Raw genomic sequence first — 144,179 nt, 5'->3', positions numbered from 1 at the left:
GGCCCTAAGAGTCCACCAGGGTTTCCAGGTTATCATGAAAGAACAAGTGCTATTTTCCTACAAAACAAGCAAGTAAAAACCAAAAACAAAATTAGATGAAATCAAAAGTGGTGTAGAACAAATAAAAAAATACCATTACAGATTTCCATGTCACATTATTTTTTTTCTGTAGTCAGCAGGTATGGACAGACTTTCTTACAAAGTTGATCTTCTGCACGGAGAAGAAATAAAAAAAAAACAACATAATTAGATGAAATAAAAAATGGTGTAGAACAAATAAAAAAAAAAACCAGCCCCTCACACTTGTTCCCCCCTCCCCACTCCCTCCAAGAATATCCATGGACCCCTCACACTCACTCCCCCCTCCCCACCCCTTCCAAGCACATCTCTAGCCCCCCTCACCCTCATTCCCCCCCTCCCCACCCCACCCTCTCCAAGCACATCTCTGGTCCCCTCACACTCACTGCCCCCCTCTCCACCCCCCTCCAAGCACATCTCTGGTCCCCTCACACTCACTCCCCCCTCCCCACCCCCTCCAAGCACATCTCTGGCCCCCCTCATCCTCACTCCCCCCCTCCCCACCCTCCTTCAAGCACATCTCTGGCCCCTCCCACTCATCCCCCCTCCCCACCCCCTCCAAGCACGTCTCTGGCCCCCTCCCCCATCCCCCCTCTCCATCCCCTCCAAGCACATCTCTGGCCCCCTCATACTCACTCCCCCCTCCCCCCCCCCTCCAAGCACATCTCTGGCCCCCTCATCCTCACTCCCCCCTCCCCACCTCCTTCAAGCACATCTCTGGCCCCTCCCACTCATCCCCCTCCCCACCCCCTCCAAGCACATCTCTGGCCTCCTCCCCATCCCCCCTCTCCATCCCCTCCAAGCACATCTCTGGCCCCCTTGCACTCATCCCCTGTCCCCATCCCCCATCCCCTCACACTCTTTCTCCCTTCCCCACCCCTTTCAAGCACATCTCTGGCCCCCTCGCACTTATTCTCCCCTCCTGATATCTCTTCTCTTTGTCTGTAGCCAGCTGAGTGCTACACTCCCTTCAGCATTCAGGTCTGCTGTGCTGCATAAAAGCTTCCTTGATCACCAGAAGCTGTTGCTTGCCATGCGGGGTCTGCCCAAAGTGCTCCTGTGAGTTTTGCAGCTCTGGCTGGCTATGTTGCTGCAATAAGTTTGGGTGGCCTGCTATGGACAGGCCTCATTGGCGGCAGCAGCCAATAGAGGCAGGCAACAACAGCTGCAGCAGCCCACGTGGGGGAGGTGAAAAACAATTGGCTTGCTTCTCTTTATCTACGTAATGGAATAGTCCTTATAATAAAGACTCAACAGGGCTCTTATACATGCGCATTACATTACTGCATGGTAAATAATAGCATGCATGCACACAAATAACACATGGGGGAGGTAGGTATTAGAAATCTCTCTCCCACTGCACTTTGCAGAAAAGGCAATATTAGTTAAACAAGCCTCTTTGAAATATGCAAAATAAAAGGATATTAATGTCACAATGAATTAAACATGAATTAATAAAATCCTACCCTTGATTAACCCCCCACCAAAGGAAAAAATATTCTTCCTTCCCCACAGCAGATAAGTACTTCTAGGCCTGATAAAGACCACCTGCCTCCCAGCAGGTAAGAGCCTCAGGCCCATCTGATTCCCACTCAGCCCTTTGCAGCCCACTCAGAGCAAACTTATTTTACAAAGTCTTCAAAATCCCTGCCAGCAGGAGACAGTTTGTGTGTTTCCTGCTGACTGAGGAACCAAAGTGAAAATGCTGCTGCCAGGAGGTATGTGGACAGCTGGGAGAGGAGAGTTTCACATGGTCCCAGAGGATCTTCTCTACCAGGTAGGGGTCTTTAGGCCCATAAAACTTTATCTACTGGAAGAAGGGTGAGTGCAGAAGCCTTTATCGGATGCAGAAAGCATCTTTAAGCCTGGAAGTCCTTATCTGCCTGGGAGGGGAATTTTTGTGTCCAGAGAACTGAGTTAATGCAGCCTACTAAGGCCAATCAAGTTAACAACAACTCTTAAGGTGTACTTAACTTTTTCTGAGTTAATATCGCTTAGATATTAATGCTAGATATTACATCCAGCATTAGTGCCTAACAAGATAACTTTAATATATACTGTTTTTATGTCATTTGTATGTGCATTACTGTTAGCACTGGAGAATTATTAGTATATAGGCCCTGTTTTCAATAAACAGAGTCTAGTCATTCATATAATTATCTAATTAACAGTTCAGCACAGCTTTATGTTGTGCTAACTATAATTATGCCAATACTAATTAAAAAGATATAATTATGTTTTCAGGAATATTAATTTACTAGGACCTCCATTACAAAATGTCAACTTTATATTAATTGCAGTATCATGGTCACAATCAGCAATATAATATTAGAAAATAACTCAAAGGAATCAAGTTATACTTTATGGATGTGATGCAACCTGATGATAAAAAAAAAATACAGATATCTGGCAAATTGTTTGTGGTTACTGATAGGAGACAGTAACTAAATTGATAGGAGACTATCAATTTAGAAACTTAAAACTAAACATTAAAACAAGATTCATGCAGATGAATAATCATATAATGCCTCTGCAGATATGCCAAGTCTCGTGCATTGAGTGTGAGATTCATGCATTATGAGGTAGTCTCAAATTTCATGCTGTGACCCCCCTTCTCTTACACATTTGGCTCCGTGGAGCAGGGGCGGCAAAATCATTCGTGCGAGTCCCTGACTGCTGGCGGCGAAAAAAAAAGAGGAGGGGCCACAGTGAACCCTATTCTGCCTTGGCCAGAAGAAAGGTCAGCAGGGCCACAGTAGATCCCATCCTGCTGTGGCCCAAAGAGAGGTCCAGCAGTGTCGGGCTGTCAGTATCCCACCACAGCCTGAAGAGAGGCCAGCAGGGCCACAGCAGATCCTTCTGTGGCCCAAAGAGAGAGAGAAGCCCTGAGAATGTCAGTAATTGTCACAAGTGAGAACCTGTATGCATGAGTGAGTGAGAGCCTATGTTTGTGTGTGTGTGAGAGCTTGTGCGCGTGTGTGTGTGTGTGTGTATGAGAGAGAGCCTGGGTTTATTTATTTATTTAAAACTATTTCTATACCACGTGCTCACATAAAGATCACAGCGGTTTACAAAAAGGAAAAAAATCACATACATAATTAAAACATAAATCTTACATAAATTACCAACTAACAATGCTATAGAAATTTCACTCAGACTGCTTAAATGTTCTGATGCATCTACCAGTTCACTGCTGCCAGCATAAGTGAAACAAGATCTGTCTCTACATTAGGTATTAACTCCTTGCCTATGAGTGAAAGTCTGTTTGTGTATGTCCATATGTGTGTGTATGAGAGACAGAGAGCCTAGATTCTTGCTTGGGTGTGTGTTTATGAGAGAAAGAGAGAGAGAGCCTGGGTGTATGTGTATGAGAGACCATGGGCAGGGGTAGGGAAGTATGTGTGAGAGAACATGGGTAGGAGTAAGGGTATGTGAGAGAACATGCGTTAGTGTGTGTGTGTGTGTGTGTATATGTATGAGAACATTGCTATATGTTTGTGTATGTGACAGAGGAGAAAGTTTGTGTGCCCTTTCCTCCCATCCCCACTAATCCACTACAATCCCAATGTGTCTAGAAATTGGAAGTTCCCAGATATGGAGTGTGGGACAATTTTTGTCCTAGTTTTAATTATGGCCTCTTATTTGATGTGTCTCCTGGTTTGAAATATTTTATTGGTATTTTGTTAATTTAAAAAAATGTTTATGAGCTTTTAACTATTGGATATTCCATTCAGCATCTGTTTTGAAATATTTATTCTTTTGATTAGTATAGTTTTACTATTATTATTGATATTTTATATTTCATGATTTTATTGTTTGATGCTTTATGAAGAATTGTGTTTTTTGATTTTAACATTGTTGCACTCCATACAGAAGTCTGGCTTCTGCGGTTTCCAGTTCTGTTGTTGTCTACAAGTTTCTGTTTATAGTGCATGGTCATTTTATTCTGTGTTTGGTGAGAGTCTGTCTGTGTTCTGTATATGTGATTGAGATTACTTTTTCTGCTAGCGTGTACTTTCTGCCTAGAGATGTAAAGCAGCCTGGTGTGTTCTTTTTTCTTACTAAGAGGTATATTGATGTTTTAGGGCTTTGTGTAATATTTGAGGTGTTGCTTTTTGGTATGGGAGGTTTACTATATATTGTATATTTAAATTGTTACTATATATTGTAATTTAAATTGTTTTTTCCTGGCTTTCTGAGGGCCAAGTCCACATCCAACATGTGTTACAACAGGCCTAATACCATATGGGTTCCAAGTGGATTTTTTTGCTTTTTTGTAGGGTTTTCTGGTTGACACCACAGCAGTGCATGTTATTTTAAGTGATATTTTTACCTCACAAGAATATACTTTGAATGTCTTTTGCATGTAAAAACTTTTATAACTGTATAATCTTTAATTGTGTATGAAGGGGCCTGCATGGGGGAGGGCTCAAGGCTGTAAGGTTTGCCTAGGATGCCTAATACTCTTGCAGCAGTCGTGGTCGAGAGCTACACATAGAAAGTGCACATGGAGAGAAAGAGGAGGCCATAACAGCACCTGGAGCCACATACAGACAGAGATCGTAAATCGAGACCACAGAAGACTGAGAATTGGGAGAAGGCCAGTGATATATTCTCCAAATTGTTGAGCATAGCAGTTTCTGACTATGTTTATTGTCCCCTGACAGGAAAAATGCAATTTTCCTCTCATAGTACAGGGAGAAGCTCCCAGAAGGTGTAAAACAACCTAAATTTATACCGGAGACACACCGCCTGAAAAATCTCACTCTTTGGCCTACAGTCTCGCTCACTGGGGTGGTAATTCTCAGTCATTGGGAGGGACAAATATTGGTATCTCTGCCCTATGAATTATATAAACACTTATAAACAGCCCCATAAAACATAAGAGGAAAAAAAGAGTCCAAAAATTGGAATAATATTCTAAAAATATTGAGGGCAATATTCAAAAGCCATTTAGACGGATAACTGAAAACGTATCCATCTAAATGGCAAAATGTCAATATTAAATGCCTTGTGCAGCTAATATTCTAGCTGCATAAGTCAGGGGTATTCCAGCCGCGCGCATGTTATAAAATCATGGGTCGACGCAACAAGGGGGTGCACACTAGAACTTTCCCTCCCCCCCCACCTTCCCCTCCCTTCCCCTACCTGTCCCAACCCCCAGCCCCAACCCCCCGCCTGCCAGAGGCCGAGTGGCCGTGTGGAGGCCTCTGGCTCCGCCTCCGAACCGCCTCCGGACCACCCCCGCCCCACCCCTTTTTGCAAGCCTTTTTGGTCGTGGGATGGGTCCACCTATTTCTCAAGCACATAAACACACTGGGGTACATTTTCAAAAACAGCACGTGCGCGTACTTTTGTTCGCGTACCACGCGCGAACAAAAGTACGCTGGATTTTATAAGATACACGCGTAGCCGCGCGATTCTTATAAAATCCGGGGTCAGCGCGCGCTGCCTGTTCCCTCAGTGGGAACTTTCCTTCCACATCCCCTCACCTTCCCCTCCCTTCTCCTACCTAACCCACCCCCCCGGCCCTATCTAAACCCCCCCTACCATTGTTGGCAGATTTATCTGCGCATGCCAGCGGGCTGCTGGCGCACCATCACCCGACCCGGGGGCTGGTCCACAGGCCTCGACCACGCCCCCGGGCCGGCGTCACGCCCCGACATGCCTCCCGCCCCGCCCTGAAATTCACGCCGCCCACTCAACACGCCCCCGACACGCCACTTTTGCAAAGCCCCGGGACTTACGCGCGCCGCCGAGCCTATGCAAAATAGTCTCGGCGCGCGCAGGGGCTTTTAAGAGGGTTACGCGCATAACGTATGCGCGTAACCCTTTTAAAATCCTGCCCACTGACTCCCTCTCTCTCAAGCACCCACATGCACTGCCTCCTCTAGCACAGGGCTGGCACAACCCACTGTGCAAGCCATGCACTTGCACAGGGCAGTAGCCTGAAGGGGGCAGCAGCCTAGGAGGCATCGGAGCCCAAAATCAAGTGAAAGCTGCAGGGCTGTCAACCCAAAGGAAAGAATGTCACTGCCACTGGACTGCAAACCATTAAGTGCCCAAGATGAGAAAGAGGCCACTGCAAAGCTGTCCAGTGGTTCTGGGGGCTGCCTGTGGTTCCTATCCTGTCACATAATCGAGATGAGAGAGCTGCGGGGCTGCCCGGCAATTGTCAACCCGCCATGTGGCTGAGATGAGAGAGCTGCGGGGATGCCCAGCGTTTGTCAACTCGCAGGCAGCCAAGATGAGAGTGCTTCAGGGCTGCCTGGCGGTTGTCAACCCTCCGCATGGCCGAGATGAGAGAGCTGTATGGCTGACCGGTGATTCCAAATCAGCTGCGCGGCCAGAAGAAAAAAGACCACAAGGAAGTTCCCAACCTGCCCCTCGGTTTAAGTGAAAAAGAGAGGGCCCTGGGCTGCCAAGAGAGACCTTGGTGAGTGTGAGAGAGGGAGCCGCTGTGTGTGTCTGAGTATGTGTATGTGTGTATATGTATATATGTGTATGTGAGTAATCTAGCATGTGTGTATGAGAGGGGGAGTGTGTTTGTGTGTGCCTGAGCATGTGTGTTTGAGAGGGAGCACTGAAACAAGCTCTAGAGAGAGGTATTAAGACTTCTAAATAGTAAGCAGTAAGCTCTTTTGAGCTATAAATTTAAATTATGCAGTTTATATCTGGAAAGGTTGTGGTATGGAAGCATAGGGTGTTCTCTGAGTGGACGGGAGTCCAGGCCTGCCACTTCTCTTCATGTGTGAGTCTGAGCATGTGTACGTGCGAGAGGGAGCAAATGTGTGAGCGTGTGTATGTGTGTGAGAGAGAGGGATCGTGTGTATGTATGTGAATGTAAAAGGAGCATGTGTGTTTCTAAGTATGTGTGTGAGAGAGGGTGAGTGTGTGTGTTAGCATGTGTATGGAAGAAGGGGCATGTGCATGTGAGCATGTTAATGGGAGCATGTGGGTGTGTATGTGAGAGCATATGTATGTATATGTGTGGGAGAAGGAACGTTTGTGTGTAGGTATAGATATATATCTATAAGTGTGAGAGAAGAAGAAAGTTTGTGCATTCCTCTCCCACTAATCCACAACAATCTCATAGTGGCTGGAAATCAAAAGTTCTCAGGTATGGAGAGTGTGAATTATTTTATCCTTATTAATTTTAATTTTTGGGTGATATTTGCTGTTTTGAAATATTTTAAAAGTGTTTGGAAAATTTAAAATAGATTGTATATTTTAATTATTGGATCTTCCATCCTCCTTTTTTGAAATATTCTTTCGATTAGTATGTTTATACTATTATGATTAATATATTTATTATATTTCTTGATTTTATTGTTTAATGGCTGATGATTGATGATAGTTCTATTTTTCCATTGTTGCATTGCATACAGAATCTGACGTAGCGGTTTCCAGTTCAGTTTTTGCCTGCATGTTTCTATTATATTTTATGGGTTCTATTTTTCTGTATTTGGTGAGGGTCTGCCTGTGTCCTGCATGTGTGACCGAGGAGAGGTCTTCTGTTAGCGTGTAGGAGTCTATAGCAGCTTGGTTTTGCTCTGTTTTCCTAATAGAAGGTGTATTGGTCTTTTAGGGCCTAGTGCAATATTTGCAGTGTTGCCTTTTCATAGGTAAGCTTGTTACTTTTAAAGTGCTAGCAGTTAGTGCTGTTTTGGTGTGGTAGGTTTGTTATATTTTAATTGTAATTTATTCATGGCTTTTGGAGGGTGCTCACACCTATCACGTATTACAATAACCCTAATGCAATATTGGTTCCAAGGGTCTTTTTTGCAGGCTTTTCTGGTTGGCACCATAGTAGTACATGTAAATATAATTTACATATTATGATATTTTTTATCTCAGATGACTGAATATTCTTTTTCATGTAAAAACTGTTGTTATAAATGTATAATTCTTAACTGTGTGCATGGGCGGGTGTGTGCCAAGGTTATAAGGATTGTCTAGGGCACCTAATACTCTTGCACTGGCCATGGGTTCCAGGGGAGGGGGTGAAGACCTGTAGGGTGGGTGACAGTTTTTAAACTTTGGGTCACTGGAAGGAGCTGGGCTTTTCTTGGCAGCCTGCGACAGAGACTGAATGAAAGCGGAGGGGTGGGGGTGGGGGGAGCACAATCATTGTTGTTTGCACAGGGTAGCAAAAAACTAGCACCAATCCTCATCTCGCACAGACATGCACATACACACACACACACACACTCTTCCTCCCTCTCTCTCATGCACACACACACATGCTGGCTCCCTCTCAAACAGACAGACATACACACCCTCACGCTCAAGAGGGGCGAGATCCCCAGGCTTCCTCCACTTAGCTGCAGAGCCTGGCACGATCCTTCAGCATCTGAGGGGCCTCCTCGGCTGCCGGGCGGGCCTCTTTCACTTGTACCGCCAGGCGGGATGGGGATCCCCCAGTGACCGCAGGGGTTCTCTTTCACTTGTGTCACTGGGCAGGATTGACTACCCCAGCGGCCGCACGGACCTCCTGCAGTTTGGCCGCTGAGCAGGATGGGGATCTCCCTGTGACCGCGGGGCCTCCTTCACTTGGGCCGCCGGGCGGGATGGGATCTTCTGGCAGCTACAGGCATCTAAAATTGGTGGTGCTTGGCACACATTTTTCTAAAGTTGGTTAGGCTTGTGCACCACTGTGCACAATCAGGGCCGGCGTAAGGGTATTAGGTGCCCTAGGTGCCTTTTGCCTTTCACCCAATCCCCCGTCACACCGTCCCGCCCCCCCCCCCCTAAGCTCGCACACTCTCTCCCCCTCCTCTGCGCGGAGAAAGCTGTCAGTGCCTGCGAGGGAGAGAGAAGTGCTGGGTCAGGTGAGGACGGATGGGTTGCTCGTTGGTCGACATTACCGAGGCTGCTGCCCTTGGGACCCTGGCACCCTAGGCTCTTGCCTAGCTCGCCTAGTATTTCCACCAGCCCTGTGCACGACGGACGCAACACCCCTACCCACGATATTGGGCCCCTTTCCGACCAATTATTGCGGTACTTCTGCAGTACAATTTTTTATATTGTGGCATAAATGTGCAACAAAAAACCGGGGTGGTAAAATCAGAAATAAGGGCAGAGAGCATCTACTGGCCTAGGCGGCTACTGCTATCTGGGAATGTCATATGCCTTCTTGTTGTAGTTCCCTCATTGTGTGGGATTGATCTTTGTTACGTTATGTTCTTTACTTGGCTGGTTGGTGGTGTTTCTGCCAATAAAAATTATTCTGAAGAAAAAAAAACCATGAGAGAGGAGGCGTGGCATTATATATAAAAAATAATATTAAAGCCACAGAATTCCAGGATTTATGGGGTAAGGAAAGGCCCTGTGGTTAATTTGGAAAGAGGGAATGGAATATCTGTTTACAGTATATTGGTGTAATATACAGACCTTCATCACAGACAGGGGAGATGGATAGAGATTTAATGGAAGATATTCACAAAATTGCTATGAAAGGGGAGGTATTATTGTTAGAGGATTTCAATGTGCTGGATGTTGATTGGGACATCCTGGCTGTGGTATCTTCTAGAAGCAGGGAGACTCTTTGCATGGAGAACTGTTCTGTGATCTGGTAAGGGAACCCATATGGGAGGCCATGATACTGAACCTGGTGCTTACCAAAGGAGACAGTATCTCTGTTGTAGTTGATGATCATCTAGGATCCAATGATCATCAGTTGGTGTGGTTTAGTATTAGAGCACAACAGATGAAGTTTCATTCAAAGGTGAGGGTCTTAGACTTCAGGAAAATTAACTTGTTAAAATGGGATAGTACCTTCAAGGAGTCATTAGCTGGTTGGGAAATCTAGGGGAAATAGAAGTGCAGTGGACAAAACTAAGAGGAGATATTAAAAGGGTAACTAATCTTTTTGTTAGAAAAGTAATAAAGAAAAAATGAAAAGAGGCCATTATGGTTCTCTAAAGAAGTAGCTGAAAAGATAAGCGAGAAAAGGGTAGCATTCATAATTACAAGAGATCATAGAAAGAGGAAGAAAGGCAACAATACATGGAAAAGCTAAGAGAAGTTGAGAAAGTAGTCAGGAATAGGGATGTGCATTCATTTGCGATGAAATAGGAAATATTGTCTATATTTCCTATTTCGTCGCAGTTCGGGGCGGTCGCCGAAACGATAGGAAAACCCAAGAAATTTTGTGCGGTTTTCTTATTGTTAAAAAAAACATTAAAAAACCCAAAACAAAGCCTCAAACCCACCCCAACCCTTCAAATTTAATTAATTGCAACCCCCAAACTTCCCGATCCCCCCCCAAGACTTACCGAAAGTCCCTGGAGGTCCAGTGGGGTCCCGGGAGCAATCTCTCCCTCTCGGGCCATCGGCTACCACTAATCAAAATGGCACAAATGGCCCTTTGCCCTTACTATGTGATGGGCTATCGATGCCATTGGTCAGCCCCTGTCACATGGTAGGAGCAATAAGAACATAAGAAATTGCCATGCTGGGTCAAACCAAGGGACCATCAAGCCCAGCATCCTGTTTCCAACAGAGGCCAAACCTGGCCACAAGAACCTGGCAATTACCCAAACACTAAGAAGATCCCATGCTACTGATGCAATTAATTCTCCAACATTTGCTGTTTTAAGGGAAAACCTTGCCCGGTGGTTTTTGTACGGGGGTTTGATGTAAGGATAACCGATTTGCAGTTATCCTTTTTGTTCGTCCTCGTCTATTATTCTTTATAGAAATGAAACATAGAAACATAGAAATGACGGCAGAAGAAGACCAAACGGCCCATCCAGTCTGCCCAGCAAGCTACGCACTTTATCCATTTTTATTTCCCTTTTTCTCTCTCCCACCTGTTACTATTGGCTTCCAGTACCCTCCAGCCCTAATTCCCCTCCACCCCACCACCAATTTAGAGAGCAGCGCCGTATCTGCATCCAAGTGACATCCAGCTCAATTAGGGGTAGCAACTGCTGTAACAAGCAGGCCACACCCTTGCCCCATACTTTTACCCACCCCTGTTATTATTTTTTGTTTGTTTTTTTAATTTTTTTTGGAGATAGCAGCCCTCCATCCTTCCGCTCCATGAAGGTGGAACAATAACTACTGGCCACTGGCATCCCGCTCCGTGAATGCCTCTGTGGCTACTGCCGCTCCGTGCAGTGTTTGAATGCCTCTGTGGCTACTGCCGCTCCGTGCAGTGTTTTGCTGCCTCCACTTTATTCACGCCCTCTAGACTTGATGGATCCACAGTGTTTATCCCACGCCCCTTTGAAGTCCTTCACAGTTTTGGACTTCACCACTTCCTCCGGAAGGGCGTTCCAAGCATCCACCACCCTTTCCGTGAAGAAATACTTCCTGACATTGGTTCTTAGTCTTCCTCCCTGGAGCCTCAGCTCGTGACCCCTGGTCACGAGCTGAGGCTACAGGGAGGAAGTGTCCACTTTCACAGTGGACACCAAACAGAAATATTTTTTAGCAATTTTGCTTTTTCCTCAGCAAACTGAAAATATTTCTCTCCTTCAACTCTGAGTCTCATGATGACACTTTTGTGTCTTGACCCCCCCCCCCCCCATTTTACATAGTTCCTATTTTTTTTCTTCCATTTGAATGTATGCATTCCTGACTAGAGATGTGTCTGCCTTTTTTATTATTAATTTTCTAATATTTTTTCTTTTTTCTTAAAATCCCTTCTCCCCGGCTGTTTATCCGACCCACTGTATTTTTTTTATTGTATACTTATCAAGGTCGCTGCCTTTATTGGTTTTCATGGGTACAGATCTGCCCGTCCGACATTGGCCATGTTTCGGCACTATGTGCCTGCTTCAGGGACTGCGGGAGAATTTGTCACTGTGTCCAATACCGGGTTCACAGTGTCAGTATCACCTTGAACAAATAAAAATTTTTAATGTATGGTATCTAATTTAAAACACAATATTTCTTCAGTTTTACTTTCAGTTTTACTTTTGATTTAATCGTGTTCCCACTGATGCAATTAATAGCAGTGGCTATTCCCTATCTAAACTTGATTAATAGCCGTTAATGGACATCTCCTCCAAGAACTTATCCAAACCTTTTTTGAACCCAGTTACACTAACTGCACTAACCACATCCTCTGGCAACAAATTTGAGAGCTTTATTGTGCGTTGAGTGAAAAAGAATTTTCTTCGATTAGTCTTAAATGTGCTACTTGCTAACTTCAGGGAATGCCCCCTAGTCCTTCTATTATTCGAAAGTGAAAATAACCGAGTCACATCTACTCATTCAAGACCTCTCATGATCTTAAAGACCTCTATCATATCCCCCCGCGCCATTTTTTAAGATGGCGCCGGCCGTCTATTGCTCCTACCATGTGACAGAGGCCGGCCAATGGCACCAATAGCCCCTGTCACATGGTAAGGGCAAAGGACCACCAGGGCCATTTTGTTTACTGGCAGCTGATGGCCCGAGAGCAGGAGATCGCTCCCGTGACCCCCGCTGGACCACCAGGGACTTTTGGTAGGGGGGTCGGGAGGGTGGGGGGTTGTAATTAATTAAATCTGAAGGGTTGGGGTGGGTTTTTCTTTTGGTTCGGGACAGTCCAAAAAAAGCGCGAACTGCGGGAAATGTAAAATTGGGGGGGGGGGGGGGTCAAGACACAAAAGTGTCATCATGAGGCTCAGAGTTGAAGGGGAGAAATATTTTCAGTTTGCTGAGGAAAAAGCAAAATTGCTAAAAAATATTTCTGTTTGGTGTCCACTGTGAAAGGGACTGGAGCAGGACCACATAAAATGATTAGAGGTGAGGTAAAACTCAACTGATTTTCAGAAAAGTAGGTTCATGAGGAGCTAGCTAAACTTAAAGTAGATAAGGTGATAGGGCAGATGAGATTCTATACATTCAAGGGTCCTAAGGGAATGTAGAGATGTCTTGGCAGCTCCACTAACTGATAATTTCAATGTTTCTTTAGAGTTGGGAGTAGTTCCAGAGGGCTGGAGACGGACAGATGTGATTCCTAGTCATAAAAGTTAAAGTAAGGAGGAGGCTGGGAACTGACCTCTGGGGGAGCCAACTAATCAAATCGCTGCTAAAACAGAAGATAGTGCAGTTTCTCACAGGACAAGCAGGATGGTAGTCCTCACATATGGGTGACATCACAGGATGGAGCTCAATCACGGAACACTTTTGTCAAAGTTTCCAGAACTTTGGCTGGCCCCTACTGGGCATGCCCAGCATGGTACTAACCCTGCAGCCAGCAGGGGTCCCCCTTCAGTCTTCTTTTTTCCGCGCAGCAGTAGCCTCGCGGTTAAGGAGCTCTGCAGAGATTCCTGACAGGAATTTCCTCACAGAATTACTAAAAGTTAATTTGCCCCACAGGGGTCCCTCCTTTAACCTTTTTCAAGCCATGGTACTCCGGTAAGTTTTTACCTGTTTTTCGTCGATTACCGTCGAGTTTGGCCCTCGCAGCCTACTGGCCGTCGACCTCAAAACCGCAAAGTAGAGAACTTCTGCTCTCTAATTCGCAGCAAACACTCTCAACCCAGAGACACATTCTCCCTCTCATGGGCAACTGGTCTACTTTATGCATTCCCTCTACTTCCACTTCTCTCGAAGACTCTCGTGAAGTTACGTCAGTACAAGGGAACCATGATCCTGATAGCACCTCACTGGCCACACCAAGTGTGGTTTCCAATACTTCAGGATCTCTCCATTTGCAGACACATTCCCTTGGGAAAAGACCCGCTTCTGATTACTCAAAACGATGGGTGCCTCCGCCACCCCAGTCTTCAAGCCTTGTCCCTGATGGCATGGATGTTGAAAGGTTAATCCTTCAACCATTTAACCTTTCTGAACCAGTTTCCCGTGTCTTGATTGCTTCACGGAAGCCTTCCATGAGAAAATCTTACTCTTACAAATGGAACAGGTTTACATCATGGTACTCTTCTCAGTCCCTTGACCCCTTTACCTGTCCAATCACGAAGTTTTTGGACTATCTCTGGCACTTGTCAGAGTCAAGTCTAAAAACTTCTTCCATCAGAATGCATGTCAATGCGGTAGCCGCCTTCCATAAAGGTGTAGGGGATGTTCCTATATCAGTACAACCCCTTGTAACACGTTTTCTGAAAGGCTTGCTTCACCTCAAGCCTCCACTGTGTCCTCCGGCCCCTTCTTGGGACCTTAACCTGGTTTTGGGTCGGCTCATGAAACAACCATTCGAGCCTCTTCACTCCTGTGACCTTCGATATCTCACATGGAAAGTGATTTTCCTTTTGGCATTCATTTTAGCTCGCAGAGTTGGTGAATTACAGGCCCTAGTTACCTATCCACCGTACACTAAACTTCTGCAGGACAGGGCAGTACTCTGCACTCACCCTAAATTCTTACCCAAGGAAGTTTCGGATTTTCATCTAAATCAATCCATCATACTACCTACCTTTTTTCCCAGGCCCCATTCCAATCCAGTAGAACAGGCTCTGCATACCCTTGACTGCAAACGGGCTCTAGCATTCTACCTAGACCGTACAGCTGCCCACAGGGAAAGCACTCAATTGTTTGTCTCTTTCCATCCTAACAAGTTAGGGAAGCCTGTGGGTAAGCATACTCTCTCCTCCTGGTTGGCGGACTGTATATCCTTTTGCTATCAGCAAGCAGGCATTCCATTTCAAGACCGTGTTAAAGCACACTCTGTGAGGGCCATGGCGACTTCAGAGCACACCTACGATCGGTGCCGCTTCCTGACATTTGTAGGGTTGCCACTAGGAGTTCTCTCCACACCTTTGCAGCCCACTATTGCTTGGACAAAACCGGAAGACAAAATTCCATCTTCGGCCAGTCTGTCCTTTACAACGTGATGTACCAACACCCTTCCATCTGCCCGTTAGGGTTCAGGATGCCCTCGGCCAAATTTTATCCCAGTCCTAGTGCTTTGCACACCTGGGTACATTTGGTGCATGCTCGGACATCCTCAGCTCGGTACTCACCCATATGTCTCACAGGACAGCAGGATGTTAGTCCTCACAAAACCCTCCTGCCACCCCACGGTGTTGGGTTCGTAACGTTTTATTATTTTATTTTTCGGCACTGCCTGTAGCTTTTAAATAAGACTGAAGGGGGACCCCTGCTGGCTGCAGGGTTAGTGCCATGCTGGGCATGCCCAGTAGGGGCCAGTCAAAGTTCTGGAAACTTTGACAGAAGTGTTCCGTGATTGGGCTCCATCCTGTGATGTCATCCATATGTGAGGACTAACATCCTGCTGTCCTATGACAACACCTGTTACAGGTAAGTAACATTTGCTTTTTGGAATCCGATGGCTTGCAAGATCTGAGGCAGTATGGTTTTATGAGAGGTAAATATTCTCAGACAATTTATGTCTATTTATGAGAGATAAATATTCTTTGATTGGGTATACAGAGAGTCGGATCAAGAGAGAGTGCGAGAAGTAATGTAATTGGATTTCAGTAAGACCTTTGACACGGTTTTATAGAGGAGACTTATACATAAATTGAGCATCCTTGGTATGGGACCTAGAGCGATTGACTGAATTAGAAACTGGCTGAGTGGGAGGTGACAAAGGGTAGTGGTAAATGGAGTTTACTCTGAGGAGGGAGATTACTATTTATGTGCATTAGGGATCAGTCCTGGGAGACATTTATGTGAGAGACATAGTGGAAGAATTGTTGGGAAATGTTTTTCTTTTTGCTGATGACACCAAAATTTGCAACAGGGTAGACAGCCAGGAAGGTGTGGAAAATATGAGGAGGGATTTTGTGAAGCTTGAGAAATGGTCTAAAGACTGGCAGCTAAGATTTAATGCTAAAAAAAATGCAGAGGATGCAAAAACCCCTGGAGATGAAATTCTTTTAAGAATAAAAGAAGAGCGGGATCTGGGAGTAGTCGTATCTGATGATCTTAAGGTGGACAAACATGTGGATAAAGCAATGGTAAAAGCCAGAAAGATGCTTGGTTGTACAGGGAAAGGAATGGACAGCAGAAAAAGAGAGGTGATATTGCCCCTGTATTAGGTCCCTGGTGAGATCTCACTTGAAATACTGTGTAAAATTCTGGAGATTGCACCTTCAAATGGATATAATTAGAATGGAGTCAGTCCAGAGGGTGGCTACTAAAATGGTCAGTGGTCTTCATTCTAAAGCATATGGGGATAGACTTAAAGATCTGAACATGTATACCCTAGGTGAAAGGCAAGAAGGGGAGATATGATGGAGACATTTAAATACCTCCAAGGTTTCCATGCACAGGAAGTGAACCTTTTTCAATGGAAAGGAGGCTCATGGGATGAGGGTGAAAGGGGGTAGACTCAGGAGTAAACTTAGGGAATATTTCTCTACAAAGAGGAGGTGGATATATGGAACAGTCTCCCAGTGGAGGTGGAAGAGACAAAAACTGTGTCTGAATTCAAGCAAACGGGATAAATACAGGGGATCTCTGAGGGAGTGATGGGAATTGCAAGGGCTATATAAATTGGAAGGATGAGCAGACTAGATGGGTCATATGGTCTTTTTCTGCTGTCCTGTTTCTATGTTTTTTTCAGGTAAAAGGTGCTATTTGTGTGTTTGTTTGCTTTTACAATCGACTATACTTCATTTTAAAAATACTTTCTCTGAGGTTGCTCTGCCGCTGTTTACACTGCATTCAAATATTGAAGAGGGATGACAGCGAAGGTTAATAATAACAATTAGTACAGCAGCTAATTTTGTTATCCCTATTTTTAACGCCCCATCTTTCCTTCTTAATCTGCATAAACCACTGTGTTTGTGAGGAGGCGGAGACTGCACAAAATTGGCATTATTATTTTCTTCTTCTTTTAATATTTACTGCGCATCTCCTCCTTTCCCAGACAGAGAGACAATTGTGGCAGTGAAATAAAGCAGCATTCATTAAACACGCATTTTACAGGTTTCCTGCGGCTTGTTTTGTGTATGGATTATTATTATTATTATTTTCTTTTTAGAAAACACACCTTCCATGGCAGTGTTGGGTACAATATAACAAGTTACAAATACGGAGGTCTATGAAACTCATAAAGGGGAAAACTGGAAAAGAAAAGAAATAAGAAGAAGCAAATGTCCCTGGGAAATTTATTTTTCATGCTGTTAAATGAGACAGACTTGTGTTCCTGCGGAGGTGGAAAGTTTACTTGCAGCCGTGCTTGCTGCTGTATTATTCTTTTAAAGGGAATCATTTGTAACTGTTCACAAAGATCCTTTATCAGCCACTTATCTCCTTCAGCTAGACTTGTGATCTTCAGGACTAAAATGAATTGCAGAGTAATATTGTGAGAATTAATCAGATTGGATCAGCAGGAGAGTAATGACCTATCTACTGTTAAATATTTTGCATTCAGAAGTGTAAAAAAAAATCAAAATCAAAATCCTCCAAAAAAGGGCATTTTAACTTTTATCCCTGACCTCAGTGCTGAGAAGTGTTGGCAGAGCAGAAAAGTATATGCTGCTGCATAGCTTCGCTTAATTGTCTTTCAACAGGGCAGCCATTTGTGTTCCATAGGAAGCTCCTTACTGCTTAAACCAAGTTTGCCCTTTTGAGTTCTCCCCTATGGGGGGAGACCTTGTTTCTTGAAATTCTGCTACTACAGGACGTCTGATTTGATAAATGGTTTATGTGTTTGCTTTCCTATTAGTTTTTAATGTTGGTGACATTGTCAGTGATCCGTCTGTCCACAGGACAAATATATATTGTAGATTGGCAGGGGTCCGACACACACATCCATTACACAGCTCTGCCCAAGCACTTTCATCCTATCCTGGGTAAACTAGTCATAAATGGTGCCCTAACCTCTTCCTGCCAATATTTATTAAGTTTATTTTTATTTTTAAAGGAAAACATCTTCCCACTAAGAATTAGGACTGAAATTTCACAGGGAAAGCCTATCAGAAGCAGGTGTTCAGGCAATCGCATATTACATTGGCATCAGCTATAACAGAAGGTACAATATTGAGCACATATATACGGTAATAATTTTCTTGACAAAGTCCCTACATTTTTCTTTTTTTTTTCTTTTTAACCCCATTTTCCCCTGTTTGGAGCTTCCACTCTCTAGACGGCATGGGCCAGACTTGAAGGCGGGAAGGAAATCAACTTCCACCCACTGCTCCAGCCCCTTCACCACTTTCCCTGGTCTTGAATGCCTCCCCTTAAGACGGCCCTATTGAATTCCTCCTGTTTCAATGCATGCTCACATTTTACTTGGAGAATGTATTTTTAACTTCTGAAGATGTGGTATAATCTCGAAGGCAAAGATAAAACAGCGATTCACACTCCACCACTTTAACTTTGCGTCCTGCAAGCGAATGCTGAGCACCAAAAGAGACGTTTGATCTATAAACCAACAACTAAGAAGTGCATCTTGTAATTATAAATACAGTATGTAGGAAGGCAAGATGGCCACTGCATGCAAGACCTCTAGTGGGCAGTCTTCCCTTTAATTTTTGAAAGACTGAGTGTGAAAAAATGTTCTTTGGTACAACTTTTTATAATTTGTGCTCAAATTTGTACGCGTAAGCCAGTTTAATGCAAATAATAAAGGGATTTCTTGTGCGGGCTAGTTTTTGCCATATGCGCAGGGTTCATGACCCACGTGAGCACACACACGCGCACAGCTTAGAGGGAACAGTGCTGGTGGGGCATTCTTAGATATCCTGTTTCCAGCTGTTTTTCTTACTCCTGTGTAAGTATTAATAGGAAAGCATGAGGGAAGAAACAGCCCTACCTTTGAGGTAGGCCTCCTGATCACAGGCCCAATGATGGATTCGTCAGTTGTTTTAACACTTTTTGGCGTTTCAGAGCCTGAGTCAATAACGAGTCCAGAATCACTGCCAACAGTAAAGGTCTTCAGATCTGCTTTTATGAAAGACTCCTTCCTTTATTTACCTATTTTGATTTATATTCCTTCCCTTTGTGTTCATCATGGCAGTTGCAGAGGCAGCCCAGGGGTCCAGTGATGCTATAGAGAGGAAGAAGCACCTCCTAATTCATCATTGGGCACCAGGAGGTTCTGAAACAACTGAGGTTGAGCTGAATTCTCTGCAGCCACATGCGGGAGATTGTCACAACAATGTCAAACAATGGAGTTTTCTATTGAGATAGCTCCATAATATTTGAGATATTCAAAGCTTCTCTATCCAGCCTGCTGATCTTTTTCTGGGTTTTTTTTTTTTTTTGTGGCCAGGACCAGCTCTGGGGCAAACAGTGCCTTTGGTGAAAATAGTCAATATCACCATTGCCCCCAAATGATCCCTGTGCCCTGGTCCTTGGAGTGAGTTAGCAAGGATGGGGGTGCATACAAGCTTTCCCTACACGTGAGCAGCAGGAGTGGGTTCCCTCCTCTCCCAGCATCCTTCCCTCCCACCTGCTTAACCCTCTCCCCTAGGATCCACCCCTGCCTCTTATTCCCCTCTCCAGCATCCTCTCTACTATCTTTTAATCCCACCATGCTCAGCACTTCTTACTTGCCTCTTAATCCCGCTGTCCCCAGCATCAATTCCCCTGTGTTTTAACCCGCTTCTCTCACCCCCAGCATCTGCCTATCCCTTCCTACTTCTTCTCAGCATCGCTCCTGTACCTCCCCCAACCCCGCCCAGCTGCTACCATTATATTTGCCTGTTCCTTTTTAAAGATCTCTGAGCAAAATACCTGCTTAGCTGCCCACTATTCCTCCAAGTTTGTGCTGTCCTTGAAGGCATGTTCAAAACGTTTGGGCTGGCACTTCTTGTATTCCGATCTGGCACGAAGAGGTTTGAACATGCCCACAGGGCCCACACTGACAGGAAGTAACAGTGGGAGCGGTGACATCAGCTTCCACTGCTTCTCCTGCCAGAACCAGGTCTAAGTCTGCAAAGCCTGAGGTGCTGCATGCACGGCTGCTTAAGGAACCCTGTTCAGCCGTGCATGCATGCACCACAGGGACCAATGTTGGTGGTGGCCTTATCTCTGGTGCCCCAGGCGAGCGCCCTGCTCACCCTATCCAAAATCTGCCTCTGTTTCTGGTGGAAGGTGCTGGGAGTGGTTTGATGGCTGTGGATTCTGGAGGAGGGAGACAAACCCCTAAAGGTATTTTGCTTTGAATTGTGTGGTGCATCTCTTGTTTTATAACTCCTATCCCTGGGTGTCAAGCCCTAGGAGGCATCATCATCAGTAGGGCTGCTTTAACCGATGGGCAGAAGCACACAATGCTCTGTCCAATGACTCTATTGGCCAGTACCCTGAATTTCAGGCAGCAGAGAACAGCCCTCTACTTCCTGTTTAAGCCCCTCCCCCCCAGACAATATGCAAACAACAGGATGGTGGGGGAAAGATGAGCTTGGAGCAGATAAGAGTACAGTGTAAAGTCAGAGCTACCTTATCCAGCACCACCACCTCTTCTCTTATTATCCTCTCCCCTCTTGCAGGCAACAGGAATTGGAGGAGGGAAAGGGATTAAATCTGAGTGGTTAGCAGATTTGGTCTGCATATTTCCATTTCTAATTTGTGATCCCTTATTCTGTATTTAGTGAGGGTCTGTGTTTGTATGTGTGGTGGAGGTGAAGTGTTCTGCTAATGTGTAGATTCTGTGTAGGGACCTGCAGTGTCCAGTTTATTCTGTTTTCTCACTAGAAGGGTGCCTTGGTGTTTAGAGCCAGGTGGAATATTTGCAGCATTGCCTTGTCAAACAAAATTGTTGCTGTTTAAGCTTTGGGAGACTATGCTGTTTTGGTATGGCAAGTTTTCTGTATAGGTTTTGAGTGATTTATTTGCAGATTTTTGGTTTACTTCACAAAGTGCCTGGTAAAGGAGGGAATTTATGACACTGTTATTGAAGTGACAACATAATTTGAATGTTTTCCTATGACAAGTAGTAAAGGGAGAAAATTCCAGTTTAGTCCAGCCAGCCATTTCAGAGATGACCTTCAACCAATGTAGTATGAATTTCTTTTAATTAATAAATGTAGGTATATATTGGGATATTTGGGGGTTTTTTTTTGCAATCTAACTCCAAAAATCGCAGCCAACTGATACTGACGTGATTTTTGAACTTTATTTGTATACTGTGTCTGTGTATATATATCTATAGTAAGAAAAAAAATTAGCATACACCTATTAGGAACATATTGAGTGCTCAAACAGCAATGCAATACAATCATTAATCCAAGTACTTACGTAAATTTTATATTGCACAGATTACAATAATCAAATACATTTTATTATACATTAAATTCAATATGGATAATAAAAAAAAACACCAATCGCTCTACATATCGTACATAAAAACCTATGGCGTTCTAAAATAAACATACCATTGAGCACAACACATACACTATGCAAGCATTCTCCCCTAATTAAAATGTAATTGCTAGTTTATGCAGCTTATTTTACTTAACAACTCAAATACATGTCATTTAGATATGAATGCACAAAGTAGAAAAACGTTAAAGCAAGTTCAAATAACTTATACAAACTAGAACTCAAGAATTAATGAATTCATTTCCAACCCAATGAAAGTTCACGTTTCTAAACCCGACAAAGGCTTCAGCTTCACCCGCAATTGGCCTTCACCAGGGGATATAGCACAAACACAGGTGTCAGAAAAGCATTCTCCTTGAGAATCTGTTGTGAATCAGACTTGGCTTACTTCCTTTCTGGTCCTTGGCAGCCACTTCACTTGCATTGCTTTTAATAGCAAGAGCACCTTAAAATGTTCAAATCTTCTTTGGATTTTAATGTACAACTCATTTCTAGGTGTTTCCCCATTTTATTACTCTGTTTCTTAAAGCTGCCACTGTGCTGCACCTCAGGCTCCTCGGTGGTAATAGCTTCAAGGGGCGAAAGTGGTGCCACCCTTCAGGTTCGCGCGTGCACATACCATATACTAGTGAGAAACATGCTCCGATTAGAGCAAAAAAGGTGAATATACTTGGTGTTTGGCCATTCCACTAAGCATTTAAAAGCTTCAGACTAATAAAAATTCCCGAGATTTTTATTGAAGGTATAATTAACCTCTGAAAAGAAAGGAACTAGGAAAAAGTAAAAACCACACACGCTACCATTTGGCCGTTACATTTGTACATTGGAAGAACTACTCAAACATTTTTATTCATTTCTGCCAAATATATTCCACTGTGCATAGAAGAGATATCAGAAATGTTTTAGTGCGTAAAATCTTAACAGTCCATCGGCCTTTTATTATCTCCTAAGACAGAATTCTATGTATAACAACAGCCAACTAATCCAGCAGCTGTAAAGTTTAAAGCTGCAATATGCATGGCAGTAGAGTGCTTATCTAAAATTAAGGAAATATAAAAAAAATCCACAGTCAAATATGTTACATAAAAATCCCACCTGAGCTGATTAGAAACTCACAACATTTAGAAAATTACAGGCATGCTTTTGACTTTGTTTAATGATGATTAAGTAGGAAGTGTTCAAAATGTTCTGAAAATTGGCTGAAAGCTAGAGTTATCAAATTTTCCTCCATCTATTATATTTTTTTATTCAAATTTTCATATTTGCCTCATTTTTTAACAGTTGTATATTAATGAGCATATGGTATGTAGAATCTTGCTGCTACAAACTTAGGAGTATGATGTCCAATTATCTGATTTTACAAGATTGTACTGGGAAGGACTGTGGTGGGAACACACGGGCCGATACAGTAAAATCGCTCTCGTGGTGCGCACGATACAGTATTTTAATTTATTAAAATTAGGGCCGGCGGTAAAAAAGACGCTAGGGACACTAGCGCGTCCCTAGCACCTCTTTTTTGACAGGAGCGGCGGCTGTCAGTGGGTTTGACAGCCGACGCTCAATTTTGCCGGCATCGGTTCTCGAGTCCGCTGACAGCCACGGGTTCGGAAACCGGATGCCGGCAAAATTGAGCATCTGGTTTTCGACCTGCAAGCCGCAGGCCTATTTCAATTTTTTTTTCTATTTTTTTTACTTTTTTTTAACTTTCGGGACCTCCGACTTAATATCGCCATGATATTAAGTCGAAGGGTGCACAGAAAAGCAGTTTTTACTGCTTTTCTGTGCACTTTCCCGGTGCCTGAGAAATTAGCGCCTACCTTTGGGTAGGCGCTAATTTCTGAAAGTAAAATGTGCGGCTTGGCTGCACATTTTACTTTCTGTATTGTGCGGGAATACCTAATAGGGCCATCAACATGCATTTGCATGTTGCGGGCGCTATTAGGTTCGTGGGGGTTGGACACGCATTTTGGACGCGCTATTACCCTTTACTGAATAAGGGGTAAAGCTAGCGCGTCCAAAACGCGTGTCCAATCCGGTGGAGCGCACTGTACTGTATCGGCCTGATAATGATTGTTGAATTTATTATCAAATGTTCAGGGATACCTAAGGGCCTGAAAACTAACTGGGGAGGAGGTTCAGGTTGAAGGCTGAAGAACCCAGGAAGGGGTTCCCAAACCTGTCCTGGGGAACCCAGACCCCTTTTCAGCTTCAAATAATGTCATGGACCCCACATACTTCTCTTTTATTTTTGCATGCTATAACAAAAGAAATAATGGGAAGCACTCCACTTGACACAATTTCCAAAAATAAAGAAAAAAATTGGCCTGTTCCGTGTTAACGCAAGACGGGATGAGAAACTGCGTGATACATTTTGAGAGAGAAGCATTCCAATGAAATGTGTTACAGCTCCTTTAAACAGTCACCCACTCAAATAAAAAATAAGCTAATGAGCCCAAAACCAGATTATAGCAGTTGCGGGCCCTATGCTAGGCTAACTGCCACCAGCAGCCATCTCAGGGATTGCTGGTTCTCTACCTCCACTTCGAATGTGAAAGCCCGGGATGTAGGTGAACCTATGAGGCCTACGTCAACAACTGGCAGATGCACCTGATGCAGGAAAGACTGAAGCTTCGCCTATACCAGGTGCCTCCCTTGCCTTTTGAACCCTTGGTTTCTGGCTGGCAGGACTTAGGTGGGCCCCTAGGGCAGTGGAGTGAGCAAGAGTCCAGAGGCACACCAGGGTCAGGACAGGCAGCATACAGGAGAGACAAGGAATAGGCCAACGGTTAGGGCAGGCATCAGACAAATGTAGACAGGGTACAATACAAGAGGTAAGGTGCAGGCAGCAGGCAAGTGTAGTCAGGTCCAATGCAAGGAATCAGGTCCAGGCAGCAGGCAAATGTATTCAGGTCCAATGCAAGAAGTCAGGTTCAGAAGATCAGGCCAAAGTCAGACAGAAGATACTGGATGAGACAGTTGGGCAAGGCAAGACTGGACAAGACAGGCTGGGCAAGGCAATACTGAAGCACAAGAATGCAGGTAAAAACAGTAACAAAGAACAACCAGGAATGCAGGAGCAACATGCTCTGTTACTAGTTAGGAAAGCTGTTGCTGAGACGAGGTAATGCTGTGGGGCCTTTGCTTAAATAGCCCTGATAGAGTGATGTCATCAGGAGGCGCTGCTCAGTATTTTCCATCATGGGCCCTATATTATGTGTGCACATGTGCACACACGTGCCTAAGGGCAGGTTGTGTTCTGGCAGTGTCAGCGGTGGTAGGCAGCATGCGGTGACAATGGCATTCTTTCACAACAGGAGACCTCTGACTGGATCCCTCCAAAGCTCCTCCCCAGTACTCTAAGCTTGGGTTTCCTGGGGAGTTTCCTTTGGAAGTCCTTTAATTGTGGGGCTTGGAGGTTAGACACTGGCTCTCAGGAGTTCTCTTTTGGGGCCAAATTTCTTCCAGGAGATTAATTACTGAATTTGGGCTCCTGACTCTCCTGGAATCCAGGATCTCCCTGACTTCATACTGGATGTCCTCTTCAGTTGCGATTTCGGTGGGTTTGAGGGATGGTCTGGCTGGCCAAGGTAGGAGGGTTGGTTTCAGCATGGAAACATGGAAGATGTTGTGAATCTGAAGAGTCAGGGGCAACTTTCGTTTGTAGGCTACTGGCCCCAGCTGTCGCATGACAGGGAAGGGACTCACAAATCTTGGAGCAAACTTCAGCGAAGGCATTCTGAGGTAGAAATGTATTGTAGTAAGCCATACCAGGTGCCCAGGCCAGGGCTGAGGTGCCAGGTGAAGTCTCTTGTCTACCTGTCTCTTAAAATGTGCTGCCGCTTGTTCTAGGAGGTGGTGTGTCATTTGCCAGAGGTCCTGGAGTTTGCGCCCCATTATGTTGGCTGAGGGACAGGTGACGGGAATCGGAACTAGTTTAGGTGTGCAAGGGTGGTGGCCAAATACCACATAGAAAGGTGAGGACCCGGTTGAGCTGCTCCTGTGATTATTGCGGCAGAAATCCACCCACAGGAGTAGCGATGCCCAGTTTTCCTGGCGTTGGTTTACATAGGCCTGTAGAAAGGCCTTAAGGGTCTGATTTGTTTGCTCAGTTTTCCCATTGCTCTGGGGGTGATAGGCAAAAGAAAAATCCAAGGTAATCCCAAAATTCTTGCACAGGCTTTTCCAGAATTGGGTCATAAACTGCACTCCTTGGTCTGAGAGGATGTGGAGATGGAGCCCATGCAGATGGAAGATGTGCTTGATGAAGAATCTGGCCAATTCAGCTGCAGAAGGGAGGCCAGGAAGAGGTGTGTAATGGGCCATCTTTCAAAAATGATCCACCACCACTAATATAATGGTTATTCCACTTGAAAGGGGAAGGTCAGTGATAAAATCAGTAGCCAAGTAGGTCCAGTGTTCCTTGGGAGCTGGCAGCAGCTGTAACATTACCCAAGGTTGAGCTCGAGAATTCTTGTTCATAGCACATGTGGAGCAGGATTCTACATTTCGCTTTACCTCGGTCTTCATCTGAGGCCACCAGTAATGATGGAAAATCAGTTCCAGGGTTCAAGTGATGCTGGGATGCCCTACCAAATGGGAGTTGTTGGCCCACTGAATGACTTTCTGATTAAGTTGTTGAAGAACAATGGTCTTCTCTCATGGAACTATTGGTATGGTAGCAAACATAATTCTTGCAGGGTCGATATGTTGTGGGGGCTCCTGAGAGCCTTCAGGATCAAAGGAATGTGAAATGGCATCAGCACTCTGTTGAAAAATAATGACCAATGAGCTTGTCAGATGGTTTAGCCATTGCATTTGCACCAAATGCTCCAGTTTCTTATGGTCCATGTAGACAATCATGTGGTATCTGTCACTTTCCAACATGTGTCAACATTCCTCTAATGCTAGCTTTACTGTCAGCAGCTCACAATCTCCAATGATGTAATTTCTGTAATGGCTGTAATTTCTGTAATGGCTTTTCTGACAGGCCTACCCCGACACAAACCAAATTTAATATCCCCTAGCCCCCTTGCTCTACCTTTTACTCCTTGCTCCCCCCCTTTCCCAGGTCCTTCCTCTGAAGAAATCCTTTTACCCCATTGAATACCGCCTACTTCAACTCTTCCATAATCCTACCTAGTTAAGCGATTCCATGTACATTAGCCATCTGTACATGGTATCCCTCTTTTCTGCCTTTCTCTCCCCCCACTTCTTCAAACAAGCCTTTCTCCCCCTCCCTTCCTTTTCCCACTTTCTCTCCCCTTTTTTGCCTCTATCTATACCTTTCTTTCCCTTACTTATCCCCCTTTTCCCACCCTTCCTACCTTCTACCCCTTACCCTCCCCCCCCCTCGCCCTACCCCCCCTGCCTACCCTCCTTTCAAAACTACACTCCTCGTTTTCCTTTAACATTATTTATTTTGCTGTATTTTGCTTTTGGTTTTTCTGTTTGTTGCTTCTCGTTTTAGTAACATCCTATTGTTTCAATGTTATACTGTTATATTGTTATACTGTATTTCCCAATTGAGTTCTATGTAAACCGGCATGATGTGTTTCACGAATGTCGGTAAATAAAAGTTAATAAATAAATAAATAAATAAAAATAAATTTCTCTCTGTGGGAGTAAATGTTTTAGAACAATACAAGCAGGTCATATGGGTTACATGGGTGTTGTGCTTTATGAGGACAGCCCCTACCCTGAGGGTAGAAGTATATATCTCTTATAGGAATGGCTTGAAAGGGTCTGGGTAGTGCAGGCACAGGTCATTGGTGAATTCTTCCTTGAGAAGATGGAATGCCTGAATGATGCTATCGGACCACTTCCTGGTATTCAAACCCTTTTTTATACTGGCAATGAGGGTTGCGGCCAGTGTAGTGTAGCCATGAATGAATTGCCTGTAATAATTTGCAAACCTGAAGAAGCACTGCAAATCTTTAAGGCCCACAGGCTGCGCCACTCCAGAATGGCTTTCAGTTTCTTTGAGTCCATGTGTTGTTACGCGTGCCGTCCGCGGTAGACCCATGGCACGGCCCCCTCACCTTCTTACATAGACTCCAGCTTCTGGTTCCTCCTTGCTAACGGCGGTGGGCCACTGGCTCCGACTTCAGGCCTCCCCCGGTGCCTCCGGCTCTGCCATGGTCCCCAGCGATTCAGGTCAAGATGCCATTGCTCTTCGGCCTCTCCGAGTGGGCCGCGGAGAGACGCCACTACCTGCACCGCTCCCCTCCCTAGATGCGCGCGCATCACTGATCTTTATGAAGGGCCCGCAGCAGGAACCTGGTTGCGGTTCCGGATGATGACATCAAACTCTTAATGTATTTAGGCTCAGGCCTCGCTCCATAGCGTTGCCTTTGAAACAGGTCTCCTCGCTACTCGAGTACTCATTGCTGATAGAGAATTGTCTCTACTCTTCGTTCCTGACTCTCGTTGTTCCTGGTTCCTGTTCTCTTCATCCCTGCCCTGTCTATGTTTTGGATTGACTTCACGGATATCAACTTTGCTTTGCCTGACTACGCTTCTGCCTATCTCCAGACCCAGACCTCCGCTACGCCTGACCACGCTTATGCCTATCTTCAGACCCAGACCTCCGTTACGCCTGACCACGCTTCTGCTTATCTCCAGACCCAGACGTCCGCTATGCCTGACTGTGCTACATCCTATCTCCAGATCTAGAACATTGCTTTGATTGACCAGTGCTTCTGACTTCTCCGTGTTCAGACCATTGCTTTGATTGACTAAAGCTATTGACTTCTCAATGATCAGATCTCAGCATTGCTTGCCATGACCTCCGCTTTGCCGCCGACCCTGTTCCAAGCCTGTCATTGATGCCACTCCTAGCCTACTCCCTGGATGTGGACTTATTAGGCTTCGGCCTTCCTTTGCTTGAGCGCCCTCGGCCAATCTATGTTCTATTGGCGCCCGAGTTCCAGTACCTTACCCAGTCCAGGGTAGGACTAAGCCAACTATCATCTGCTGTCTCTGGGCTGAACCAACTTCTCTTGCTAACCAACCTTGAGGACCACCTAAGTCCTGCCGGCCCCGGCACCCAAAGGTTCAACCCGTGGGGAACGAGGGCTGGTTCAGGTGAAGCTCCAGCGGCCTCTGTCTTTCAGCCCACTCCACCTGCCAATGGTGGGGACCCGTAGGTCTTCATCTACGGGTTGCGTCAACCCCACCTCGGCCCAAGGGTCCACCTATGATGCAACAGGTTGCAAAGGCCATGGACTCGGTGGAGCTGCGTGCCCTCCAGGCCTTCCCAGGCCTGGCATCCAAGGTACAAGAACAGCAACAGTTTCTTGAGCCTCTGGCCTCCTCCATGGATTGTCTTAACGCCTGGCTTGATGCCCTCATGAATAATCCAGTTTCTACTCCGGCTCCTCCTCATCCACAGCCATCTCCATTGATGCCTCCAGCGTTGTTGGCCCTCCCAGCACCTCCATGGACTCCAGACTCTGCAGAGGGTTTATTAACCAATGCTATATGCAATTCGCACTGCAGCTCTCCATATTCCAGGACGAATTGACTAAAGTCAACTTCATCTTATCCCACCTCGAGGGTAAGGCACTGGCTTGGGTTTCCTCCCTGCGGGAATGCTCGGATTTCTTGTTGAAGGAAATAACTCAGTTTGTGGCTGTGTTTCGACGGATCTTCAATGATCCTGGGCGACATGCTGTGACAAGCACCAGCTTACTACATCTCCGTCAAGGTCAAAGAAGTCTCTTCGACTATACCATTGAGTTTCGGACTTTGGCTACTGAGCTTGCTTGGCAGGAAGACTGCCTCTGGGCTATCTACCTGGATGGACTCTCCCCGCAGCTGAAGGATGAGTTTGCTGCATGGGAGCTACCTTCCTCTCTTGAGGACATTATAGGGCCTGGCAAGGCCGAATCGACCACTGTCTCCGTCACCGGGAGAGTCGGATGCTCAAGGAGCCTTTGCGGGTTCGCTCCCATTCACCACCTACTACTAACCCTGCACCCAGCAGAGATACTATAGTGGTTAAGACGGAAGAGCCTATGCAGTTGGGTCGTGGTTGGCTGACATCGGAAGAGCTCCTATGGCGGAGACAAACCGGTCTGTGTCTGTTATTACGGAGCACCTGGCCACCATCTACAGACTTGCCCTATCCGTCCGGGAAACTTCCGGCTCAAGTTCAAGGGGTCCTGAATCTGGGTGCAACCTATCCGATCCGTCAGCTATCTGTACCAATTAACCTGATCTGGGATTCCCGGTCCTTTCTGGTCCTTGCTCTGGTTGATTCCGGAGCAGGAGGTAATTTCATTCTGAAGGACCTTGTTCAGCTTTTGGGTATTAACACTCGTTCACTTGAAACCTCCCTATGTGTTGCTTCTATCTACGGAGAGCCATTATCCGGCCGAATTTCTCTGACTATGGAACCTGTTCAGCTACATACTGGCGCCTTACATACTAAGGAACTTGAATTGTTAGTGATGGAGAAATCCATCCATCCAGTAGTTCTTGGGCTCCCTTGGCTACAGAAGCATTCTCCCCAATTCAACTGGGGTTCGTTGCAACTGGTGGAGTGGGGTCCCACCTGCCACTAGTCCTGTCTCCAGAAAGTGGTACCCCCATCCGTGGTTCCTCTGGCTACTACATCCTCTGGCATACTTGCTCCCTATACAGCCTTTGAGGACGTGCACTTACCCCCTGTCTCTCCCTGAGACAAGGGCTATGATGGAATATATCAAAGAAAATCTTGCAAAGGGATTCATCCGCCCCTCTACTTCTCCTGCTGAGGCGGGATTCTTTTTTATGGCCAAGAAAGATGGGTCACTTAGGCCGTGTATTGACTACCAGTCAATGATTCGATTATTAGAAATGTAGATAGCAGGGTGGCTGGTGGACGTGAGGACCGCTGGTGGACGTGAGGACGTGAGGTAACTTGCCTGCCTGGTGCGAAGGTGGCAGACCTCACGCGTCACCTAGATAGGATTATAGACAGTGCTGGGGAGGAGCCGGCTGTCATGGTACATGTGGGCACCAATGACATAGGAAAATGTGGGAGAGAGATTCTGGAAGCCGATTTTAGGTAGGAAGCTGAAATCCAGAACCCCTAGGGTGGCATTCTCTGAAATGCTTCCTGTTCCATGTGCAGGTCCCCAGAGGCAGGCAGAGCTCCAGAGTTTCAATGCGTGGATGAGACGATGGTGCAGGGAAGATTTTAAAACCCCTGCGCGCGTAAATCCTCCCAGATTTACGCGTGCAGGGCACTCGCGCGCCGGTGCGCCTATTTTGCAAAGGCCGCCGGTGCGCGCAAAGCCCCGGGACGCGCGTAAGTCCCGGGGCTTCGTAAAGGGGGCGGGAGGGGGCGTGTCCGGGGCATGTCCGGAGCAGGGGGTGATCTGGGGCGGTCTGGGGCGGGTCCGGGGGTGTGGGCGACGGTTCGGGGGCGGGCCGGGAGGGTGGTCGAGAGTCCCTCCCAGCCTGCCTCCGTTCACTCGGAGGGAACAGAGGCAGGCTGCACGGCTTGGCGCGCGCAGGCTGCCGATTTTGCGCAGCCTTGCGCGCGCCGACCCCGGATTTTATAAGATATGCGCAGCTACGCGCGTATCTTATAAAATCTGGCACATATGTTTTTAAAATCTACCTCAGCGTGTATTTGGATTTTCAGAAGGCGTTTAACAAAGTCCCTCATGAGAGGCTTGTAATAAAACTAAAAAGTTATGGGATTGGAGGCGATGTCCTTTCGTGGATTACAAACTGGTCAAAAGACAGGAAACAGAGAGTAGGATTAAATGGTCAATTTTCTCAGTGGAAAAGGGTAAACAGTGGAGTGCCTCAGGGATCTGTACTTGGACCGGTGCTTTTCAATATATATATAAATGATCTGGAAAGGAATACGATGAGTGAGGTTATCAAATTTGCAGATGATACAAAATTATTCAGAGTAGTTAAATCACAAGTGGATTGTGATACATTACAGGAAGACCTTGCAAGACTGGAAGATTGGGCATCCAAATGGCAGATGAAATTTAATGTGGACAAGTGCAAGGTGTTGCATATAGGGAAAGATAACCCTTGCTGTAGTTACACGATGTTAGGTTCCATATTAGGAGCTACCACCCAGGAAAAAGATCTAGGCATCATAGTGGATAACACTTTAAAATCTTCGGCTCAGTGTGCTGTAGTAGTCAAAAAAGCAAACAGAATGTTTGGAATTATTAAGAAGGGAATGGTTAATAAAACGGAAAATGTCATAATGCCTCTATATCGCTCCATGGTGAGACCACATCTGGAATACTGTGTACAATTCTGGTTGCCGCATCTCAAAAAAGATATAGTTGCAATGGAGAAGGTACAAAGAAGGGCAACCAAAATGATAAAGGGGATGGAACAGCTCCCCTATGAGGAAAGGCTGAAGAGGTTAGGGCTGTTCAGCTTGGAGAAGAGACGGCTGAGGGGGGGATATGATAGAGGTCTTTAAGATCATGAGAGGTCTTGAACGAGTAGATGTGACTCAGTTATTTACACTTTCAAATATTAGAAGGACTAGGGGGCATTCTATGAAGTTAGCAAGTAGCACATTTAAGACTAATCGGAGAAAATTCTGTTTCACTCAATGCACAATAAAGCTCTGGAATTTGTTGCCAGAGGATATGGTTAGTGCAGTTAGTGTACCTGGGTTCAAAAAAGGTTTGGATAAGTTCTTGGAGGAGATGTCCATTAATGGCTATTAATCAAATTTACTTAGGGAATAGCCACTGCTGTTAATTGCATCAGTGGCATGGGATCTTCTTAGCGTTTTGGTAATTGCCAGGTTCTTGTGGCCTGGTTTGGCCAATGTTGGAAACAGGATGCTGGGCTTGATGGACCATTGGTCTGACCTAGCATGGCAATTTCTTATGTTCTTATGTTCTTAAATGCCATCACCCGTAAGGATAAATATCCCTTGCCATTAATTTCCAAATTATTTAATCCCCTCTCTTTTCTCTTCTCTCCTTGCTTTGCAACCATTCCTAACTGTGACTGATGCTGAGAGAGACCTCCGACTGAATTAACTGCATGTATTGAAATGGCTGTTGCTTAAGGCCTGAGTTGCATAAGTATAGCATAAGTTATTGGAGGAGAAGTCCATTAACTGCTATTAATCAAGTTTACTTAGGGAATAGCCACTGCTATTAATGCATCAGTAGGTATGGGATCTTCTTGGAGTTTGGGTAATTGCCACGTTCTTGTGGCCTGGTTTGGCCTCTATTGGAAGCAGGATGCTGGGCTTGATGGACCCTTGGTCTGACCCAGCATGGCAGTTTCTTATGTTCTTATGTTCTCCAGGGTGCATCCATATTTATAAAACTGGACCTACGTGGAGCGTATAACCTGGTAAGAATCCATCCCGACGACATTTGGAAAACTGCCTTTAACACCCGGGACAGGCACTACGAATACCTGGTGATGCCCTTTGGCCTCTGTAATGCACCTGCAGTATTCCAACGAATACTGCAGGTGCATTACCTGGATGATATCCTTGTCTTTTCCAAAGACCTCGAGACCCATCGCACTGATGTCCGAACTGTTCTTCAACGCCTTCAACGCCTTCGTGAGAACCATCTGTTTGCAAAATTGGACAAATGCTTGTTCGAGAAATCCAGCCTACCTTTCCTCAGTTATATCATCTCCTGACAAGGGTTCTCCATGGACCCAGCCAAGTTAAAAGGAATCCGGGATTGGCCACAGTCTGTGGGTTTCAAGGCACTCCAGTGCTTCCTGGGATTCCTCAACTACTATCGTCACTTCATCCCACATTATTCTACCTTGGCTGCTCCATTGACGGCCTTGACTTGTAAAGGTCAAGACACACGAAATTGGACTCCAGAGGCCGTCGCAGCCTTCCATCGCCTGAAGGAAGCTTTCTAGAAAAGGTCCTGGCTGCATCATCCCGACCCAAATCGTCCTTTCCTAGTGGAAGTTGACGCCTCCGCCATTGGGGCTAGGGTGGTCCTGAGTCAACACATCACCTCTGGTACCATAGTTCCTTGCTCCTTTTATTCCCGTAAGTTTTCGTCCGCAGAGCAAAATTTCAGCATAGGGGATCGCGAGCTGCTCGCTATAAAATTGGCTCTTGAAGAATGGCGCCCGTGGCTAGAGGGAGCACAACAGAAATTCACTGTGTTCACCGATCATAAGAATCTGGAACATTTGAGTCAAGCCCAATGTCTTAATGCCCATCATGCTCGATGGGCTTTGTTCTTTTGCAGGTTCGATTTTGAACTTCTCTATCGCCAAGCTGACAATCTCCGGGCAGATGCTGTATCATGATCCTTCAAGCCTGAAGACACTTCAGGAGAGCCTACTCATATCATAGACCCGGCCTGTATTTGCCTATCTGCGACTTATCCAGTTCCCGCTGGAAAGACGGTCGTGCCCCAACGACTCCGAGAAACAGTTCTCCATTGGGCACATAATTCCAAATTTGCTGGTCACCCAGGATGAGCACGGACCTTGGCACTGCTCCAGCGGTTCTTCTGGTGGCCCACCATGGTCTCCGACACTAAAGCATACGTCAAATCCTGTAACATCTATGCACAGCAAAACCCCCAGTCGGTCAACTTTGGGGTCTTCTACAACCACTTCCTGCACCCGAGGAACTGTGGACTCACCTGTCTTATGGATTTCTTCATGGATTTGCTGCCTTCAAAGGGTCACACCATAATATTGGGTAACCATAGACTGATTCTCAAAAATGGCTCATTTTGTCCCTCTACTGGGCCTACCATCTGCTCAAGAGTTAGCAATTTATTCTTCCACCATATTTTTAGACTGCTTGGCTTACCCAAGGACATTGTTTTCAGACAGATGGCCCTCAGTTCATTGCCAGGTATTGGCGCACCCTCTGCCGAAAATTTGGTATTAACATCAGTTTAACAACTGCCTATCATCCCTAAGCTAACGGACAAGATGAGCGAATGAATCACTCCTTGAAGGCCTTCCTGCATGCTTACATCAATGACCGCCAAGACAATTGGTCTGAACTTTTACCCTGGGCAGAGTTTTCTCATAACTCTCATATCGCCACCGCTACTAGAACATCACCATTTTCTGTTGTCTATGGGAAACAACCACGACCATCTTTTCCCATTCCTCTATCAGTGCCGTCCCCTGTGGCACAGGATACTGCAGATGCCCTTAAGACGTTATGGGAGCAGAGATATCTCCGCTTGTGTCTGGCTGCTTCCCGGGCCAAGAGAACTGCTGACAGTCGATGTCGCTCAGCTCCTGAATTCCTCCCTGGCCAGAAAGTCTGGTTAAGTACTTGGTATATCCGACTTCGAATACCATCCCTGAGATTCACCCCTAGATATATTGGTCCTTTCTCAGTTACCCGACGCATTGGACCCGTTACATACCAGCTTCAGCTGCCTTCTACACTGGGAATGCATAATACATTTCATGAATCGCTCTTAAAACCTCGGGGGTCTTTGCTTCCAACTTCCCTTCGGGGGTCCTCACTAACCAAGACAACTGCTCCTCGGGGGTCTTTTCTCTCTATTCATTTCCAGGATATTAGACCACTGTGTACTTGCTCCTCGAGGGCCTATCTACTTCGGTCCCACCATTCTACCATCAGGAAGACACCTTCACTCTGTGAATACCTCTACGATCCGGTGCTCCAACTCCACACACCAGCCGCAGCATTACTCGCACTGCGGGCTCCTGCCTATCATGAACATCTGGGTGAGACTATACTTCTGAGCCTGTTGAGCGTATTGGCACCTCGTGGATCAGTGCCTTTACCTTCCTGTTTCACCATCTAATTGCAGCAGTACAATAAATACTCTATCCATTCTGTGTCTGCTATCTGTGTCAACCTATCGCAGTGGTTCCCCACGAGGCCGCTCCCCGTGGGCGGAGTCATCTCCATTGTGACCAAGGGTCCACAATGCCTCAAACAAAACAATTTACTTTGTGCATTAAGGGGATGTGGTTTAGACATTTATAATTGGTGGTGGGGGTGGGTATAGAGGCAGGGAAGCCCACAAGGGGTTTTTAGTTCAGGAGTGGATTTTGGAAGGATGGGTGTTTCAGCGCCAGTGCTATTTTTCAAACTCAGGCCTTCCTGCCTCTTTACATATCACTGGGCAGAGGGGAAGAGGTTGGGAATGCGCAGATGTTTCTGTTCCAGGTTACGTCTGCACTTTCTCAAAAGCAGGATTTACTAAATGGCGGTACTCACATTCCACAATTTAGTAAATCACATGGGAACTAATTAGCATTAAAACAGTATTAATGCACTGTTTTAATGTGGATTAGTAAATAGGACCCTTACATAGGTATTTCCTCTGTCTTTTCTACTTATTATGACAGGAAGAGTCTATAGTAAGCTTCCGGATCCCCTCCACTTCAAATTTTCATTTGGAAATAAGCTTATGCTACATAAAACAGGTTTAAGTCATGGGCACAATTTTTCACAGCAATAAGTTATGCCTAGAAAGATAATAGTCATAGGCATATTTGCTTGATAAATGAATACAGAGAACTTATCATGCAAAACATAGCGACAGGATCAGAAATCAGAGATCCAGAGAGAAAAAGTCTATGCCTCTGAATTTTTTTGTTATATTCTGTGAAGCTGCAGTTGCCAGAAATACAGCAGTTACCTATTCTCTGTGAAAGAAACTTGCAAACCTTGTTAGCTGTTTCCTGTTTCACATGCTGTTAGCCAGAAATGTTATTTAAATTACTTGGAATAAATCTACTAATTAAAATTGCGAATGTACTGATGGTAGCAGATTGTCTAAATTGTGGATTTTTTTTCCATTTAATAAACTATTTTTTATAAATTATCTAGATTTTAGTTTTGTTTTTTTTTACTAAAACAAAATTGTTTTTACTAAAACAAAATTTTGTAAGTATAATTGTTATAGCAGTAGTTGTAGTTTGTTTTGTTTTTTTTTTTAGCACAGTGAAAACTAGAGCATATTACATCAAATGCATGGTGAAATATATAAACACTCCAGCTTTTTTAGCCTTAAAGCTATAAATGTACTTCAGGTTGAAAAGGCAAAGGCATCTGCAGCTAAGACAGGCTCATAGGTATCTTTTCAGCTTTACACTATCATAGGTGAGCCTCCTTGAAATTTACTGTGATTAGTCAAAAAAAAAAGCCCAGATTCCAAATATTTGACAGTGTTTCATTTGCAGATATTAAATTGCAAAACATAGCAACATCTTTTCTGCTTGCTTTCCTGAAGAAACTAAAAAAATGAAACTGCAGACCTATTTCTGGTGATTTGCAACCTATAATTTAAAATAGCCACAGTACCTGAAAACTGGTCAGTGGCCAATGTGATGCCAATTTTTAGAAAGAGCTCCATGGGTGATCCCGGAAACTATAGCCCAGAGAACCTGATGTCAGTGCCAGGCAAAATGGTAGAAGATAGTCTTAAAAATAAAAGTACAGACCACATAAAAAGACCTTGTTTACTATAATTATTTTTGAGGGTGTAAATAAAAATGTGGACAAAGATAAGCCAGTTCAGATAGTATTGTGGATTTTCAGATTTTCTCTCATGAGAGACTCCTCAGGAAACTGGGAGGTCGTGGGATAAGAGGCAGAGTCTTATTGTGGATTGGAACTCGTTAAAGGACTGGAAAAAAAGAGTAGGATTAAATGGTCAGTTTTCCAAATGGAGAAAGATCATTAGTGGAGTGCTCCAGGGGTCTGTACTGGGACATATGCTGTCTAGCATATTTATAAATCACAAATGTGCAGAAGACACAAATTGCTTCAAGTCATTAAAACAGCAGCAAGTTTTGAAGAATGGCAGAAGATCCTTATGAAATTAGGAGACTATTGGCCAAACTTTAAATTGGCTACGTGTGTACAAATCACCCCTTACGTGCGTGGATGGGTCCTGCACGTGCCATGCGCATTTTCAAAGGGGCCCGGCCACGCGTGTAAGTGGTGATCTGCGCATAAGTGCTGGGCCCTGAGAAAGGGGCGGGCTGGGGGGGGGCGTGTTCTGGGTGGGGAGGGGTAGGGCAGACTGGGAGGGAACTAGGGAAGGCCCGATTGCGTTGCTGCACAGACTTTGCAAAAATTCACCCCCCCCCCCCCCCCACTTGCCCGAGCCGCCCATACATACGTGCACGGATGATAAATCTGGCACACACGTGCGCGCAGCCAACAGATTTTATAACATATGCGCGCTGGCACACACATATTATAATATTGCCATGTCCGTGTGCGCTCGCCAGGAATCACGCGCACGTGGACGCGTACGCGTATGTTTTAAAATCTACCCCTATGTTTCTAAATGCAGATGCAATTTCATGTGGACAAGTGCAAAGTAATGCACACAGAAAAATATAATCCTAACCACAAGTGTGTGATTCTGGGTTATGGGTTAGGAGCCACCACTCAGGAAAAGGACCTTTGAGTCCTTGTGGACAATACCTTGAAATCTTCAGCTCAGTGTATGGTAGTTGTCAAAAAGGCAAATAGAATATTAGGAATTATTATTAGGAATTATTTTGAAAGGAATAGAGAACACAATTGTGAATATCATAATGCCCTTGTATAGATCCACGGTGCCTTGAGTATTATGAGTAGTTCTGGTTGCCCAATCTAAAAAAAGACATAGTGGACATAGAAAAGGTATAGAGAAGGGTACAAAAATGATAAAGGGGAAGGAAAAGCTCCCTTATGGAGAAAGGTTAAACAGATTATGGCTTTTTAGACTGAAAAAGAAATGACAGAGGGGATATGATTGACATTTATCAAATCATGAGTGGGGTGGAATGAGTAAATAGGGAATGGTTATTTACCTTTCAAACAACACTAGGACTAGGGAACATTCCATAAAACTAGCAACTGGCAGATTTAAAACAAATTGTAGGAAGTATTTTTTCACTCAGTGCACAATCAATCTATAGAATTGTTGCTAGAGGACATGGTCAAAGCAACTATCATAAAGGCCGATGCAATACAAGTGCGCTTAGGCTAGCACACAGGTTTAACCCATAGTTGGATGTGCATTTTGGACACGCGTCCATAACTCCTGATGCAATAAGGGGATCAGCGCATCCAAAACCACATCCAAAACAGGGCGTAGTTAATAGTGTTAATCACATGTAAATGCCATGTTGATGAGGCTATTAACTAGTACTCTGGATGTAAAAAATAACTGTGCGCTTTGATGCGCAAAGTTTAACCCTCAAAAATTAACGCCAGCCCCGGAGCTGGCATTAAGTCTTGAGGAGCTCCAGAGGTTCAACAGAAAAGCAGAAAATACTGCGTTTCTGTGGTTTCTCTTGACACTAAGTCGGAGGAACCACAGAAAACAGCAACATTAAAAACCACAAGTCTTGACGGTGGTGAGTTAGGAAAAATGGGTGCTCAATTTATGAGCATCCATTTTCCTAACCTGGGGCTGTGTATGCGATAAGAAAACGGATGCTTCTAAAACTGAGCGTCCGTTTTCCTAACCCATGCACAGCCACTTCTCCTGGGCTCCCAATGTCAAGGAGGCGCTAGGGATGCACAATGTCCCATAGCACCTCCTTTTTAATGCAGCAGCTCATTAGCATACTGCATTGCACGCCCGGGAGAGGAGGATGGGCGTGCATTAAGAAAGCGGGCACTCAATCATAAGCACCCGTTTTTCCCACGCAGATATTGCATCGGCCTGATAGTGGGGTTGAAAAGAGGATTGGACAAGTTTCTGAAGGAAAATTACATAAACAGTTATTAGCCAGTTATTAGGAAAGCCAGCGCTTCTCTCTGGGAGTGAAATACAAGAAATGATCTGTTTGGTGATCTGATGGATACTTGTGACCTGGAGTGGCCACTGTCAGAGACAAAATATTGGGCTCGAAGGACCTTGGTCTGACACAGCATGGAAATTCTTATGTTCTTATGAGTTGAAACTATTTACTTAGCAGTGGCACTGGCAGTTCACAGTTCCCCATACAGATTACCTCTTGAAATACAGATTGTGGGTAAAAACTGGCCACAGCTTTATTAACAATACAGAAAAATCAAATACAAAAATACATATTTCATGTCAGTATGCATAACAGTTACTCCATCTTTCCAATGCTCCTTATGTCCAGCTCCTCAAATCTTTTTGGTGGGCAACCAAGCAGACTCATTAACATCATTCCAATGAGGCCATTCTTTCACAAGGCCTAATAAAGGGACCTCTCTGGGTACTATGATCCTGCCTCGTCAAGGGCTCCAATTGTCAGGCCAGCCCTGCCAAGACTCCCTTTCTCCATGTTCTTCAGCAGATAAAAAGTAAACAAAGGAGTAAGCTTAGTAGTGGTGTAAATCATCTTTCTTTCCCTAACTATTGTTGCGCTGGAGGTGAACCCTTGGCCTGGTGAAGATTGGTTCGGCCCTCTGGTTGGACCCAGAGAGCACCTGCCACCAGGAGGCGGAGCACACGAGGAGACAGAGGCTACCTGGAGCTTTGCCAATAACAGTCCGGGGTTTCCGCAGGTTGAGCCCTTGGGTACCCAGACCGCCTGGACTTAGGTGGGCCTCAGATGGTCCCCCAGAGAGGTAGCAGAGGGGGTGTGCCCACCACGAGCAAGGGTGCATGGCTGATGCAGAGAGGATGGACCAGACCCGAACTGGAAGCTTCGGAGACCGCAGGGAGGTAACAGTTCAGTAAGGTTCTCCGGGCGAGGCAGGCAGCGCCTGCGGGTCTAGTCAGGTGAAAGCCGGGGGTAGATTCCAAGCAGGTTGGTCTGGTAGTCACAGTAAGCCAGAAGAGAGTGTCCGAGTGAAGCGCAAGGATCAGAGCCAGAATATCAGTCTAGAAGTGGTCAGCCAAAGCAGGGGTCAATACCAAGGTCAGTCCGAGCATAGTCAAGGCAAGCGAGGGTCAGTTCCAGGCAGCAGACAAGAGAGTAGTCAGGCAGGCCGAGGTCAGTACCAGAGATCAGTCCGAAAAGGTACTACCTGAGTACTGATACAGGAACATGCGGAGACGCTGGAACAAGGAGACACTGGAACACAGGATTTGGCAAACTGCTACACCACGGTGTTGACCCCGATTGCCAAGGCGAGGTCCTGGGGACAGGGCCTCGCTATATATAGGGATTTCATGTGATGTCATCAATCTGCACCCACGTCGATTTTCCTGCGCTTGGCCATTTAAATCTGAGGATGTCGGCCGCGCGCACGCGCACCTGGGGGTGGTACAAAGGCGGCCGAAGATGCAGAGCCCCGACGGGAGTTCCACTGTAAGGCCTGCGGCATGGAGGAAGCTGGAGAGGGCCATGGTGAGCGACGGGAACAGCGGGAGCTGGCAGCAGCTGCGAGACCTGAGCTAGTTGAGGGCAGTGCGAGGTGAGCAGGCCCGGTTGCAGCTCCCATGCGGCCGGGACGCACAACAACTATAAAATAACAAACATCTGTTTCAATACTACTAGATAAGACATTTTCTTAGGTTAATAAATACAAGAAAACTTTCAACTATAAGAAACTTTCAGCTACTAGAAGCTCCTTTTCTTTTGTTATGAGCAGCATGCTAGAATCTGAAATCAAGATCTCACCTGATGAGTACATCCCAGTATCTTTCTCTCTCCATCTGTCTAAAACAAAACTTAGCCTTTTGTACTTAATTAAAATGGCTCAATCCCTGGCTTTTTAATGGGTACTAGAATGAATTAGTAATGTATCGCTTATCTATGTACAGATGCACATATTTACCATTCATCAGTTCAAATATAAATTAGTATTTCAGAAGGAGACCAAGAAAAATTAATTATAATAAATTCTATTATTCCCCCCCTTTTCCAGTAATGTCCAATTGAAGACAGTATAGTCTAGCAAATAATACAATACTGTCTTCCAACCAAAGGAGTCCCATACTGGGATGACAGGATTTTCTAGGGATTTAAAGCCATTTAATAATCACCATAAACACAATTCATTGCAGCTTCTTTGTCTTTCAAAACAATATTTACAATCTTAACCATTTGGTATTCCTGACTACATATAATTGTTAAATGTTCATTGTCCTTTGAAGTTAGGAAATGCTGTCAGAGATAGAAGCATTTATTGTTAAATGTTTTTATCAGCCACTGGCTTACATTATCATGATTTGTAAGGCGCATATTAGATGTATGCAGCACTTTATATTGACACACAGTGGACAGTCACTACTCCTTCGAGATTACAGTCTAGTCAAGACAGACAAACAGATTCAATAAAAAAACAAATAGGCTTTGTGTTAAAACGAAGAAGATTTTGGGTTGGTGGGATTAAATTAAGAAATGGCAATTTTTAATTGAGTATCATCAAATAAGATGTTTTCAATCTGGAAATGTTTTAAAGAGAAGTTTAGTTATGTACATTGTTGCTATTTAGCCTATTCTTGTGTAGCTCCCATTCTGGTCAACTGTTGGTCATAGGGGCACACAGGGAGTATCACTGACCAGATCAGACCCCATGATTTCCTAGGGTTCTCGCACAGAGGGGGCAAGAAAAAGTCTTTCAAGGGCCTTGGGGCTTTTCCTCCCACCAGGGATCTTCTACTTTTCAATCCAATCACTCCAAAATCACCACACTGACTCCAATTCTGTTGTTCAAAAATAAAAGTCTATACTGGCAACTGATAAGCAGATAAAGCAAAGTCCAAAACAATGTACCAGTTGATAGTGCGCCAATGGTAACAAAGTCCAAAATTCCAATACAAAAAATAACCTCAGTCTCTTTCAGCAACTTCCACTTCTCTCCCACAGATCAGCTCCTTTGGGAACGCCCTCTTCCTCCCCTGGGTCTGTCCCCAGTACCTGTTAGGTAGAGCAGGCTATTCTTTTATCTCTCCACAGCTTATTTCACTTGGGCGAGCTTCAGGCTAAAATCCTTTGTCAGACAGGAGCTCTTAGGAGTTTTCTTGTGTAGGCAGTTGTTTTTTTTAACTTTCCCAAAAGGACAATCCTCTATTTCTCCACTCTGTCTCTGAAGAAATTCCTCTTCCTCGAACCTCCAAAGCTGAAAATGCTCACACATACCTCTTCTCGGCAGTCCCTGTAATCCCAGGACTTCACCACTTCAGGACTCCATAGATTCTTCCTTCTGATTCTTTTCTTGAGGAGGAAAAACCCTCAAATGTCCTTCCCAAGGAGGGACACTCACTCCCTCAGCTCTGAGCTAAAGATAACCCCCAAATCCCCTTGTACCACATGGACACAGGAGTTTTGTTAACTCAAATGACTTTTCCCAATGGGGAGTGGAAAATCTTTCTAAACACTCCTACTCTACATCACTAGAGGGGCAGGGTCTGGTTGAGACCTGTGGCACACACTGAGGGCGCTCAGACCAGCTGAGGCCACTGCTGCTGCCATTTTTGTAAAGGGCAATAGCTAGTAAGGGGCAGAAATGTGATTCTCCTTTACCTATATAGTGTGACGTAAGTATGGAATCTCTACATGTCCCAGTTCAGACTAGGAACCGAGAAATGCACTCCCCAGTCTAGAGCCTAGATTGATAAATCTATTACATGAAGAGGAAGAATTGTTGTGTGGAATCAAAATACACAGGGTTCCTATACACACAGAATAAGAAAACCCACTATAGTACAATCAGCCCCTAAATCTCTTGTCTGTTTCAAGATGTTATGTAACATTTTATGATATAAATAATCCAACTAGCATGGAGAGAACTGTTTTGTTGATTACTGAGGCTCCTAATGGCATCTAAAATCTTATACTTCATTCTATGCCTACTGAAATAGCAACATTGCCTCTATTTATCCCCACTAATGCGTATGTTTGCGGAGTATTCACAGTTCAAAGGAAGGAAGTGAGGGAAAGCTAAATTGAGTTGCTGACCTTCCTTCTTTCACTTTTGGACAAGAACTTGCCAAGGCTGTGCTTATCTATTCCTTCATTTTAACATTTTTGTCTTTATCCCATGAGTTTATGCATCAGTTTCAAATCAATTTTTAAACCATAAAATACTCTGCTTTCAACTACTGTGGAATGTATTGGTTTGAAACCAGTTTCAGCTGCATGGCTGAGAAAGGTAGAGGCTAACTATATGGAATTATGTGCTGAGAAGGTGAAACAGGCAGATAGAGAGAGAATAGGGCATGCTCTTTATTAAAAGTAATTTTCTACGCATTTGCTTCTTCCATCTATCGTTCGTGTTCACTAATAGGACTGCAGCATGCCATACGTTTTTCTTGTCTGATTATTCACAGGCTCCCAAAAGAGTCTTAGATATGCACACACCTATCTTCAGAGACCTCTGTGGACTTTGGGAATCATTTAGAAAACAATAATGTGTGTTGGATGCGGCTGAAATAATTTATTATTTGATTTACCCTTACCCTACCCTTTTTATTTATGACTTCCCTTTTCCAATTTCTCTCTTACCAATTTAAGAAAACCTAGGAATGTTCATATATCTCTGCGAGTACTGAGTTCATTGTCCAGGTTGATTGCCAGCCTATGATTTTAGGCACACAGCCACTAGGTGGTGATGCCACACAGGTAATTTATCAGAACTCCAAAAGATTCATCTGTAAAAGGGAAACCAAACTCATGCCACAGATAAAGCAGCCTTCTGGAGTAAACAATGGCCTTGCAAGGACTTAACAACTGAGCTACTTTGAAACTTGGATAACAGTTTTCTGAGGGAAGAACCAAATAATCAGAACCAATTTTTTCACTGTCAGACATAGTGGCCTAATTTACTAAATTCTCACACTGCAGACGCCCTTTAAGCTTTTCTTAATTAGAAACATAAAAATTCAGAAATTGACGGCAGATAAAGGCTATTAGGCCTATCTAGTCTGATCATTTTCCCTACCTCCTGCTGTATCCCCCACTTGATTTCCACATTTAATTTTGCTTTCCTACCACTAAGGATCATTTCTTCCTCCCCCATATCTAATTATATGCATTATCATCATGCTGTTTTGAGGAACCAGTTTATTCTAAATTGAGCACAGACTGTTGTTCTTCTACTATATAATTTCATCCTAATCTTTAGTAGGGAATGAATTGATAAAGAAATTGAGGGTACTCCAATCTCACTGGTCCCTTCCTTCCTCTCTGTTACCCTTCCAATATCCCTGTTGTGTCCGTCGGTTCCCGACGCCCTCTCTCCGCCCTCCTTACCTCTTTGGCGCATCCCTCTTTGTCCGCGGGAAGATTGGCTGCCACGGTGTTCTTCTGCCGAAGTCCTCTGGCATCCCCGGACCAGCTGGACGCTGCAAACCGCCATGTTTCCTGGAGGCCTAGGGGCGCGCGCGCGGCACGGCCCTGACTGAAGTACCGGTGATGGCGCGAACCTCGGGGGCGTCCCCCGAAGATGACGTCACCTGCGACGGATATAAAGGTCTTAGAATTTGCTAACAGATTGAGTTAGCAAGGGTTACACTACCTAAGCTACTCTGCCTCCTCGGACTTACTAGGGGTACCTGCTCTTCAGGGGCCTTGCTCGCTCCTTTGTTTTTCAGGTGACAGTCTGGAACCGGTACTCGCTCCTCGAGGGCCCTCGTTTCTAGATTTACTCTGTACTCTCTTCTGCCTGGAAGTCATCACTGCCAACTACATCAGTGAGTTACCATCGCTCTCTCAGAGCTTTCCCTGGAACCAGGTACTCGCTCCTCGAGGGCCTATACATTCCAGCTCCTGGGCTTCTATGAGACATTGTGTGAGTATTACCATCTGGTTCAGTACATGAACTCTGCATACTCTGCCTACTCACTATATTTCAGTTTCTCTACAGCTCAGCCTCCAGGGATCGCTGTTCCTGTATCTGAGGGACTACAGCCCAGCTGGGCATTCCAGCTCACTACTGCCACCTCTGGTGGTTCAATATACTGTCTAATAAAAGAACTAGGGTGTGTCTGTCTCCTAACTCTGAGCCTGACCAGTGGTCCCTCTCGGGATCTTCCCCCGGGGGTGTGGTCAGATTGCTAACTCCCAAGCAGACTGTTAGCTCTGAACTGAACAATCCCATTCTTAATCCACCTTTCACTCTTTCTTCTTTTTCCTCTATTACTTCTTTCATTTTTTCCCCATATTACCCTTCATCTTTTTCTCCTCTTCTTCCTGCCTCTATATTCCTCTCTCTTATATCACATTCTTCTTTGCCCTCAAAGTATCCCTCTTCTTTCATCATAGATCCACTTCTTCAGATTCTTTCTTCCCTTCTACTTCCCACAAGCTTCTTCAGATTCCTCTCTCCCTTTAAGTATTTTTTCTCTCTCCTCTTTTAGGTTTCTTTTGTTCCCCTTTACTCCTCCCCTCCCTCTCCATTTCCTTGTACCTCCCTCCAGGTTTCTCTCCTCCTATATACCCTTCTTCCCCTCTCAGGTTTCTCTCCTCCCTTTGGGTTCTTCACCTTGTTCTCCTTCTCATCTTCCTCCTTTATATTCATCCTCTATCCTTCCCAGTTCCCTTCCACCCCTCTTTCATGTACTTTGCTTCCCAGGCCCTGACAATGAAAGTAGCAGCAGGAGGCCGGTAGCTGTGGGACACAATAAGCATGAACTCATATGCCTCACTGCAATTCCTTTTCTATATCCACCTACTTCATTTCTAATTAACCTAATCGAAATAGCAACCAGTACTTTTTTTTTTTTCATGTGTTGGGCCTGTGGTTTTAACACATATTGAGTCTGGAATTGGTACTTGACATGCATTGCCCTGTTTTTGTAGTTTAAAAAAATATCAGCTTAGTAAATAAGCCAACATGATTATTTTCTCCCCACCCAAGGAGACATTTTCTGCAACATCAGCAAATCCCTCAGTTCCTAGGAAAAATGGAAAAAATTACTTACCTCATAATTTTGTTTTCCTTAGAGTAGACAGTTGGACTCAGGACCAGTGGGTTTATGCTCCCCTACCAGCAGATGGAGATGGAGCAAGCTGATATCACAGTATACATAGCTCTGCAGTGATCCCAGCCTGCCAATATTCTCTTCAAAAGCAACTCGGGACAGACTAACAAAAAGCTTGATTAAAAACATGATTAAAAACAGGTAACCAGAACAATATTCAATCAACCATAAACACTGAACTCACGTAAGATTCTAGGTACCGTAAGCTAGGGACTGGATGAACACTTACCAGTAATCCCTTGGGACCAAGAGTCCCACAAGAGGACTATTGACACACTCATGTGGTAGTAGGGGGTGGGAAGCTGAATCCATCTGTCTAGACTAAGGAAAACAAAATTATCAGGTAAGTAATTTCTCCATTTCCTAGCATGTAGACAGATGGACTCAGGACCAGTGGGATGTACCAAAGCTACTCCCCATCAGGTTGAGGGGCTGCCCGCAGTCCAGTCAACACCACATGTGCAAAGGCTGCATCCTCCTGGGCCTGCACATCCAGATGATAAAACTTGGAAAAAGTGTGTAAGGAGGAGACGTTGTAACTCAGCAGATATCAATGAGAGAAACAGACTAACCTCTGCCCATGACACTGCCTGAGCCCTAGTGGAATGATTCCTAACCTGAATAGGCAACAGCTATCCAAGCATCCACATATGCGGCCGTGACCACTTCCTTAATCCAACGAGCTATGGTAGCCCACGAAACTGGAGTGCCCTGCTTACTCCCACCATGAAGAACAAACAGGCGATCCGTCTTTCGAAAAGACTCCGAGACCTCCAGATACTACACAATAAGATGCTTAAGATAAGGAGAGCAAAAGGCGAAACTCCTCCGCATCCCTGCCCTTATCCAAGGACGGCAAGTAGATGGACTGATTCAAATGAAAGTCTGAGACTATCTTGGGCAAGAAGGATGGAACAGTACATAGCTGTAACAGCCCTGCAGTCACCAGAAGGAATGGCTCCCGGCAAATCAAGGCCTGCAGCTCAGAAATCTGACGCGCAGAACATATAGCCACCAGGAACACAGACTTCAAGGTCAACAACCGTAAGGAAGGCTGCAAAGTGATCAGAACACAGGGCCCACCAAAATGTCCAGAACCAAATTAAGACTCCACAATGCAAAAGATAACCTCAAGGGAGGCCTAAGATGCTTTACTCCCTTCAAAAAATGGGCCACATCAGGAATAAATGACAAGGAAACACCATTCACCAGGCCTCTGAAACAGGCAAAAGCCACAACCTGCACCTTCAAGGTATTAAGGGCCAAGCCTTTATTCAATCCATCCTGCAAAAAATCCAGAATGAGAGGGATCTTAACTGAATGAGGAAGAACACCCCACTTTCACACCAGGCTTCAAATACTCTCCAAACCTACACATAAGCCAAGGAAGTGGAGAACTTGTGAGCGAGGAATAAAGTGGCAATAACCGCAGAGGACTAACCACATTTTAACAGGCGAGCCCTGTCAAGGACCAAACGTAAGACAGAATCAAGTCAGATCTTCATGAAGATGGGTCCCTGCTGTAGTAGATCCATATATAGCAGAAGACGTGTGGTGTTGATTGGACTGCGGGCAGCCCCTCAACCTGATGGGGAGTAGCTTTGGTACATCCCACTGGTCCTGAGTCCATCTGTCTACATGTTACCAGGAGACGTTTCAAATCTGCATATCATGTACGCTTAGGCCAGTCTGGCGCCACCAGGACTACTAGCCTCCTGAGGTCTTCACTCTTGTGAATTATCCTGCCGAGCAAGGGCCATGGAGGAAAGGCATAAAGCAATCTGTCTTCTGGCCAGACCTGTTCGAAAGCGTCTATTCCTAGGGACCACGGACCTCTCCTGCGATTGTAGAACCGAGGAACCTTCGCAATTCGAAACGTCGCCAGCAGGTCTAGGAATGGAAGGCCCCAGCGATCCACAATCAGCTGAAATGCCTTGACCAACAGCACCCACTCTCCTGGGTCCAGATTCTCCCTGCTGAGAAAGTCCACTCTTAAGTTGCCTTTTCCTGCAATATGAGAGGCTGAGATCATCTGCAGATGACCTTTTACCCATTCCATCAGCTGGTCTATTTCCTGTGACACTTACTGGCTCCTGGTTCCTCCCTGATGATTGATGTAGGCCACCATTGTCACATTGTCTAACTTCACATGAACCGCTTGATTCCACAGCCTGTGACTGAACTGCAAGTTAGCCAGTCATACCACCTGGGCCTACAGGTGATTGATGTTCCAGCGGGACTCTTTGGCATTCCAGCACCCCTGGGTCATTAACTCTAGACAGTGAGCTCCCTAACCATGGACACTCGCATCTGTTGTAAGTACCAATCAGGCTGGAGAGGACAAGGGAACTCCTTTTCTTAGATGATCCTCCTGCAACCATCACTGGAGGTGGGAGCAAATTTCCATCAGGAAGTGGATCCGATCCACATAATCCTGAGATTGCAGGTTCCAATGAGATAGCAGAGAGCACTGAAAAGGATGCATATGCACGCTTGCCCATGGTACCACTTCCAGGGTAGCTGCCATCAAGCTGAGTACCTGTAGGTAAGACCACACCATTGGGCATAAGGTAATTCATCAACTGACGCACTTGAGACATCAGTCTCTGGATCTGAACTTCCAGTAGGAAAACTCTGTCCTGCCCCGTTTCAAACCAAACTCACAGATACTCCAACGACTGGGATGGTTGAAGATTGCTCTTGGTCAAGTTCACCACCCAACTAAGCTTCTGCAATAAGGAGATCACCTTGTGTGTCACCAGGTGGCTCTCTTCCTGAGACAGCTCAAATCATCCAGTCATCCAAATATGGGGTGCTACTACCACCATAATCTTGGAAAAAGTTCTGGGAGCGGTTGCTAGACCAAAAGGCAAAGCCTGAAACTGATAATGGCACCCCAGCACTGCAAAGCGCAGAAAGCATTGGTAAGCCTCTGACAGATCCAAGGAGGTCAGAAATTCCCCCGAATGCAACCACCATTATCACATGGTATAAGGTTTCCATTCAAAAATGAGTCACCTTCAAGTGACAGTTGACCCTCTTGAGATCCAGGATGGGACGAAAGGAGCCCTCCTTCTTGGGCACAACAAAATAAATGTAATATTGCTCCATACTTTCTTCAGATGTGGACACCAGAACCACGGTCCACAGTCTGAGGAACCTTTGAAGCGTGAACTCCACTGCCTGCTTCTTCTGCGGGGACACCATGAACACATCCTGAGGAAAACTAAGAAATTCCAGTGCATGCCCTTTGCCTATCACCTCCAGGACCCACTGGTCCGACATGATCTCAACCCATCTCTGATAAGAGAGAGACGTATTCCTATTTCCTGTTCTGGAAGGTGGTCATCAAACCTTCATTGGGAAGCTCGGGAAGGTTCTCCACTCAAGCCCGCTCCTCTCTTGGGCTGTTGGGGATGAAAGGACTGAGACCTACTGAAAGGCCGAGTTCACTGAAAGGTAATCCCTCTGTAGGGACAAAAATGCCTGGAACCCCAGAGATGACCCTTCATACCAAAGGGGCACTGTAACTGTTTCTTATCCTCCAGCAACCGAGGCACTGGAGACTCACCCCACTTACTGGCCAGTTTCTCAAACTTGCTCCCAAACAAGAGTGAGCCTTAAAGGGCATCTTGGTAAGATTGGTTTTGAAAGCGGCGTCACCTGACCAATTTCAGAACCAGAGTTGATGCCTGGTTGCTATCACTGAAGCCACTCCTCTGGCTGAGGTCTGGACCAAATCACAGCCTACATCTGCTAAAAAAGGTGGCAGCAGTTTCCATAACCACTCTGGAATTCCCTCCAGACTCAACAACCTCCTGAGAGAGAAGCAGACTAGATCTCTCCACTAAGGCACAACAGGAGGCAATCTGTAAATTCATTGCCACTGCCTTAAAGGCTTGCTTAAGAATAGCCTCAAACCTTATAATGTACATCCTTCGAGGCCGTACCTCCCTCTATGGGGATAGTCATCCACTTAGAAATGGCACTTACCAGAGCATCCACTTTGGGAAAATGCAAATGCTCTCTCACAGCCTTCCAGTGTCTGACCCCCTTTAAATTTTGCCTCTGTGTCATTCCATTCCAGATCAATCAATTCCTGAATGGAGTCCATCACAGGGAAAAAACAAGAAGCATTATGTAAGGAAACCAAAATGGGATTCTTCCTAGGCTCTGGCATAGCATCGGAACCAGGGACACCCAGCTGTTTCAAGTTCTAGGGAATCAGGGTTGGCAGTTCATCATCATTATGAAAGAACCGTAACATGGTTCAATACGGTTCCAGCCCTGGAGGAATTTCCCTATCTTCCAGGTAATCAGGATCAAAATCATCATCAGTGCCATCCGTTTTCTTGTCAGGAACACCTGCAGGCAGCCGAGGTGAACCCCAGTGCTTAAGCATAGGTCTGGAAGAGGGAGGAACCCCGGCTGAAGATTTGACAGGACAGAAATGGAGGAAGTGGAATACTGTGCCTGAAGAAAGGCTTGTAAGCCTTGAAAAATTTCCATCCAAGAAAAAGCAGCTGGGTCCAGACCAAGCCCAGAAGGAACTGGAGCTGGTCCCACAGAACTGGCCTCGCCAGCGGAGGAGCCAGTCAAGGCCATGATCAACCCATCATCAGAATGAGAAGAGCCAGATTTAGCTAAATCCAAGGAAGACAACTCTCCCTAAGCGTCTGAACAGCGCTGACACAGATAAGAAGCCAGGACAGCCTGAGAAGCCCTAATATGATAGGCTACACAAATAGGAAGACGCTTAGGCTTCTTGCTTACTGGCGTCATTGCTCAACAATGCTTTGCAGCCAAAAAATAAGCACCTAGAATAAAGTGCGGGAAGGCGCACCCAACCTGTGTGCCGTGTCAAGCATGGAAAAAAAAGTTTGTGCATGTAAAAAGCGTGCCTAAAAACTGAGCACACAATGCGTGCACAGAGTTTCTGCACTGCACACACCGACGGCCTATAGAGGGCAACAGAAGACACACAAGAGCAAGCAAAAGTGGCCACCATAGCCTACCACGTGGCATGCATCAAAAAAGTCTAAGTGCGAGGCCTAGCCCACTGAGGGCCGCTCAACCCTACAGGATGCCCAGTTCCCCAACTCCAACGGGAGCGGGAATGAATGTTGGTATGGCGTGCCGAGAATAGAGACCGGAGGAAGTCCTGAAACCCTTCTAACTGTCTCTGATTCAGGGAAAACCTTCTCCTTTTTTTTTTTTTTTAAACTTATCTGAGCTCAGCACTTACCAGCTGAATACAGAGACGGTCTCCGGCTAAAGAGGGAGAGGGCATCTGCTGTCATCGCTGCACTCAGCCTCCTGCACTCACTGCCTTTCAGCTGAACTAGCAGCTAAGTCGACATCGGGAAACCCAGCTACCGGACCAAGGCACACCTCTGATGGACCATGGAAATCGCCTCAGATATTCTCAACTGGGGGAGGGATCCTTAGGTATCACTGCAGGAGAACGGGGCTTTTTTGTGTGAATTTAGAATTTCAAATTTCTCCTTCTAAAATGGTTGAAGCAATCCCCATAGGGAGATGCACGTCCACCAACTGCTGGAGATGGAGAATATTGGCAGGCTGGGGTTACTGCAGGGCTATATATACAGTGACATCAGCTTGCTCCATCTCAATCTGCTGGCAGGGGAGCATAAACCCACTGATCCTGAGTCCATCTGTCTACAGTCTAGAAAACATTCCATTTGAGGTCCTTACTCTCATACCCTAGCTATAAATGCGCAGAAAGTTAAGTCACAAGTCTTATAGGTATTGACAGAATGACAACCTATAATACTCAAGCTTAGAAATACAATATGATCTCAATTCTGGACATATTCAGCTTATGCATTTGTTTTACATATTGCAAAAATATATGTAACCCCATCCCGGTGTGCCGGTCTAGCATAGGTGAGGCTATAAAGTTATTTATCCTCTTTGGGGTAGGAACCCTAACTAACCCTAACGTTCTCTCTATCATGACAGGACGGAACACTTGTTTTGGACTCTGATCAGGGCTTACCTCCTGCTGGCAGGATATGCCTCTTTATATTTTACAGGTTCAAAGAAGACTGATCACCGTCTGGTTTATTTCGTTTCCCTATCCTTCCTCATCCCATCCTACCCTTTCCCGCCCCTCTCCAGACCCTACCCCCACCCAGACCCTATAGCCCCTCAGCCCCCCTATGTTATTTCATTGTCAAATCCCTCCTCCCTCACCTGACCCACTCTGGTATGCTAACCAACCTTAAATAATTCCCTCCCCCCCCCTTCATCCTCACTAGAACTACTCTAGTTCCGTTTCCCCTTCACTTTTCAGAAGTAACTCTGAATGCTTCCTCAAATGTTGACCTCAGTTCATTTTGACTACAGTCCAGTTTAATGTAGTCTCTTTACTCATTTAACTATTTATTTTGTTCTTTATGTTATATTTATTATTGTTATGTTCTTCTTTTGAATCATATATTAGCAGAATGTATTTAATCTCCTGTAATTATCAGCCTGAATCCCAATTATATGTAACCCTTGTTCTATGTAATGCTTTTATGCAATTTCCGTTTCACTGTAAACCAATGTGATATGTAACTTTGACATGAATGTCGGTATATAAAGTTCAAAATAAATACATAAATACATAAATAACTAGCTCTTGTACCTCCTTTACTTCCCAAGGTGTGGATTCACTGGACAGAGGGGAAGAAAGGAGTCCTCTCAGGTCCAGATGTCATAGGGATGGTTTTCTTTCACATTTCCTTGTGTTTCCACTGAGGAGGAGGATTGTCCCTGAGGTGAGTGCAGTGAGTGCAGAAATAAATACTCTGGATCCACTTAGTTAGTGTGCAAAATAAAAGGCTTTACTGGTAAGCACTGATGGAGAATGTCACAAAACTCAAACTGCAACACCACAGAAATCTCTCTTCAATTCCTTTACAGCCTCTTCCCTCCATCTGTGCAGGACTCACTTATATCAGGGTAAGGGAGGCACCCACTCTTCTTGGATTAAGGTAAAGTGGAGCTCCCAGATGGGCAGGGTCTTTAGGATGGTCAAACCCCTTCCAGGCTGATAAAAACAGCAAAGTCTATGCACAGAGAATAAATTCTCTCTTTCTCTCCCCAGGGTGGTGAACACCGGATGGATGTCCCCAGTGATGTTGTTTCCTTTACTCATGGTTAGCAGATCTTCAGGATCTCTTTGATCTTACACAGTCTCTTTAGTTCTCTCTCTGGATCCTTGATGGAAAGGGACCCTCTTTGAAACAAGCAGTTCTCTTTCTTCTAGCAGGAAGGAAGGGGCAGCCAAAAGTCTTCCTCCTGGATCTTCTTCTAACAAAAGTGGTCTTCCCCAAAAACAAACAGAAACTAACAGAGGAGTCCCCTCCTCACAGCAGGTCACCACCACTTCAGAGGTGTATCTTCCCTTATCCCGGAGTGAACCGGAGTGAAGGCAGCTAGCTATACCTCGGTATAAAAAAACCCTCTTAAATAAATAAAATAAATAAATAAATCCCTGGGCGGTTCACACTCAGGAATACCCAATCCCTATGTGCAAGACGGGCCCAGGTGTCCAGTGAGGCTCCCAAATAAAAGTCTCAAATGTCTCTAAACTTAGACTCAGAGGGAACTCAACCAGAGAGGTTGTGTACTTGAAGAGGAAATCCCTCCCGGCCCTGGTCAAGACCAACAGCCTGGGTTAACCTGCCTTTTCTGACTGGGCCTGTAAAACAACAAAAGTTAATTCCTGACATCTCTGTACAATGTGGTAACCTAAATGGACAGCCTCCCAAGCTGTAGCAAGGGCTTAATTATATATTGTTTCAAGTGGGATGGCCTTTCCAGACCCCGCAGAAGGAGGGCCTGTATTTGAATGGATCCTCCCTTCATTCTAACCTATTCTCTCTCTTTCTCTCTAGCTCAACAAAGGGCTCAATCAAGTCCTACTGGTGAGGGCGATCGGAGGGTCCCTCACATATATTTGAGTTTTATATTTTCCCACTTCACATATAACAGTGATTTTCAAACTTGAGGTTGCAGAACACAAGTGACAGGGTTGTGACCTTGTTCCCACCAAAGTGAAGCTTCTGCAGCTGACCCATGGCTCTGTGTGGCTCCTAGAAAGTTTGAGCCATGTGATACCTGTATACTCAGCCATGTGATACCATAGGATAAGGAGTGATGAGAGTGATCAATGGGTGCCATTGGGAGAGGGGAGTCAAAAAATGAGCAATGAATTCTGGTGGTGGGTATTTGTGAAAGTCAGTAAGTGGAGGCTGGGAGAATGGTGCAAGTGAGCAGTGGGGGTTTCCGGGAGTGTGATGAAAATGAGCAGTGGGGGCTGGTAGGGTAGTGAGAATGAGGAATGAGGGTTGGAGGATGGTAGTGAGGAATGAGCAGTAGGGACTGAGGGAATGTGCTTGGGGAGGGGGCGGGGGAGAATGTTTTTCATTTTTTTTTCCACCTGGGGTCATGTGGAAAAAATGTGAAAAACCATGACCTAAAAGATTAGTTTAGTTTATTTTCTTACTAGAACCCACCGCTTTTATTTTATTTATTTAGTTATTTGTAGGGTTTTATATACCGTTATTCGGTAGAGCCATCATAACGGTTTACAAATCTGCAATTATCATCCAACATATGCAATGATCTTACAATCAATGGATTTAACATAGTAGTTGGGGACAGTAGGGTTTTGTGAACAATCACATATTTTCTTAGTTGTTGAATAACATAATATTGCGGAGACATTTTCAAAGAACTTAACGGATCAAGGGAGTGAGCAGGGAGGGGGTAGGAAAAGGGAGGGTACATCAGGAGAGCATGAAGGAGGAGGATTATGCTTGCGAGTTCTGTTGAGTGCTGGGATGATCAGGTGTCAGATAGTTTAGAATAGAGTTGGCGGAAGTAAAATGGTTTTAGGGGTCGTTTTTTAAATGTTTTTGGATGTGCTGGGTCCTCAGTTCTATGGGTAGGGTGTTCCAAGTTTTGGGGGAAGCAATGGAAAATGCTCTTGCCTCGGGAGTGGAAAGATGGGTATATAGGAGGAGAGCACTGGGATGGAGGTATAAGGAAATGGAAAGGGAGGGGAGCGAAGGCAGTTTACAATTAATGCAATATTATCTTACAAGTAAACAAAAATAAAATTACACAATACAGATAAAATCATAAATACATAATATAAATGCCCTAAAACAAGAAACTAAAACATATAAAACTCTAAAAAGACATATCCCACATTATTGAAAACTAGTATGTCCCTGAGTAAAGTCCTCCATACCTTCAGGACTCTTAATTCTAAAATCTCCTGCTACATAAATTAGATTTGAAATTCAAATACCAGTCTAATTATACCTGAGACTCAATGACTTTCTAAATAACCAGGGGCAGGTATTAATTTTGGAGAGTAAAAATATGCGTTGTTGGGTGGACATTTTTTTTTTGCATCATGGAGGGAATAGCTAATAGCCTCATTAACATGAATTTACATGTGATGAGCACTATTAGTTACGTGCGATTGGATGCATGTTTTTGATGCACTAGCCCCCGTTTTGAATCGGGGGTTATGGATGTGCGTACAAAACACATGTCCAATCATGCACTGAGGCAGCGCACGGTATTGCATCGGTCCATTTGTGTGCCCAACCTCTGCAGTATTCCTCTCTCCAACATGTACCCAGCGTTCAGGTCTCCAAGTTCTTTCCATTGTTTATCCCAACTTCCCTTATCTTGGAAACTATTGAAGATAATAGACCAAATAGCATGCTTCAAAAATGTCTTGTGGGTGATGAAATTCCCCCGTATGACACCCCCCCCCCCCCCCCCGGCTCTCAGTTGACCATCACAGATGTAATCCTCTTCAGCATAACATCTAATGAAGTACAACTCTCTCTATGCAACTATTTATTTTTGTAACCTTGCACACATGAAAGACCTCTGATTGGTCAGCTCTTACATTGACACCATATCCTGATACACCAATGTTTTCCTAGCCCTCTATGTACTGCATGTGCATGAGACACATTTACATACTTTGGAGACCCAGTGTATGCAAATCTATCTCATTCACATATATAACATCCTAACACTTCTGCAACAGTGTAAAACTCTTCTTTCAGTTCACATCAAAGGCTATCAGGTTTACAAGGATATCGTCTCTTCAAAAAAAAAGCACTATTGCTCAATGTATTGGTGTACTTCTTAATAAAAGGCCAATGTTCATATCGGTTGAATGGTTTCCAACATGCTGAATTTATTTGGCAGTATGGCAAGATGTTGTTATGCTGACAAACATTAATTACTGTCAACATTCCTTGACATTCAAAATAGTTGCTAACTTGCTGCTTGACGGGATGGTGTAAGGTTTCACTATCATAGTTCTGATCTTAGTCTCATAAACAGTTTGTACAGCATTCCAGGTTTAACATAACTGTCCAAGAGTCAATTCACAGCATTAACTCCCTTCAGTCTCTTTTGTCAGTATGTTACCACCCTCCGTACCTGCAAGGTTGTTCGCCGCGGCCAGCGCGCTGCCACCCTCGACCACCCCTAGTCCCGTCATGCCAGCTACACGCCGTCGTTCCGCACGGGCTCGATCTTCCCCCAGGACATCCGCGATCCACTCCGACGCCGGAGGCAAGTCTCGCGCGAAAACGCGCCGAGGACACGCCCCCTGACGTCAGACGCCGATCTGCTGCGAATTGCGCGGGAAATGAAGGGGATTTAAGGAGAGCCTTCACCTTAGCTCTTCGCTTCGGCCACAGTGCGTTTGGTGAGTGTTTCTGCTGTCCTCCCTGCCTGTTGCTCTTGCTCCTGACCTGGACTGCCTTATCGGATTACCCTGCCTGCTACCTGCCTTCCGGATCTGCTTGCCTTGGTTTGTTGTCTGCTGCCTGCCCTGACCTGGACTGCCTTATCGGATTACCCTGCCTACTACCTGCCTTCCGGATCTGCTTGCCTTGGTTTCTTGTCTGCTGCCTGCCCTGACCTGGACTGCCTTATCGGATTACCCTGCCTGCTACCTGCCTTCCGGATCTGCTTGCCTTGGTTTGTTGTCTGCTGCCTGCCCTGACCTGGACTGCCTTATCGGATTACCCTACCTGCTACCTGCCTTCCGGATCTGCTTGCCTTGGTTTGTTGTCTGCTGCCTGCCCTGACCTGGACTGCCTTATCGGATTACCCTGCCTGCTACCTGCCTACCGGACCTGTTTGCCTTGGATTCGTCGTCTGTTCCTGAGCGCCCCGGGCTTGAGGTAAGCGGTCCCGACCTAGGTTCCACTAACCTGAGTAACACAGTATTCATGAAGTGTTCTTCTCTACAGAGATCCCTCCACCATGAAGTTAACATAGTAACATAGTAATGATGGCAGAAAAAGACGAAATGATCCATCCAGTTTGCCCTGCAAGTCTTACTATTGCAGATGTAGAATTTGGTCAGAATCCATCCCATGTGCAGAATTGCCATTTTCTGCGCAGAATTTGGCGACAATAGAGGAGGCCCTCATGTGCCACGAGTGAAGCTTGACCCGCTCGTGCAAAGACGATGGAGTGTGTATATGTGTAAGAGATTGGGAACTGGTGTGTGTGAAAAAGGGATTGCATGTATGTGAGGGTGCTTGTTTGTTTGTGAGAGAAGGAGCCCATGTAAAGGGACTGTGTATGTGTGAGAGAGAGCCTAAGTGAAGGGTGTGTGAGAGAGAGACATAGGTAGCCTGTTGTAGGTATATGTGTGAGAGAGAAAGGGAATCTGTGTGGATATGTGTGCAAGAGACAGAGAGGGACCCTGTATGAGGAGATGTGTGTGTGTGTGTGTGTGTGTGTGTGTGTAAGATGCAGGGACCTTGTATGAGGGGATGTGTGTATGTGAGAGAGAGAGAGAAGGACCCTGTATGAGGAGATGTGTGTGTGTGTGTGTGTGCAAGAGAGAGGGACCCTGTATGAGGGGATGTGTGTAAGAGAGAGAGAGAGAGACCCTGTATGAGGAGACGTGTGTGTATACAAGAGAGAGAGGGACCGTGTATGAGTGGATGTGGTGTGCAAAAGAGAGAGAGAGAGAGATCCTGTATGAGGGGATGTGTGTAAGAGAGAGAGAGAGAGAGACCCTGTATGAGGAGACATGTGTGTATACAAGACAGAGAGGGACCGTGTATGAGTGGATGTAGTGTGCAAAAGAGAGAGAGAGAGATCCTGTATGAGGAGACGTGTGTGTATACAAGAGAGAGGGACCCTGTATGAGGGGATGTGTGTAAGAGAGAGAGAGAGACCCTGTATGAGGAGACGTGTGTGTATGCAAGAGAGAGAGGGACCGTGTATGAGGGGATGTGTATATGCGAGAGAGGGTGAGAGAGAGGTGGACCCTGTATGAGGAGATGTATGTGTGTGCAAGAGAGACGAACCATTTTGGATTACTGCACCCCCAAATGCAGGACTCTGCACTTCTTTGACCAAACTTTCTTAAATCACTTTTCATTCTCTCTGCTCCTTCAGGCATGTCCAATCTGTTGCAGATCTTAGTATCATCTGCAAATAGGCAAACTTTATCTTCTATCCCTTCCACAGTGTCACTCACAAAGATACTGAACCAAATCAGACCCAAAACCAAACCTTGTAGCACTCCACTTAACACCGTTCTCTCTTCAGGGTAGATTCCATTTACCATTACACCCTATTTCCTGTCAGTCAACCAGTTTGTAATTCAGTCTACTACCTTGGCACCCACTCCAAAGCTTCTCATTTTATTCATGAGCCTCCTTTGCAGGACCATATCAAACGTTTTGCTAAAATCGAAATAAATCACATTGAGTGATCATCCTTTATCCAATTCTTTAGTCACTCAACCAAAAAAATGAAGCAGACTGGACCTTCTCCTGGTGAATGCATGCTGGTCCAGGTCCAGCAACCTATCAGTTTGTAGATAGTTTACTATCATTTCCATCAGAAAACTCTCCATTAATTTCTCCTCCATCATGGTAAGGTTAACCGGCTGGTAGTTTCCAGTAGGGATGTGCAGACCAAAAGTTTAAGTTCATAAGTCCATAAGTCGAATGGGGGTCCCATTTGCGGTCAATATGGACTTATGGAGAATTCCATAAGTTGAGTCTATGTCCATATGTGCAAATAAAAATTTAAACCCCTCACCCGCCTTAATCCCCCCCCCCAAAGACTTACCAAAACTCCCTGGTGGTCCAGCGGGGTCAGGACGCCATTCCTGAACTCCTTTGCAAGGAGCACGTGACGTCGGCGTCACGTCAGAGTGACGCGGCGTCACGTGATTCCCCTCGGGTTCGCTCCCGGAACCCTCGTTGGGCTCAAAAGGAACTTTTGGCCAGCTTGGCGCCACGTCAGAGTGACGCGGCGTCACGTGATTCCCCTCGGGTTCGCTCCCGGAACCCTCGGGCCCAAAAGGCACTTTTGGCCAGCTTGGGGGGGCCTCCTGACCCCCCCAAGCTGGCCAAAAGTGCCTTTTGAGCCCAACGAGGGTTCCGGGAGCGAACCCGAGGGGAATCACGTGACGTCGGCGCCACGTCAGAGTGACGCGGCGTCACGTGATTCCCCTCGGTTCGCTCCCGGAACCCTCGGGCCCAAAAGGCACTTTTGGCCAGCTTGGGGGGGCCTCCTGACCCCCCCAAGCTGGCCAAAAGTGCCTTTTGAGCCCAACGAGGGTTCCGGGAGCGAACCCGAGGGGAATCACGTGACGTCGGTGCCACGTCAGAGTGACGCGGCGTCACGTGATTCCCCACGCGTCGCTCCCGGACCCTCACGGAACTTTTGGCCAGCTTTGGTAAGTCTTGGGGGGGGGGGGGATTAAGGAGGGTGAGGGGTTTAAATTTGTATTTAGAACAACAATCGCGATTTCCAACGTATTCAACATAGCTATGTTGAATAAGTTGGAAATCCGATCGTTTACGCCTCATCTTTTTTTTAAGTCAAAAAAAAAAAAAAAGTTGCGTTTTCCATTTAAGTTCAAAACGAATGCACACCCCTAGTTTCCAGCCTCCTCTCTACTACCACTCGTGTGAAGTGAGAACACAATTGCTTTTCTCCTATCTTGCATCACCACTCCAGTTTCCAGGAATCTATTGATCATGCCCAACACAAACTATTGTGCATGAATCCTCTCTGAGAGCTGTTGGAAGCACTGTCAGAGAGTTGGACTGGTGAACACAGCAGCCATTTCACTGATAACATCAGTAATATTTCTCCTCTAGCTCAATCTCACAGTCTGCCTCATTTTTTTTGCAGAAGCATGCCCAGTTCCCTCAGACTGGACTAAATTTGTCTTCCTTTTGGGGATGGCTGGATTATACCAAAGAGGTTTAGTAACAGTGGGTTACACGTATTCATTGTGACAATCCTGAAAACCTGACTGGAAAGGTGTGCCCAGGGGTGGTTCTATAATGAAGCAGGGTGAGGTGGCCGCTTCAAGCAGCCAAATTTTGAGGCTGCTAAAAATGCCTCTCTCAGAATGAAGCTGTAGCATCCACCTCAAACTGCCTGCCCCTGCTGCGGCTGCTGAATGCCTCACACTCAGCTGCTCCTCTGTGTTTACAAAGTAGAAGATGCTGCTGCTGCTGCTATTGGCTGGAAGAAGAAATACTCCTATCATCCCGAAAGAGAAGTTGCTGTTACTGATGAGTTTAGGGTGGGGAGAAGTAGTCAGTGAGGGTTTTTTTTGTGCATGTGTGTATATATATATATATGTGAGGGGTCATGCCCCCCTTAAATTTCATTTAGTTCTATTGTTTACTAAGATGTCATTTTCCTAAGATTATATTCCCCTTCAGTTTTGTGTTCCCTGTAAAGCCTGTTGCTAATTTTGTTCCTTGTAAACCGACGAGATGTTCCCAACGTTCGTCGGTATATAAAAGCTGTTAAATAAATAAATAAATGCATGTGTTTGTGTATATATATAAATGGGTGCATGCATTGGGGATGGAGTACATCAAGGGGATGGGAAAGATCATGTCTATGAGAGTGTGTGTTTGTGTAAGAGGAAGAGAAGTAAAAGTATAAATGAGTATGGTTGTGAGGGTTAGTGGGCATCTCTGTGTGTGTGTGTGTGTGTGTGTGTGTTGTGTGTGTAGAAGAGGGAGAGAAGTGAGTGAGTGAGCATGTGTGAGAGAGGGGTGTGTATGTGAGAAAATGAGAGGAGTAAAGTTGTAAGTGAGCATGTGAGAATGTGTCAGAGAATGAGGAATGAGAGTTAACATGTAACATGTAGTTTTTGGGTACTTGCCAGGTTCTTATGGCCTGGATTGGCCACTGTTGGAAACAGGATGCTGGGCTTGATGGACCCTTGGTCTGACCCAGTATGGCATTTTCTTATGTTCTTATGTAATGAGCGCGCGTGTGTGTGTAAAGTGATTGTGAACATGTGAGTATTAATGTGTATGTGTATGAGAATAAGTGTGCACATACGGTCCCTCAACCTTTCCCCCCCTCCTTAGGTACTAAAATCTGGCCCAATAGGTTTACTATATTATCATTGTTATTCAGTTTACTCATGGCTTTCTGATAGCCAAGTCCACATTAAATGTACTTTACAATGGGCCTAATACCAAATGTCTTTTTTGCAGGGTTTTCTTGTTGCCACTAATGCTGTGCATGTAAAAATAATATACATGTTGCTGTGATATTTTTACCTCTGAAGGCTATGAATATCTTTTTTCATGTAAATCTTTTTTTCATATAAATGCACAGTTTGTAATTGTTTGTGGTGAGGATTAGTGTGTAAAGTTTGACTAGTGTACCTGAAATCCTTGCAACGACCTGGAGAGAGTGTGCCACACACAGACCCTCCCCCCTCCCCCCCCACACACAATTCATCAATCCCCACTTCTCCAGGGGACATATGCAGTGGAAATGTGGGGGAGGCAGGTTGTAGTGTTCCTGGGAGTGTAGCCAGGGCTGCCAGCTTCCAAGAAATATTATCAGTGATGCACTGTCTGCCATTTCTTTGGGAATTCTGACCCTTGCTTTCCCCCTTTCTATAGCATTTCAAATCACCAGAAGGGCCAATGACTTGACCCGTGCTTTGCCTTTGGGGGCGGGGTGGGGTGGTGGTGGTGGTGCCATCTCATCCCTCGCCTCAGGCAGCAGATTGCCTTGAGCCGCCACTGGGTGTGCCTACAGGGGAGGGTTGGGAAACAACTGTAATACACAACAGAGACATGATGTATGGGATGTCATTAATTCCAAACTGTATTTAGACTAAAGATTTCTTGTTATTTGTTTCGACTATTGCTCATTTTACTGACAACTCACCAACACAATAGGGTGCCCACAGTCTTGAGGGCCATATCGGGATAGCATAATTGCACTTCAGGCTAAGTGGGTAGCTTCATTACTTATGCATCTTCATTAATACCATTTAACTTTCTCTAGTAATGTTTTAGCATGGGGATGGCATAAATAACTTACGTTATCCTCTCCCAGGCCATGCCAGAATGCTTAATTATAAACCATTAATCACTCTATAAAGTTCATTTTAAAAATGGTTTAAGTTTCTGTAGCAATTTATCCCAATCAAGGGAGGAAGATGCATTAGATTTAATCAACGCTACCTGTATTTGTTTTGAGTGGAGTATGTGCACTGTAATCTTTGTGTGGGCTGGTCTGAATTTTCCTTCTGTATAGCATCAGAAGCAACTGTTACTGTGAAGCTATGGCTGGCTGAAGACACTACATTTTCTGCTATGATGTATTTGTCACTTTCCATTAATTCTGAGGAGCCTACTACTTTAGAAACCAGGGCAAACAGATTAGGGTATTGGATTAGATCTTTGCCATGAATACATTTATTTCCCAGCAAATGTAAAAAAAAAAAAGGGAGCAGGGCCGAAACCCCTTTGAGCAGAAAATGTCACGGTGATTGGTAATACATTACTGCGCAGAGAAATGCCTAATAAAGCCCCTATTAGAATGTCATACCTGCTTACTACTGAATTCTCCTGAAAGTTTATTTGATATGTCTAAGCCAATTATCAAAGTCTTAGTGATAAGAAACAGCTCACTGGGCCTGAACAGTGTCAGAATAGAATGACTAAATTGTGCGAATTCATGGGTCTCTGCTTTGAATAATTAACTTGGCTCTTTGCAGAATGCATGCACTTTGAAAACTAATTTTCTTTTTTTTTTTTTTTTTTGCACAAAGCATTTTGCCCTTGCTTTGCCTTTGAAAAGTAAACTGCTGAATAGTGAGGTTATTCCTCTTTCATTATATTTGTCTCTGAGTTGCTGGTCCTTTTTTTTTTTTTTCTTTCCTGTTTCATTTCTTTCTGAGGATCATTGACCTCACTAGCGTGATGCTTGCGTGAAGCTAAAACATGTACCAATGTCATTTTCTGCTAATTGGACTTGCATGTGCCTCTTTGGTTTTGACACCAGGGACAGGAAATCTTTTCACCCCGGTCAGAATTTTACTAGAACAGTAAAGGAAATAAACAAACGTGTTTAGTATTGAAGAGGATGCGGGCACATAAATTATGCTGGGCTCAATGTGCTGGTGCTGAAGAGACGGAGGTGAGGGAAACAGTGCCACAAACATATTTGTCCATGTTTGTGAAAAATAATCACTTAAAGTCCGCATATTACTTTTCCTAGAGAGCAACACATCACTGATAACGGATTCATTTTAGATGGCTTTAGTGCCAAAAAAGGTGTGTCTTCCTCGGGTGTAACTAGAAAGGCATGAGCAGTTCATATGGAATCTTATTTTCAAAACATTTTGCCATATGCAGAGAGTTGAAAAAATTCTTGTATATACAGTACGTATGCATGGGGGGGGGTGTGTGTGTGTGTGTGTATCTTGCCAAACTCCAAAGGATATTGAGTTTAGTCAAAAAGCTGCGGGGATAAACAGAAAAAAAAAATAACTCTATGTGCACTATATTTCTTTTGCTGTCACCACCCCCCCCCCCCAGCTCCAACAGTAATTACCCAGTGCACTTTGCTACTCTAAAAAAATCAGATTGCAAGTTATTGCTTACCTTAGCAACCCTGATGCCAAAAATATTTTATCATATTAGATAGCACAAAGAAAGTAGTGATTGCACAAAATGCTGATTGGCACTGAAGGTTGTCCTGTAAAAATATATATTTCCCGGTGTGTGTAGGGCTCGGGAGAGGAGAGGAACTTTTTCTAGCCTACCCAGTGCCTAGATGAGCCACTGGTGTCTGCGCTTATCTTTTGGTTCCTGAATTACTGACTGATTACATGTCATCTGGGCAGGCTGAGCCAGTTCTGCTTTCACCCCATTTATTTATAAAGATTGCAATAATCAAAAGCAGGTATCCATGGAAATAGGCTCTTTGATTGTTGCCCACCCTGTAAGTGGGTGCATTTTTCAGCAATGCTTGTACTTTATTTGCATACTGTGGAGGCATTCTTGTGGGGGTAGACTGGAACAATACACTTAGTTTTGATTATATAAAACTACACGCATTGTTTCAGAAAATTACCCACAGAGAAAGCAGACATAAATTTTGGTAGGTAATTTTTTGTTGGGCAACAATGAAAGGAATATAAATGACACACAAAGAGAACCCCAATTACTATTCTCTACAAATCTCTCTATCCCATTCTTCAAATGTTTCAAAATATTTAATACATACAATAGATTCTAGTAAAAAAAAAATAAATTTCTAACTGAATTTATTTGTACATTGTCAGTCATACAAAATAAAACCAATCTTCACAAATATCTTAAAACATCTATATACATAGTTATAATAAACAACACCTATAGATATAGGTGTAGATATTCAAAAGCCATTTGTTAGAGTTCCCAGCTGCAGGTGGCCGTGGCTGGCCCCTCCTACCTTCTCTCCTGGCACCAGGACTGCCACTGGCAACTCCACGGCAGCAGGGAGACGTCCCCGATGCAGGCTTCTTGCCCCTCCTTCCTAGCAGCTTCGGCTGCCGAACCCCTGTCATGCTCCACGGTGGGAGAGACGACCCTCGGCTTCCTCTTTGCGGCATTGGGCCACAAGCCAGTGCTTCCTGCAGCCCATATCAGGCTGTCTCCCTCCTAGGCATGCGGCCACGCCTCCTGCACACATTTAAAGGACCAGCATCATTTAAACTCCTTTCAGCTGCCTGGATGACGTCAGGGGTCAGGTACTATTTATAGGAGCTTTCTCTTCCTATTCCTCGACTTGCCAATGAGTCTGCTTCACTTCCTGTGAGGTCTTCGGTGCTCTGGTGGTATCGAGTCCTGTCCCTGCCTTCTGAGTCCTGTCCCTGCCTTCCAAGTCCTGTTCCTGCCTTCCGAGTTCCTCTCCTGCTCCTGTTTCCATCCTCCAGCTTCTTGGACAGATCTCCTGGCTTCTGACCTTGGACTGGCTTTCGACGACTCATTGGCTCACGACCTCAGACTGGCGATTGGAGACCCTCTGACTTCTGACCTCAGACTGAATCTCGGCGATTCCTTCGTCTTCTCAAGGGCCCACCTAAGTCCAGCTGGCCCCTTCGCACCCAAAGGCTCAACCCGCGGGGAACAGGGTTGGTATTGGTGAAGCTCCAGCTAGCCCTTGCATCAGTTTAGCCTCGCCTCCCGATGGTGGGGACCTGTGGAGGTTCACTCCCTCAGATAGCGCCAACTCCCCCTTGGGCAAGGGGTCCACATTCTCCTCCATCAACACCACAGATTGCCAAGTCCATGGACCTGGCAGAGGCTTCTGCTCTTCAAGCCATTCTGGGCATTGCACAAAGGATCCTGGAGCAACAGAAGGCCCTGGATTCTCTTGCCTCAGCAGTAGAAAGTCTGAATCGACGTTTGGACTTCGCCGGTCCTATGCATCCTGCCTTGACATCCAGTGCCCGTCCGGTAATTCCTCTACCTGCTCCTCTCCGCTTCGCTGGAGACCCCCGGTCCTGTAGGGGCTTTATTAATCAGTGCAACATGTACTTCTGCTTACAACCAGCCCTCTTCCCAGATGACGTTATGAAGACAATCTACATCTTGCATCATATCATCCACAAACCAATGGTCTGGCGAAGAGAACTAATCGGACCCTCAAACAATGTCTACGCACCTATGTTAATAGCAAACAGGACAACTGGACGGATCTGCTCCCTTGGGCTGAATTTGCCCTCAATTGTCACCCTTTCACCACCACCGGCTCTTCACCCTTCTAAGTGGTCTATGACAAGCAACCTCTTCCACCTCTGCCCATCCCTGTGACCATCCCTTCACCAGCGGCTCAGCTGTCAGCTGAAGAATTACATCACCTTTGGACCTTCACCCAGCAAGCTTTGCTCAAAGCTAACCAGGCAGCCAAAACATTTTCAGACCATCATCGGAGACCAAGCCAACCTCTTAGACCTGGTCAGAGGGTGTGGCTAAGTACGCGGTTTATCTGCTTAAAGTTACCATCTATGCGACTTGCTCCTCATTTCATCGGTCCATTTTCGATACTCCGCCATGTAGGCATGGTAGCCTATCAACTTCAACTTCCTCCATCCCTCAAAATCCACAACACCTTCCATGTGTCCCTTTTAAAACCATTGGTGTTGACATGGCCATCCAGAATGCCACCAGAACCACAGCCTCTCTCCACCGAGGATGACTCCACCTATCAGGTCCGAGAGGTACTTGTCATCAGGAAACATAAGAAAAAGTGGGAATACCTACTAGCCTGGGAAGGGTTCGGCCTTGAAGAAAATACTTGGGAGCCTCTTGCCAATATCTTGTATATGAACCTCCTCGTCCAATTCCATGTGGAACACCTTCCAAATCAAAACCTCCAGGGAGCGGCAGCAGAGAGTGCCAGTGATATTCCCAGTGCCGGCAGGGGAGAAGAAAAACTGATACTTCACGCATATCCAGCATAGCTCTCTGCTTCAACGGCAGGGGAGAAGAAAAACTGATACTTCACGCATATCCAGCACCGCTCTCCTTCAACGGCAGGAGAGAAGAAAAACTGATACTTCACGCATATCCAGCATAGCTCTCTGCTTCAACGGCAGGGGAGAAGAAAAACAACCAATAAGGGCTGAATAACATAGTCTGGGTAAAACAAATAAGCATGGGTGTAGCTTGCGTATTGCGGTGGTTACTACCCCTAACTAATCAAGCTTGATATTTCACTTGGATGCAGCTCCATCACTGCTCTCTACATCAATGTTGGGGGTGGAAGGGAAATAGAACCAAAGAGCTAAGAGAAACAGATAAGTATGAGAAAAAAAAATGTGTGAAGCTTGCTGGGCAGACTGGATGGGCCGTTTGGTCTTCTTCTGCTGTCATTTCTATGTTTCTATGTTTCTATGAGAGACGTCCCTGACACAGGCTCCTGGCCCCCTCCTTCCTAGCAGCTTCGGATGCTGAACCCCTGCCACGCTCCGCGGTGGGAGAGACAACCCTCGGCCTCCTCTTCACGGCATTGGGCCACACGCCAGTACTTCCTGCAGCCCACATTGGGCTGTCTCCTTCCTAGGCATGCGGCCATGTCTCCTGCACACATTTAAAGGGCCAGCATCACTTAAACTCATTTCAGCTGCCTGGATGATGTCAGGGGTCAGGTACTATTTATAGGAGCTTCCTCTTCCTTGACTTGGCAACGAGTCTGCTTCACTTCCTGTGAGGTCTTCGGTGCTCTGGTGGTATCAAGTCCTGTTACTGCCTTCCAAGTCCTGTCCCTGCCTTCCGAGTCCTCTTCCTGCCTTCCGAGTTCCTGTCCTGCTCCTGTTTCCATCCTCCAGCTTCTTGGATGGATCTCCTGGCTTCTGACCTTAGATTGGCTTTTGACGACTCTTTGGCTTCCGACCTCGGACTGGTGATTGGTGATTCTCTGGCTTCTGACCTCTGGTGATTCTCTGGCTTCTGACCTCGGACTGGCTATTGGTGATTCATTGGCTCATGACCTCAGACTGGCAATTGGAGACCCTCTGACTTCAGGCACAACGCACAATTAAACTCTGGAATTTGTTGCCAGCGAATGTGGTTAGTGCAGTTAGTATAGCTGTGTTTAAAAAAGGATTGGATAAGTTCTTGGAGGAGAAGTCCATTACCTGCTATTAAGTTCACTTAGAGAATAGCCACTGCCATTAGCAATGGTTACATGGAATAGACTTAGTTTTTGGGTACTTGCCAGGTTCTTATGGCCTGGATTGGCCACTGTTGGAAACAGGATGCTGGGCTTGATGGACCCTTGGTCTGACCCAGTATGGCATTTTCTTATGTTCTTATGTTCTTCATCTTCTCAAGGGCACACCTAAGTACAGCCGGCCCCACGCACCCAAAGACTCAACCTGCAGGGAACGCGGTTGGTATTGGTGAAGCTCCAGCCAGCCTTTGATTCAGTTCAGCCTCACCTCCTGATGGTGGGGACATGTGGGGGTTCGCTCCCTCAGGTAGTGTCAACTCCCCCTCATGCAAGGGGTCCACATTATCCTCCATCAACACCACACCATTTAGACAGATAACAGAATAACTATCCGTCTAAATGGCTTAGCTGCGATATTCAGCAACTTATCTGGCTAAATTCTAGCCAGACATCTCTATCTGGCTACAATTTATCCAGATATGCCAGGGGCATTCCTGGGGTGGGCGGTAGGCATTCCAGGGAGGAGCGGAGTTAGCTGATGAACCTAACCAGCTACCTCTTGCCACGCTAACTTATCTGGCTAACTTTTAAAATAAACAAATAAAACATATGGAACAATAATGTGCTATCATTGTGTTCTTCTAATTTTTTAATTTTTTTTGTTTCTTTTGACAAATTATAAATGAGATACTAATTTTTAAACGACACAAACTGTGTTCCAATATGTTAAATCACTTTCATAGGGAAAATAGTCACTATTCAAAAAGAAAAACATTTTTTGAGAGAGAGGTTGAAAGTTTCATACTTTAATGTAGGTGACACAGCACCTTACCTGATTGTAATCATTAACTTCCAACCACCTCCGTGAAATAATTTTTGAAAATTTTTTTTTTCTTAAATGTTAAAGTCCCAAAAAAGTGTTGTATACGACATCCATAGGGCAGTGCATCACTCTGAATAAATTTATTTAAAAAACTTTTACCTTCTTTTTTTTTTTTTAACTGAAACTGTTTGAATCATTCGAGTATAAATACCTTATACCCTTCAGTTGGTGCCGTATCGTTGTAGATATCCCTACAACTTTTAAGATATCCAGGTATATTAGCGGTGTGGGAACTTTTTGGGGAAGGGGGAGGCTTTTCCGAAAGGATGGGCTTTACCTTAACCAGTGGAACCAGGCTGCTGGCACTAACTTTTAAAAAGGAGATAGAGTAGCTTTTAAGCTAGAACAAGGGGGAAAGCTGACAGACACTCAGCAGTGCATGGTTCGGAGGAATGTATCCTTGAAGGATACTAATGAAACAGGAGAGTTAGGGCATCCCAACAGAGAGGTTCCAATAAAAGCAAAAGTAGTCCATGTGCCTATAGGTAAAAAATCACCTGAGCTAAAGATTTCCAAATTATCCCTATCAACTGAAAAATAGATTGTAAATAAAACAAAAAACACAATTTGAAATGTCTGTATGCCAGAAGTCTAAGAAGTAAGATGGGAGAGTTAGAGTGTATAGCAGTAAATGATGAGATTGACATAATTGGCATCTCAGAGTCCTGGTGGAAGGAGGATAACCAACAGGACAATGCTATATCAGGGTACAAATTATATCACAATGATAGGGAGGATCAACTTGGTGGGGGTGTGGCACTTTATGTCTGGGAGGGTATAGAGTCCAAAGGATAAATATCATACAAGAGACTAAATGCTCAGTAGAATCTATATGGGTAGAAATTCCACGTGTGTGGGGTAAGAGTATAGTGTTCGGAGTACACTACCGTTCATCTGGACAAAATGGTCAGACAGATTATGAAATGCTACGAGAAATCAGGGAAGCTAACCAATTTGGCAGTGCAGAAATAATGGGAGATTTCAATCTTCCTCTTTTTTAGGACAAGGATCTAGGGGCTCCTGCCAGCCTTCCAGCAATCGATATACCCGTTATCAAACTCGAGACCAATACGATCCACCACACGTGGGACTCGGTCCCAATACCACAGGAATCTTTAGCTTTGAATTTATCATCTACTGTTCTAACTGAGCTTCAGATTTCGATTTTAGAACGTGGATTATCTTTTGTACCCACGCCACATATTGATCTGTTTGCTCTTCAAGTTTCTCTATTTCGTTTCACATATACATTGACATTAAGACACTTTTTTCTACACACTCTGCAGCACCTGATAGTTCAATCATTTCTAATCCATCTACTTGGGTACCGTCAGGCCAGGAAGATCCGGCCATTAAAGTTTTCTATCAGTTGATGTCTCAAGAGATTGCCTCTCTTACAACTAATTCAAATATGTTTTATTCTAATTTTTCTCACAAAGAATAATTGGCACTTCAGGAACTGTGTTCTAATTCTATAATTCTAATTTGATAATAAAATCTGCTGATAAGGGAGGGAAAATTGTCATTCAGGATCGATCCAGTTATGAGTCTGAAGTTTTACGTCAACTGCATGACACTCGATATTATCTACCATTGACTCAAGATCCAACGTTGATAATTAAAAAGGAAATTTCGATCATAGTACAGTTAGGAATAAAAGCTGTTTTTTTGACTCAGAAAGAAGCTTCCTTTTTGGTCAAACCATACCCTCGAATTCCAGAATTTTACACACTTCCAAAAATTCACAAGGATCTTCAACACCCCACCAGGTCGTCCAATCGTATCGAGTTGTGGATCATTGTTAGAACCGTTATCTCAATTTATCGATCATTTTTTGGCTCCTTTTGTCCCCTTAATGCCATCATTTATTAGGGACTCATCTGAGATGGTGATTTTTTTGGAAAATTTAAAGCTTGATACCAAAGATTTAAAACTTGTGACAATGGATGTTGAGGCATTGTACACATCTATTCCACAGGATGAAGCCATTGAGGTAGCTAATTTTTTCTTTGATCAAAGACCATGTCCACATCGAATTCCTAGTAATTTTTTGTCTCAACTATTAGAGATAGCGTTAAAAAAGATTTTTTTTGCTTTCAATTCACTCTTTTTTCAACAAATCTGTGGGACTGCCATGGGGGCGACCATGGCCCCCGATTTAGCCAATTTATATATGCAGAAATTTGAAGAAAATTGGCTCCTGAACATAGGTTTGTACATCAGCTGCTCATCTGGAAGAGGTACATCGATGATGTTTTTATTTTGTGGTGAGGATCAGTTGAAGAATTTCAGATTTTTTTGGACTGGCTGAATTCCTGTAATTCAAATTTACATTTTACCACAGAAATTCAAGATAAATACATTTCTTTTTTGGATATCAAAATTGAACTCATTGATGGTGGTTTTTCAACCTCGATTTATAGAAAATCTATATGTTCAAATACATACTTACATTTTCAGAGTGCACACCCACGTGCTTTAAAGACGAACCTTCCAGTGAGCCAATTTATACGTCTCCGTAGATTGTGTACATCTATTGCTGATTCTGAAGTACAATCTAAGATTTTATCTGAGAGGCTTTTGCAACAAGGCTACCCAAAGAAATGCATTAGAAAAGCCTATCTACGTGCAAAGTTCTCTCACCGAGAATGGCTATTTACCACTCAGCCTAAAGAAGAATCAGCGACTCCAACTTGTATTTTACCATTTTCTCCTGCAGCTAAAATTATAAAACAGGCCGTTTTCAAATATTGGCATGTTTTACAGACACATGAAGTTTTTCATTCTTACCCACAGATTACTTTTTCTCGAGCGAAAAATTTGCGTGATCGATTGGTACATTCAGATTTTTCTCCTCCATTAGTCACTACTACTGAACATTCTGGTTCCCATAGACCCTGTCAATCATGCTCAGTATGTACAAATTCCATGAACAATGAAGAATTTTTACAATTACCATCTGGTTTCAAAATTTACCTTAAACATCATACTACGTGCAATTCTACCATGGTGATATATTTGATTAAATGTCCCTGTAATTTGATATATATAGGTAAAACCAAGCGAATGGTGAAAACGAGAATGATTGAACACAGATCAAATATAAGAACTGGTCGTATGGAAGAGCCCTTGGTAACCTACTGTAGACAACATCAACATTCTTTTGACAATTTAACATTTTGTGTCATTGATCAGGTAGTTCAACATTGGCGGGGGGGGGGGGGGCAATCAAGGTTTACATCTTCTCTGGACAGAACAACTTTGGATTTACAAATTGAATACAGTTAATTCTTCCAGTTAAAATAAAGAATTGGACTTACATGTTTTCTTGGGTTAAACTTTATTGCTGTAAGATATGTATCTGAATAGGTATTTTCTTTGTTTTCCTCCATCATCTACCTGACGTCATGACAGTTGTTTGGATATCCTCATTTGCATAGAGTGACGTCCTGATCTCGTTCTTGGCACCAACAAGATATTTAAAGCGACGCTCTCGCCAGCCTCGGTTCCTCCGTTTCTGCTACAAGATGGTTGAGACGATGTTCCCGATGAAAAATGGTAGCCCCTCATAGAAGCTAAGTATCTCTGTTTTACTTTTGGTTATTTCTACATACATATTGAAATTGGATTTTCTGTTATAATGTTTACAGATATTGCTAAACTCTTGGATTAATGCCCCTGAAGAAGTACTACGTGTGTGAAACACGGCCATGTTGGGCGCTGAAAATTCCTGGATTGGGATTTTTTATATAAAAAGCAAAAAATATACAAAAAAACTCAGAAGAAAGTAGTTTTGAAATAAATTTGTGTGAAGGTGGATGATAGAGAAGACCGGCTGGTTTTGATTATAAACACAGCGACTGGCTTGCTGACACCTTCATGGAGGCTATTTATAATATTGATAGTTGTGTTCCCAATGTTTGATCACTGAGTAAATGTAACATCAGGACTTGCTAGTGACATAAAGTTCCTGGATGGAATAAATAACTGCTTCATGGAGCAATTGGTTCAGGAACCAACAAGAGAGGGAGCTATTTTAGATTTAATTCTTAGTGGAATGCAGGATTTGGTGAGAGAGGTAACGGTGGTGGGGCCACTTAGCAATAGTTATCATAACATGATCAAATTTGAACTAATAACTGGAAGGGGGACAATAAGTAAATCTACAGCTCTAACACTACATTTTCAAAAGAGAAACTTTGATAAAATGAGGAAAATAGTTAGAAGAAAACTGAAAGGTGCAACTGCAAATGTTAAGTGTTCAACATGCATGGACATTGTTTAAAAATACAATCTTAGAAGTGCAGCCCAGATGTATTCCATGCATTAAGAAAGGTGGAAGGAAGGCAAAACAATTACCGGCAAGGTTAAAAGGTGAGATGAAAGAGGCTATTTTTTTTTTAAATTTTTTATTTATGCTGATTTTAACAATCTTACATAGAAGAAAATAAACAATTGGTTACAGATTTTCCATACTGTTATATCAATAATAATAACTTAGGTATATATCTCTAATCTGCAGTAAGAAATGTGAGAGGTAATGCTCCAGGATTGAGAAAGAAATTTGAGCGGTTTAAGGAAAACAGGAATACCTTTTACAATTGAAAAGGAAAAGACAAACCTAGATATATATATATATATTTTTTTCTGCTTCGTTCCTGTTGCTAATTTTCACGGGGGGGGGGGGGAAGATTCAAGAAACTTTTTTAACTGTGTTATCTCAAAATAAACATATTTTTGACCATTTCTCCAAACTTCACACCTACATGGATATTTTACAATCATTTTCCCACCTTTACTTTCCACGTCTGTTCTTAATTCTAGGAATTGTTTTCTCCTTAATTGAGTTGTTCTGGAAAGATCTGGGTAAACCCAGATCTTTCCACTGTGGAAAAGTTCTGTTCTCTTCTTCATAAACAATCTGAATATAGCATCCCTACCTGTTGCAAAAACAAAACTAACATGTAGGGTAGTTCTATCCTCAATTTTTGATTCTAACGTCATTTCTAACACTTCTGATAAATTTAATGACAATCCCTCCTCTTTCTTTCCCTCAGCTGTATTACTCTTAATATCCACATAGTATATTTTAGATATAGTAGGCATTGATTTCTCAGGCCATTTCAATATACATGATAAATATTCCTTAAACATGTCCAAGAGTGAGACTAGATTGAGCTTAGGAAAATTGAGTACTCTTAAGTTTAAGTACTTTTGTTGATTCTCAATCATCTCTAATCTCTTGTTGTGTGTAATATCTCTGTTTTTGTAAACCTTTGATGGCAGGTTTCAAGCGCATTCAATCTTAGTTCCACTCCTTGTTTTTCCTTGTTCATTTTTTCTAATGAAGATTCCAAATTTTTTGTTTGCAGATTTGCATCTGTAGTTTGTTGTGTTAGTTTTATTATTGCAGTTTCGAGAGAGACAATAGCAGACCATAGGGAGTCAAGTGTTATTTCGTTTGGTTTAGGTGGTAAAACTTTCAAATCTATTCCTGTTCCTGATTCTTCTTTCTCCTTATTAGCCAGGACCTCTCCATTGCCTTCACTTAAAGATAAGGAAACTTTTGATACTTCCAAAGAATTTACTTGTGGCGGTGGAGGGGTACACGGAGCTCCGGGGCTCAAAGATGTTTCGGTCGGTAGATTAAGCGCCCGCTCAGTGCTTTGATCTACAATGACCACCTCCTCCGGCTCTATTCTAGGAGTGGATGAAAAGAATGCTGGTATCTGAGATTGATGTGGCTCAGATAGAGAGGGTGTTATTGCCTTTCTTATCTTTGCCTTTCTTTTTGTATGCGGCATTTTATTAAGAATTATATAGTGATACCAGATATTACTTTTCTCCAAGTCTTCTCCAATTTAAAACTCTAACCTGGGTGGGTTGGGAGCAGGGAGAAAATATAAAAGTGATTACTCACTTTACTTGTGTCCAATGAAGCCCAAAAATTCCCTGGTAGCGACACGCGCCGGGACGGCGACAAGCGCCGAGGGAGACTGGCTTTAAGCTCCAGCCCAGCTGTTAACGTCGACCTGCTGTTCAGTGGGCGTCACCCCAGGAACCAGGAAGCAAAACTATGTGTGTCATAGTGAGGGCAAAGGCGATCGGTGCCATTTTGAGTATTGGCATCGGACGGCCGGTGTGCAAGGAGGTCGCTCCCGGATCCCCGCTGGAGTTTTGTCAAGTCTTGTGGGGGTCAGGAGGCCCCCCCCAAGCTGGCCAAAAGTCCCTGTGGGTCCAACGGGGGTCCCGGAGCGACCTGCCGTCCGATGCCAGGACTCAAAATGGCGCCGATAGCCTTTGCCCATACTGTGTCACAGGGGCTACCGGTGCCATTGGTCAGCCCCTGTCACATGGTAGGAGCACAAGATGGCGCCGGTGACCATGTGACAGGGGCTGACCAATGGCAGCGGTAGCCCCTGTGACACAGGCTATCGGCGCCATGATGAAACCAGCACCGAGGGTGTGAGAGTGCAAGGAATGGCTCCTGGACTCCCCGCTGGACCACAAGGGAGTTTTGGTAAGTCTTGGGGGGGTCAGGAGGGTGGGGGGTTTAAATTTTTATTTAGGAGGCTGAATAAAACAGAAATCTGTTTAATACGTGGGGAGTCGCGATGCGTTTCGCCTCCCCACGTATTTAACAGATAGCAAAAAATAAGTTGCGGATTACAAATCCGTGGAAAACGGATGCACATCCCTATTGGAAACAGGATGCTGGGCTTGATGGACCCTTAGTCTGACCCAGTATGACAATTTCTTATTTTCTTATGGCAGTGCTGCTGAACATCCCGATTAAGTTAGCCGTATAGGTGTATGTGGCTAACTTACATGCGCGTATTGGCATGTGAGCAGAGAAATACTTAATTTTATATTGTGGGCGCAAGAACACGCATATCATTAAAATATCCCTGCCGCTCGTATCTGTGCAGCCTTTACCAACATATTTGAATAACATGCTGTTACAAGTAACCGTATGGAGAGAGAGAAAGAGAGAGACAATCTGACACTCTTTATATCTCCCACTGTAAGAGGGGCACTTTCAACTCAGGGTGGGTTTTGGGGGGACAGTGTTACAATGGTCTACACATCCTTGCACCCTAGGCAGACCAATATAACACTGCCCCCCCCAAAACAAATACCTACCCTGACTTGAAAATGCTCCTCTTACAGTGGGAGTAGATAAAGTGTCATATTGTCTCTCTCTCTCTCTCTTTCACTCTCTCCCCCCCTCCACCCTGGTGCTCAGGAGACTCGCTCCTCGATGACCAGCAGTAAAATTACGCAAGTAACATGCCAACGCGCGCCATGATCAGCCTGCGCAAAATTTAGGGTTACGTGCGTAAGACGTGGTCCCGCCCCGGATCAACCATGCCCCGCCCATTTTCTGTCTCCTTACTCTTGACGTGCACACAAGTACCGATATGTACATGCATACTTCCCGGCTTCTTAAAATTTGCATTGATTGCGCAGCCCACATACACGCGTATGTGACTGTTTTTGTGTGAGCTATGCTTTTAAAATCTACCTTTTAACTAGCAGCCCAGTGGCTGAATATGGACCCCATATTATCTAATAACTCCAATATGTCAACAGTGTGATAGATTTAAATTGTAACATAAATTATTGTACTACAAATGTTCTATTCATTCATACACATCATCCATACATACACAAAGATGTGCACTCTCTTTTACTTATTATTATTGTAATTCTAGTGTCTTCCACCAATCAATATATATTCTTTCTTCTTAAACTGCAGCATCAAGGTTACAATATCACCTTTTCTCTTGAAATATCTTTTACAGCTCAAGATTGAATTTCTTTCAAAAATGCCCAAATTAGTAAAACATAAATCCCAAAAATAATATAAAAGGCTAATAACAACTATAATTTATTTCATTTATTATGATTTATTAACTGGGAGGTCAATATTCAAAAGCCATTTAAATGGATAACATTAAGTTATCCATCTAAATGGAAAGGATTTGAATATTGAGCCACTTATCCATCTTGATTTTAGCCATATAAAAGAGAAGCATTTTGGAGGCATTTCAGGCAAGAGTTATCTGGCTAACTTAGCCGATTTTCAATTCTATCTGGCTAAGTTTGCCAGATAACTTTCTATTTAACTGTATATCTTCAAAGATATTTGGTTAAGTAGCATAGTCAAAGTACAAAATAACAAAAGAAAAACCCAAAACTGCTGAGTTTCTCCCTTCCCCAACACATTGTAAAAGATGGGCCTGTTGAGTTGTGCAAACCCAACGCCCCAAACCTCTTCTAAGTTCGTATAAGTGTTGTGGCCGAAGGTTGGGCCCCCCATCACACCCCTCCCTTCCTTGTTTGGAATTCTGTTTAGTAATCTGGCTTCCCCTCTCAGAATACTCCCACCCACCTGAAGTCCCATCTGCTTGGGCTGTGCAATTCTGGTCACCACATCTCAAAAAGCAAGCAGTTAACCACAGGTAGTAACCTATAAAAATCTTCATATATATATTATATGCTTTTAGTCAGAAGGCAACTTAGAACGCTTACAGTCACATACTTTGGAAGCCGAGGAGAAGAAGCATGGCTCATACAGCCTTGAGGAGGAGCCTGAAGCCTGGAGGTCATGGCAGGGCATGCAGGCAAGCACATCAGCACTTTTTCCATTCTCAACCACACTACTGAGCCTTTCAAAGGAAGAAGTGATAAGAAGATACTGGTTGGGTTCAGTGGCCATTATGAGGTCGATTTTAAAATGAACATGTGTGCACTCATACACACAAGTATCAGGGTACGAGCAAGGATGTGCTGGAAAATTTTTAATTGTGTGCGCACTTGCATGCACATGTTTTATAATGCACCAGCTGTGCCTTTTAAGAGATTTCACGAGCACAGCTAGTGCGCGTGTGTCTTCCATAGGACCTTGTCGGCTTTTATGCGTATGTGTCAGAGAATTTCAGAACATGCTCATGTGAGGCACTTTCCCAGTTTTGCAATTGGTCCACCAGTTTGCTCAGTTAATAGCAAGGACTTTCAGACCTCTTTAGTTCTTCATCCTAAACGCCCCCTTCCAGTTGATCCGGACTCCTCATCCTGTTCTATAAACCCTAAAACTCGAGATCTACAGAGATCATCAGAGATCTACAGAGATCATCAGGAGCGGCAGTTAATTTAGGAGGATATCTAGTGTACACGCGCTGCGGTTTTCGGTTTTAAAATTCAGAGTTATGCGCGTAAGCCTTGGCTGCGCCCGATCCGATAAACAAAAAACCCACCTGACCCTTTTAAACCGCTCCCTTAGCCTCCACCACCCTCCCGACCTCCCCAAAAATGTTTTAAAATTACCTGCTGGTCCAGCGGGGGTCCCGGGAGCGTTCTCTCGCACTCGGGCTGTCGGCCGATAAACAAAAACCCACCTCGACCCTTTAAAACCGCTCCCTTAGCCTCCACCACCCTCCCGACCCCCCCAAAAATGTTTTAAAATTACCCAGTGGTCCAGTGGGCCCCGGGAGCGATCTCCCGCTCTCGGGCCGTCGGCTGCCACTAATAAAAATGGCGCCGATGGCCCTTTGCCCTTACCATGTGACAGGGTAACCGTTCCATTGGCCGGCCCCTGTCACATGGTAGGAGCATGTGACAGGGGCCGGCCAGTGCTCCTACCATGTGACAGGGGCCGGCCAATGGCACGGTTACCCTGTCACATGGCAAGGGCAAAGGGCCATCGGCGCCATTTTTATTAGTGGCAGCCGACAGCCCGAGCGCAAGAGAACGCTCCCGGGACCCCCGCTGGACCACCAGGTAATTTTAAAACATTTTTTGGGGGGTCGGGAGGGTGGTGGAGGCTAAGGGAGTGGTTTTAAAGGGTTGGGTGGGTTTTTAGGTTGTGTCCTAACTCCCGTTAGTGTGCACTAACCTGATTAACGATTTTTTCATGATAAATCAGTGGAATTTCTATTGTATCGCACTCTTTAACGATTAATGACGATTTAAAAAATATTGGACAATATTTAAATCGTCAAAAAACGATTCACATCCCTATTATTTGGTTCTTCTTCAGGCACATCTGACTCTTTGAATAATTCACAGTGATATAGGGTGATTTGTTCCCAAAACTGTTCTCTTTACTTCAGATGATTAGAAGATGAGTTTTACAGAAGAAAAAACATGTTCATATTTGCAGTTCATTGTTACTGTTTCTCTCAGTGGCAGAATTACTAGGAGCAATGCCTGTCTCAGTTCTTGACTCCTCATTGGACTCCAGAGTATTATACGGAGATACAGAAATACCTTCTAATCCTTGCTCTGTGGAGAAAACAGCTTACACTTATCTTTCAGCTCTCTCCATGTGGCTTTCTCTAGCACTTTTTACCCTATTGATGGATCTCTTGTGCACTCCCATCCTCAGAGGTGCACTTGCTAAGGAAGGGATTCAATTATTATTATTCTATAAAGACTATTGGGCTTACACAATTGAAATACACTGATCTCTTGTATCTTAATCATACACTCTTGTTTCTTTTCCACAGATGATGCCTCCTCTGCCACTTTCCCTCTATAGTTGGAATTGTGCAGGGTTCCATAGTGTTCGAGACTATAGAGCTCCATGCTGTTATGACTGCAGAAGGAAGCTGGCAGAAAAGGAAGCAGCGGCAGATAAATGCTGCTCGTCTAACTCCTGCTGGCTGGAAAAGATTAAGGGGGAAGGCTGACAAATGATTGTGATGGTGGGGGGGGGGGGGGGGGGGGGGGGGGGGAGTGGAAGAGAAGGACAGATGATTCTTTAAGGGGATGGGGAGGTACGTTGATTAATTACTAGTGGGTAGGATGATTCCAGGAGGTGTGAGAAGGGAAGATGATTGTGCTGGGGGGAAAAGAAAGGAAAGGAAGAGAAGGCGATTATGATAGGAGGCTAGGGAGAGGGAAGGGAAGATGAGTATGCCCAGGGAATAGGGGAAGATAAGGTAATAGGGGGTGGGGCAGAGAGAGAAGGGAAGGCCTCTAATGGACTTTTGTTTAAGTCATACAGTGGAGGATCTGCCATCCATACCCCCAAAATTAATGGTACCTACAGAAAAGGGTTAAGAACATAAGAATCTAAGATTTGCCATACTGGGTCAGACCAAAGGTCCATCAAGCCCAGCATCCTGTGTCCAACGGTGGCCAATCCAAGTCACAAGTACCTGACAGTATCTCAAACGGTAGATAGATTCCATGCTACTTATCCCAGGAATAAGCAATGCCACCTTAATAATGGTTTATGGACTTTTCTTCCAGGAACTTGCCCAAATCTTTTTTGAATCCAGCTACACTAAACGTTTACCTCATCCTGTGGCAACAAATTCCAGAGTTTAATTATGTGTTTAGTATAAAAATATTTTCTTCTTTGTCTTAAATGTATTACCCAGTAAATTCATTGAGTGTCCCCTAGTCTTTCTACTTTTTGAAAACGTAAACATCTGATTCACATTTACCTGACCCACTTCACTCATTATTTTATAGACCTCTATCATAGCTTCTCTCAGCCTTCTCTTCTCCAAGTGAAGAGTGCTAACCTTTTTAGCTTTTCCTCAGAGGGGAATTGTTCCATCTTCAACATCACGTTGGTCGCCTTTCTCTGCACCTTTTCTCATTGTGCTATTTCCTTTTTATCTTCTTATCAGTTCCTCCTCTGAAAGGCTCAGTAGTGTGGTGTGAGAATAGAAAATGTCCTGATGTGCTTGCCTGCATGCCCTGCCATGCCCTCCAAGCTTCAGGCTCCTCCTCTTTCTCCTTTATGGCTCTATGAGCTATGCTTCCTCTGCTTAGCTCCCAACTGCAAGCCTTCTGTGTTGCTTTCTGACTAAAAACATATACTGAACATATAAAGGTTTTTTAAGTTGTTACCTGTGGAGATGTGGTGACCAGAATTGCACAAACTACTCAAGGTGTGGTTGCACTATGGAGCACTACAGAGGCATTATGATATTCTCTGTTTTATTCTCTATTCCTTTCCTAATAATTCCTAGCATTCTGTTTGGTTTCTTGGCTGCTGCTGTACACCGAGCAGAGGATTTCAGCATATTATCCATGATGATGCCTAGATCTTTTTCCTGGGTGACTGTAATTAAAGATTACTCTTCTCTATGTGCATCACTTTGAAATTGTCCACATTAAATGTCATCTGCCATTTGCATGCCTAGTCTCCCAGTCTTGCAAGGTCCTCTTGCAATATTTCACAATCCTTTTGTGATTTAACAACTCTGAATAACCTCCATTGCGAAAATTGACCATATAGCTCTACCCACTGTTTTCTATCTTTAACCAGTTCTCAATCCACAGTAGAACATTGCCTCTTATCCCATGACTTTTTCATTTCATGAAGATTCTCTCATTAGGTAATTTGTCAAACTCTTTCTGAAAATCCAGGTACACTATATCAACTGACTAACCTTTAAACATGTTTATTCATGCCTTTAAAAGAATGTAGCAGATTAGCGAGGCAAGACTTCCCTTGGCTAAATCCATGGTGGCTCTGTCCCATTAAATTATGACTATATTTTTAGTAATTTTGTTCTTTATAATAGTTTCAACCATTTTCCTGGGCTTTCTGGTCTATAGTTTCCTGTTCACCCCAGGGACCCTTTTTAAAAAACTGGTGTTACATTGGCCACCCTCCAATCTTCAGGTACTGTAGCTGATTTTAATGATGGTTTATACATTACTAATAATAGGTCTGCAAATTTCATTTTGCAATTTTTTCAGCATTCTGGGATGTATACCATCTAGTCTAGGTGATTTTCTACTCTGTATTTTGTCAATTTACCCTATTATATATTCCAGGTTCAGAGATTTGCTTTAGTTCCTCTGAACTAACACCTTTAAATATCACTTCTGGCATAGATACCTACCTTAGATCTTCCTCAGTAAAGACTGAGACCCACTGGAGCAGTGTATGGAAGCTTATGCTATCATTGTTCCTGCTTTACCTGTTTTGTTGATTAAATGGAAGTTTTTTGGTCTGTAAATCAGCACCTTCCACAAATATTATAGAACAATCCTTGAAGACTAAAAGGAAGCATTATGAAAGACTCAGGAAAAATGGAAAGAGGCAGATCATTTAGAACATGTCTTTACATGCATCAGTTTGATGAATGTTTTTGAGGTTTATGTGTATGTTTATTTATTTAAAATCTTTTCTATACTGTCATTCAGTTAATTTACCATCACAATGGTTTACAAAAAAGGCACATAAAGTAATAGAAATTGTTTAAAATAGATAACACATTATAGACATGCCAACAATGAGCGATAACAGGGTTCTTTTAATATAAAACTATTTGAGTTTTGTTTTCATTAAGTTGAAAAGTTTCTTTTGCAGTTCATATATAAAGGTAATTATCTAAGGTGTATTTAATGGTGGGAAAGAAAAAGAAAAGTAAAAACTACATTTTTTGTGCTGAGTTACGATCTTATTTACTTTTTTCATTCTCTTTATAAAAAGCCTGTTTAAAAAGCCAAGTTTTTAGACTTCCTTTGAAAAGTTTGAAGTTTCTCTGCAGTCTTATCTCCAGTGACATTTAATTCCACAATGTGGGTCCTGCCAAAGATAGTGCTTGCTTCCTTACTTGTGTGAGTCTAGCTGACTTAACAGATGGGATAGTCAGTAGTGCCTTATTAGCCGATCTCAGATTTCTGTGTGGAACATGTACACGTAGTGCTGTGTTCAGCCATTCCGCTTTTTCATCATGAATTAATTTGTGTATTGTACATAGTGCTTTATATTGTACTCTTTGTTCTATAGGTAGCCAATGTAGTTCTGCAAGTGTTCCAGTAATGTGGTCTCTTTTCCTTTTACCTGTCGGTATTCTTGTGGCTGAATTTTGCAATATTTGAAGTGGTCGTGTAGTCACCTGTGGTAATCCTAGAAAATTAGTGCTTGTAAAACTGATTGGAAATTTGATAGCGTTAATAAAGGTTTTAACTTACTGAGAACCATTAGTTTAGCGTATCCTTCTTTTACTTTCAGTGATATGTGTTATTTCAGGTTTAGTTCAGAGTCTATTATTACACCTAGGATATGCACCTTCTCTGCTAATTCCACTCTTTGGTTATTTTTAAGCATGCAAGTATGGTCATTAGGGATGTGAATCGTGTCCTCGATCGTCTTAACGATCGATTTCGGCTGGGAGGGGGAGGGAATCGTATTGTTGCCGTTTGGGGGGGTAAAATATCGTGAAAAATCGTGAAAAATCGTGAAAAATCTAAAAATCTAAAAATCGCAAAACCGGCACATTAAAACCCCCTAAAACCCACCCCCGACCCTTTAAATTAAATCCCCCACCCTCCCGAACCCCCCCCAAATGACTTAAATAACCTGCGGGTCCAGCGGCGGTCCGGAACGGCAGCGGTCCGGAATGGGCTCCTGCTCCTGAATCTTGTTGTCTTCAGCCGCCGCCATTTTTCGGCGCCATTTTGGAAAATGGCGCCGAAAAATGGCGGCGGCCATAGACAAACACGATTGGACGGCAGGAGGCGCCGGAACCCTCGCTGAATGACCTCCTGCAGTCGATCTCCTGCCGGCGCCATTTTCCGTACGAAAACGATTCGCGGCGGGAAATCGCTCCCTGACCCCCGCTGGACCTCCAGGAACTTTTGGCCAGCTTGTGGGGGGCCTCCTGACCCCCACGAGACTTGCCAAAAGTCCAGCGGGGGTCCGGAAGGACCTCCTGCCGTCCAATCGTGTTCGTCTATGGCCGCCGCCATTTTTCGGCGCCATTTTGGAAAATGGCGCCGGCTGAAGACAACAAGATTCAGGAGCAGGAGCCCGTTCCGGACCGCTGCCGTTCCGGACCGCCGCTGGACCCGCAGGTTATTTAAGTCATTGGGGGGGGGGGGGTTCGGGAGGGTGGGGGATTTAATTTAAAGGGTCGGGGGTGGGTTTTAGGGGGTTTTAGTGTGCCGGCTCACGATTCTAACGATTTATATCGATAAATCGTTAGAATCTCTATTGTATTGTGTTCCATAACGGTTTAAGACGATATTAAAATTATCGGACGATAATTTTAATCGTCCTAAAACAATTCACATCCCTAATGGTCATAAAATCTTAGAACCTATTAGAAAGTGAGTACGGTATATAGTTTATGACTAAGAGTTACTGCTGTATGCTGTGAGATGGAGTGATGAAAATCTTTCCAGTTTCCTGTTTCATTTAATAGTAAACCCTACTGTGTTAACTGAATTGTCACTGCATCAACCCAGCAAGGTGTGGCGATACCATATGTGGGACTATAGGTACATATTGTTAGAAAACTTATTTATATGGTTTGCTTGAGATAGGAAAATGGCTCCTCTCTATCTGAGGCATGTGCTTGTGCATGAATAAGCCCACAGTTTTCAGGAAGCCTGTCCAAAGTGTCTGCTATCCACTGGTGGATGAAATTGAGTTTAGTGCTACAGCATGTACAGCTTAAGGGCAAGCAATTGAGTAAATATTTAAAGAATGCAAGCTAAAGCTTCTCTATCATTTACTTTTTTTCCTTTTGCTTTGTTTTGTTTGAATGACATGAAGTGTCAGGGTGCACTGCAAAGTAAGATTAGATGTTTGCAGAGATTAAATGTTTATTTCTCTGAGAAGATCTTTATTATAACACAATGGAACAAGACAAGTTCTGTGAAGAGCTTCCACTTGGGCTGCTTGAGATTATGTATTCAGGGAACTATGTAATTGGTAATATACTTTTTTTAAAAACATTCTTAGGCAAATAATTTCTTTGTTGAAATCTTACAGTGAATAATACTTAAAAAAAAAAAACCCTTGTCAGCCAATAATTCACTAGAGGCTGAGAATTATGGAATTGTAATGGCATAGCTAAGGATGTTACTGCTGGGGATGATTGACGACAGTAGCTTGCTTTTCACGGTAATATTGCCACAAGAGGTATAATTTGAGAAACAAAGCAAGCACGCCAAATTACTATACCTGAAAATCTTAAATGTTCATTTAACTTATTCCTTCATTATCCTATAAAAATATGAAGAGGATACAGAAAGGAGTTCACATGAATTTACATTCTATATTGATGTTCTGTAGATAAACATCAAATATTACATAAGAGCATAAGAGACTTGCTATATTGGGTCAGACCAAATGTTCATCAAGCCCAGTATCCTGTGTCCAGCAGTGACCAATCCAGGTCACAGGTACCTGGAAGGATCTCAAGAGGTAATACATTCCATGCTACTTATCCCAGAGATAAAAGTAGATTTCTGCAACTCCACCTTAATAATGGTTAATAGCTTTCACCACATCCTCTTGCACTGAATTACAGAGCTTAATATGTTGAGGAAAAAAATGTTATTAGTTTTAAGTGTATCACACTTTATTGTGTGCTCCTTAGTCTTTCTACTTTATGAAAGAATAAACAATCGATTAATGTTTACTCATGCCACTCCACTCATTATTTATAGACCTCTATCATATCTCCCATTAGCCATCTGTTCTCCAAGCTGAAGAGTCCTAACCTCTTTAGCTTTTCCTCATAGGGGATTCATTCTTCCATCCCCTTTATCATTTTGGTTGCCCTTCTCTGTACCTTTTCTAATTCTGCTATATCTTTTTTGAAATGTGGTGACCACAACTGTACACACACAGTACTCAAGATGAGGTCACACCATGGAGCGATACTGAGGCATTATGTTATTCTCTGTTTTTTTTCTCCATTCCTTTCCTAAGCATTCCTAGCCTTCTATTTGCTTTCTTGATTGCTGCTGCATACCAAGCAGAAAATTTCAATGTATCCTCAAATATGACACCTAGATCCTTTTCCTGAATAATTCCTAGCATTCTATTTGCTTCTGCACACTGAGCAGAAGAGTTCAATGTATTAAGAATGACACCTAGATCTTTTTTCTGAATGGTGACTCCTAATGTGGAACCTTGCGTTGTGTAGCTATAATATGGGTTTCTCTTCCCTAAGAGCATCACTTTGCATTTGTCCACATTAAATTTCATTTGCCATTTGCATGCCCGGTCTCCCAGTTTTGCAAGGTCCTCTTGCAATTTCTCACTATTTTCATGTGATTTAACAACTTTGAATAAAAGTCATCGGAAAATTGGATCACCTCACTTGTTCCCATTTCCAGGTCATTTATAAATATATTGAAAAGCAGTGGCCCCCAAAATAGATCCCTGATGCACTCCACTAGCACCTGTTAAACTGCATTTTTTAAAATGTTTATCGGGTGATTCTGTTAGTATGAGGAGGCAGGAGGAAATAATGCCATAGCAATTTGTACTATTAATATACTTCAACAAAGAGCCCTTAGTGTGCTAACAATTATTCTTTTAACAGAACTTATTATACTATGAAATATAATTTGGGTAGATACATTTTGAAGAAAGTATTGTGGTGGCTGTGTTCGTTCGCTTATAGATATGTAGAAATAAAAGTTAACACATATAGGGGTAGATTTTAAAAAAGAGCGCAATCGCATACTTTTGTTCACGCAGCAGGCGCAAACAAAAGAACGCTGGATTTTATAAGATACGCGCATAGCCGCGCGTATCTTATAAAATCCTGGATCGGCGCGTGCAAGGCTGCCGATTTTGAGCAGCCTGCGTGCGCCGAGCTGCGCAGCCTGCCTCCATTCCCTCCAAGGCCGCTCTGAAATCGGATTGGCCTCGGAGGGAACTTTTTTTCGCCCTCCCCTCACCTTCCCCTCCCTTCCCCTACCTAACCCACCCCCCGGCCCTATCTAAACCCCCCCCTTACCTTTGTCCCTCGATTTACGCCTGCTAGAAGCAGACGTAAATCTACGCGCGCCAGCGGACTACTGGCGCGCCGTCATCCGACCCGGGGGCTTGTCTGGAGGCCTCGACCACGCCCCCGGGCCGGCGCTACGCCCCCGGTCCCGCCCCCGAAACGCCGCATCCCGCCCCCGAAACGCCGCGTCATTCGGCCCCGCCCCCAACACGCCCCCGACACGCCCCCTTAAAAAACCCGGGACTTACGCGCGTCCCGGGGCTCTGCGCGCACCGGCGGCCTATGCAAAATAGGTGCGCCGGCGCGCGAGGGCCCTGCTCGCGTAAATCCGGGCGGATTTACGCGAGCAGGGCATTTAAAATCCGCCCGATATTGTAGGTGATATCTTTTTATTTGACTAAATTAAAACCTTTTCTACCCTTATTTAAATCCTTTACATATTTAAACAGAGACAGGCTAATGCAATACAGTGTGCTCATCAGATCGCACTGGTTAACCCATGATTGGATTCGCGTTTTGGATGCGCGTCCACAACGCATTATGCTATAAGAGGATTCATGCGTCCAAAACTCACATCCACAATGCATGTCCAACCCTGTGCAAAGCTAATAGCACTCATCACATGCACATGCATGTTGATGAGGCTATTAGCTATTCTCCCTTGATTTAAAAAAAAAAAAAAAAAAAAGTGCGCCTGACTAGCACATTTTTACCTTCAGAAATTAACACCTGCCTGGAGCAGGCGTTAATTTTTGAGCAGCCCAAAAAAATGTACAGAAAAGCAGAAAATACTGCTTTTCTGTACCTCCTCTGACTTAATATTGTGGCAATATTAAGTCGGAGGAACAAAAACGGAAAAGAGACACTCAAATAATGAGCACAGGTTAGGAAAGGGACGCTCATAAAATTGAGCGTCCGTTTTCCTAACCAGCTAACAGTTGGCCTCTCCTGGGTGCCCACTGCTGAGAAGGTGCTAGCGGTGTACAGTTTCCCCTAGCGCCTCCTTTTTACTACGGCAGCCAACTTAAATATGAAGTTGGGTGCCCTGGAGAGGTCGACCGGCGCACGTTGGCAGAGCGAGTGCACAATTATGATTGCCCATTTTCCCCACGCCAATATTGCATCAGCTTGAAAGCCTTTAAACATCTACAATGGCAAAAGGACACTCAGAAAAAGACCAAAATGACCTTCTCCATCATTTTGCTTTTCAGTTCTTTGCAGTTTTGAAAGTAAACACAAGAAGCTCTAAAGAGGAAGATTTGGGATCAGTGTCAGATATTTTGTGGATACCTGGAATTCCTTCCCAGTGGAGGTGTTGGAGATAATAACAGTAAAGGCATGGGATAAACACAGAGGATCCCTAATGGCAAGAGAATGGTAATGAAGCATTGGGGTAATCTGCATGGAGCAGCAGTTACAACCCTTAACAGAAGGCATGAAGTTACACAGAGTGTCAGTTACACATTTAAACAGAAGACCTCCTTTTCTTGTTGTAATATTTCTTAGGGATGTGAATCGTTTTTTGACGATTTAAAATATCGTCCGATATATTTTAAATCGGCAAAAATTGTTAGAGGCGATATACAATATGAATTCCCCCGATTTATCGTCAAAAATCGTAAATCGGGGGAAGGGGGAGGGGAAGGGGGAGGGCGGGAAAACCGGCACACTAAAACAACCCTAAAACCCACCCCGACCCTTTAAAATAAATCCCCCACCCTCCCGAACCCCCCAAAATGTCTTAAATTACCTGGGGTCCAGTGGGGGGGTCCCGGTGTGATCTTCCACTCTCGGGCCACGGGTGCGTTAATCGAAATGGCGCCGGCGCTACCTTTGCCCTGTCATATGACAGGGCAAAGGTAGCGCCGGCGCCATTTTGGTTCCTGTCCCCCGACGTCACGAGCGCAGGAGATCGCTCCCGGACCCCCGCTGGACCCCCAGGGACTTTTGGCCAGCTTGGGGGGGCCTACTGACCCCCACAAGACTAGCCAAAAGTCCAGCGGGGGTCCGGAAGCGACCTCCTGCACTCGAATCGTATTGCCGTATTGCAAAATGGCGCCGGCCTTACGGCCATACGGCCGGCGCCATTTTGCAATACGGCAGTATGGCCATATGGCCGGCGCCATTTTGCAATACGGCAATACGATTCGAGTGCAGGAGGTCGCTTCCGGACCCCCGCTGGACTTTTGGCAAGTCTTGTGGGGGTCAGGAGGCCCCCCCAAGCTGGCCAAAAGTCCCTGGGGGTCCAGCCGGGGTCCAGGAGCGATCTCCTGCGCTCGTGACGTCGGGGGACAGGAACCAAAATGGCGCCGGCGCCATTTCTATTAACGCACCTGTGGCCCGAGAGTGGAAGATCACACCGGAACCCCCCCACTGGACCCCAGGTAATTTAAGACATTTTGGGGGGGGGTTCGGGAGGGTGGGGGATTTATTTGAAAGGGTCGGGGTGGGTTTTAGGGTTGTTTTAGTGTGCCGGTTTTCCCGCCCTCCCCCGATTTACGATTTACACGATTTAAAAAAAAACAAAACCGCGACGATCCGATTCCCTCCCCCCTCCAGCCAAAATCGATCGTTAAGACGATCGATCACACGATTCACATCTCTAATATTTCTAGGCTAGCTTCTAACTTTTCTTTCTTGTGTGCAGCAGCAGGGCAGCTTTCTGCTGCTCTTCCACCTCTCTAGCTATTTCTAGTTTTAAGGCTGCCTCTTTCCAGCTATAAGATGCACATTCCTGTGTGGTTTCTGCTTTCTGCACATGCTCTGGTGATTCTTTTGAGCATGCTGATTTTGAGGATTTTGTTGTGCATCTGGAGGACCTGGAGCTCTGTGACAGTTTCTTTTAAAAATTCCATTTGAGATTCGACTTCTGCTGTCTGTCTGACTAAACTGTCACGTCCTTTATCAGTGGTTTGTTGAAGACCTCGCTGCTGCAATATCTCATACAAATTGATCCATGTTAGAAAAGTGAAATATTTTTGTGACAGGAATTGGTAGCTTTTGTAAGTTGACTTAAACTGACTCACAGCTTGTTTACTCTGAGTTTTTTTCCCAGGTTTTGTCCAATTTCTCAAGATACTAATCTCTGCCAATTTCATAATTTTCTCTGGCTTTTTGAGTGAGAATCACAATCCCCTTAGGCCTTCTATTGTCCTGAGGTGGGATTTCAGCCTCTGTGGTTTCTGGAAATAGGGCAGTTCTGTCTGTGGGCTTAGATTCTGCCATGATACATTGCTTATAAGGCTGCAGGATTGGTAACAAATTTAAAGGTAATTACCTTGCAGCAGGGATGAAATCTGCCAGAATTTAGATGGCACTGGTTAGAGACAGGTAATAGATCAGCTGGATACTGTCTGAGAAGTAACAGCAATTAGTGGAACAGTATTCTGGAGCCTATGCTCCACTTCTGAATTTGAATATATGTCTGAAGCACAGCTGTGAGGAGAAGTCTGGTTGTAGAGACCTAGCCACAGGAGAGAATCTGCTTTGGGAGCCACTGTGGTGCTTCTTCTGTAGGTAATGTAACACCACAAATTATAAAGCAATAATGGATTGGAACCTCCAACTATACAATGCACAATATTTATGAATTTATTGATTACTTAGATAAGGGTCAATCAGAGTTCATTTTAATCGGAACAAGGACTCATCCTGTTTGTCTAATATTAGATATTTTATTGAGAGTTTTATTAATTAAAATATAATTCACCGATATAACAATTGTTTAGGTATATTTAGGTATATTTAGAAAGTTGGAGATGTTTTCACAATTTCTAAAGTAGCACTACAACTTATTGACCGCAAGTTTGAACAGATTTAATTCAGAGCAATCATAGTCTGTCTACTCCCCAAGCTTAAAGTAACTTTAGACCTCTTAATTAAAAGTTAAAGTTTGTTCTGTCACCATGCTGGCAAGCAGCAGCTGAGGGAATTGGGTGACTTCCCTCTGTAAAGGCATCGGCTTCTGTGTTCATTTGTATGCAGGTCAGGAAAGCTTACCAGCTGGCTCAGGCATCTTGGGTCAGCATCTCTTTGTTCTGGAGATCAGGTGGGCATACAGGATGGTTTCTTCTGGTCCCAAGGGTGTTGTCCATTGCTAGTGGTGAGAACTCTTGTTTGGTATTCTCTCTCAGATGCGGGAACCTTGGTGAGAATCATAAAGCCTTTGTTTCACTTGTTTTATAGACGTGAATCTGCATATGCATGCACAGTCAATGCATATGGAAAAGGGCCAAGCACAGCTCTTTGAGAGTTTCACATTTTTTACAAGAAGTGTTCATGTTTGCATAGAGAACTGCATAGTCTTAAAATGATATTAGCAATAAGAGTCCTCTAATCAGTATCAAAGCTTTTGTCTTTAGCAGAGCTAACAGTAGACTGGCACCAATGCCAGGATAGGTTTTACAACCTAGGCATTCATTCTGCAAGGCCTGCATTTCTCAATCTCAACACACAGAGAAGAATGTCCATAATGCTTTGCTGTCTGTCTTCTATTTTCTTTGGATCAGAGAGAATAAGTTCCTTTAAGATATACTCGGAAAATGATGGACTGAATTATCCTTATACTTCTTTTCTAACCCCATGGTTTAATCCCTTATTTTACTATTCTGTCTGTGCTATGCATGTTGCGGTCCCGGACCGTGCCCCGGGACCTACACTCACCATGTGGCCCGGTTTTTCCGCGGGAGCTCCTCCTCGGTCACCCAGGCCTGAAACGCGGCCTACCGCAGCCTTCTCCCGGCGAGGGAGACGCTGCCGACGATCTGCAGCTGGCCCCACCCCCTAGGCACATGCCAGGGCTTCTGATTTAAAGGGGCCAGTGTGGGAAACAGGAGGACAGCCCCCTGCTGATGTCAGACACTGCTGAGTTATTTAAACCCGGCAGCCACAGCCAGCCAGTGCCTTGCAACGAGGTTCACTCTTCGGAATAGCTAGTTGTATTTCCTGCTTCCTGGTTCCTGGCTCCTGACCTTGCTTCGTTCTTCGACTCCGGCTTCATCTTCCGTCTCTGGTTTTGGCATTCGACATCTGATTCCTGGCTCCCGACCTTGCTTCGTTCTTCGACTCCGGCTTCAGCATCCCTCCCTGGTTTTGGCATCCGACATCTGACTTCTGGCTCTTGGCTTGTTCCTGGACTTCGGCTTCGCCTCTTTCTACTGCCATAGGTACTTGTTCTTCACCCGCCCAGAGGTTTCTCCTAAGCCCCAGCGGCTCGGGTCCTCACGCGCTCCTCCCGGGGAGACCGCGGGCTTCCTGGGCGCCATCTCATCATTGGATTACCTCGGCAGGCTACTCTTCTGATCCTTGGTCGCATAGGATCCACCTAAGACCAAGAGGCCCGGGTCCCTACGGGCTCCTCCTGGGGGGACCTCAGGCTTCCAGTGGTGAAGCCCTCTTCAAAGTCTCTCCGCAGTGCCACCTCCCGGCTTCGATGCCCGCTGTGGGATTCCACAGCATTACACCTGTCATCTCAGCCAGCCCAAGGGTCCACGATTCTAACAACACGTTTCCTATGTGCAACTTGAACAGATAGCTTAACTCAGTCTTTACTCACAGACAGAGGAGGCTGCCGCTTCAAATCCATACTTTATTGTTAGGCAAAACAAATAGAGTCTTACAGTTCATAAACTGGAAGTAACAGAGACCAGAGCAGTCAGGACATCATAAATAAAGACGAGTAAGATGAGTATTATTCTGAAAGAGTGGCCAGATTAGCTTCTGAATCATACAAGCTGCACAGAACTGACCAGGACTAAATAAAACCACATAAGGAACCTCTGATTTCATGTTAGAGGTTAACACTGTAGAGTTGACTGCATTGAATTCAGCAGAAGCAGTGAACTGGAATGATAACTACCAGTTGACAGTATAACAGTAAACAAATAAACTATACAGAATAAAAGCAAGAACACAGCATTAGCAAACAGAAAAAGCTACTGTGAAAGAAAGACATTGTGAAAGCAGAACAACGGTGAATATAAAGAACACCACCTGTGGAGACAGGACTATCTACATGGAATGGCTGTTACAATTCAAAAAAAGCAATGGTCCAACGAGAGGTTAGATGAGGTCATGGGGGAATGGGGAGTAAATGTCGGATTCTAAATGGAAGTTTGTGTGCACATTTGCCAGGGGTGGAAGGATCATTGCTGGGCAGGTTGGATGACCATTTTGGTATCTTTCTAGTTCTACCATCATTTACTTAGTATGTTACTGTCATCCTTAGCTCATTTTGTATTGATGTGATAAAGAGAGTATCTTACATATATATATATATATAATATATAATATATATATATATATAATATGCTCAGAACCAAGTGTGTGGGTCTTTCTGCAGCAGAGGACTGGAAGGTTCATCTGCATACTGTTCCCACCAGTCCCAGCTAAGGATTCCAGAGGACATTGCGTGCTGTCTTCCTCATCTTCCACATTGTTGCCAGCTGCAGAAAAATGGAAGGCTCATTTGCATACTTTTCCCAGCACTCTGACAGAGGACTCCAGAGGACACTGAGAGCCTTCTAGATTTCAGATTTCATAGCCACTGTACTTTTTCTAGCACCAGAAGACCTAAAGGCTCATATACATACTTCTTCCAGGAGCCCTAGCAGAGGACCCTGGGATGTGTCTAGGCTTCAGTTCAGCTGTCTAGACTCAGCTTGCATAGACCCTGTGCTATTTCTAGCTGCAAAGACATGGAAGGCTCATTTGCATACTTTTTCCAGTATCTCTTACAGAGGATTCTAGAGGACATTGCGAGCAAGCTAGGCTTCAGCTTTCACAAGCTTCTACATCTTCTTTCTTTCCAGCAGTAGAAGATTGGAGGGCATGAGCCAAAACACTTCTTCCTATAAATTTTCAACAACAGATTTATTTATTTGATACAATAACAGTGAATTAATTCAAAACAAGTGTCAAAAGGTGTGTAACTGGGTAGTTATAAGGAGGTCAATATTCAAAGCTGGCCATTTAAGTAACTTGGTCCAATATAACTTATACGGCTAAGTCACATGTAACTCTTTCTTGATGGATGGCACATGTCCTGAAGGCGATCACAAAAAACTGCCCAAATACTCCTGTATTCCAGAAACCCTCACAAAGTGTAACACACTCTTAAAAACAATAGATTTCACTGGTCAATATCTGATTGGAAAAATGAAGCAAATAGATAGGTATTCCTTTATGATTCTTTATAACACAGTCATCATATCACTAGTCATGAAACACACTGCAGAGTAATATTCCTCTAATATAGCAAAGAGTCCCACTTCAAAGTCATACTCATCTGATGCAGCAAACAGTCCCAACACGATCGTGTTTCGGACCACTCAGTCCTGCCTCAGGGGAAGACGCTCATCAAAAGGCTGCACTCCATGTCCCATAGCAACTCCAGTCAAACGCTGGAGAATGAACAGATGCCTGGAGAATGATATTGTCACATGGGGTCAGCGAACCAGTTTCAGTCTGTTTAGGTTTAAGAAAAAATTTGAAACATAAAAATATACCTAAAAAAAAAAAAAAAAGGACTCCAGAATGTAATAAAGTAAATGGACCATAACCAGATTGAGTTTGATTGAAATACAAACCCATGGAGTGTAGGTCCTACAAACATCATATTTGCATTGCTCTATATGTGGTCATAATTGAAAAGAAAACTTTTGACCAGTGAAACCTATTGTTTTTGAGAGTGTGTTACATATCCTGAAGGGCCAGCTAGCTCCTCAGTCTCTTGCTTCACAATTCTCTTCCCAAGTGATGGGTCCTTTCTGTGGGAGTGAAGGAAAACCTTCTTGGCCCAGGCAGGATTGTGTAGTATCCCATAGGTGTGCTTTACCCTTGCTTTTCGTGACAGGGACACGTACAAACCAGGCTGGACTCTCTGGATGGGTGTTCAAATTAAAGTTTTCTTTGACTGAGTTCAAAATAATCAAGAGGTGCAACAAATCAAATGTCCAATTACATCCAGGATCCTTAGATTCACATGAGCCACTCCAGGCTGGGGCTTGTAATTGGCTTATCCTCCATTGCAGAGACTAAGTGTCCCAAGTGGGCTAAGGGTATCCTAACCATGATGGATACCCTTACCTAGAACCCGAGGTCCATGAAGAATCCCATACTCCAACCTGGCAGAGTCCTGTGTTCTGGGGGGGGGGGGGGGGGGACTCTGTTGGGGGTCTCCAGATAACCTTGTTTTATTTTCTCCCTTTGAACTCCTCTTCACGATGCTTATTCTTTCAGCTGATTGATTTTTCCAATTTATTTTACCTCTGGTACACAAAATACATTTTCAGATTGGGAATTATTTGAAGGGTTTCATGGATTTTCTTTTCATACACAGAAAATGTATGAATATATGAAGACAGATGTAAATATCTAAGCATGTATACCCTTCAGTAAAGGTGGGATAAGGGAGTTATGGTAATGTGGTAATGTGCATTTCTCCACGGTTTCTATACAGAGGAAGCAGGTCTCTTTCAAAGGAAAGGAGGCTCTAGAATGAGGAGTCATGGGATAAGGGTGTAGATTTAGGAGTAATCTAAGGAAATATTTATTTACAGAGAGGGCATTGGATGCATTAAACAGCCTTCCTATAGAAGTGGTGGAGACAAGGACAAAATCTGAATTCAAGAGAGCATGGGATAAACAGGGAGGATCACTGAGGGGGTGATAGGGATTGTAAAATGAATAGTTGGTATGGATGGGCAGACTAGATAGGCTGTATGGTCTTTTTATATGGTATGCCATACTGTGTCATACCAAAGGTTCATCAAGCCCAGTATCCTGTTTCCAACAGTAGCCAATCCAGGTCACAAGAACATGGCAGGAACCCAAAAAGTAGATATATTTTATGCTGCTTACCCACAGATACGCAGTGTCTTTCCCCACATCTGCCTGGTTAATAATGGTTTATGGACTTTTTCTCCAAGAACTTGTTCAAAACGTTTTAAAATCCAGCTACGGCAATATATTCCAGAGCATAATTGTGCATTGAGTAAAAAATTATTTTCTCCAATTTGTTTTCAATGTGCTACTTAGTAACTTCATGGAGTGTCCCCTAGTCTTTATATTTTTTTGAAAGAGTAAACAACCGATTCATGTTTTTCTGTTCACTCCACTTATGATTTTATAGACCTCTATGATATCTCTTTTCAGCAGTCTCTTCTCTAAGCTGAAGAGCCCTAGCCTTTTTAGCATTTCCTCATAGAGAAGCCATTCCATCCCCTTTATCATTTTGATTGCCTATCTCTGTTCTGTTTCTAGACATGCTGTATATTTTTTGAGATGTGAGAATCAGAATTGCACACAGTGGGGCGGATTTTCAGAGCCCTGCTCGCGTAAATCCGCCCAAAACCGGGCGGATTTACGCGAGCAGGGCCCTGCGCGCCGGGAAGCCTATTTTACATAGGCCTCCCGGCGCGCGCAGAGCCCCGGGACTCGCGTAAGTCCCGGGGTTCTCCGAGGGGGGCGGGCCCGGTCATCGCGGCGTTTCGGGGGCGTGTCGGCAGCGTTTTGGGGGCGGGTACGGGGGCGTGGCTACGGCCCGGGGGCGTGGCCGCGCCCTCCGTACCCGCCCCCAGGTCGCGGCCCGGCGCGCAGGAGGCCCGCTGGCGCGCGGGGATTTACGCCTCCCTCTGGGAGGCGTAAATCCCCCAACAAAGGTAAGGGGGGGGGTTTAGACAGGGCCGGGCGGGTGGGTTAGGTAGGGGAAGGGAGGGGAAGGTGAGGGGAGGGCAAAGGAAAGTTCCCTCCGAGGCCGCTCCGATTTCGGAGCGGCCTTGGAGGGAACGGGGGTAGGCTGCGCGGCTCGGCGCGCGCCGGCTATACGAAATCGATAGCCTTGCGCGCGCCGATCCAGGATTTTAGCGGATACGCGCGGCTCCGCGCGTATCTACTAAAATCCAGCGTACTTTTGTTTGCGCCTGGAGCGCAAACAAAAGTAGGCTATTCGCGCTCGTTTTAAAATCCGCCCCAGTACTTTTAGCTGTGGTTATATCATGGAGCAATACTGAGATATTACGATATTCTATGATTTATTATCCCTTCCCTTCCTAATAATTCCTAACATTCTGTTTGCTTTTCTGACTACTTATATGCAGTAAGCTGAGATTTCAATGTATTGACCACGGTGATGCCTAGATTGTTTGTTTTTTCTGGATGGTGACTCAGAATATGAACCCCAAAATCATGTAACTATATTTTGGATTATTTTTCCCTATGTGCATCACTTTGCACTTGTCCACATTAAACTTCATCTGCCATTTGGTTGCCCAGTTTCTCACTCTTGCAAGGTCTTCCTGCCATTTTTCATATATGCTTATAATTTAGCAACTTGGAATAATTTTGTTTCATTTGCAAATTTGATCACCTTACTCATTGTTCCATTTTTCAGATCATTTGTACATAATGTTTATAATGGACCCTTCGGCCTCATTACTATTAAGGCCCTGGTTTACTCCTTTAGCTAGGGACAGAGAGCTCTAGAAGTATGGGGAGGTACCATTTGGGACAGCCCCTCTTTTTCGAGGGTGCTGCAATGGCCATCCCCCTGTAAAGGATTTATAAGCAGCTCTCTGCTGAGAAACTATGGGCAGTACATTTAGAATTTGGAGAGTTAGGTGGCAGTAAGGAGTGTTGTGTTTTTCGTTGTATTTTCAGGCCTACTTAGAGGAACCAGGCAAACTCTGCCTGGGTTCCTCTAAGTAGGTGGGAGGTGGTTCTTACCAGTCTACTATTGGATAGTTGGGGCTTCTCTCTGCGTTATTTTTTGGGATTTTACATTTTCATGGCAGGAGCCTTGCAAGACCCTTGAGTATCACCTGGACTTGCAGCATGGAGAGCCATATGTTTGGTGTGCCCTTGGTAGGGAAGATCTGCTCCTCCATTCCCTTAATGAGGAAGGAGGTGTGGTGGTGACCTGCAGCAGGGAAGAACTCTGGTGTTATTTCAGTTGGGGAATGAAGATCTTTGCTTTTGAAGATCCAGGAGGAAGAGTTGTGGCTGCCCCTTCCTTCCTGCAGTGGAACAAAGAGAGCTGCCTGTTCCTTAGAGGATCCCTCCCATCATGGGATCCATGAAAGACAAAGAGAGATAAGAATATCACCTAACTGTGAGTATGAACCTTTGAGACCACTGAGGACACCCATCAGGAGTCTTTACTCCTGGGGAGAGAGGGGATTGGAACTCTGTGTATAGTTAGTGTGTTACCTGTTTTGTTTTTTTTGTTTTTTTTACCAATATTAGAGGGGTTTTCCTATCCCAAGAAAGGGTACCCTGGTCACTTGGGGAACTTCATTTAGCCAAGCCCTGGAAAGTGAGTGTTTCTCCATGCCCTGGTATGTGAAACACCCACATAGAGCGAGAAACCATGATTTACAAGTACATCTGTAGTGCTGAGGACTGAGTTTATTGTACAATATTTCACCTGATTACTTATCAGTAAAGACTTTATTTTTAGACAGTAACTCAGTGGCTACATTGTATTTTTTTGGCACTTATAGCACACACCCCTCTTCCAGGGAAAAGAAAGTTACCCAAAGAAGTCACCCCTGTCACTCCGGGCCCTGAAAGGATAAGTCTTTCCCCTCACCAGCAAAGAATACTGACCCAGGAAGAAAGGGAGACTGGTAAGAGCTAGTCAAGAGTGGTTCCAGCTCCGAAGAGACATCAAATACTTTTACGACCCATCGGTGTTTAGCGGCCACCCAAAGATGCGGTTACATTTAAAAGCACTTGTCCCTGTAAAGATCCCTGGGTCACTTCACTATTTACCTTCCTCCACTGAGAAAATTGGCCATTAAGTCCTACTCTCTGTTTCCTATCTTTTAACCGGTTTGTAATCCATAATAGGACTTTGCCTCCTATCTCATGACTTTTTAATTTTCTCAGTAGTCTTTCATAAGAAACTTTGTCAAACAGCTTCTGAAAGATCTAGATATACAGGGTGGCCCATGGAAAAGTAGCCTGCATGTGTGGCACTGGTATTGGAGGCAGGCTGATTTTCCATGGGCCACCCTGTACTATATCTACCAGTTCACCATTATCCACATGTTTAATAATCCCTTTAAAAAATATAGCAGATTGGTGAGGCAAACTTCCCTTGGATAAAACTTTGTTGGCTCTGTCCCATTAAACCATATCTAGGTATTATGTAATTTTGTTCATTAAAATATTGCTACCATTTTTCCTAGCATTAACAACAGGCTCACCAGTAAAATGTTTCCTGATTCACTCCTGGAGCTCTTTTTAAAGATTGGTATTACAGTGGCCACCCTCCAATCTTCAGGTGTAATAGTTGATTTTAATAATAGGTTACAAATTACTAGTAATAGGTATGCACTTTTATTTTTGAGTTTTTTTCAGAAGTCTGGGATGTAAACCATTTGGACCAGGTAATTTGCTACTCTTTTTAGTCTGTCGATTTGTCCTTTGATTATTAAACATAGCTTAAAGATTGATAGATACATTGCTGGAAAACAAATCTCGTACCTACCTGTTATGTGTGAGTTGTTTGTGCCTGTCAAAGTACTTTATTTCAAGCTATGAACGTTTTAAAGGGCAGAGCTGTTAATTTTGTTACTTTGAAAATGTAACCTTTCAGACCTGCCAGCTCAGAAGATATCTCTGCTTCCCTGGAAAAATGTGGTATTAAACACCTTCAGAAGGAGACAATTTTTCTGCTGTTATGGATTTTATGTATTTGAATTAAAAAAAAAATAAAATATATATATTATATGGGAGTTCATTTATTTAATTCATCTCATATATCCTGAAGGTCCCTCTGCGTAAATCAAGTTCTTCTACTGATTGAAGAATGGAAAAGAGGTTTCCTTATAGGCCAAAATCTGTAATATATAATTTTATCTCCAGTAGGAGTTGCCCTTGCAGTATGGTTCTGCCAACCTTCTCCCTAATAAAGGGCATAACCTCCATAGTGAGTTGGAGCTCCTCATCCCTTTTAAGGAGTAATATACATGTGGTCTACAGTAAAAGGAAATCTCTAATGAAGAGAAAGTTCTAGTTAGAGGAGAAGGTGTTCTGTCTGGCTTCTGTCAGTAGGTGGCAGGACACAGACTTAATAAGGAAGGTTATGAGTTCTGATCTTGCCTTTGGAGACAGAGGAGGCAAACTCCACTTCTCCCAGTGGAGAGGGGAGCTGGGGGTGGGCAGGTGAAGGAAATTATCTCCCTAGGCACCCCACTACGCCAGAAGAAGCAGGCGAAAAGCTGTGAAGCTGTAAAAACCTCTTCCCTCCTGCTGCGGAAACAGGACTCTCCAGTTTGTGTTTGTCCATCAACTGAAGGAGAAGATCCAGAAGAAATGCATGTGAATGGGGAACTGTTTGTGCTTTAAGTTAGAGGAGCAACCAGATGTTCTGGGATGTGAGAAATATCAACAGCCCTAAAAAACTGGAAATGCTGTCAGACTGCAACACACATCCAAAACTTTCTTTATGAGCTCTATCTCCTCTGACCTCAAGATAGTTTTCCTCCCAAGCTGAGAGGCTTATTACAGTGACAGCCATGTGTGAAGGTTGTAGAAACAGAAATGGGAAGCGAAGCGTGTACTTATCGATAGGTGTTATTCTATTCATTTGAGAACTTCACCTAAATTTGTGTATAAGTTGCCTGTTTGATGAAACTGTAAATAGATTATGCATATTTGCTTTGCCCTTTTTCTCAGCAAAGAGACTTTGGGAACTACATGTACTGTGCTCCATGCATTGCTATGGACAAATGTCAGACAAAGGTGTAGTATCTTTCTGAGGTTGGGAGGGAGGGAAAGCTACTTTAGAAGAACTAATATTATAAATTCTTGCCTGGAAAGGGGCAAGACAGTGTCCCAGACCACCCCCAGTACTCTTACACAAGTATCCCCACACAGATTCTCTGAACAGCAATATTTCTGTTCCCCTTAAAAAGATACAAACACACTGTCACCCAAATTAAAGGTTTATGATGTTTACTGGTAAGCAAGCAAATAATACTGTGAGACAGGGAAGGTAAAGGGAGAAAACAGGAAGCATAAACTAGGGGAGAAGGCAAACAAATGACTGATATAAATTTACTATCAATTGAACTGTGCAGTAGTTTCAATCACAGTTAACTGGCTGATTAACTGGTAAAACTTTTTACATAAGAACATAAGATATGTCATACTGGGTCAGACCAAAGGTCCATCAAACCTAGCATCCTGTGTCAAACAGTGGACAATCCAAGTCACAAGTACCTGGCAAGTACCCAAACATTAAATAGATCCCATGCTATTAATGCCAGCAACAAGCAGTGGCCATTCCCTATTGATTAATAGCAATTTATGGACTTCTCCTCCAGGAACCTATTGAAACCTTTTTTAAACCCAGCTACACTAGCTGCCTTAACCATATCCTCTGGCAATGAATTCCAGAGTATAATGGTGCGTTGAGTGAAAAAGCATTTTCTCCGATTTCTTTCAAATGTGCTACTTGCTGACTTTATGGTGTGTCCCCTAATTTATGAATGGTATTCTCTGAAAGAGAATACCATTCATAAATTCAAAGGAAGAGGCAAAGCTAACTATAAGGGTATGCAAGGGAAACAAGATGCATGGTGGCAGAGCAGGAAATTGAAAGTAATATAAATTGAAAATAGAGTTAAATGAAAAAAATTAATAAAACAATTTATTCACCAAGAGACAAATACAAAATAAATATTTCTAAACGAAACCCTACATGGCCATGTTTTTGTGAAAAGCCTGCTTCATGGAAACAATCAAAATGTTCTTTTTAAAAAACAAAACACATATCATGAATCATGAATCCAAAACACAATGGATCAATGCATACCTTCCTCAAAGTTCCTGTTTGCCTATGGAAAAACCCACTAGACGGGATTTCTCAAAATCAAAAGTTTTTCACCTGTAAGGAAATTTCTAGATAATGTGGTCAAATGAATGGAGTTGAATCCCCCACTGGAAGTCTTGAATCGTTTCTTTTGTCATATAACATTAGTTGTAAACACTCAGTAAGTGGATAGTCACACATAATGCAAAACAAATAGTACAAAATAAATTAAAATATTAAATACAAATTAAGTAAACTGATAACGATAGAATACAACTAAAGACTTTCAGCACTGCACAGAGGACAAATATAGAAGCAAATTAAAACTCATAAACTCTGATAGCTTTTAAAAGACATTACAGGGTATAAGTTCTGATAATTTTTTATCAAAATATTTTATGGGCCAGATATTCGTACCTATGCGCGGGCGTAGATTTGTACGCGCAACCCGGTGCGCACAAATCTACACCCGATTTTATAACATGCGCGTGCAGTCACTTGTGCACCTTGCACGCGCAGAGCCCTAGGGGAGCCCCGATGGCTTTCCCCGTTCCCTCCCCCCACCTTCCCCTCCCTTCCCCTATCTAAACCGCCCCTCAGCCCTATCTAAATTCCCCCTACCTTTATTTTTTTATTTACGCCTGCCTCTGGGCAGGTGTAGGTTGAATGTGCTGGCCAAGAACCAGCGCGCGATCCCTGGGTCCAGCAGCAGTGGAGAGGCCTCTGGCCATGCCTACACCCCTCCCCGGACCGCCCTGCCCGCGCCCCACCCATTTTTTCAAGCCCCAGGACTTGCACGCGTCCCGGGGCTTGCACATATCTCCGGGCCTATGCAAAATAGGCTCAGTGTGCGCAAGAGTGGGTTTTCGGGGTTATGCGCGTAATATATGCGCGTAACCCTTTTAAAATCCGCCCCTATATGTAACAAATTTAAATAAATGTTTGTCTGTGCTTTTCAAATCAGTGAAAACAATTTTTTTCTTTTAATTGTCTTCAAAAATTGTTTTTTTTCCCAAAGATTAAAGAAAGTCTATCAGTGTCATCTTTGAATCTTTTTTATGTCATTTGCCAACTACGATAATCTTAGTAGACAAAGTTGATTAGAAATAATTCTCTTTTCTAGAACCTTATAAAAAGCTCTTTCGTATCTGATTCTTTCCAACTGAGATAAGTTTTGTTCACACCATCAGCAGGTAAACAAATTCTACAGATTTATAGTTTATGATTCTTGCCTGCGTGCCATATTCTTTTGTTGTGAAGCAGAGCCTCCTTAACCTAAGACATTAGCTGGTAGGGAAGTTTTGCTTGAAACTCCTGGGGTTTTGACTCTGGAAATGCAGACGTTGTAGTCATATCTATAACTGGTTGTATTGAACCTATTATTTGTCTTTCTAATCAAAATGTCCAAATACGGTATCTCAGTGTCACTTACATTTATCTAAAATTTCAGCTTTTCATGTTTATTGTTTTGCCAAGTTTGAATAATGTTCAGTAAATCCAGTTCTCCTCTATATATCATCAGAATGTCACTATATAAATACTTCCTTCATGAATGGATGAACAGTGAGATGTTTTTTCATGAACTGTGTTGCACATCAGGGAGTGATTCTTGACTCTGGATAAATACTTAGCTTTGCAATTGATAACTCTGTTCACCAATGAATTTTTGTTATATTTTTCCCCAAATTGTTATGTAGACCAACCTGTACCTTTTAATACCATGATTTTGGACTGGGAGTCTGAGAGGGGCACTCTGCTTCTCAGTTAGCAGCAGGAGAGCCAAAGGAGCCCTAGTGGCTATTGGATGGCTCAGATATGTACAAGAGCTGGAAGACAAGCCAGAGCTGATGGTGCTGATCTACCCTGTGAATATTTCCCTATATGTGACTGTCATTATCCAGAATGGAGTTTGGTCTATGTGTTTGTATGTGTCTTTAGTCATCTTTACGTGTGATTTTTTTTTTCTCTCTTGCATGCTGGTGTGGTATCTATCTGCTGTGTTTGTATCATTTAATCCAACTTTAACACTGTGATTAATCCATCCTTGTACCTCTCTGTTGTGTCTCTGTGTGTGCATTGTCATAATTTCCTTTTTCTTAGGGGGGGGGGCAGGGTCTCCAAATGGGCTTGTTTTGTACATAAGCATGACAGGAATGAACCTTATGGGTAAGTCAGGGCTACCAACTAGAGCTCGTAGAGTGTAATATGTACAGGCAACATATAAATGTGTACTTGGAAGTTCTTTTTAATTAAGCTAGTGGTGCCCCACTGCCCAATACAATTGGGACTATTTCTGCCATATTTTCTTTTTCTCTGATGCCATCTCTTAGTACTTGATAATCTTCTGTCTCTCGATACATAGTACAGAATACTCCCTTGGTATTGGTGCGTCTGTTAGCAGTGCCATTCTTGTGTTTTTCTCCTTTACCACAATATCTGGTTTTCTAGAATCAAGATTTTTATTAGTTGAAATGGGAATGTCCTAAGTGATCACAACTTCTTCATTCTCTGCAATTTTGTCAGAGTCACGACAACAGTGTTTTTCTGGTACAGTGATGTTTATAGTTTTTAGGGGTTGAGCAGTGCTATCTTGTTCTGCTTCTCTGTGCATAGACCTTCTGACATCAACACATTAAACTCAGTAATGAGATGTGTAACTGTTTTCAGTTCTGTGCTACAGAACCTGCATTTGTAATTTTTTTTTGCCAATTTTTCAATGCTTGCTAGGAACCATCTTGTCCATAGACCATGTTCTGTGCTGCCGTTATCAGTCTTTTGTCATTAGGTTTAAGCTTTCCAGTCTTTACCCATTCCTGTATCAGGTTTTGATCTGCATGTGGATGCTGAAGTAACTCTTTGTATTTCTTGCTATATTTGTGAATTAGAAACTTGTTTTTCTTGTCTGCTAGTCTGAGTTTTTTGTTTGACAAATTTTGTTACTTTCCCTATGTATACTGATAGATTCTCACTCATTTCTTCTATTCTTCTGAACGCTTGTCCAGATTTACAGATGAGGACTGTTTCTGGACATTTACTATCATATGTCAGCACTTTTTGGGAATATGGATCTACTGATGCTGTTAAGTATACTTGGAGACCTATGATAATTGCTGTGTATGTGTAGTATATTTCAGTAAGTTCCTTAGCACCTTCAACTCTTGGGATGTAGAATCTTGGCATACACTGGTTCTTATAGATTAGCTGCTGGACATGGAGAAGTTTTCTTGTTCTTACATCCAGTTCTTTGAGATTTTTTTTGGAGCTAATCTATGATTCCGAAGCCATATGAAAGTGCAGGGATTGCAAGTTAATTGATGACATTTATTTATTCCATGCTATTAAAGCAGTTTTCGATATTTGTTTCAGTCACCTGTAGTACTCTTTGATTTTCTTCTCTCTCAACTATTATTGCATCTTTGTAATCCAACTTCTGAGTTACATAAAATATCAAAAGGATTTAACTTGTATATAAAGCAAGGATCATTCTCTCTGATTTGTTTTGTGGGTTCAGCAGATGGGCCATACGGATGTGGACCTGGATAAAGGTAATGGGGTAATATGTCCTCCTTTCTTTCTTGATCTGGTCAGGAAGAGATAAACCCCTCTCTTCCCTCCATGAACTCTGCCCTTCAAGGTAGTTTCCCTTTGCTGGTCTCCCCTTAAGACCTGAAAAAATGAAAGCTTCTCAAGATTAACTTTAAATATTCAAATGTATTTTCATCTGGAAATTCCAGCCAGCAGCCATAGTCATAACATGTAGAAGGCAGTTAATACTAAATGGGATATGCAGTAAAGATCAACATTTGACCACAAGAATGATGCATTGTATCCCAGTGCCTGGCATATTACCTCCTAGCTCAAAGCATGTTTTTTCCTCCATTACTCGCATAATTTTCTCCAACCGCTGCGCAACAGAATGTATGGCCTACATCCTTTGATATCCTAATGCCGGTAGTTCCCCACCCTTCAAGTACCCATGTTTCCATGTGCAATATCACAAAGGGACTGGTAAATCACACTCTTCAGACTCCTCTTCCTTTTAAATGTCAAAATCCTGTGTGGGATACGGAGGTCACATCCCTGACTCCATACCATACCTCTTTACTCACTTCTCCATGGAATGCATACTTCTCCTCAGTCATCCTTCCAGCAGCGTGCAGGTCCCCCCTGTTTTCTCCATGCTCTGACCATCCTTTTGGGATACTCCTCCATTCTCCCTACTCCTGACCATTTCCTCGGAGGGAGGAGTTGCCTTTTCTGCAGTTCCTTTGCCTCGGGCTTCTTCCTTTGGGTGGAAAAGTCCCTGCTGGGTCTTGCTTCCTTCTGGGAAGTTGCCCGGGCCCACAAGCCCACCAGGTGGCCTACTCCATCTCTCTACATCCTGAAGGGATTGTAACTGTCACTCCGTGCAGGTTAACCCCTCACTTTACAAACTAACATAGTAAATGAGGGCAGCTAAATACCCAAATGATTCATTCAGTCTGCCTAGCAAGGTGTTTAGGGTAGAAGCAACTGCCGCTTCATTCAGGCTATTCCCAAACCTTCTGTTAGGGGTAATAGCAACTGCCGCACCATGCAGGCTACCTCCATGCAAAAATGTAAACTTTAAGTGCAATTGAAATGTTATTTCTTCATTTCCATTCGCTAGCTAGCAGAGATCCTCTGTTTGTCCCAATGCCCTTCTTGAATTCCATTTTTGTGCTTGTCTTCACTTCCCCCTCCAGGAGGGCATTTCATGAATCCCACCCCTCTTTTAATGAAGAAATATTTCCTGACTGTTCCTAAGGAGTTTCATATCGTGACCCCCTACCTAGATTTATAGATTCCTTTCCAATGGAAAAGATTTTATTTTTGTGCATCGTTAATTACTTTCAGGTATTTGAAAGTATGTACTGTATCTATTCTTCTCCTCGGTATAAATACTGTATTAGGTTCCTTCCGTCTCATCTCATATGGCTTTCTGTACAGATCCCACACCATTTTGGTTGCCTTTCACTTGACTGCGTCCATTCTGTCCTTATCCGGAACTAAACACAGTATTCCAGGAGAGGCCTCACCAAAGATGTGCATAGTGGCATTTTTACCTCCTTTTTCCTGCTGGTTATGCCTCTTTAGATGCAGCCCAGCATCCCTTTGATCTTACCCACTGCCTTGACAAATTGTTTTGCTACCTTCAAATAAGTAGACACTGTCATGCCGAGATCTCTCTCCCAGTTCATTCACATCAATCTTTTGCCCCCAGCACATATGAGACCTTTGGATTGCTTTACCCAAAATGCATGACTCTGCACTTCTTTGTGTTGAATCACAATTGCCAAACCTTTGAGTGTTTCTTGAGCTTTTCTGGGCCACTTCTTATTTTCTCCACTCTTTCAGGTACGTCCACTTTGTTGCAGATCTTAGTGTCATCTGGAAAAAGATAAATTTTACCTTCTAATCCCTCTGCAATATCACTCACAATGATATTGAACAGTACCAGTCCCAGAACCAATCCTTCAGGCACTCCACTTATCTCTCTTCTTTCTTCAGAATAGGTTTTATTTACCACTACCTGCTGCTGTCTGTCAGTCAGCCAATTTGTAATCCATTCCACTACCTTAGGACCCACTCCCAAGTTTCTCATTTTATTTATAAGCCTCCTTTGCAGTATTGTATCAATAGCCTTGCTGAAATCCTAGTAGATCACATTGAGCGCTCTTCCTTGATCCAATTCTCTAGTCACCCAATAAAAAAATCGTGTTGTTGACAACTCACGGCTTCAGCGATTTTACAAGCTAAGTTATATGAACTGCATGAATATGAAGTACACATATTGCAATTGAAAATACTAAAAAACTTTTGACCCACCACTTGGGACTTTCACTGATGATTAAGAATAAGGCCAATCATCTAGCAATGTTGCTTATAAGATGAAGCCTATTATGACTGGTCAATATTCACCATAAGCGTCTTTTCTATACATTTACAGTATTTATGGCATTTTAGTTTTGTCAGATAATTATTACTTTTTACAGCCCCTGATGCAGCCGAAAAGGTGAAACTTGGCCAGAGTCGGGCGTTATTGTATTCAATACATTTTCTTTCCAAGGCATTGGTCTTGCTTTTGTTTTTCACATCCGTGGCTACCCTAGACCGACTTCCGTTTTGTTTTTTGGGTCTAATACTGCCCTTCTCCAGTCCTGTGGCACTACTCCCACTTTCTAGGATATATTGAACAGGTCCTTCAGCGGACCTACCAATACTTCTTGGAGCTCCCTAAGTATCCTGGGATGTATCTCATATGGACCCATATCCTTGTCTACTTTCAGTATTCCTAATTCCACTCACTTTCTTCTTTAAATGGGGAATTATTTACCCTACTCTCATCTGCATTCTTGCTAGCCAGTGATGTTCCTTCACCAATGTCTTCTTTAGTGAAAACCAAATTGAAGTATTTGTTTAATATTTTTGCTGTTTCTTCATCTTTCACCACATCTTACTTCTTGTCTCCTTTCAGTCTTACAATGCTATCATTAGTCTTCCTCTGATATATCTAAAAAATATTTTTTCACCATGCTTTAACTCTTTGGCAATCTTTTCTTCCATATGAGCTTTCACAATCCTAATTTCCTTTCTTTTTTCCTTTAGCTTCACTAAATAGTAGATATTCGTCCCCTGTGTTCCTCTTTTAGAGTTTTTTTTATATGTTACGAATGCCAATTTTTTTGCGCCATATCAGTTTCCTTTTTCCCTTACTTTTATTTATTTTTTTGCATAGAGGTTTGTTGCCTTTCGGCCGGATTTTAAATCGGCCATGCGCACAGAAATTGCCACTTATGCATGTGGCCGGGCCCTGCGTGCGCTGTGCTCATGCGAATAAGTGGTGAAAAGTGCATAAGTGCCGTGCCCTGACAAATGGGCGGAAAAAAGGGATTTAGAGGGTGGGGAGGAGAGGGGAAGGGAGGTTAGGGTAGGGGCTAGGAAAGTTATCTCCCAATCCGCTCCCTGGGCTCCCCCAGTTCCCTCCCTGGGAGGGAACTGGGGGAGCCCTGATCTCATCGCTGGGTAAATTTGCATAATTTTACCCTCCCCCCCTTGCGCACGCTGCCTGCACATACGCACACTGATTATAAAATCTGGCACTTTTGTGCGCGCGGCCCATGTATTTAATAACATGTGCGCGCCAGTGTGTGCATGTTATAAAGTCGGTGCGTCCTTTTTAAAATCTACCCTTTTGTGTATAGCTCCTTTTAATTTGGCCTACTGTTGTTCCACTTCACCTCTCTCCTCCCAGCTTTCTAGCTTCTTCTTGAGATACGTTGCCATTTTGCCAAACTCTGTGGTTTTGAAGTCCAGGACTGTGATTTTCATGTGACTTTCTTCTCTCTTGGCTGTTGTATTAAACTATATTGTCTGATTATCACTGGTATCCAGGTGAGCACCTACTCGGCATTTGGGGGTAGATATTCAAAAGACATTTAGACGGATAACTGAAAAGTTATCTGTTTAAATGGCTAATTTGGTATTTTCAGCTACTTATCCAGCTAAATTATAACCAGATAACTACTTATCTGACTATAATTTAGCTGGATATAAAAAGGGCATTCCGGGGAGGGGTTCAGCTATCTTGCTAACTTAGCTGAATATCGAGTATTTCATGCTAGGTTAGCTGGAGAACTAGCTGCTTACCCGGATGTCTTCAGAGATATCCGAGTAAGCACATTTGAAAAAAAAAAGTTGTTCACCTCCCAGCCTGATGCCCACACCCCACCAAATGTCTCTGCCACTCTCTATGCCCCTTCAGACCTAGACAGCTACTTCAACCCAAAAGAAAAAAGCGTGTAAAGTTAAAAATGAGGATCTCTGCCAGCCTGGCCCTTCAGGCTCCTTCCTCCCTCCCCACTAAAAAATCTTTACATAAACCCTTCTGCTCCCAACCCCCCCTCAAACAGCCACCCTCCCACCCACTGGTCTGGCCTTCTTGTCCATGCCAGGATCACTCTGCTTTTCAATCCTAGCCGCTTCTAGAGTTCCTTAGGGGTAGATTTGATAAAAGTACGCCCACGCAAACAAAAGTATGCCGGATTTTAAAGGATACGCGGCCTCGGAGGGAACTTTCTTTTCACCCCCGCACCTTCCCCTCCCTTCCCCTACCTAACCCACCACCCCAGCCCTATCTAAACCCCCCCCACTTTTGTTTTAAAAGTTATGCCTGCCCGAGGCAGGCGTAACTTGCACGTGCCGGGCCGGCTGCTGGTGCGCCATGGTCCGGTCTGGGGGCTGGTCTGGAGGGTGCGGCCATGCCCTGGAATGCCCCCGATGACGTGCCGGCCGTGACATGCCCCCCGACACACCACGACACCTCCCCAGGAAAGCCCCGGGACTTATGGGTGTCCCTGGGCTTTGCGCGTGCCGGCAGTCTATGCAACATAGGCTCGGCGCACACAGGGGGAGCTTGGGGCAGGTTTTCGGGGGGGTACGCGCGTATCCCTTTGAAAATCTGCCCCTTAGGTAATAATGCTGAAAGCGCATTGTGCAGTGTTGGGACCAGGCTTCCAAGCCTAAGCCTTGCATAGGGCCTAGGCCAAAGTTGCTGCAACCTACTGCAGCCTAGGCTTACTCAAGGCTGAGGCTTCGGCCTGGGTCTGGACCTCATCTTCGGATCCCCTTTGGACTAAGTAGGGGGATAAGGAGGATCCTGGTTCTGGCAATGTTTTAGGTGGGAAGGATGGGTGGTAGGGTTGGAAAGCCTCAGAAGGCCCCATTTCTTTTTTCCCCATAGTTTTTTTTTTTTTTTTTTTTAATATTTATTTTATTTTAAATGAAATAAACATTAAACAAAACAAAATTCATGGGGGAAAAATCCTACAAAAACAAAATGAAAATTGAAATGAAATTTTTACTTCCTTACATCCCTAATAAATACAAACTTCTTAGTAAAGCAATAGATTGTAGTAGCACAGATTTAAGGTTATGGTTCCCATAGGCAGAGGACCCGAGACCAGGATATTTTGCCCCTGGAAATCGGAGAGCAGCATTTGGAGTCTCACTTTTTGGGTGCCTTCACAATTTGGCGCCACAGGCACATGCCTAGTTTGCCTACTCCTAAATCTGGCCCTGGCTTCCCCTATAAGGTGCCTAGCAGTTTATAGCACTCCCTCCTGCCTTTCTCTCTTAAAGCCCTTTCTAAGTACTTTCACAACTGTGCTCTCCCTCTTGCCCCGACTTTCCTTCTCCATCCCTTCTGAGTGCTGATCCCACTATGGCTCCTTCCCTCCTGCCTTCCTTCCCTCCTCCCTCCACCATCGTCCTACTACTCCCTCAGTGCAGCTTTTTTCCCCCCTCACTGTCAGGCCAGCAGGACAGCCAGAGCACATATATGAGCGGCCAGAAATGCTACTTGGGATCCTCACCCTATTTTTTTTTTGTAGTCATCTGTGGTTGTGTCGCAGCAGATGCTTGAGGTGCGGGTGGCAGTGCGCATCCCCTCGTCCTCTGGATGCAGCTTTCAGGCTCCTCGTGTTGACAATCAGCCGCCCTCTTCCCCGCTTTCTCTCCGCACCAGTTTGGACTTCTCGGGTCTGCAATCTTCCTCTCCTCTGCATCATCAGGCTGTGGGATTGCATAGCAGCAGCATCCTTGGAGCAGAGCTCCTGCGAGGCGAGGTCAGGCTGCTCCACTTCTCAGCAGTTGCAGTTTGATTGTCTCTTATCTGGTGGATCACCCTTGATGGTCTCGCAGACTCCAAATTAGGAACCACTGCTTTATTTATTTTATTTATTTAGAAGTATTTATAACCCGCAGGTCTGAAATTCTTCCTTCCCACAGCCATAATAAATAAACAGAAATTAGACAGGTCAATATGGGATCTATGTGATCATCATATAAATTTCTCTAGGATCTTTCAGTTTCACTTTTGGCTAGCGGTGTTTTAACTGAACTAATGTTCTTCCCCAGTACCTGTAGAATTGCTTCGAGTTCTCTCTAAATGTTTTATTTTGATGCCTCTTATTTCTGTTTTCTTCATCTTTCCACAGACTTTTGTTCTTCTGTTGCGATCTTTAGCTTGTCATTGGAGCACATGAACTTAAGGTCTCTTCTGCTAGTGATGCTTGCTGCAGCCTGCCGTTGTGTATCATTCTCATTATTTTTCACATTCTGAATCCTTTCAGGTACTAATCTACCTGTGATGCCTCTGCACGCAGTGATTTTATTTGTTCCATTCTGAATTCTCTAATGTAAGAAGAGGGAGCAGTTTCCACAAACGCTTAAGGTAATCAATTAATTGGGAAGTAGGCCTGATACAATTGGTTCTACCTGGAGGATTTATTAAACTTTCTTGAACTGTAGACAGGTTATAAAATAACGAATAATTGGCTGTTTAATCAAAAGTAAATCCTGTTTCTTACTAGTAATTAGATATCTATTAAAACATCGGAAACATCCTATTTTCTGCTTCTAATCTAAAGCTTTCTCTGGAATCTACCTCTAGATGTTGCAAATATAATTCATCTGGGAGTTGTCAGAATAGTCCTTTCACAACAGCTGCCTCATCCATGATAACCATTATTTTTCCTTAAGTAGATACTTTTATTTTTCAATCAGAAAAGTTTTGTTCTTCAAAACTAATCAATGTTTCCTTTTCTTTTGTTGCTGAAATTATCAGTGAATTGCTAGGGATTCTTGTTGGGTTTTTTTTTTAAAAGCCCTCCCTAGTCCACTTTCTACTAGACTCTTAAAATTGTATGTACATATTGAAACTTGTTTAGACAAGTTACTGCTGGGTTTTACAAGCAGCAATATGCGATTTAAAGACTGATCGATCCGTTTATGAGGCCACGCTGAGCCGAGTGCTTAAATACGAAACAATTCTCCTAATTTGCTATTTGATGCTGCTATTTGATGCTGCTGTGGTGATATTTTGTGCTGTTCTCCATTCCATAAGGAAACAGACAGGTAAAACGTTTGCTCCAACATCCACCCCTTGTTTAATCATGGCCATTGTTACACCCTGAAGAAGCCTGATAATGGGGGAAGCAAAAGCCTTTTGTATGGACTAGAATTAATAAGAATGGTGGATCAAAAGCTACACAAATTGGTTATAAATGAACTGTTAGCGCTAATAAACTAATTACATATTATCGGCTGTGGAACAAAGCTTTGCAAAGCATTTTTTTACTTTGTGCATTTACTTTTGTTATACAATATGTAATATATTTAGGCACACCTAGCAAAACTGTATTAACTGCTGAGCAGATCAATAATGTACATTTTTAGTCTGCTTGTGTTTTGTGTGCCTGAGATGAGCGTATGAGTATGAATGTGGGTAAGGGTTAGTATAAGGTGAATATTTGGTGATTGTGAGAGGTACCTATTGCAGTATAGATGGTTTTTATGTATTAATAAGCTATAATAAAAATGTTTTGATACTAATAACATTATATTTAACAACACTTGGGTGTGCCCCTCTTTTTTGATTCATATATATATATATATATATATATATATATATATATATATATAATATATACACACACACACAGACTATTCTCATGCTCGCTTTGTTCACTGACCCCGCAGGTGCAGGCATATGTATGGAGTAGGTGTGGGGGTGAGTGGGATGTGTCTGTATGTATAGCTAGGGACACTCTTTCTCCTTTCCACGGTCCACTTTGTCCCTGTCTCCTCTCCCCTGTTTATGTCTGTACATGTGTGGGTGAGTGGGGGTGTGTGGGCATGCACTCTCTCTTCTTTGCATGCTCCACTTTATTCCCCCACCACTTTCCACTTTGTAGCCCTCTCCTCCCTATCCATTTGTGTGTGTAGAGGAGGGGGAGGTAGTAGTGTATGAGGTATATGGCTGGAGGCACTCTTTTCCCCTTTCCTTATCTGTGTGTCTGTGTATGTGTAAGGGGGAGTATGGGTAGGTGAGGGTATGGAATGGGGTTTGTGCACACTCTTTTTCTCTTGTACTCTCCACTTTCTAGCCCTTTCCTGCTTCCCCCATATGTGTTTGGGGTGGGGGAAGTGGTGTAGATGAGGAGTATGCATGTGTGGGGAAGGTGGGAGTGTATGACTGAGGATATTTTTCCCCCTGTCATTCTCCACTTTGCCCCCTATCCTCACCCTGGGTGTGTGTGTGTGTGGGGGGGATGTGTGTGTGCGTTTACTGACCCTCCCCACTCATATTCTCTATGTTGTAGCTGCCTCCTCTTCCTCCTCTATGTGTATGTCTGTGGCAGGAGGGCTAGTTGTGTCGGTGGGCTGTGTGTGCGGAGTATATGTGTGTGCGGAGTATATGTGTGTGTGAGTATGGGTGGGGGCACTCTTTCCTCCTCACAATTTATCCTCCCCCCCACACTCCTTTTTGTCCACCTCTGCACATCCTTGTGTTTGGGGGAAATATGAATGTCATGTATGGGGTGTGTGTGTATGGGTGGTGGCATTCTCTTCCCCACTTCTTAACCTTGTTTATGAGCGGGGTGGGGAGGAGACAGGTGTGTGTATGTGTTCAGGGGAGGTGATGGTGGAGGTTTGTGGGGGGTGAGTGTGCACGTGCACCCGTTCCCTTTCTCCCTCTCTTCCTTTTGCATGTTACACTTTGTCCTCCCTCTCTCTCCCCTCCCCCCCTGACTGGCCCACCCCCATTGAGCTCTCCAATTTGAAGCCCTTCTCCCATATGTGTATGTAGGGGGTGGATGGGGGCATTCTTTCCCTCTCTCTTCACCCCGTGTTTGGTAGAAAGTTGTGGGTACCTGGTGGTCTTGGTGAGAAGCATAGGGGTGCAGGGGCAAGTGTGCATGTATATATTCTTTCCCTCTTGCATTCTTCACTTTGTAGCCCTCTCCTTTCCTTACCCATGAGAATGTGTGTGTTTGTGTGTGTGTGTGTGTGAAGGGGGGGATAGTTGTGCATGTGGGATGTGTTTGGCAGGGTGAAGAAGTAAGATGTGTATGTGTGTTAGGGCATAGGTAGTAGTATGTATGTATGTATGTATGTTTCCTTTTTCCTTAATACAAGCCTTTGCACTCCTCCTTCCCCATCTCTTTTCCCTTCCCTCCTCTCACTTACCGCACATTCAGCCCTGTCCTCTTCCTTCCCTTCCCACTCTGGTACTCCTTATTTGTCGTCCCTTCTCTTCTCTCTCTCCCTCCCTCCAGAGACTGAGGCATGTTGGTGGCCATGGCAGGCTAGTAATTTGTCACCCCCCCCTGGTGATGTTTCAGCGCTCTATTGGTTACCTTGTTGGCCCCTCCCCTTAATCTGGCCCTGCCTCCTTCCCCACCCAACCAAACTCTCTTCTCTCACTTCCTCCTCCTCCTCAATTCCTCTCTTACTTTCAGGCTGTTTCTTGCTGCTGGCAAGGCCTGGGAAACTCTCGCCAGCATTTTTCATGTGAGCTCCATGGCTGCGTTGCTGACCCTGGCACTTCTGCCTCGCTGCCTAAAGCCCGCAGCAGTGGCCCTGCTCCCATCAGCTCCAGATAGGCGTCGCTAGATGCGTGCATGCACAGACGTGCCGCAGTCCTCACCTACAGCTCTAAGCTTTTTATTTTATTTGTCTATAACTATATAGATATTAGGGATGTGAATCGTTTTAGGACGATTAAAATTATCGTCCGATAATTTTAATATCGTCTTAAACCGTTATGGAACACAATACAATAGAGATTCTAACGATTTATCGTTATAAATCGTTAGAATCGTGAGCCGGCACACTAAAACCCCCTAAAACCCACCCCCGACCCTTTAAATTAAATCCCCCCCCCTCCCGAACCCCCCCCAAATGAGTTAAATAACCTGCGGGTCCAGCGGCGGTCCGGAACGGCAGCGGTCCGGAACGGGCTCCTGCTCCTGAATCTTGTTGTCTTCAGCCGGCGCCATTTTCCAAAATGGCGCCGAAAAATGGCGGCGGCCATAGACGAACACGATTGGACGGCAGGAGGTCCTTCCGGACCCCCGCTGGACTTTTGGCAAGTCTTGTGGGGGTCAGGAGGCCCCCCACAAGCTGGCCAAAAGTTCCTGGAGGTCCAGCGGGGGTCAGGGAGCGATTTCCCGCCGCGAATCGTTTTCGTACGGAAAATGGCGCCGGCAGGAGATCGACTGCAGGAGGTTGTTCAGCGAGGCGCCGGAACCCTCGCTGAACGACCTCCTGCAGTCGATCTCCTGCCGGCGCCATTTTCCGTTCGGAAACGATTCGCGGCGGGAAATCGCTCCCTGACCCCCGCTGGACCTCCAGGAACTTTTGGCCAGCTTGTGGGGGGTCTCCTGACCCCCACGAGACTTGCCAAAAGTCCAGCGGGGGTCCGGAAGGACCTCCTGCCGTCCAATCGTGTTCGTCTATGGCCGCCGCCATTTTTCGGCGCCATTTTGGAAAATGGCGCCGGCTGAAGACAACAAGATTCAGGAGCAGGAGCCCGTTCCGGACCGCTGCCGTTCCAGACCGCCGCTGGACCCGCAGGTTATTTAACTCATTTGGGGGGGGTTCGGGAGGGTGGGGGATTTAATTTAAAGGGTCGGGGGTGGGTTTTAGGGGGTTTTAATGTGCCGGTTTTGCGATTTTTAGATTTTTAGATTTTTCACGATTTTTCACGATTTATCACGATATTTTACCCCCCCAAACGGCAACAATACGATTCCCTCCCCCTCCCAGCCGAAATCGATCGTTAAGACGATCGAGGACACGATTCACATCCCTAATAGATATAGATTTATATGTAAAGGAAAAGATAGAAAAAAATCATCTGGAGAAAAGGTGGATTTTAGTCTAAACACAGGCACTGTCACATTTTTCCATTTATTTTTCTTCTGACTGAGCACATAGATCTCTCAGGGCCCTTTTGTTCTCAGCTATTATCTAATAAACACTTGGGCATTTTCCAATTAAATGCTTGAGATTTATAAGGTTGGTAACGACATGAAATTTCACTGATTATTTGGACAAATGTATTCATTATACATTTTTGTGCACTAGAAATGCATTCTCGTTTTTTTGTTCCATCGACTGATTTTTGATTTTTGTGAATGACTGTGACTTATTTAATATTTCTGGCACTGAGGACTCTCTATCGGTGTTCATTGTGTATTGAATAGGGATGTGCAGACCAAAAGTTTATGTTCATAAGTCCATAAGTCGAAAGGGGGGGTCAATTTCGGTCAATATGGACATATGTAGAATTCCATAAGTTGAGTCTATGTCCATACGTGCAAATAAAAATTTAAACCCCTCACCCTCCTTAATCCCCCCCCCCCCCAAGACTTACCAAAACTCCCTGGTGGTCCAGCGGGGAGTCAGGACGCCATTTCTGAACTCCTTTGCGAGGAGCACGTGACGTCGGCGTCACTCCGACGTGACGCCGACGTCACGTGCTCCTCGCAAAGGAGTTCAGAAAATGGCGTCCTGACTCCCCGCTGGACCACCAGGGAGTTTTGGTAAGTCTTGGGGGGGGATTAAGGAGGGTGAGGGGTTTAAATTTTTATTTAGGATCAACAATCGCGATTTCCAACTTATTCAACATAGCTATGTTGAATAAGTTGGAAATCCGATCGTTTTCGCCTCATCACTTTTTTAAGTAAAAAAAAAAAAAGTTGCGTTTTACATTTAAGTTCAAAACGAATGCACACCCCTAGTATTGAATGTCAGTGGAATGTCAGGACTGAAGGCGTGGGTCGCTTACTGCGCAGCTCCTAGGCTTTTTTTTTTTGTCAGCGGCCGCGATTATTAACTTGGTAGAGGTTTTTTTTTTGGGGGGTGGGGGAGCAATATTCCAAGCCACTGACCTGGGTCCAGTGGTCTGACTGGGCAGGTTCCATAGCATGTGCGCCTTTAGCCATGTTAATAAGAGGCACACTCCCTGTGGGCGAGTCTACTTCAGGGGAGGGTAAACAGCTCGTGGGTTCCTTTTTATTGTTTCAGGAACCAATGCAATAAAGTGCGCCCAGCCTAGGGCCCAAATTTACTCGCTGATGAGTGCGGTAGACTAGCACCGATGCAATAAGGAGATTAGTACATCCAAAACACGCACCCGGACAAATACGTAGCCGATCAAACATGGCCATGTTTAACGTACGCATTTTACACCCACTATTCTTCAAAGGGAAAGCGTGTTTTGAAGTTTCTCTGTGAAAATGTGTGTAAAGGATGTGAGGCAGTAACTGCTCCCTAATGTTGCAGTTTTGTTTGTGGCCATGAAGCCCCACATAGGATGCCATTTGATAAATGTGGGATGGATTGGTTTTTTTTGGTCTCGGTCTGCCAGCTGAGAATCCATGGCTAAAGAAAAGCCAGAATGAGGAGTTGTTTCTTTGATGCCAGTACACTCTTTATACTGCATAGAAATGAAGAAAATATCATAGAAAACTTAAGACAGAAGGTTAATTTTCTGTGTGGAAATTCAATCTATTTGCATATTTTAAAGCGAGTCACGTAGCTTCCAAATTCAATATTCATTGCTCCAAATAGGGTTAAGTTTAAAAAAAGGTGCTTCTGTCTAACAGAAGAATGGAGGTGAAAGGAATATATGCAAATCCCACCTTCCCCATACACACCAGATGCAACTGCATTGGGATTTTAGAAATCTTTTTAAAGGGGAAGCTATCACACAGATACAACAGTCACACAACATGGAAGTGCTTTAACACTGTGAGATGAAGCACCGAGTACAAGGATCCATATCTTATGCAGCTCCTTATCTTTCCAGGATTTAGTGCATTTTACGCTCAAAGGAAAAATACTGTAGAGTTTTAAAGAATATTACTGTGAAAGAACAGACTTAGCATAGGAGGCTCTGATTTTAGAAACAGCATGGATTTGAAAAATACCTCATTTTTAAAACTACTTTTTTTCAAATTGGCCACGGCATCTAATGTTCTACTGTTCCTGCGCGCATGCATTTCCTGTGGTGATGTCGAGGAGCCCCTAAAGTTAACAGAAAAACAGAAAATGCTACTTTTTTTTATTTTTGTTCCTTTTTTTCAGTTCCTCTGACTTAATATCATGGCGATATTAAGTCAGAGGAACAGAAAAAAGGAGAAAGGGGAAAAAAAAAAAGTCAACATTGATCAGGTTGGGAAAATGGATGCTCGTAAAATCGAGCCTCCGTTTTCCTAACCCGCACTGACAGCCAACTCTCCTGGGCGCCCGCTGCCGAGGAGGCACTAGGGTGCACAGTTTCCCATTAGAGCCTTCTTTTAACCGCGGCAGCCCATTTAAACATTACATCGGGTGCCCTAGGGAGGTGCATCTGCGCGCATTAGGAGAGTGGGCGCTCAATCATGAGTGCCCGCTTTTCGCATGCTGATTTTGCATTGGCCTGCCTGTGAAGAAAATGAGCTCAATCCCGGGGGGGGGGTAGGGTGAAGAGAACATGGTTATTACTACTCTCATGAATCCTGATGGCCAAAGGAGCACTGCTAATGGTGAGTTTCCTCAGAGAGGTCTATTCTGGTCATGTGTGTTGAGCATGGCACCAAGGCTTGTGAGTTACCTGGGCACCCTGTCCTGTGCAGTGGGTTTCAGTCAAAAAAAACCCAACCAAACAAACGATGGATAAACACCCACTTTGTGATCATCCTTCTTTACGCATGAACAATGTCTTCATATTCTGTCGCAATTTCTTTTCTTTTCTTTCTTTTTCCTGTCTTACATTTTGCTGAATCCCAAAGTCACCTATATTTCTTTGACACTGCTCGGCAATCTTTGAGGAGGAGGGGCTCAATGAAAGGCTTTCTAGATTAAAGTACAGTCATTACAATTTGATGTAATGGCACAGATTAAAAACTCTGGAAGGAATGTAGCTGAGTTGCAGTAGACACAATTGAAAAAGCTTCATCACTCTTGCACTGTCTTTAAGAGCAATGATTAATGTACCATTGCAGGATGATATATATCCCCATAGATTACCGTTTGAATTATTGTGCCTGGTTTATGACTTACTGTTTGCCTGAGATCTCCGAACATTTTATTTAAAGATCAGTGAGGGATTAAAGCGCCTTTTTCTCCTTCTTTTTTTTTTTTTTTTTTGCTCTGAAAGAATTAAAAAAAAGAATTCTCATAAAGACTGATGCTGTGCTGAAATTAAGTGCCTTGGCCCAAATCAATCATTTGTCACCGAAGCTTATGAAAACTTTAGCACATGCTTATTGGTAAACAAACCCAAGATATGGTGATGATGGATAACTGTTCCAGTAGATATGAGTGCATTCCTGTGGCCTTATCTGGGTATCTGAGCATTTCAGATACAACCTGCAAGACTGAAATAGGACACAGGAAAGGAAATTAAAAAAGGATTTTTTTTTAAAGGTTAAATTGTTTTCATTAATGCCATTATCTTACAATCAGTTAAATATGAGGAACTAGTACTGAAACAGAAAATCTTCTGTAGTAGTTTCCAGTTTTATGACTCCTGTTGACTGGTTAACTCATAAAAGTGTTTCTGCTAGAGGGGCTTTTAAATTTGTAGCATTCCACAAAACCCTGCTGCACAGTTTGCTGCTAGCATGCCCGCTCCAGTGGATGCTTTGCTTGGAGGTAATGCTGTGCTTGAAGAGCTAGGTGCTAAACTGGTAGATGGGATGCACATGTTCTCTCGGCAGCTCTCCTGGGTACCGGATTTAAATTTCACAGTGTAGTTACCAGTAACTGAAATGTAATTAGATTAATTAAAGCAAAAGAACACCCTTTAGACAAATTGAAATTATATCAAAGATGCTAGCCTGTCGAGTTGATTGATGAACATGGTTTTTTTCATTTAAGACTTTGGGTAAATTGTTAATTTCTGCTTCCTGGTGAGCTCTATCCTGTCATGGTTGCTGTGAGATACTGAGACATTTGGTGTATAAGTCGTGCTTCACCTACTTAATAAAACTTGTTACAGGAGCCCAAAACAGCTGTTTTAACAGAAATGATTTAATTCACACTTCGAATCTGAACTAGAATCAGGCTGGTGACTTATGCTATCTTCCCACATACCTTTAATGCAGTAGTGAATATGCATTCTCTCTAGACTCGCTTCTGCTAGTGTTGATACTAGAAGGAGATTCTGGATTTACTAGTTCTGCCACAGAGGTATTTTTACCCCTGGATTAGTTTTCCCAGGAATAATTAATATTGGATTACATGTATGTGAATGGAGTTTTGTAATCAGTTCTAGAACATAGGGCCTGAAATACTAAATACCATTCTGTGTCTATGGGAAAAAAAGCTTTAGCAAATCAGATCCCCAATTTGTACACAAACTATTCCACTTTTGGTCCTGGAGTAGTTCTGCACTATAAAGAGTACAGGTATTGAAACCATATTAACTAATCCAGAACTGAATATCAAAATAACTAATTCAGGCATACAAGGATCTATGTATGTATATGAAAACAGTATTAGAGAACTGCCTTGATTCTCATTACTAATATATGATTATATTGAATCCCATCTCACATAAATATTCATAATCAGCTAACATCTTTATCTGCCAACACCCCGTGTCACCACCAAATAGACTTTCTTGACATAGGCCATAGCTATAGCAGTTGACAGCAGAGACCATTGTCCCTCCCCTAACACAGGATACCTTTACATAATTTCAGTCATACACTGCTTTTGCAGATCCCAGCAAGGTCATGGACACAGACCTGTTGGCATACTGGACAAACAAGGCCACAGTCTGACCAGATATGGGCAAGGTGGCCCAACATTTCTTTTCATACCTACCAACCTGCATGCCTCGTAAAATGGGTATTCTCAAAGGCAGGGGACATCATGAGACCACATTGTTCATGGTTGGCACCAGACACGGTGGAAAAGTTGATCTTCTTTAAAATAATTGCAAACACCCAAATTAGGAGCGCTATAACCCACACTACTATGAGGTAAAACAAAAACTAGTGAGTATAACACAACTTCCTGCCTCTTCCCTCAATATATTTTACAACACAGCTTCTAATAAAGAGATGTAATCAAACACTAGGGATGTGCAGAGGGATGCCATACATTGCATTCAGGATTCAGATTTGTTGGGGGGCAGATATGTTGCATTTGGCAAGGGGGCCCCCCCAATACGTTTATCCATTAATTCCTATTCGTTTCCCCGCTAAAATTAAATTAACTACAACCCCCCCACCCTCCTGACCCTCCCAAGACTTACCCAAACTCCCTGGTGGTCCAGCGGGGGTCCGGGAGCCATCCCCTGCACTCACACCCTCGCTACCGGTTTCAAAATGGCGCCGATAGCCTTTGACCTACTATGTCACAGGGGCTACCGGTGCCATTGGTCAGCCCTGTCACATGGCCATCGGCGCCATCTTGTGCTCCTACCATGTGACAGGGACTGACCAATGGCACCGGTAGCCCCTGTGACATAGTAAGGGCAAAGGCTATCAGTGCCATTTTGATTACTGGCAGCCGACAGCCCGAGTGCAGGAGATCGCTCCCAGACCCCCGATGGACCACCAGGGACTTTTGGCAAGTCTTGGGGGACCATCCTGATCCCCACAAGACTTGCCAAAAGTCCAGCGGGGGTCCGGGAGCAACCTCCTGCACTCCGCCTGTCAGATGCCAGTATTCAAAATGGCGCCGATCGCCTTTGCCCTCACTATGTCACAGGGGCCGATGGTCAGCCCCTGTGACATAGTGAGGGCAAAGGCGATCAGCTGCTAGTATTCAAAATGGCGTCGAACGCACATGTATAATTTGTTAACTATACCAATTAACTTTTATTTTGTTTTGGTGCCTTTTTTGTAAACCGTTGTGATGGTAAACTAACTTAACGACGGTATAGAAGAGTTTTTAAATAAAAACATAAATAAATAAATAATAGCATCAAGTTCTAGTCAGCAAAAGCATATAATGCAAATGCATATTTTGAATTCACCAACCCTTTGTATTTTAGGAAAGGGGACCTGGCATTTTGGGATATGCATACTTTGAATTCCTCTGGTGGGCATGGGGGTGACTGATGAGAAGGTGAGTGACTGGGGTGACAGGTGGAAGAGAGACTGGTTGGAGAGGTGAGTGGTTACTGGTGAGAGAGAGGTAGCCTGGTATGTGTATGTGTGAGGTTACTGGTGAGACTGGGGTTACAGTATGGGGTGACAGGTGGGAGAGAGTCTGCTTGAAGTGGTGACTGGTGAGAAAGAGGCAGCCTTGTATGTGGAGGCATTACTGGTAAGAGGGAGAGTGACTGGGCTGACTTTATGGGATGATAGGTGGAAGAGAGACTGGTGTGAGTGGTGAGAGAGAGGCAGCCTGGTATGTGGAGGGAGACTGGTGAGAAGAAAGTGACTAGGGTGAATGTGGGGTGACATGTAGGAGAGAAATTGGTTGGGTTGGTGACTGGTGAGAGGGAGGCAGCCTGGTACATGGAAGTGACTGGAGAGAGGGGGAGTGACTAGCATCTGTATGCTGTGTCAGGTAGAAGAAAGAGATTGGTTGAGGTGGTGACTAGGGATGTGAATCGTTTTTTGACGATTTAAAATATCGTCCGATATATTTTAAATCGTCAAAAATCGTTAGAGCCGCGATACAATAACAATTCCCCCGATTTATCGTCAAAAAATCGTAAATCGGGGGAAGGGGGAGGGTGGGAAAACCGGCACACTAAAACAACCCTAAAACCCACCCCGACCCTTTAAAATAAATCCCCCACCCTCCCAAACCCCCCCAAAATTACTTAAATTACCTGGGGTCCAGAGGAAGGGTCCCGGTGTGATCTTTTACTCTCGGACCTCCGGTGCTTGTAGAAATGGCGCCGGCTCTACCTTTGGTTTTTCCGTACGGAAAAACGATTCACGGCAGGAGATCGCTCCCGGACCCCCGCTGGACCCCCAGGGACTTTTGGCCAGCTTGGGGGGGGGGGGCCTCCTGACCCCCACAAGACTTGCCAAAAGTCCAGCGGGGGTCCAGAACGACCTCCTGCAGTCGAATCGTGTTGTCTACGGCCGGCGCCATTTCTACAAGCACCGGAGGTCCGAGAGTAAAAGATCACACCGGGACCCTTCCTCTGGACCCCAGGTAATTTAAGGCATTTTGGGGGGGTTCGGGAGGGTGGGGGATTTATTTTAAAGGGTCGGGGTGGGTTTTAGGGTTGTTTTAGTGTGCCGGTTTTCCCGCCCTCCCCCCCACTGGACCCCAGGTAATTTAAGGCATTTGGGGGGGGGGGGGGGTTCGGGAGGGTGGGGGATTTATTTTAAAGGGTCGGGTGGGTTTTAGGGATGTTTTAGTGTGCCGGTTTTCGATTTACACAATTTTCACTATTTTCACGATATTTAAAAAACCCAAACGGCGACGATCCAATTCCCTCCCCCTCCCAGCCGAAATCGATCGTTAAGACGATCGATCACACGATTCACATCTCTAGTGGTGACTGGTGAGAGAAAAACAGCCTGGTATATGGGGTGTGACTGGTGAGAGAGAAAGTGACTGGGGTGACTGTATGGGGTGACAGGTGGAAGAGAGATTGGTTGGAGTGGTGACTGGTGAGAGAGAGGCAGCCTGGTGTGTATAGGGATAACTGGTGAGAGGTGGTGTGAATGGGGGTGACTGTATGTGTGTGACTTGTGGGAAATAATGGACTGGATGGACTAGTGAGAGGTGAGAGAGAGGCAGCCTGGTGTGTATGTGTGTGGGGTGACTGGGGTGACTTTATGGGGTGACAGGTAGAGAGACTAGTTGGGGTGGTGACTGGTGAGAGAGAGGCAGCCCAGTATGTGGGGGTGACTGGTCAAGGGAGAGTGACTGGAATGACTCTATGGGGTGTTAGGTGGGAAATGGACTGGTTGGGGTGGTGACCGGTGAGAGAGAGGCCCTCTGGTGTTTGGGAGTGACTAGTGTCTATATGGTGTGTCAGGTGGAAGAAAGAGATTGGTTGAGGTGGTAACTTTTGAGAGAAACACAGCCTTGTATGTGGGGTGTGACTGGTGAGAGAGAGAGTGACAGGGGTGACTGTATGGGGTGACAGATGGAAGAGAATTTGGTTGGGGTGGTAACTGGTAAAAGAGAAGCAGCCTGGTATGTGTGAGGTGTGAAGTGCTATGGGGAGACAGGAGAGAGACTAGTTGGGGTGCTGACTGATGAGAGAGAGGCAGTCTGGTATGTGGGGGTGACTGGTAAGAAGGGGTATGACTAGGATGACTGTTTGGGGTGACAAGTGGGGGAAAGAGACCAATTGAGATGGTGACTGGTGAGAGAGCAGCAGCCTGGTATGTGGGGGGTTACATGCTTTTTCTGACTAGAACTTGATGGAATTATTATATCATTTGTTGATTTACATTTGTTATCAGGCACTGGCCTTCCCCCCACGAACACCATTTTGCAACCTTGGCAACACCAAAAAGTAATTAAGGAGACAACCAATGGGAATGCAGATGCATACCTATAGCTAACATACTGCTCTCCAATTGACATTTTTTAACTTATTTGTAACATTTTCAGTTAGTGCACGAGAACTCAAAATATTAATTTTTAAGAAATTTCATTATTTTTTCTTTCATTTCATGGTGCTCCCGAAACAAGACAAATACATAATTTCATTGCCATATCCCTAAAAAATAATGCCATCCATCAGTAGGTAAAACAATGATTCAGTTACTTAGCTGTGAAGACATCTTTTATAAATTTATAATCCTGCTTTGGTCACTCATAAAGATTTTGGCCCTAATATTGATGTTTTGAAAGAGATCTACTTCAGGGAATTTATGGAAAAAGACTGATGCTGTTAAAGCTGTTTTAAATGTTCATTTATTTGGCACTTCAAAATGATGTCTGCTGGAACTTTAAACACATGACTCAGAATATACACTCATGTTTACAGTTTGCACATTAATAACCAAACCCCTTACAATACAGTTAGGGGAAAAACAATCGGGAGACAGGATATGGAAATTTCCCAATGGGCTGGCATCAGATAAAGTCTTCCAAACATTCTTACAAGATAAGTAGATAGAATATCAATCTCATAATGAACAGCACCGCGCCTCTCCTCAGCTATTCTGGGAGGCTGGATAAGGAAATTCTTCAGCTTGAAAGCCAGTTGAAACTGAAAAGGGCAAACTGGACCCACACACCATCAGAGGACACCAGGAAAGATTATTACAGTACTTTAGGAAGATTAAACACAGTATTATACTAACGGGCGTCCCGGTCCTGTCAAGTGGCACATCACAATTTTTTTAGATCCGTCAACAAAATAGGTAAACCCCTGGTGAACCTAGTTTGTGCCAGTAGGCAACACTCCTTTATCCAAAAAATGAAATCAAAGGCAGATACCTGGATTACGAAACCTGAAGAACTGTGTGAGGTCTTTCGTATCTTCTACCGTACTCTATACACCGATGATTTGAACCCACAGATCAGCCAAGAACAGACTTTTTTTTTTCAGATATTGTTCTTCCTGTACTCACTGATGACCAACGGGACTTTCTCAACCAACCCATTCAGACATATGAAGTTCTCCAGGTGATAAAGTCCATGGCGAAAGGAAAAGCCCTGGGACCGGATGGATTCTCATATGACTTTTATAACGTTTTACAGAAGCAAGTGGGAGTGCCGTTAACCAACTTTTATATCGATGGGTTGGCAGAGAACAAATTCCCAAATGGGTTTAATAGTGCCCATATTATAGTACTACCGAAACAAGGAAAAGATCCCGAAGTCCCAGCTTCTTATCGACCAATTTGGCTTCTCAATAGCAACTTGAAAATATTGGCAAAGATGCTTGCTGACAGATTGAATATTCTATTGCCCACATTAATTTCATACCACCAAGTGGGGTTCGTGAAGGGGAGAAAAGCTACCAGTCACATGTTAAAACTGATCACGGCTATGAAATTATCGCAAGTAGAGAACACCCCATCTTTTGCTGTGGGATTCGATTCTGAAAAAGCCTTTGATAGAGTCTCCTAGGCGTACATGTTCAGAGTCCTCCAAAAATATGGCTTTTCCAGTTTGTTTCTCAATTACATTTCTCTACTATATGACAGGCCAACATCACAAATTTTGGTAAATGGACATAAATCAGTGCCCTTCCAACTCGAGCTGGGGGTAAGACAGGGATGCCCCATGTCTCTGCTGCTCTACATTTTGTCCATTGACCTGCTGCTCAGGAAACTAGATGGACATCCGGGCATCACAAGTTATGACAGAGGGAGGGGAAGTTTTAAGGTGGCAGCATTCTCTGATGATGTTATGGTCTTCCTGATGAAGCTGAGTATATCGCTCCCTTTGCTACTAGATATTCAAACTCAGTTCGGTTCTTTTGCCAGTCTAAAAATTAACAGAGAGAAGTCGGAGGTCCTGGACAGTTGTCGGAATGTGCAACAGTCGTGGCTTGGTATATTCCCTCTTAAATGGAACACAACTGCGTTAAAATACCTGGGCATTGAAAAGGTTAACAAATTTTATCTTATTTTCTTTTTCTTAATTAATATCTTATATGTTTATTTGTTAATTATTCATTGATATTTCAATTATGCAATCCTTGTTTGAATGTATAATAAAAAATTGATAAATAATTAAAAAAAAAATACCTGGGCATAAAAATACCTGTGCACCTGGAGCCCATTTACAAGACCAACATTCAACCGAAGGTCCAAAGTACCTTAGAGACTTTAAAGAAATGGCAGCGGCACTCCTTATTGCTGAAAGGCCGCAATCATTTATATCAAATGGTAATCCTGCCGAAATGGATGTACACCCTTCAAATGCTTCCCCTCTGGCTTAATGCAAGAGACCTGCAGCTCATCAACAGTGCCCTGACGAGATTCATATGGGGAGGTAAAAAAGCACGGATATCGCTGCACAATTTACAGAAACCGATCAAGGAGGGAGGCCTCAGCTGACTCCACCTATTTTGTTATAGTCTGGCCTGCAACTTGAGGTTTCTTCAGGACTGGTTGTACTCACAGATGTGTAAACTCTGAGCCAACACCTGCGTTTATGGTTTGGGGTAAACTCCTTAAATGCGCTCTTACACCCCGGTGCCATTACGAGGGTATATATTATTGCGCACCTGTCGGCTCACGTGGAAATTTCTCTGTAAAAAGCATGGATGGATACAGGCAAGAACTCCTCTGCTGAGCATATCCAACAATTCTTACTTTACCCCAGGACAAGGAAATACCATATTTGAGGGACCCGGCCATCTTTACTCATCAGCCCCTATTATAGAGTATAGTATAATAGGGGCTGATGAGTAAAGATGGCCGGCGCCATCTTTAAAGATGGCGCCGACCATCCAGTGCTCCTACCTTGTGACAGGGGCCGGCCAATGGCACGGATACCCTGTCACATGGTAAGGGCAAAGGGGCATCGGCGCCATTTTTTTTTTAGAACAGCTGATGCCTGGGAACGGGAAATCTCTCCCCGAGGCCCCCCTGGATCTCTCCTCTCCCCGAGGCCCCCCTGGACCACCAGGTAATTTTAAAAGGTTTTGGGGGGGTCGGGAGGGTGGGGTTGATTTAAAGGGTTCGGTGGGTTTTTTTTTTTTTTAGCGGCGCTGGCCTCCCTAAAAAAAAAAAAAATTAGCGATGTGAATTGGAATCGGAAACGATTCCAATTCACATATCTTAACGATCAGATTCCCCCCCCCAGCCGAATCTGATCGTTAAGACGATCTGGCACACGATTCACATCTCTAGAAATTAATAACCAATCCCCAGACCATTCAATAAATTATGTCAATATGTATTATCAGGTAAAGTCATTTGTTTTAAAAGCACAGTCCAGCAGCAGGCCTGGAGGTGGAATTGTCCCCTCCTTGAGTGAGAAGACCCCAGTGACAGATCTGGAGCTTAAGTGGTCCCTCTTGATCAAAGGGACACGAGCAGCAGTCCGGGAGGCAGAGTCAGGTCCCCAGGAGGGTATGGACCCTTGCGGCAGATCCGGAGGTGGAATGGCCCCCTTGAGTAAGGGGACCCCAGTGGTAGTCCAGGAGGAAGAGTTGGGTCCCTCAGAGGGTGTGGATCCCAGCAGTAGTTCAGGATTTGGAGTCGGGTCCCCCAGAAGGGCATGGTCCCCAGCGGCAGTCCAGGAGGCAGAGCTGGGTCTCCCAGGAGAGCATAGATACCAGTGGCAGTCCTGGAGGAGGAGTCAGGTCCCCCAGAAGGGCGTGGACCCCAGCGACAGGCCAGGAAGGGGAGTTGGGTTCTGCAGGAGGGCATGGACCTGAGCAACAGGCCGGGTGGTGGAGTCAGGTCTCTCAGCGGTGCAGAAGGAGACAGTACAATGGATGAGCCCCCCCCCTCCCGACCAATATTGCCCACCAGCCCAGTTTTATCTTTTCACATGGATGAGACTTGGGATAAAAAGGGAAGAATAATAATTATGCTTGAGTAAGTGGGATCGCAAGAGGTCCCTTTTGTTCTATATGGTGGTATACTGTGGGGGCCAACAACTCCAAACTGGAAAATATTAAATGCTCTTGCTACCTTGTAGAAATGTATATATTTGTATAGACTGAGATTACTAACCACGAGTAGATAAGTGTGCTGCTTGTCATCCTATTAGCAATGTACATATCATGTAGAAATGTATATACTTGTATAGTCTAATAAACCTGTTTATATTTGTACAAAATGCCAGCCTTGTTCACAGTCCCATTTGTTTTCCTGGGATTGAAGGGAGGGAAATCCCATCCACTAACACCTTCTTCCCCAGGTGGAGGCACCAGCCGCCAAGAATGTGAGAACCGAAGGAGTCTGCCCTAGGGGGGGGCTCCTTCCAGGTCAGTCCCGGACCCAGGAATGTCCTGTGAGGTAAGCGGTCAAGGGGGCATTACACTGGGACAAGATGAAGAAGGGGGTCATAGTGAGGCTTACACTGCACAACACAGAATGCACACACCAAAGGGAGATATTTTGCATTAGTTTGAAACTTTAGAGCTGTGAATGTCTGTCTGGCCCACTGCTTTATTCACTCCTGGGTGTGTTGCCTTCTGATTTCTCAGGCTATCATCCTAGGTCTTCCTGCCTCTGCTGCTGATAACCACACAGGTGAGGGTAAAAAGAGGAAGAGAGTAAATCAGGGGATGGGGGAAGGGAAATGAGGATGGAGAAGACCAGGCCGTATGAAGAGAGAAAGCCCCTTTCTCTCTATCCTCCTCCTCTTCAGCTCAATGATCCTGCAGTCCCATTCCCCTGCTGCCCTTCTCTTACCAGTGCTCAAAGATGTTAAGAGTGTGAACAATGTGTAATAGTATTCTAAAAAGGTCTATTAAGAGCCCTCTATGCGCCATGGACTTAAGATGGACAGAAATTAAATGCTATAGTTCAGTTCCTAAACATAAGCTAGGCCTACCTGCCTTAAAAGAGCCTTCTTAATTATGCACTGTACCTTGCCTAGCCCTGTCCATGCTCACAAGTGCTATCTGGTAAGCCCCTGCTTATCAGCTGAAGGATGACATAAGGACTGCTCTTCAAAGACCATAACAAAACTTACTAGGGATGTGCAGGCAAAATGTTTTTGTTGCGTATGTGATAGGTATTCGTGGGGGGTCAATTCCGTTTCATGCGGAAGTATGGAGAATTCAATAAGTTGTCGATCTGTAAATACGTTACTACTAAATTAACTACAACCCCCCACCCTCCTGACCCCCCCAAGACTTACCAAAACTCCCTGGTGGTCCAGCGGTGGGGTCCGGGAACTCACTCACACCCTCGGTGCTAGTTTCATCATGGCGCCGATAGCCTTTGTCACAGGGGCTACCCGGTGCCATTGGTCAGCCCCTGTCACATGGCCATCGGCGCCATCTTGTGCTCCTACCATGTGACAGGGGCTGACCAATGGCACCGGGTAGCCCCTGTGACATGGTATGGGCAAAGGCTATCGGCGCCATTTTGAGTCCTGGCGTCGGACGGCAGGTCGCTCCGGGACCCCCGTTGGACCCACAGGGACTTTTGGCCAGCTTGGGGGGGCCTCCTGACCCCCACAAGACTTGCCAAAAGTCCAGCGGGGGTCCGGGAGTGACCTCCTTGCACGCTGGCCGTCCGATCCCAATACTCAAAATGGCGCCGATCGCCTTTGCCCTCACTATGACGGCGTTCGGCGCCATTTTGAGTATTGGCGGGACGGCGATTTTGAGTCTCAAAATGGCTCTGTTCTCTATCCACTTTGTTAAATTTTATTTTCCAGAAGAGGGATGCTTAAAATTCAGTAATTTCATATTTCATCCAACTTTTCAACAAAACCAGCACAAAAGTTGAGGTATATGTATTATCACATTTCATTTTTTTAAACTGGTAGATTCCTTTCTCACATACACATCACATACACACACAGAAGCTCCATTCCTTTCTCACATATACATCACATCACATACACACACACACAGAAAGAAGATCGGCGCAGCCGGTCTAGCTGATCACGTGGCCGAAGAAAGGAAGATTGGTGCAGCCGGAGACCAGGCACCGAGACTTAAGGGGTGCTGTGGCAGGCAGCAAGCCCCCGACTTGCCCTGCCTCCCCCCAGTGCCACCCTCCCGACGCCCCCCCTGGTGGTCCAGCGGAGGGCCCGGGAGCAATCTGCCACTACCGGGGCCTCGGCTGCCACTAAGCAAAATGGTGCCAGTGACCTTTAGCCCCTACCATGTGACAGGGGCCAACCAATGGCACCAGTAGCCCCTGTCACATAGTAGGGGCTGAAGGACATCGGCGCGACCTCCTGGCGTCGCGCGACGAAGGAGCATGAGAAAGGGGCTTGCCCCTTTGTTTCGCCCCTTCGTTTTCGCACCGAGACTTATCTAACTACAAATTCTCCTTATCGTTCAAAGACTACTTCGACATCATCATGTCTATTCCAACAGTCACTGGCAACGGAAACTATGGACCCATACCAGCTACAAGAAAATCTTTTAAGACTCTTAACCTAGGTAACTCTAAATTCTGTACTAGAAACTCCTTAGTCACTGTATTATCAACCTTGTTTACCATGTCTGTTATAACTTACTCATTTATGTTGTGTAATGCACAATCCGTGCGCAAAAAAATCCCAATACTGTCAGATCTAATACTGAAAAATTACCCTGATTTTTTTTTAATAACGGAATCATGGCTTTCAGAAACCAATACTGTACTCTTAAACTCGCTATGTCCATCAGGTTACTCAGCTTTCTCAGAACCTAGATTGTATAGAAGAGGTGGTGGTATTTTAGCCATTATTAAATCTTCACTCTCACCTACAAAAAAACAGCTCACTGTCTCAGGTCGCCATGAAGTACTACTCATAACAACTTTTTTCTTAAACATCTGTATTATTTACTCTCCACCAGGATGTTTACAATCTGATTTATCAAGTTTCATTGAGCCTCTCTTCCAGTCGATTTAAGCAAAACCATTATAGTAGGCGATTTTAATTTACATATTACACGCCCTTCACTCATAGTAAATGCTTTTCTGGACGCCATGTCAAGCCTGGGCTGGGAACAACTTATCCAATCCTCTACACATACAAAAGGTCAAACCTTAGACCTGGTTTTTATCAATTCCAGTTTTTTCTCCAATATCCCGGAAAAAAACAAGATTACTGCAATACCATGGTCAGACCATTATTTAATCAATTTTTCCCTTAATATCACTCATACAAAAACATTAAACAAAAAGGATTCACAATCCATAGTCAAACGAAAATTCACTACCATAGACACCTTCCTCGATACAGTAGTACCCAATTTACCAACTACACTTGCTCCTAACATTCAGGAAACCATTGATAAATGGAATTCTGCTATTTCTTCTTCATTAAACTCAATTGCTCCTTTAAAAACAATAAAAATACAAGCAAACAAAAAAAACAAAACAAATGCTCCCTGGTATACAAAAGCTTTGCATTCATTAAAAACTTCACTTAGAAAACTAGAACGCAAATGGAGGAAGAATAAAACCCCTGAAACAAAAAATGCATATTATTCCTTACTACGTCAATATAATAAAAACATTAATTTAGCAAAAAAATCTTACTATGCAAATCAAATTGCCAAAGCTAATGGAAACCCTAACATACTATTCAATATAGTAAAAACTCTAACAACCACCCAAAAAGAATGTTCTACCTTTTTTGACATGGCTCTATGTAATAAAATTGCTAATCATTTCAAATCAAAAGTCACAGACATTTCAAATCAACTCTCCAAGCTACCATTTCCCTCCTACAATAACCTTGAATCTACTTATACATGGTCCGAATTTACACCAGTTTCTGAAAACACTATTCAAACCATTATCAGAAAACAAAACCCCTCTAACTCACCCGACAATCCGTGTTCTGGTACCTTTTTCAAAGCCTTAGGTCCTCACGCTAGCAATTTTTTAGCACTATTAGTAAATCAATCTCTGGAAAATGGTTTCTTTCCATCTTCCCTCAAAAAAACCTCCATACTTCCAATTTTAAAAAATAAATCAAAGGATGATTTTGATCTTAACAATTTCAGACCCATTGCTACATTAACATCCCTAGCTAAGCTGATTGAATCAGTAGTGTTATCTCAATTATCAAATTATCTGTCAGAAAATGACATACTACACACAAACCAACATGGATTTCGCAAGGGTCACTCCACTGAAACTCTTCTGTTGACTTCATTTGACACTATATTTCGGGCTTTTGATTCTTACACAGATCACATCATTGTTTTCTTAGATATTTCCGCGGCTTTTGATACTGTTGATCACCAAATTCTCATCTCCATTCTCAAATCTATAGGTATTTCGGGTGCTGTATTACAATGGTTTATTTCATTTTGTCTGATCGCATTCAACAAGTCAATATAAACAATCATTCTTCTGAACCATACTCTATTGCATCGGGTGTTCCACAAGGTTCTTCTCTATCCCCTATTCTCTTCAACATCTATCTACTACCTCTTTGCCGCATCTTAGCCTCACTAAACATACAATTCAAAATCTACGCCGATGACATACAGTTTATGGTACCATACAACACCTCTTGGACTCACACATTATCCTTAGTATCTTTATACCTCACGACTATTGACACATGGCTCTCTCACAATAGACTAAAACTAAATCCAAAAAAAACAGAAATAGTCCACCTCTCATCAATTACAGATTCATCCATAGGTCCCCCCCCTCAATTAGTATTTAACGGTATCACTATCCCCATCTCCAAATCTGCAAAAAATTTAGGTATAACCATTAATTCAGATCTTTCATTAAAACAACACATATCCATAATTACCAGAAATTAATTTTATAAGCTTCAACTCTTGAAACGGCTTTGTCCTCTACTTTTCTTTCATGATTTTCGGACTATACTTCAATCACTCATCTTTTCTGGGCTTGACTACTGTAATTCTCTTTATATAGGTCTCCCAGATAACACACTTCACTCACTTCAACTGATCCAAAATGCAGCAGCACGTATCTTAACAAACTCTTCCATAAAAAATCACATCACTCCGATACTTCAATCATTACATTGGTTACCAATTAAATACAGAATACAATTCAAGATCCTGTCCATTATACACTCTCTCATCTACACTCCTAATTCAATTACCTTATGTTCCATTCTCCGGATTTACAAACCCACCAGACATCTAAGATCACTGGACAAAAACCTCTTAGACATCCCATCACCACGACAGGCCCGTCTTGACATCACCAGAAAAAGATCATTCTCTGTCATTGGACCAATCTTATGGAACGCATTACCAGACTCTTTAAGATCCATATCCAACTCCAAACACTTCAAAAAATCCCTAAAAACACATTTATTTCAATCTGCTTTCCATATATAACACACTAAATAACATAACTACTTCTCCATCACACAGGGCACAACATTATTATATATTGATTTATTTTTTATGTAAACTATTCATTGTTTTAGATTTTTATTTTTATTATATATTTTTGTAATTTTGAGCTTTTATAATTTGATAATCTTTATGTTCTTTTAAATTTAAATCTTTATTTACATTTGTTTTTTATTTAGTTATGTAAACCATTTTGATTAAACACTGTTTGTAAAGACGGTATACAAACACTTTTAAATAAATAAAAATAAATAAAATGTCTCAGTATAAGAATGTTCTTTTCATGTATAGCCTATCATTGACTCATGTGCTATATCTCCTGCAATTGCTCCTGAGTCAGCTCCTCCTCCTTCTCCTCCTCCTCTTCATCTAGATTCTCCCATAGCCCATCTGGAAGATGTAAGCATCTTATTTTGACCAGGGTATATAGCATACAGCAGGCTAGAAAGATCTCACAGACTTTAGGTGGGTTGTAGAGAAGGCATCCACCTGATCTGTCCAGACAGCGGAAATATGTTTTGAGTAGGCCAAAGTTTCTTTCAATGACTGTCCTGGGTTTCCTATGGGATGTGTTGTATCAAGCTTCTGCAACACTCAGTGGGGTTGCTCAGGAATAATGAGCCAGGTTTTGATTGGATATCCTCTGTCACCTGTAGGGGAGAAGACAGAGAAGGCCAGAGTTACATATACATTGGGATTAGCCAATGGGCAACTCACTGGAAAAGGTGACCGGTGCTTTTCAATATATATATAAAAGATCTGGAAAGGAATACGACGAGTGAGGTTATCAAATTTGCGGATGATACAAAATTATTCAGAGTAGTTAAATCACAAGCAGGCTGTGATACATTACAGGAGGACCTTGCAAGACTTGAAGACTGGGCATCTAAATGGCAGATGAAATTCAATGTGGACAAGTGCAAGGTGTTGCATATAAGGAAAAATAACCATTGCTGTAGTTACAAGATGTTAGGTTCCATATTAGGAGCTACTACCCAGGAAAAAGATCTAGGCATCATAGTGGATAATACTTTAAAATTGTCAGCTCAGTGTCCTGCAGCAGTCAAAAAAGCAAATAGAATGTTAGGAATTATTAAGAAGGGAATGGTTAATAGAACGGAAAATGTCATAATGCCTCTATATCGCTCCATGGTGAGACCACACCTTGAATACTGTGTACAATTCTGGTCACCGCATCTCAAAAAATATATTGTTGCGATGGAGAAGGTACAAAGAAGGGCAACCAAAATGATAAAGGGGATGGAACAGCTTCCCTATGAGGAAAGGTTGAAGAGGTTAGGGCTGTTCAGCTTGGAGAAGAGATGGCTGAGGGGAGATATGATAGAGGTCTTTAAGATCATGAGAGGTCTTGAACGAGTAGATGTGACTCGGTTATTTTCACTTTCGAATAATAGAAGGACTAGGGGGCATTCCATGAAGTTAGCAAGTAGCGCATTTAAGACTAATCGGAGAAAATGCTTTTTCACTCAACGCACAATAAAGCTCTGGAATGTGTTGCCAGAAGATGTGGTTAGTGCAGTTAGTGTAGCTGGGTTCAAAAAAGGTTTGGATAAGTTCTTGGAGGAGAAGTCCATTAATGGCTATTAATCAATTTTACTTAGGGAATAGCCACTGCTATTAATTGCATCAGTAGCATGGGATCTTCTTGGTGTTTGGGTAATTGCCAGGTTCTTGTGGCCTGGTTTTGGCCTTTGTTGGAAACAGGATGCTGGGCTTGATGGACCCTTGGTCTGACCCAGCATGGCAATTTCTTATGTTCTTATGTTCAAAAGATGGGAAGTTAGTAGCAGGATGCGGGTAGTGACATGTACAAATCTACCTAGAAGCAAGCCCCTGGTGATGTGTCCTTTCCTGGAAGTAGCCCTTGGCGTCATACACCATCTGCATATTGAGGGAGTGAAAGCACTTGCAGTGTAGTAGGTGGTCTCATTTTCCCTTGGTGCCCTTATAGGGACATGAGTGACATTTGTCAGAGGACAAATGTGCTATTTGATAGAAATCATGCATTATAATCATGTTGTTGATGTATTCTCCGAGACCATGAAGACTGGAGGGTGGCTAATGTAACCCCAATAAAAGGGCTCGGGGGTGATCCAGGAATCTACAGACCAGTTAGCCTAACTTCACTGCGAGGAAAAACAGTGAAAAGTGTTCTAAAGATCAAAATCAGAACATATAGAAAGACATGGTTTAATGGAACAAAGCATGGCTTTACCCAAGGCAAATCTTGCCTCACAAATCTGCTTCACTTTTTTGAAGGGTTAATAAACATGTGGATAAAGGTGAACTGGTGGATGTAGTGCATTTGGATTTTCAGAAGGCATTTGACAAATTTTCTCATGAGAGGCTTTTAAGAAAAGTAAAAGGTCATGGGATAGGTGGCAATGTCCTTTCATGGATTACAAACTGGTTAAAAGACAGGAAACAGAGAGTAGGATTAAATGGACAATTTTCTCAGTGGAAAAGGGTGAACAGTGGAGTGCCTCAAGGATCTGTACTAGGACCCGTGCTTTTCAATATATTTATAAATGATCTGGAAAGGAATACGACAAGTGAGGTAATCAAATTTTCAATTGATGCAAAATTATTCAGAGTAGTTAAATCACAAGCAGATTGTGATAACTTGCAGGAGGACATTGTAAGGCTGGAAAATTAGGCATCCAAATGGCAGATGAAATTTAATGTGGATAAGTGCAAGGTGTTGCATATAGGGAAAAATAACCCTTGCTGTAATTACACGATGTTAGGTTCCATATTAGGAGATACTGCCCAGGAAAGAGATCTAGGCATCATAGTGGATAATACTTTGAAATCGTCAGCTCAGTGTGCTGTGGCAGTCAAAAAAGCAAACAGAATGTTAGGAATTAAGAAGGGAATGGTGAATAAAATGGAGGATGTCATACTGCCTCTGTATCGCTCCATGGTGAGACCGCACCTTGAGTACTGGGTACAATTCTGGTTGCCGCATCTCAAGAAAGATACAGTTGTGATGAAGAAGGTACAGAGAAGGGCGACCAAAATGAAAAAAGATGGAACTGCTCCCCTATGAGGAAAGACTAAAGAGAGGTTAGGGCTGTTCAGCTTGAAGAAGAGACGGCTGAGGGGGGGATATGGTAGAGATCTTTAAAATCATGAGAGGTCTAGAACGGGTAACTTTGAATTGGTTATTTACTCTTTCAGACAATAGCAGGACTAGGGGGGCACTCCATGAAGTTAGCATGTAGCACATTTAAAACTAATCAGAGAATATTCTTTTTCACTCAACGCACAATTACACCTGGAATTTGTTACCAGGGGATGTGGTTAGTGCAGTTGGTGTAGCTGGGTTTAAAAAAGGTTTGCATGGAAGTTGGGGAGGAGTCAAGATGGCGGCTTAACGCCGGCATTGCTCTGCTCGGCACTTCTCTGAAATTATGTTTCCGCGAATTATAACCTTTAAAATGACAGTGAAGAGAAAGAGGAAAGTTAAAATCTTACCCTTGGAACCCCTTTCTCATTCTGGGCAGCAAATGATCGTGCAATGCCTGGCCACGCCTACACATTTGGGGCCAGGAGATCCGGCTGCCATGGTGAGCAGAGGAGAGCTCACCACAGCCTCGGAGGTGGCGTCCCTGAGCTCACTTCACGTCAGACTTCCACCGGAGGGGCTTTTCGAGCCGCTGACACCGAGGGAGCAACTGCGAAGCATGCTCCTGTGCTAGAGGGGCTGGAGACCGTAACGGGAGGACCATCCGTGTCCCTGCTGGATGAAACACCTTGTGGGGCAAGCGGTGGAGTAGAAGGTGAGAGGCTGATGGTGTTATGAACCCCGGTCGCGTTTGCACGTGACCAGGCTCCCCTACCTCCTCCAGCCAGCTCGTCCTGGGTCCCCTTCCCGGCGGTCCGCGGCGCACGGGCCGCGGCATTAAGATGGCATCCCTCCGAGGAGCAGTGTCATCAAGCCCGCGGTTGGCCCCGCCTCTTAAAGGGGCCGGGACGCGGAGTAGGGGCCGGCCCCTACTCCGCGTCCCGGCCCCTATTTAAAGGGCCAGCTGGGGGCAGTCCTCCTGGGCTCCTCCTGCCGACGTTCCCAAGGCATCTCCACTTCATCCCTATAAAGAGGGCCTTTCTTCAGTCTGTCTTCACCTTAGCAAAATGCTGCCGGCTCCTGGATTCTCCGCTGTTCCAGCTCTTTGTCCAGGAGGCTCTGACGTCCATCCTTGCTTCTTCAAGGCACTTTGTTTCTTCGTGGGATATTTAAGACGCCTGCAGTGAAGGACTGATTGCCTTCACAACAGGTCTTGCGGTTGTTTGGTTCCTGGTGCTGCTGTTTTCCTGATTTAACTCCTGCTTGCCTTGACCCTGAGTTGCCTGCCGCCTGCCTGGACCTCGGATTGGACTCTGACCTTGCCTTGCCTGCCGCCTGCCTGGACCTCGGATTGGACTCTGACCTTGTCTTGCCTGCCGCCTGCCTGGACCTCGGATTGGACTCTGACCTTGCCTTGCCTGCCGCCTGCCTGGACCTCGGATTGGACTCTGACCTTGCCTTGCCTGCCGCCTGCCTGGACCTCGGATTGGACTCTGACCTTGCCTTGCCTGCCGCCTGCCTGGACCTCGGATTGGACACTGACCCCTGCCTGGAACCAGGACATTGCATCTGGTTGTCTTCGGCCTGTACCCAGTTCACGCTGAGGCCCAGCGTAGGGTACTGAGGGGTTGCGGTACCGGGACTTCCACCTTCCGGAGGCGAAAGGCACCTAGTTTCCTCAGGTGGGTGTCTTTTACTCTGGGTCGAGGGTCCACAAACATAACAGATGGTGCCTGAAGAGAAAACCTTCGCATTGATCCAGAAACCAGCTGTAGTTACCCTTGACTCAATATGGGATCTTGTTAGAAATATGGGCAATGCTTTTTCTGAATGTTCTTCCAAGATAACTACACTATCACAACAACTTGAGACAGTATGTAAAAATAATTTGTTACAATACCAGGATAATCAGCAAAAATTAAATCATATTGAAGAGGAAATAAAAGTAATTAAGGGGGTATAAAGTTCTTTAATTCAAGTTGGTGATATTCTGAATCGAAGGATTGAATTTGTTGAAAACAGGCTGAGACACCTAAACTTGCATTTTCTAAAATTTCCAAGGGTGGTGGGGGAATTACCACATTTTAATTTAAAGAGATTCTTTCTTGAAATTTTAGAATTTTCCTTGGAAGTGATCCCCCCACCTTGGATGAAATATACTTTCTACCATCTGGTTTAGGATCTCAAACGCAAGCACTGGCTGTTGATCTGGATAACCTTATAGATTACCTGGAATCCTCCAATTATGAAGTGATCGAAAGAGCTACATTACTGGTTTCCTTCTTAACTGATAGTGATTTAAGCGCTGTTATGAAGAAGTATTTCAAGAAATCTAACATTCTATTCATGGGACAATCTGTGAGAATTTTTCCAGACTTGGCCAAGACTACACAAGAAAGAAGGAAGGGCTTCTTGGCTCTGAGGCAGGATACCTTGGCTATAGGGGCATCTTTCTGTCTAAGGTATCCATGCAAAGCCTGGTCGAGTTCAAAGGAGACAATTTTGTGTTTCTCTCACTGGAGCAACTTAAAATGTTTATTGAGTCTAGGAGAATGTTATCACCTGGTGTGATCAATGTTCTGATGTAAAATATTAGGAGCTGTGTTAAGCTATGTCTTTTCAAGTATATGTTTCTTATATTCTCCTCGATTTAAGTCTGCCTCCCCCTGAGGATTGGGGTCTATTGGATATAATGTGTAGTATGGGAAATGATATTACTTTTCTTTTTCCTCTTCATTTTGTTGCTTAAATTGATGTATCATATTTCTGTAGCAAAGTGGATTCTTTGTGAAAAAAGTTTTGAAATTTCAATAAATAATACATTAAAAAAAAAAGGTTTGGATAAGTTTTTGGAGGAGAAGTCCATTACCTGCCATTAATCAGGTTGACTTAGAAAATAGCCACTGCTATTACTAGCATCAATAGTGTGGGATATACTTAGTTTTTGGGTACTTGCCAGTTTTTGGGTACTTGCCAGTTACTTGTAGCCTGGATTGGCCACTGTTGGAAACAGGATGCTGGGCTTCAATGGTCCATTGAAGCCCATTGGTTCTTATGTTCTTAATATTGGTGTATTCTCCTGAGCAAGGCATCAAGGACCTGCTCTATACACATAGAGATGGCAGAATGTCTGATGCCAACTATGACACCTAGAGGTATTTGAAAGGTGTCAGTGGCATCTAGGAAATCTGGAATATTAGGTACTTCTGGACCGGGGACTTCAGGACTAGGAATATGACCTCAGAAGACAGGAACATCAGGACATCTAGAGACAAGGAAATCTGGACATCTGGAGACGGGATCCGACGAGAGACCAGGACATGGAACGAAGATGAAGACAAAGGATCAGGAACCACAGAGGAAGACAAAGGAATTCCCACGAAGAAACAAAGTGCCTTGAAGAAGCAAGGATGGACGTCAGAGCCTCCTGGACAAAGAGCTGAAACAGCGGAGAATCCAGGAGCCGGCAGCATTTTGCTAAGGTGAAGACAGACTGAAGAAAGGCCCTCTTTATAGGGATGAAGTGGAGATGCCTTGGAAACGTCAGCAGGAGCCCAGGAGGACTGCCCCCAGCTGGCCCTTTAAATAGGGAAGAGAGGCGCGGCTGCGCACCTAGAAAGGGGCAGGCCCTTGAAGAGCGGCGTCCATGCCGCAAGAAGGAAGCAGGCCCCGACGTGAGCGACTCCCTGCCACGAAGAAAGAAGAAGATGGCGGCTCCCAGGCCGCATGAAGAGGAGCTCCGGGGCGACCTCCATGCTGCAGAAGAGGATGACAGTGGCGGCCTCCTGGCCGTGGAAGGAACGGCGCTGGTGGTGGCCTCCAGGCCGCACAGGGAAAAGCTTTGGCAGCGGCCTAGCCACAAAGATGGCGGTGACGGTGGCCTCCGGCTGCACAGGAGAGGAAACTGCGGTGGCTCTGGACCACAGAAGACAGGTGGCGGCCTCCAGGCCTGAAGAAGACAGGCGTCGGTGGCCTCCAGGCTGCATAGGGACCTAGACGGTGGTGGCTCCCTGCCACAAGCAGCAGCGGCGATGGCGGCAGCCTGCAGGCCGCGAAGGGAATGGTGGTGGAACTGGTGTCGGCAGCGGCGGCCTCCAGGCCCCGCTGAGGTGAGAGGCTGCTTTTGAAAGGAGAAAAGCTGGTGGTTTCAACTCTGTCCCCAATGTTTAAAATCTGACTATCCATTTTTGTGAATAGGCATTGTTTTTTCTTTTGTTTTGATTAATTCTCCTCATTTCCTCTCCTCCCTCCTTTTGGTTGGAAGATTTAAGTTAAGAGAGATAAAATGTCTTTGTTTGATATAATTTGTGATTTCATTTTTTGTATATCTTTCTGATGTTGCTGTGCAAAGCTTTTTTCTTTGCAATATTTTGAAATTGTTAAAATAAAAAGTGAAAAAACAAAAATGCATCATTACACACACATACCCTTTACCACACCCTGACAACCTCCCAAACTGCCATGTTTCCTGTGCTCAAAACTACGCGTTTACATTCATATATGCACATATATGGCACCTTTATAAAATCCACATTGTGTGCGTTCTACCCATATTCACACGTAAAGGGTCTTTTTTGCGAGTGAAACCTTTTGAAAATTTACCCATCTCTTTCTTTAACAAATAGAACATGATTCCATACTTGCAGCCAAGCACATCAAGGCATGAAAATGTTCTGTTGCGTTTGTCACCCGCGGTCTGGGGTGTGAGCGGCTCACTTACCTCTGCCGGCTTTGCATTCAGCGCAGCCTGGACACCACCAATGCTGCCACTGGTCTTCATGGCTGGAGTGCTGCTGCTGCTGTTGATCCTGTCTTCGCAGCACTGAGTCGCTGCCACTACTGCTGCTGCTGCTCCCTCTTCTTCATGGCAGTGAGATGCTGCAGCTGCTGCTTTGTGGCCTGAGGGCCGCTGACTTCCATCTTTCTTCTGCCACTTTTTTCCTAGGCACACGCGTGTGCCACAGTCTGAAATTTGAAGGGCCCATTGACGGGAAAAGACCACAGTCCTTTCTGATAACGTCTGTACTACGTCCTCCAGCCAGTCCTATAAAAGGGCTCTTCTGCCACTTCCTGGTTGCCTTTGCATCAGTCTTCACTGTCTTCATGTTCGTTGTTGGGTATCCATCCTGTTTCATGTTCCCGGTCTCTCGTCGGAGCCCTGTGCCCAAGTCCTGCGAGCACATGGACCATGACAAGCCCACAGCGGGCTGTGTAAGTCACGCTACTGCCCATGTCCTGGGGCCAAGTCTCCCATGCCGTAGTCTAGTCAGGTCCCTGAGTTTCCTCATGTGCCAGTGAGCGGTCCATGACCAGCCATGGCAGCTGTGTAGGGCGCATCACAGCACAAATCCTGATTCCAAGTTCCTACAGATGTGCCAATGTCGTGGTCTGCGACCAGCCCATGGCAGGCTGTGTAGGGTGCTTCATAGCACTACGCTTGCTTCTAAGTCCGTCTTCACTGGGACAAGTCCTCGGAGTCTATCCTTGTTTTAAAGTTTCAAGTTTCAAGTCAAGTTTCGTGTTCCTAGTTCCGGTTTCGTGGAGCTTGTCCAGTCAGGGAATCTCTTTGTTCCTCATTCCAAGTGATGTTCCTCGTTCCAAGTGAGGTTCCTTGCTCTAAGCAATGTTCTGCATTCAAGTGATGTTCCAAGTGATGTTCAAGCCTTCAGTGCCTTCGTCAAAGTTTCAAATCATGTCCATGCCTTTTGAGTCAATTTGTCTGTCCTGACGCACAAGCTGTTCCCAAGCAGCAGGTCCAAAAGGGGCTACCTAGTGGCCGGAAGGCTACCCCAGAGACCAGCATTGTGTTGCTGGGTCTCATACCTGTGCATGCAGGTTTAGCAGGGCCTCCAAGTGTTCTTAGTCTCCAAGTGATTTTGATCTTTTGTCCAGCCCGTGCCCAGATCTGCTTGCCTCCTGTGGCACGTACCTTGGAGCCTCGCCCTGGGTTCATGCCACGTCCCAAGGACTCACGCTCTCCCCGGCGATTGGGTCTCATGCCCACTTATAATAAGATGGAAAGGCCTCATGTCTCTGAATAGATAGCGAGGCCCCGGCCTGCAACATTTTCAGATGTGTTCTTTTACCCAATCCAAGTTATTGGTGAAGTCAGTAGAGTCACTGCATATTGAGAAAGGGCCAGCCAGTTGTCATGCTTATTATAATGAGGATGATCATATATTATGGGATTCCAAGCAAGAACTAGCCTAAACATTATTGCAAAAGGGATTTACTTGGTTATCCCAAGATATACTGGGCCTCTGAATCATATTTTTTTAAACATAGTATGTGATTATTTTAATTTACTAAAGTTATCCAACACGTTTCTGTGAGAAATTTCTCCAAAACAAATTTTGGTGATTTGGGCCCAGTGTGTTTTTTTCTTTCTCCCAGCCCAATCATTCACCTTTGGATCATGCTGGAGTTTGTGTAGTGGTGCAGGCAGTGAAACTGCCTAGTTTCTTATTACCATGTATTCAAGTTAAAATGTTATCTACTGAATTTAACTTATATTTTAGTATTGAAGTTAAAATATTTCCTAATCAAGTTAACTTATAATTAATTAGCTATTTCCTCACCCCTCCCACCTCCCAAAGTATCCCTCCTGCTTTATGTTGTAAAGTTATAACGTTCATTGTAAAGCCTCTATGCTGCATTTCCTGTTACATGTAAACCGATATGATGTTTCCACAATGAATGTCGGTCTAGAAAAACAATAAATAAATAAATAAATAAATAAATACCAGCATGATCAGAGTTGTAGTTTCTTACCTTGTTGCATTTCTAGCTCAACCT

Source organism: Rhinatrema bivittatum, chromosome 1 (assembly GCF_901001135.1).
Source record: "Rhinatrema bivittatum chromosome 1, aRhiBiv1.1, whole genome shotgun sequence".
In the NCBI taxonomy this organism is placed as follows: Eukaryota; Metazoa; Chordata; class Amphibia; order Gymnophiona; family Rhinatrematidae; genus Rhinatrema; species Rhinatrema bivittatum.
Note: the sequence above shows the minus strand (reverse complement) of the source record.